General features: G+C 43.4%; 3 protein-coding genes across 4 annotated transcripts; 1 reads left to right on the top strand and 2 right to left on the bottom strand.

Moving 5' to 3' along the window:
- The first annotated feature begins 27,927 nt into the window (after positions 1-27,927).
- LOC117538228 lies at positions 27,928-29,372 on the top strand. Its single transcript, XM_034203813.1, has 2 exons — positions 27,928-28,172; positions 28,709-29,372. Exons 1-2 carry the CDS (start codon positions 28,043-28,045, stop codon positions 29,275-29,277), a joined length of 699 nt encoding a protein of 232 aa, XP_034059704.1. The 5' UTR covers positions 27,928-28,042; the 3' UTR covers positions 29,278-29,372.
- On the bottom strand, positions 28,683-32,091 carry LOC117538226 (protein ANTAGONIST OF LIKE HETEROCHROMATIN PROTEIN 1-like). 2 transcript variants are annotated; one of them, XM_034203811.1, is made up of 2 exons: positions 31,718-32,091; positions 28,683-30,594 (listed from the first exon to the last, which is right to left on the bottom strand). In XM_034203811.1, exons 1-2 carry the CDS (start codon positions 32,041-32,043, stop codon positions 29,907-29,909), a joined length of 1,014 nt encoding a protein of 337 aa, XP_034059702.1. In that variant the 5' UTR covers positions 32,044-32,091; the 3' UTR covers positions 28,683-29,906. The 2 variants fall into 2 exon arrangements, with proteins under 2 accessions (XP_034059702.1, XP_034059703.1); XM_034203812.1 differs by having other exon boundaries at positions 31,844-32,089.
- A 15,273-nt stretch (positions 32,092-47,364) lies between these two features.
- Positions 47,365-110,629, bottom strand: zgc:171482 (zinc finger protein). Its single transcript, XM_034203837.1, is given in 10 exon segments — positions 47,365-49,409; positions 59,281-59,377; positions 74,123-74,264; positions 74,266-74,384; positions 74,779-74,845; positions 77,656-77,703; positions 77,706-77,834; positions 83,699-83,791; positions 87,118-87,234; positions 110,124-110,629. Coding segments are annotated over 10 exon segments (870 nt in total). The 5' UTR covers positions 110,160-110,629; the 3' UTR covers positions 47,365-49,387.
- Positions 110,630-144,179: the final 33,550 nt, after the last annotated feature.

Below are 144,179 nucleotides of genomic sequence, written 5' to 3'. Positions count from 1 at the left end.
TACACCAGTGATTCCCTGAAATGAGTCTCTGGACATCCGTTCATGTTCCAGATGTTTTGTGGTTCTGGGGTTTCCTCAGAAAGTTATCCAGATAATTCAGTAAACCTGAAACTGGATTTTTCATTTGCTATTTAAGAATTCCGGTAACACCATTTTAATAGGTGTTTATCTGTGTGTAAAATGAATGCACTGTATATATTTTATACTCATTAACCTCTTTCTGTTGGCGTCTGAATCCTACGTTCTTCCCTTGATCTCAATCAAATGTAAGGCTGTATGGCGGAGGCCAACATAGCACGGTAGTCCCCGTCACTCAGTGGCGGCTGGTGGAACATATTTTTGGTGGGGCTGTTGATATCGTGAGTAAAACAAATTTTTGGGGGAGAAATGACCCCTTAAATTAGGACTTCTGGTGATGTAATGGCGCGTTTCCAGTGCAGCGCGGAGCTCGCTTTAATGCTGCGTTCAGACCGGACGCGATGCGAATATTCGCTTCGCTCTAAACGCTCCTATTGCATCGCTCTAGTCGCTCGAGTTTCACCGCGGCTGCCAGCTGTGTTTTCTCACATCATTCAAACAAGACGCGCTCGGGAGCTATAACTACAACAAAATGAACATATTTTACCGTGATTAAATTGTAATACACGTTTCTAAATGATGCCGACGTAACAACATACTGATGGTAGTAAACCATGAATTAATGCTTTGACAAGTCTGAAGACAGACGGCAGGCGAAAAACCTTTTAGAATGCTTGTTTTCTGAATGGAGCTTGGCTAAGCTAACGTTATATATGCTCCGACCGTCCACACTCACAACAACGGTCTATACAGACATAAATAAACCAGCGACTGTATTCTCCATGACACAGACAGTCTGTGGTTTGTACTTGTTTAACTTTTGTCTAGTTTCTGAACAGATCGTATCTGTCCCCGGCTGTTTGAAGAGGAAGCATGGGAAACAAAAGTCAGCATTTACCTGTACCTGCATCCAGCTAGCCATGCCTTTCTGGTGTACCAGCTACGAAGCCTCGTTGATACGTTTTGTCTTTTTCACGAGCTTACTGCGATATATATACAAATCGGGTTGTTCCGGTCCAAGGTCTTTAAGCAACAGTTTATCTCCAAAACTTCTCCTTTCGAAAGGATTGGAGATTTGCTCTTGAACGGAATTGGGCGGGGACCGAGGTCCGGCGACTCCACCTGCACACGAAGCCATTCTCATCCAACTCATCCAACACCTTGGTCACTCACGAGTCTAAAAAACAACTCACGTCAACGCACGTAAGCAACGTGGGCGCCAACGTGAGCGCCCTCGTGACCAAAATATTTGACGGCGCTGATTGGCTGAAATTATGTTTCGGCGGCACAGTTTACTATTGAGACTTTTGCAACGTGCTGGTTGCTGCTGTTTGGCACGGCGCCTGGTAATGATAAACTAATGCCACGGGCAAGGCCAGGCAGGAAACATGTTAAATTTAATATTTTTTAAAATATTTGTTTTTGTATGTGGGAAGAGGTGGGGCGGCGCCCCTAGCGCCCCTATGGGCCGCCCGCCACTGCCGTCACTGTTGCCTGTTGTGATGCCAGGCAATGATTCACTCTCTAAATCTCGCTGCTGAGATATGATTTATTTACCAAGTGCCAGCTGGGTTGTGAATGCCTCAGATTACTGTGCCTTTCCACCAAGGGTGCCAACATAACCTGCCACTAATCTGCCCCACAGCCCGGGGATTTACCCCATGCTTACACAGGAATCTGCGCACACAAACCTCCTGTTGTTGGTTAATAATGACTACAGAAATAAAGGTGTCAATACTTATTTGTGAAGCGGGAATGCACCATAGGAGATTTGTAAAGAGGTAAAGTGTAGCCACAGGTTAGGAGGGTCCGCTGTGTAGCCCCAAGATGAATCCATGTTATTTCCTTCTCTGTACTACAAAGCCTTTAATCTAAATCCTACGTCTTTTGGTGCGCAACCCTGTATATCAGTTCAGGAAGTGTGCCGTGGCCTTCATGAACCTCTAGTGCAGTGGTTCCCAAACTTTTTGTGCCCAAGGCACACCAAAGGACAAGTAAAAATCTCAAGGCACACCTATTGTGCAAAATAGCCCTGATAACACGTGTTATCACTCATATCATGTAAAATATCTGTAAATGTGCATAATTATTTACTAATGCCAAATAAAATGTGACAAAGACAACTATATTACGAAATATTTCAGAAATTAATTTGAAACTTTATCAAATTAGGCTTCATCAAAGCAGCAACACACTCATTTAAACCAGACAGGTCACACAATTAAAAATGAGGCAAAGGAAACTCAGCAGAAATTCAGCACAGAGAACTGTCAATGCAAGGAAGCTGCATTATCCATGGTCCTGAACTATAAATTATAAATGTATTACTTTAAAAAAAAAGTAATATATTACACTACTTCGTTACTATCTACATAAAGTAACTCGTTACTTTACTCGCCGAGCACGTACGAACTGCGCATGCGTGAGTGGCAATAACTTTCCTTACCAGCAGGCAGCGGTAGTGTGTATTTGTCATTCAAAACAGGCAACAACCGGAAGACAGAGAAGAAGAAGCACGATACGTGATATAAACAAACAACAAATAGCGTGTGCGGTAGCTTCACCTTAGCATGTGTTCTTTGCAGGTGTTTGACGTGGTGTTTACAGCAGTGGATAACAGCTTGCTGGCTGGACACAAGTTTGCACCTCACCGTCACATTCCTGTCTATTCTTCGGGACAAACTCAAAGTAATGGGCCATACCTCCTCCACCCCTCGAAAGTTATCGCTGACTCAGCCATGTTTATGCAGCACTGCACGTGGAGATGTGGACGCACAAGTCGCGCAGATTACGTACATATAAACCTACAAAGTACTGATATAGTAAATTAAAAAATAATTATTTTTGTGAAGTTGTATATTGCAATAATAACGTATGGTTGTCACAAAATCCCACGGCACACCCGGACTTGCCTCACGGCACACCAGTGTGCCGCGGCACACCGTTTGGGAACCACTGCTCTAGTGTGTGTGTGATCCAAGTATATGTGAAATCTCCTGCTCTGGACAGGTACTTGAATCTGGGATTAGAGTAGGGATGAGAGTTCCTTAATCAGAGGATTCATCCTGTGCTGCTTCCTCTCATCCCTGAAATATACTGTGTCGAACTCTGCAAGCATGGAGGGATGTAGAGAGGTGGAGAGAGGCTGAATGTGGTAAATGTGGCTTCTGAGCTGTCAAACTGAGGCTTATTACTGGAGGGCTAATGTGGTCCGTACATGCATGCACCAGTATATACGGTTGTCTCTGCTGATTATGACAGGGGTCCTTTAGAGTGATGAGTGTGGGAGAATAGTTTTTATCTTCAAGCACTGCTCTCTTGAATCCAGTCTCCAGTTCCTAATGCACTAATGCATGAGGCAGGTGGCCCTTTGTCTCTTACCCTCTGAATGCTTTCATCAATCCATCCATCTCAGGTCACCTTTATTCCAACAGCATGCCATTCAGCGTGTGTGTGTGTACGGTGAATGTGCGAGGTGCTGACGTTCATCTCAAAGTCTAATTTGAGATTACATTTTTGCTCTCCAAATTGAATTATTCAGCTCCTCTATTCATTTGTTCTCCTGTTCCTTTGTTCCCCATCCACCGACTGGCCTCTCTTTCACTCCAGGCCAAAAACCTGCACTCATAAAAGCACTGACCCTGGAAAATAGAGAAACCATAACTTGTGTCTTTATTCGGGGGCTTTGTGAGGTGGCTGAAACTCATTCTGAGCGGGACGACCTTCAGTCGGGGACGGTTTGCTGGAAGGAATCCACCAGTTGTGTCGAAAGGTTGAAAGCAATTGGGAGGCTTATTCATTTCAGTACAATCTGTTAAGAAATCTGTTAAATCAAAGGCCAGCAGGAGAACCGTGAGAAAGGAAGTGTACACGCTTCAGCCTCAAAGATTCTTTAATACAAAAAGGCTCGTCTCACCCTTTGTTAGATTGTGGTTGAGCTGTTCTTCAAAAAACTCTCAAGGAAAATCTTTATTTTTAAATCTATTATTAAGCTGCAGATACATTGGCCTTGATGATAAAGCAAATCTGTATTTGTACTGATTCTAAATTTGGCAGTAGTCCCAAGAGGAGGTTAAGCTTTCCGTCAGAGAAAAAGTGTTGCATCTGTTTTCCTCTCTTCTTGGATTTTTTTTTTTTTAGGCTTGGCTCTCATCCCTCTCATGCGTCTGTTCTCCTTGGCTCGTCTTTGATGCGAGAAGGTGTGGGACACAGAGCCAGCATGACACTCTGAGTTAAAGGAAACTTCTCAGCGCTTGTTACATCCTGCTTGCATCATATACACGCTCTCATGCACACATTTAACTTGCTCACTCTCACAGAGTAAACAAGCCTGAGTATTTGGCAGAGTGTGTGCATTCCCTTTTTTATTTTCTGTGCTAACAAACGTAATGCGTATTCTCATCCCCTTATGTAAATTATGCTAAAAGAGCAACTAATCAGTGTCCTGCTATTACACAGTTACTGTTTCAGCAGCCATTAATGTTGAGTTTTCCATGCTTGGAGTTTGACATCAGACTTTTTTGCATCCTGCCCTGGGGTGTGTCAGTCCAGTGAATGATGAACACCCATGAAATGTTATGGGATGCTGTGTTAAAGAACTTATCAGCGCCTGTAGGGGAGGTTAGTGCCTTGGAGATGTATTTGATTACAAATGCCACGTCTTCACGATCTTAAAACCCACCTCTTCTCCGTAGCGTTCTGCACTTTGTAGATTGTGGCTTTCATTGCTTTTATATGGTATATTGTTTTTTACTATATTTGTGTTCTTAACCTTTTTGATTTGTTTGTGAGCTGCGCTTTGTGATTTTGTACTTCTCTGTACAGCACAGGTCTGGAGGTTTTAAAGTGGTTTATTAAATAAAGTTGGATTGGTTAGAGATGGGAAATGTACATGGCAAACCACTGAAACCATACTGTATATACACACATTATTTCCTATGTATAAACCAATATCCTACATTTGGATCACATGCAGCAGAGGCACTTTTCTGAAAGACAACTGAACAGTTTTTATCTGAAATGTATGTTTTTTACACGGTACAACAATGCCTCACAGAAGAAACATTGTGCCATGTGATCACTGTAATGACAGCACAACTCTGTTTTACCTTGTTTACTTCTGAAAGCAATCTTTTTGATAACAGTTAATGACAGAATGGATTTTACATACAGTGATGTTGACGCTCCACAACGCAGAATAGAATAGCTTAGTCGGCTTGGGTTCTGAGGTAAAGGAGTTGCTGCATTGCACTCATACACTGAACAAAATATAAATGCAACACTTTTGTTTTTGCTCCCATTTTTCATGAGGTGAATTCAAAGATCTAAAACATTTTCTATATACACAAAATAACAATTTCTCTCATATTGTTCACAAATCTGAAAAAATCTGTGATAGTGAGCACTTCTCCTTTGCCGAGATAATCCATCCCACCTCACAGGTGTGGCATATCAAGATGCTGATTAGACAGCATGATTATTGCACAGGTGTGCCTTAGGCTGGCCACAATAAAAGGCCACTCTGAAACGTGCAGTTTTGCTTTATTGGGGGGGGTCTGGGGGGGGGTCCGAAAACCAGTCAGTATCTGGTGTGACCACCATTTGCCTCACGCAGTGCAACACATCTCCTTCGCATAGAGTTGATCAGGTTGTTGATTGTGGCCCGTGGAATGTTGGTCCACTCCTCTTCAATGGCTGTGCCAAGTTGCTGGATATTGGCAGGTACTGGAACACGCTGTCGTATACGCCGATCCAGAGCATCCCAAACATGCTCAATGGGTGACATGTCCGGTGGTGAGTATGCTGGCCATGCAAGAACTGGGATGTTTTCAGCCTCCAGGAATTGTGTACAGATCCTTGCAACATGGGGCCGTACATTATCATGCTGCAACATGAGGTGATGATCGTGGATGAATGGCACAACAATGGGCCTCAGGATCTCGTCACGGTATCTCTGTGCATTCACAATGCCATCAATAAAATGCACCTGTGTTCGTCGTCCATAACATGCGCCTGCCCATACCATAACCCCAACACCACCATGGGCCACTCGATTCACAACATTGACATCAGAAAACCGCTCACCTACACAACGCCACACACGCTGTCTGCCATCTGCCCTGAACAGTGAAAACCGGGATTCATCCGTGAAGAGAACACCTCTCCAACGTGCCAGACGCCATCGAATGTGAGCATTTGCCCACTCAAGTCGGTTACGACGACGAACCGGAGTCAGGGTCGAGACCCCGATGAGGACGACGAGCATGCAGATGAGCTTCCCTGAGACGGTTTCTGACAGTTTGTGCAGAAATTCTTTGGTTATGCAAACCGATTGTTGCAGCAGCTGTCCGAGTGGCTGGTCTCAGACGATCTTGGAGGTGAACATGCTGGGATGTGGAGGTCCTGGGCTGGTGTGGTTACACGTGGTCTGCGGTTGTGAGGCCGGTTGGATGTACTGCCAAATTCTCTGAAACGCCTTTGGAGACGGCTTATGGTAGAGAAATTAACATTCAATTCACGGGCAACAGCTCTGGTGGACATTCCTGCTGTCAGCATGCCAATTGCACGCTCCCTCAAAACTTGCGACATCTGTGGCATTGTGCTGTGGGATAAAACTGAACAGCTTAGAGTGGCCTTTTATTGTGGCCAGCCTAAGGCACACCTGTGCAATAATCATGCTGTCTAATCAGCATCTTGATATGCCACACCTGTGAGGTGGGATGGATTATCTCGGGCAAAGGAGAAGTTGCTCACTATCACAGATTTTTTCAGATTTGTGAACAATATTTGAGATAAATGGTTATTTTGTGTATATCGAAAATGTTTTAGATCTTTGAGTTCATCTCATGAAAAATGGGAGCAAAAACAAAAGTGTTGCATTTATATTTGTGTTCAGTGTATATAGGTCACAGACATGAGTTTATGTGAAGATGATGTGTGTGTGTGTCTGACTGACTGACAGTTTTATGGGGTGAATCTCTAGCGCTGTGAAGTGAATGCAGTAAACAAACATCAGTGCAGGCAGAGACGGCATGCAGCAGCCTTGTCGTGAATCTGTTGGAAGCCTCTAAAATTGGTTTCTGATTATTAAAATGAAAACAATTTCCTCTGATCAAATCAACAAGGGCACAGTTGACTGACGCAGTCTACTTGCGCAAGAGGAAATAATTAACATGAAGAGATGGGATTTTAATGGAACAGGCAAATGAGTTATAAAATAACCAAGAACACAAGTTTGAACACTTTTTGAAAAATGTAGCATGGTTAACATTGATTAGATGTGTATTGGAACTATTTGATGTCAAGTTGATGCCACTGCTTAGTTTTTGGGAATGTATCCAAGCAAATACTTTTAATCATGGTACGTAATCTAACCAGCATTTATCTGTGGCCACATTGCAGCAGTCTGTCTTTCTAAGTTATCAAGTGTTTGGCTTTTATATCTTGAGTTTAAGGCTCTGATGTGACGTCCATAAAGTCAGCCTGCATGTTGTTAATAATGAATATTCTTTGTTATTTGTTCCGTACTCTGTAAAGCTGCACACTGGTATCACAAATCAAATCTTGCAAGGAAAGCTCAATACAAAAATTGTATGGTTTTAGAATAACAAGTAAGTCTGCGACTGATGAGTCTTCTATGTTGGTGAAAATATGCCCATGTGCCCTTGCATTCTTCAAATTCCTTATTTTTAGCCCAAAGCCCCAACATGTAGTATTATTCAGTTATAAAGATATCATTGGAGATAAGCAGTACCTATAACTTAAAAATCCTCCTATTTTAACATGGTGAAAATGACCAACTTTTCATAGATTTCCCTTACACCGACAATTCCAATAAATACAATAAAAAGAAACTAGCACCGATGTTTGTATTGATTTAAATATAACCGTATGAATATTTTATCAGACCATATCAGTTACTAATCTGTTGATTCTCCATTTCAGTTTGACAAGTATAATGCTTTGAAGCTTTAGTGCAGGGGTGCCCAACCTTTTTTTAACCGAGAGCTACTTTTAAAGTTGCCAGTCTGCCGAGATCTACCAGTCCAAATAGAGAGGCGTAGTTACTGACAGCCTACTACCAGGTAAATACACACTTCTACTTGTATAAAACTGACCTTTGTACGATGAATACTTCATAAAATACTGCAGATCCTTTATCTTACCTCTTTCTAATCTACACACATACAAGTATTTTAACTGAAGTTACACAACAGTGTTGTTGATACGGAGTTGGAGTTTATTCACACGTCACATACTACAGTGGGTAATGTTTTCAAGAAACATTGAACAGTGCTGCCACATATGACACAGGGAAAAAAGAAAATACTCTGAACCCTTTCTTTGCTATTATATAAAAATAGTGTTGCTACAAAAGTATAAATTAGGCTTACTAATAAGACAACTCAGATCTGAAGCTACACAGGAATCTGCTGCCAAAGTGCAATAAAAAAGACAAAATTAATAGAATCAAACCCTTTTTTTGTTGCATTTTAGTAGAGTATAAAAATAAATGCCTTTTTAAAATAGGATGCAAGCAACACTAGTTTCTTAACCTGAATTGATAATAGACTATAATCAATTTAAACAGAACAGATCTTAATGTTTGCATTCTTATACCATTTTGTACAATAATTGTAATGAATAAGTTCAAACAAACAACAACTTACAGCTGATTAATAACGGTATCTAACTTGAGTTTTTATTATATCAAAAACCTGTTGAAATGCTACTGTTATTTTTACTGTCCCCCAAAAGCGCGTCGGCAGCCTCCAGGAAAGCTTCTTTCACAACTTCGCCGTCTTTGAAAGACTTCATGTGTTTCGCAAGAACGTGCCTGACTCGATAAGATGCTCTGGTAGCAGCCTTGCTCTTGTTTGTTGGGCCTGGTGAAAATAGACTGCTGTGCATTTAGCTGTCCTTTCAGGTCCCTCCCCTTTTGGAGCGTAGGGCAGAATTAGGAGGGAATTCCGTCTCTTAGCGTTTGTGCACTGTTTTGAAATGCCGCTCCTAAATTACCCTTCTTCGATAAAGCCACGCTCGCATTGCAGATGAGACAGATGGACTTTGAATTGGAATAGATACACAAATAATCATCCCTCCCACTTGGAGTGAAAATTATATATTTTGGGGTTTTTTGATTCTGCCATAATTGCGGTCTTGTGTGTGTGTGGACTGTCACTCCTGTTGATTGATTGATTGATTGATTGAAAAGTTTATTAACAGCTTGTATATTGGGTACAGTACAGTACAGCTCAAAACATACAATTGTTAGGGGATGCAGACCAGAGAAGACTTTCGTCTTGTTTACATCAGGGTCCCCCATTTCCAATTCATCATGTCATTTAAGACATATAAGACATATTTGATATACAGATGGCTTATTTACAATTTACATACAGGTGGTTTTTTACATACAGATTGCTTATTTACAATTTTCATTTTAGATTTCGTTCTAATAAATCCTAACCGGACATTTAAGACATACCAAGTCTACAGATATACAGTTAGTAACAGAGTCTAAAATGCGAGTATATACATAGATGGGGGGGGGGGGGGGGAAGGGCGGGGGGGAGGGGGCGGGGAAGCTGTCCCATTGAACGACAGGTTGAGATTTGTACCATTATACCGGGGGCCAGTTTTGCAATGCTCTCCCCCGAAGGTGCTCTTTAAGAGAGGTTTTGAAGGTAAGTATAGTTTTACTTTCCTTTACAGTTGTGGAAGAGCGTTCCACCTTGATGTGGCATAATTGCGAAACGTGTATTCCCCCTTTTTTGTGCCAAATCTGGGTTTCACATGATTTGTGGAGCTCCCTCTGGTGTTATGATCATGGTATTCCTTGACCTTTGGGAAGAATTTTGACATGTACATGGGTACCATAGAGGTGTAGTGGATCTTGTAGACCAGGCCCATTGCAAGTAGCTGTTCTCTGTCGTCTACTCTAAGCCATCCTAGGTTGTCAAAGTGGGCAGAGGTGAGGTGGGTTCTAGATGAAAGGTCAAGCAGTAGTCTGACCAGTTTATTTTGCGATGTTTGAAGTTTTATTTTTAGCGCCTTGGAGGTGCTATGGTACCATGACGTGCAAGCATAGTCATAGTACCCTTGAATGAGTGCTCCTGCCAGAGTTTTCAGGTGTTTTTGTTTACCAGAGAGGAGATCCGGTATAGGAATCTAGTTCTTTGATTGACTTTTTTTATTACATTGGATGCCATTTTGTCACAGGAGAGGTTTGCCTCAAGAATAGATCCTATGTATGTAATTTCCTTCTTACTTGTGACATAATGTCGCCCACTGCAAACTGAGAAGTCGTCGGATTTGCTGAGATTATGTTTCGAACCGAAGAGAATGGACTCTGTTTTACCCAGGTGTAATGATAATTTATTATCGGCGAGCCAGGTGCAGATTCTGCCGAGCTCGGAGCTGAGGGTTTTTTCAACCTGCAACTTATTCCTGTCAGAGACCAGCAGGGCTGAGTCGTCCGCGAACAGGAACAAGTTGCAGTCACATGCTGATGACATGTCATTTGCATAAATTAGGAACAGTAACGGACCTAATATGCTTCCTTGTGGAACACCACAGCTCACTGGGAGGGGGGGGACAGAGTACCGTTTACCTCCACCATCTGTTCTCTCCCCTCCAGGTAGGATTGCATCCAGCTCACCGATAGTTTATCAAAACCAATTGCTTTTAGCTTGTCAATCAGAATGGGGTGATTGACAGTGTCGAAAGCCTTTTGTAGGTCCAGCATCACCATGCCGCAGTACTTGCCCTCGTCCACCTCTTGTTTGATGTGGTCGCTCAAATAAAGAAGGCATGTGTCAGTGGAGTGGGATGTTCTAAAGCCAGATTGAAATTCATAGATTAGTTTCTTTTCCGCGAGGTACTTTTCGACCTGTTCATATACTATTTTTTCCATGACTTTCGAGATGGAGGTAAGTATAGAGACAGGGCGGTAGTTGCCTGGGTCCAATTTGCTGCCCTTTTTGTGCAGGGGGGTTACTCTTGCAATTTTGAAGTCTTTGGGTACTTTTCCCTGTTTTATGGAGAGGTTAATTATGTGAGCTATGACTGGTGAGATGGCGGTTGCTGTGTCTCTGAGGAATTTGGAGGGGATATTGTCGTGGCCAGTGGCCTTGTTAGGTTGGAGGGTGCTCAGTTTAATGAGTACCTCTGCTGTTGTTACCCTTGCTAGACTGAAATCATCTTTGCGTACCCCTAGGTTTTTGTAGTAGGTCATGATGTGATCTACTCCAAAAAGCCCTGAGTGGGAGGGTAATTTATTTACAAGAGTTGTGGCTATGTTTGTGAAAAAAATGTTCAAGTACTTGGCCACATCCAGTTTGTCTGTGATGAGCCTGTTATCTGTCTTATGTTTAAGTTAGAAAATCTCGTTTTGAGTTTTTTACTGCAGCCAAGCTGGTTATTGAGTAATTTCCAAAGTTCACGGGGTTTATTTTTGTTTTCCTCAGTTTTGATATTGATGAAATTCTTTTTGGCAGTTTTGATCATGGAGCTTACGTCATTTCTTAGTCTGTTTCTTTCAATTTTGAGTTCAGTCACGTGGGCCTGGAGTTCACTGCTCGTGCTTTTGGAAAGCATTGACTGACTTTTATGAAACTCAGAGCATTTTTTGTCTCTGGTTTTCATGGCGGTCAGTATGCCGGAGTGCATCCACGGCTCAGCGCGATTTTTTTTACCCTGGTTGTTCTTAGGGGGGGCCAAAATCATTGAGTATTACAGAGAATTTGTTTTTGAAACCAAGCCATGTTTCTTCAACTTGTGTACCACTGAGCTCATCTGACCAGTCCAGGCTCTCCAGTCCTAGGTTAAAGGCCTCGCTAGAGTAGTTTTTGAGGTCTCTAGATATGACTGTTTTGTGACAGCCGGCCCTTTGTTTTAGCTTTTTGCGGGTACAGAATATCATATAATGATCACTTAACCCGCATGCTATAACCCCTTTACTGGAGATCCTGGACTTGTCAGAGGTCAGAATGAGATCAATGGTAGTTTGTGTTGTTTCACATACCCGGGTGGGTTGGGTGATTAGCTGGCTGAAGCCGTGCAGATCACAAATCCTACTGAAGGACTTGAAGACGGACGTGTCTTTACGTTGCATATCCGTGTTCCAGTCTCCAATAATAATTGTCTCTACATCCCCCACATCAGCCAAACACCCATCTAATGTATCATAAAAGTCACTCTGTTCCGGTGGTCTATAGATTGTCCCGACTCAGAGACGTGCACACATAGACTCTAGGTAGTGCTTGAGCACCTGCCCGTTTTGCCCTCTTGACAGCAATGTGCCCTTTTGAAAGTTCGTTTTTTACAGTTTATTTTTATTTTTTACAGTGTATGTGGCTCATGGTAACATCGATCAATTCTGGATTAAAAGCTTCTAATATATACAACAATGCCCCAAATGCGCGTTGTAATTTTGTCAGACATCCCCACACGTGCCCCGCGGCACTCCCGTACGTGCTCTGGCTGCAGCCCCTCCCTTCCCTGCTCTCAAAGTGAGAGCTGACAGTCAGTCAGTCAGACAGGCCACGGCGGGTGTGTGGTGCAGCAGCACGCAGCAACACGATTAAAAGTGCCCTAGTGACGACCAAGTAACCACCAGCAAGGGCGCCGGAAGCGGGGGGGCCAGGGGGCCATTGGCCCCCCCACTTTACGGCCCTGCCCACATTTTCGCAGCAGCGGATGCCATGGTACACTGTACACATCCCGTTTCAATAATTCCCCCTCTACTCTAAAGTCGCATCTAAAAAGAACGCCATCTGATCTGTGTATATTTGTTATTTTTTGATTGGTTATATTCAATCTCATTAGCTACAGGCATTTTTGAAGCTTGTAAAGGGAAGAACACAGCTCGCCTCTCACTCGCCACTCTGCTCTTCCACAGCGCCGCTTCCCCTCCCTCCGCTGACATTATGAATGTAAGGCATATAGTAATCATAGATAACACCAGTGCTGGAATTGGGCCGGTACTCACCGGTACGCAGTACCGGCACTTCTGGTTCTGACCCATGGAGTACCGGCACTTCTTGCTCAGTACCGGCATGCTGGCGGTACTCCGGTACTCATGCACCGTGCCAGTACTCAAACACTCTCCCGCCGTTCTTATTATACATCCATATATATATATACAGCCGCCCGGTACTCAGTAGATGCGTCATGAGGTGCCGAACGGACATTCTCATCGCTCTAACCGCTGGAGTTTCACAGCGGCTGTCAGCTGTTTACTCCTGTCATTCAAACAGAACGTGCTGGAGAGGGGGCGGGGCTTATCTTCTCCATGTAAATACTGTGGTGGAAACGACTATGTCAAAATTAACCTATTTGACCGTGATTTAATAGTAATACACGTTTCAAAATAATAATAATAATAATGCCGAAGTAACAACATACTGAAAACTGTTAGTAAAACCATGTTTTAATGCTTTACAATTTACATACCTAGATGCACGTGTGTTGTGTTTATGCAGTGCAACTCCCCACCCAGTGGGTGGCTATGTAGAGTGATAGAACAGAGCAGGCACGCCCCCGAAGAGAAGGAAAGCAAGTCACGTCACAAATTAGCATTTCTAAAATGTTAGCGTGGATTAATAAAAGTGCAAAAAGACAGCGGTTGTCGCCGGAAGAAAACTTCAAATACAGAGAATGCTGTGCCTGTGTTGGAAATTGTGTCTGATGGGAGCTTTCTTTGGTTGATCCTCCTGCTCCAAGTTCTAGTGCATTAGCATTAGCACTAGCTCCGCCGCCTCCTCCAGAGCCTCTAACGTTAGCTGCTGCTGGCGCAACTGCCACCACCAACACCGGGCAAAGCGATGCACCTGACTGCTGGACAACGGACCAGGTGCAATATTTTTGCAAGACCATGCATGGCTCCTTCTTAAAGATAAGAAGCTAGGATGTCGGATATGCAGAGATGTCAAATCTTTGGGAATACACACTGGACAAGGACTGAAACTGTCAACTGAATGGGGTGAGTGTGCAGTGTCTCATTTCGGTGTTGACAAGGGCAAACAACAAGCTAGCCTGAGAAAAAAAATCAAAGAACATAAAGAATCACAAGCCCATGTAAAAGCTGCTGACATCCTTACATCTGCTTCATGTGAAACTATTCAACATCAAGTGCAGTCTATGCATAAATCTGAATTAGACACCACTATCAGAGTTTTTCGAAAGGCATATAAAATTGGCAAACATAGCCGGCCATTCACAGACATGCCAATTGATTTGAATGTACAGAAACTGAATGGGCTGAACGTGGGCAGGGTTTTGCACTCCAATAAAACCTGTGGCGAAATCATCGACCACATAGCTCATGAGCTGAAGAAAAAAATGGCAAAAGACATTACAGAAAAGCAAAGAAAACTCTGTGTTTTGGTCGATGAATCTACCACTATTAGTGGTAAAACGGTGCTTGTTGTGTGTCTACGCTCAGCATTAGCTGATGCTGAGCCCGAAAGTTTTTTTGGGAGCTGATCGAGTTGGATGGAACAACGGCTGATGACATCACAAAGGCGTTAATGGAGTGTCTTGGAAGAGATTTTAACGAGGACTTTTTAGGTCAGTGTTTCGTTTCTTTTGCATGTGATGGGGCTTCAGTCATGCTAGGGAAGAGAACAGGCGTTGCTACCCAGTTGTGTAGTAAATTCCCAAGCCTGTTTGTGTGGCACTGCTCCAATCATCGTCTAGAGCTGGCAGTTGGGGATGTGGTCAAGGAGGTCTCAGGGCTCAATCATTTCCAGATCTTTTTTGACAAACTCTATTCCTTGTTCCATGCCTCCCCCAAAAATCAGAGGCAGTTAGCGCAGTGTGCGCAAGCAGTCGGACAGCGTCTCCTGGTGATAGGGCGTGTTTTGTCCATCCGCTGGGTGGCTTCAAGTGAAAGGAGCGTCAGAGCAGTCTGGGAAAACTACCGAGTGCTTCATGATCACTTCACAAATGCTGCAAACGACACGAGCAGGGATTCCAGAGATAGAGCAAAGTACAAGGGCCTGGATGATGTGCTCACATCTGCAACGTTTGTCAGCAATCTGGGACTGATGTACGATGCGCTCACAGAGCTCAGCGACCTCTCTCGGCAACTCCAAAAAAGAGAGATGACACTGCCTACAGCAGATAGGCTCTTAACTCGAGAATACGAGTTTTTGAATCCATGGTCACCATGCCTGGCCCACACATGACTACAGTTCATACAGCTCTAGCTGAGAAGTCCTTCAAGGGTGTTGCCCTGCGTGAGAATGGCAGGCTTGTACAGATTCATGCAGGTCAGTTTTTCCGCAGTATGGTAGAGAATCTGAGACACAGAATGACTTCCACAACCTCCTCTCATGTCAGCACAAGAGAAATCCCATTACATGGCCGGGAGGCCCGGGACAATCAGCTAATCCAGGACATGAAAGTTATCCATCCTGGAAGTTGGCCTGAAGAGGAGTTAGACGTACAGTATGGGGACGTAGAGGTGCTACGTTTGTGCGAAGTGCTGAAAGTGGACAGAAGAGAGACTGTTCAGGGCTTTCGCGAAAACAAGGAAACCAGGGCATCCCGTACACCTGCTGCCATGGAGCCTCTACTGAAAGCAGTCCGAACCATCGCTGTCTCCACTAGTGAGTGTGAGCGGGCATTCAGCTGCATGAACGATATCCTTACTGCAAAAAGGAATGCTCTCTCTGTCAGCCGACTGTCCAGCCTGGTTTTCATTAAATGTAATGGACCATCACAAGTGGTCATAGACAAGCACCGGCGAGTCACGCACACATGTTCTGGTCTTGTCCGGTCTTACACTCTTATTGGACTGACATCTTTAGATCACTGTCAGAAATTACTGGAAAACCGGTCACTCCTAATGCCATGACCGCACTGTTTGGTGTAACCCCACCCACATGCCCACTCTCTTCTCTGGAGACAGCCTACATAGCCTTTGTTACCTTACTAGCCAGACGCCTGATATTGCTCATGTGGAAGTCTCCAACATCCCCTTCACACACCTCGTGGTTAAAAGAAGTCCTAAATTCAGCCAAACTCGAGAAAATAAGGTGCATAGTGAGGGGCTCCTTGGGGAAATTCCACAAGATGTGGAACCCCTTCTACAAGTATATACGGGAGCTGGACATGCCGGATGTCTCTGTACAATAGGGTGATGGACCTGCGGTGTTAAACTGTGATTAGCAGGCGGCTGACTGACCAACAAGTGCTGTGTTTTTATTTTATTTGATATACTTGGTCTTTTTGTTCCATTTATACACATTATTTGATCTCTAAATTGCATTATGGTATTAATAATGGACTTAGACTCAGAGCCTTTAGATCCTGACTTTGTTTTTGTTTGTTTTTTGTTTTTGTCCTGTCGCAGTCCATTTTTTTGTTTCGTTTTATTCATTTATTTTTTGTTTTGTCTCTGTTTTTTTTTTATCCTGTCGGACACAAATCACACTGTTGTCATCCTAACTTGTTTGCCAACTGCTATTGTGTTGTCCGTCTGGCTGTTTGTTGATAAAAATAAATAAATAAAAAGTTTAAAAAAAAAAATGTAATGGACCATCACTAGGACAGTTCAATCCGGAACAGTATGTGAGGTCCTGGCTGGCAAAGGGAAGGAGAAGTGCTGATGAAAGAGCCTGTCCAGCTCCAGCCCCTGATACTGATGTCCCCAAGGCCTTCTGGAGCCTTTTCTAACAATGTGAAGTATATTGCAAAGCAGCTCACCCAGTGAGAAGACTTTTGGCATAATGTGCCGATTTGTACAGATCCTGGAGATAGAAGGACTTCAGACCAACCAGGGAGTTATCTGATCAGCTTGGTGTTCAATGTAACTCTTTACCATGGCTCAGACTTTGTTACTTGCAGTTACAGTTTCTCATTTTAGATTGTGCACATTTTGCATTTGTTTTTACATGTTCTTTGTTCATGCTCTTTATCATTTTTCTGAGTTGGAAAGTTAGATTGCATCATAGTTTACTTTATACATATTTGTATTCTTCAGTGGTGAAGTATATTGCAAAGCAGCTCAGCCATGTGAGAAGACTTTTGGCACTTTTTCGTTTTTCGTTTTCTGAGTTGGAAAGTTAGATTGCATTCAAAATGTACAGAAATACTTAATTTTGTTAAAGCTTTTTATAAAAAATGCTTCTGACCAGAGCTTTGTTTCCTTGTCATTAATGTTGAACACCACCAGAGGGGCTCTCACCTGAAAGGTCTCTGCTTCATGTGTCTTCAGCAGAAGATCTAGACTTTGATTGCTATATTTTCAGTTAATATTGACCTTACTGAGCTTTAGCCATATCCGCTGCCTATCATAAAAAATGTTAAGTACAGTGAACCTTTCTAAAATATACAGTAGTAAAGAGACAAACCCACCAGCATTATAGTAGCCAAATTCTTGTTTGTGGGCTGTATATATAAAATTGACTTGAAAAAGTTGCTGATTTTAGAGTACTGGCACCTTTTTCATTCCAATTCAAGCACTGGATAACACCGCAGGGTCCGTTTGTTTTCATCTGATTTCAAATAAACAAAGTCTTGGCTTTCAGAATATTAAACTTGTTTCGGCAAATTCAGATGATAAATACAGCTTTGAAGCTTTTAACGGCATAATTACAAGCGGAGAACGGAGTAACTTGACGTCACAGCAAGCATAACAACAGCCGGTGTTTCTCCTGAAAGTTTTCCCCGGGAAACAAACGCAAAAATACACCAACACATACACGTATACACATACACACACACTCGCGAGTTTCCCCCAGACCAGTAATCCAAACGAAAATATCTTCCCTCCGTACTACTTTGATCATTTGCTCCGCTAATAATCAATCAGATCGATCCAGAGAAGAGGAAACTTTAAGGCCTTTTTCTCAAAATGATGACTCTGTGACAGTCATTATATAATGTGACATATTTTGCTTAATATAGTACAAAAACAATCCTGATATCATTAGAAAGCTAGGAATCTCCTCTTTCCAACAGTGTATACAACTCAAAATGTGTCTTCGGATCAATGCGACTGATTTCGATGGAGCAGGTCACTTTGCATTAGGTAAAATACAGCAGGCAGACATAACAGGAAGAATATGTACATTTTAATCCAATCAAATAGGACATTGTCACACCATTCAAATGTATCCATGTACATTACAACCAATAACAAAGCTTAGATGTGTTTATTTGTTACGTTGTTTACGTTATGTGCTACGTTGTTCAGTGTGTGTCAGCCGTTAACCTATAAACTTGCAAACATGTCAGAAGAACCGGCGCATAAGAAAACAAAATACAGTCAAACTAAGCTAAAATTCAACAACTTGAATGTCACATCCCTGACATCCACAACTCCGGAGCCTGGTCCTTCAACCATAGAACCAGCGCAGCCAGATGAACCCCAGCAGCAGCTCTGCGGCCGCAGAGGCTGTCAAAACCGCCGCCGCCGGCATCGTTGAACCGAAACAGGCTGGTCCCGACTGCATGGAAGTTTGTTGTCGGGACATTGAGACGGGCAAATAAAAGCTTATTTGGGCAAAGAGAAGGTAGGCCTACTTCAATGCAGAATGGTACAAAAACAGAGAGTGGTTAATTATTTGCAAAACCACTAAACGAGCCTTCTGTGAAATATGCAGATGTGCTGCTGTCAAACGGCTTGTAACTTTCTCCAAATGTGGAGATGACAGCTTTGTAAATACCGAGTTAATAACTGGAACTTTTCACAGAGCTTACTTCAGTCAAACACCAGTCAACATTCAGCTTGTCAAACAAGAGCGTATGGAAAAAAGAAGAGATGGAATGAGCAATTGCGCTGTCATATGTGGGCTGGTCTGTATAGTTTAATTTACAGGAAAGGAGTGAGCAGAGGGTTGAGTTGTCCATTCTTGTTCTGTTTTCTCTGACTATCTTCCTCCTGAAGACCCTCTCAGACTTTCATTTGCTCGCGCTACTAAAGAGACACGTTACCATGGAAACCACAATGGTGTAGCTGTATTGAAGTCCGAGTGGAAACAGTAACATTTGGTGCGTTATGTTAGAATGAAACAAATCAGATTTAGTCAGAAATCGGGAGAAATGCGGGATAAATATGACCCCGGGAGGAAAACGGGAGTCTCCCGCGAAAATCGGGAGGGTTGGCAAGTAGGCTATGTCACATACACACGCACTTTTTGGCCCCCCCACTTCTGAAATAAATCCGGCGCCGCTGACCAGGTAACAAATACAACGAGTGTATTGTTTAATCCCCTAAATCAGATGCCAAACTAAACTATGTGGGTTCGTACGGTCATTGAAAACCTGGAAAAGTCATGGAAATTCAAAATGCAAATTCCAGGCCCTGGAAAAGTTATGGAAAACAATATTTTCCCAAAGTTTTGAAAAAGTCATGGAAATGTAACTAAAGTTGCGTCAAATATAATTTACATTTGATCTAATCGCCGAAATAATCTGCGGTCGCGAGCTGTTATGTGCCATCATGACGCGCATGGTGTTATTTTTTAATATATGAAGCGCGAGCTGTGTGCTCGAGTCTGCTTGCCTGTCGGGCCGGATGAACTCTGCTGCTCCGGGATGAGGGTCAGCTACATTATCTACGGTGTGTTCGTTAACTGTGCGGAGTCACTGTGGCACAGACTGAGCCGCTGGTGAACAGCTGTTAGAACGGGCCGTTCAGGTGTTCAGAGCAGAGCGGCAGAGCGTGATGTGAACTGAAAAGTTTTTCTGTCGCAATATCATTGTCACTATCTGCTAACGTTAGCTTTAGCCTTCGTTTTCTAATAGTTTTTTTCATAGGCTATAAACAGAGGTGGTATAAGTATAGAGATTGTAGGCTACTAGAGTAAAAGTAGAAGTACTCAGTTCTTGTACTTTAGTAGAAGTACTCAGATCTTGTACTTAATAAAAGTAGAAGTACTCAGATCTTGTACTTGAGTAAAAGTAGAAGAACTCAGATCTTGTACTTGAGTAAAAGTAGAAGTACCAGAGTGTAGGAATACTCTGTTACAGTAAAAGTCCTGCATTCAAAATGTTCCTCAAGTGAAAGTAGAAAAGTATTATAAAAATACTAAGAGGCATGAAAATACATTTTGAAAATGCTCAACAGTGCTGCCAAAATTATAAACTGACTGCTACACAATTAAAATAAATGCTTTTATATATTTCTATTAGATGTAACTCTTTGGCGTTTCTGTTATTATTACCTGCTGCTTTAGTTGTTCTGACTGCTAAAATCCTCTGTTATTCCTAATTTTAAAGCCGATATTCCGTGGGGTCGGGGGGCTCGGATCCTTGTCACCTTTTTCATACCTGATGAGTTTGCATCCCTGACTACAGTTGCTTTAGCGTGTAGAAGCGAGTAAGCCTACTATTTGATTTGTTTTAGATAGGCATCTGCATCAGACAGCATATGGTTATTGAAATAAATATATATGCAATTACGACATACAAGATGTGCCTTTAATAAATCTCACACTACTAAGGCAGCCGGCGGTTCCACCAGGGGCGTCAATCCCGGGGGGAGGGGGGATTTCGTCCCCCCCTTAGCTTCAGATTGGACCCCTCTAAGTCATTTAGAATAATAAAAATAAATGTTAAAATAATTAATTTTTTGATAATAAATCAGTAAAATCAGGCAAAAATAAGAATTAAATAACATAACCCTAACCCTAAAACCGAAATAAAGTAACCAAAAACCGAAAGAAACTAACAAAATCCGCCGTTATCCGGCAAATTTTTGCGCACAATTTCGGAGCGCACAATTTCGGAGCGCACAATTTCGGAGCGCACAATTTCGGCGCGACCGCCACGACGACTCAGAAGGTGCCCTTTTTTTTTCTCTTGAGCACCTGCCCCTATAAATGTCTGTGCACGCCACTGTCCCGACTATTACAGATTTATTTTCATGATGCAGGTCAGTTCGGTTTTTGAAATTGGTGTCTTTTATGTATGTACATGCAGACACCACCTCCATTCACGTTCCTGTCCCTTCTCACTACAAGATAATCTTCAATTTCAATCTCTGAATCTGTAATGGAATTGTCCAATTTGGTCTCAGAAAAGCATAATATGCTTGCCTTACCGTTCATGAATAGCTGCCTGAGTTCAGCCAGTTTGTGTCTCAGGCTGTTACGGCCCGTCCACACTACAGCGTCTGCAGCGTCGACAGCTTCAATCTGCCCATTCACTTTGAATGTGGTGACGTCACGTTGCCGCTTTTTTTCGCCGAACTGAATTGTGGGTAGCAGAGCGGTCCGTCTCCGGCGTCAGAAGTTGAACTGTTCAACTTCTGACGCCGGAGTAGCCAGCGCCAGCCAATCAAATCCCGTTTCGGAAAATCTGACAGATCAAGCCGTAGCCAATCAAACCGCGTCTAAGCTGGGAGAGATATTCCGCCGTTCATTTCTATATTTCAAAAAAAGATGGAGGAGAAACTAATTATCGCCGTAGTAAATCACCCGGTTTTGTATGAGCAGACCCTCTTCACCTACAGGGATACAAACCGGAGGAACCAGGCATGGAGGGAGGTGGCAGAGACAGTGGGTGAAACTGGTAGGTTTTCGCCTGTTTGGGGAGTTTATATATATATTGCTCCCATAAAATCCCCGGGGGTTTTTGCTTTCTATGTCGGGGGCGGGAGATACATGTGATTGGTTGTTGGTCGCGGTGCTTGAATAAAATCCCCAAACTTCAGACACGCCCAGCTCCAAGCTTTTTTTGAAGCTGTAGTGTAGACGCTCCGTTAGTGTTCAGATGAAAAATATGTAGTCCATTTTTGTTGCTTAAATGCACAATGTCGTCAGCTTGCAGATATTTGTCTTTGTCCGTTACAGCAACCGGCTTGTCGTGGTGGTGGTGGTGGTGGGGGGAGGGAGGCTCCTTTGTAGCTTTAGCCGATATGCTAGCAGGGTGGCTAACACGGACAACGTCAGCGAAATAGTGCCCACTGCTCACCAGCCACGCCCCGACACACACTGGCCAATCACAAAGATTTGATGCGTTCAAGTGCATTATTCTGGCACGGGAAGATTATGTTATAGGACATTAACGATAAAAAAGAATGTTGTTGTTCTATTTTTAGACACATCTCGCGATCGACTGGGAATCTCCCCGCGATCGACCGGTCGATCGCGATCGACTGGTTGGGCACCCCTGCTTTAGTGTGTTAAACTTAAGTTTAGATGAGTCAAGGAATGAGGCTTTGGGTGTGCAACCGGCACTATCCTTTAACCAGTGAGTTTACCTTTCAAAGTCAATAAATGGCTGAGTTTGGAAGAAAATAAAAATTTCAATATAACAAATGTAGGTGCAATTTCACCCACTTTAAGAAAGTAATTACTGAAAATCTTTCCAATTCCTACCTGTTACCTCCAAAGATCCATCCTGTCCTGTTTATCTCTTACAGTGGCAGTGTGTGCCTCTGTGCTCGGTGCTGAGTGGGTCACTGCAGGGGTCAGAGTTTTTTTATTGGATAATCCAGTCCCGAGCCAGCTGAGATTAGCAGCTACTCAAACCCAGGGAATTGGTATGATAGTGTTTGACCTGTGTGACCACACTGGGTTAAGCTTCCTCATGCAGGAGCACACTGCTCTGCCTCAGGGAAACACACATTCAGATGAGGGAAGAAACTCTGCTTAACAGCCCCCGATTTAAAAGAAAATGTGAGATATGAAAATACTGTGGGACACCAATGCTAATCACATTACATCACAGGCCTCTTGAAGTGTCAACAGTATGTCTCGGCCTTCAAAGCGTCCCACTCTGCGTATTAAACTGTCTTTGTCTTCGCTTCTGATCCTGTGGTGGAGCCTTCATCAAGAGTTGTTGAATGTGCTCCTCATTTCTGTGTGTGTGTGTGTGTGTGTGTGTATGCACAGTTTTTTCACGCACCCACAGTTGTGAATGTGCTCAGTGTGTCACCGCATTAAGCCCGAGAATGTGCATGTGTTGGAGCTGTCCTCTTAATTCTTACAACAAATAAAGGGAGGCTTACTCAGTCTGCTACACACACACACACACACACACACACACACGCACACGCACACGCACACACATATCTTTCTTTCTCCCCTCCATCTGGCTCATGTTTCATCCTGCCATTATTTCACCTCTCTTTCTTTCTTCTGTAGCCCATGCTTCATCTTCTTCCATCCCTCTGTTGCTTTTCGTTGCCAATCTCTCATTCTCGCCTTCACTTACAGACTTTTAAGACTCCCTGCTGCTCGGGTTTTGGAAATTGTCTCAAAAGCAGGAGGATTTACCCTGACACCCACTAAAATGATCCCCAACCTCCCGGAGCAGGGCACAACAGCCGGTAGTGTCCATAAAGAGAGCTGTTGAGCTGAAGGTGATATTCAGGCTTAGTGATGGTGTACTCTGACTGCTCTGTTAGAAGTGCTGCGGTCACTACAGAGCTCAAAGGGCGCTCAGGTACTGCACTCGGGGCTTAAATGTGCACTCTCCTGTGCCTTTGCCTTCCTGTGTCATCAACCACATTCACTTTGATGACACCCCTCAGGGTTGGGCAGTTGTTTGTATTTTCAGATCAACCTTTTGTCACTGTTTGATCTCTGGTAGCAGGTATGATCAAGCACTCTGTGAGCTCAGCCGTCTCATCAGCCAGCTTATGGCATGGAGGTGTAGTGATTATTTTATGGTATTTGATGTTGCACTTTTCCCATGGGATTCAGTGTGTGGAACTCTGACCCTCTATGGGGAGTCTGGTAGCCTGGTAATGGTAGAACATAGACTAGGTGCATTGCCTATATTCTGACAGGGAGAGACGAAGCAGCACGACAGCAGCCCCTGGAAGCAGTGATGTCTCTGCTAGTCAATTCTTAACATTGTTTTCATTAGAATATGACCCCGATTTGTTCCTTACCTTAATCAAGTGTGTAAGTTGTTTATCATCGCACAAACCAATTATCTATTTCATTGTTAAGGTTCACAATAGAAGTAATGCATGTAACTTTACTGCACAATGAAAATCATCCACATTTAGATCACTGAATTTGATTTTCAAACCGCCCTGCTCTGCTTTATTTGAGCTTACTATGCACTTTTTTAAATGATGACATTGCATAACAAACTTCCAAAAATACTTTTTCTACCTCGCATCAAGATAAAAGAGAAAATTATGAGGTGAGCAATGAGATGACATTGTGCTGGAAAGAGCATTTGGAACTTGTCATTATATTGGGATCTCAAGATAATATACACATTATCATCATTTCCTTTAGTGTGTAAGTATATTCAATCTAATAAGAGTTTTTTTTAGGTTTTGGGCCAAATAGGTCAGAGTCAGAAAGTCAACACCAAGATATTTTATTAACCCTCTAAATAAAAAGCCAATCTTAATGCTCAAACTCAGACCTTAGCCTGAACGATCTAAACTATAAAGGTGAAAGGACTTGGCTCATTGTTGTTGAAAAAAAAAAGAGACAGCAACACAAACAAAAAGTAAGTGTCTATGGAATCGTAATGTGTGTGTGTGGTAAAGTGCCCGTGTTAAAGAAGCATAAGGAACTGATTTGTCCCTCTAATTTAAGCCAGTCCCATTTTTGTGATGCATGATGAAGCTGTCAGAAGATTGCTGCTAATGTCTTTGCCTGCAGGAATACGCACAAAAAGAGACCGGAGAGAAGTGTATTTATGTGAGAAAGAGTGTTTTACACACATTCTTCGTAGCATGCCGGTAAATCTACCAACAACAGAACAATAACTCTCTCTCAACGTTCTACAACTGCTTTGTAAGTGTTTGAAACGGCGTGATTTGTTCTTGTGACAGAATGTGGGAATTTCAACTGAATGCTAATCTTTTATTTCTTAATAATCACACCACTTTGGCAAGAGTTGTTTGTGTACCTGCAGTCCACATTTGAGTATGAATTTGCAGCAGTGCTTGTGTTAGTCTGCCATAATACCAGTCATTGTTGGAGTAATGCGATTTAAATGAACAAAAGCTTCGAGTCCTTTTCGTCCTCGCAAAGCAACTCTTCTCTGGTGTCATGTGGCACTGGTACACAGCTCTTTTTATTATGTAGCTTTCTCACTTTAAATCTCTAAGTTTTCGAGTCCTATTGTGCTCAGCTGAATACACAGACGGCGCCAAACACCTCTGCAGATTACCACTGCTGTATTTACCGCTCTGAGACCAGTTAATCCAGGCTCCCTTGTACAATATCCAAAGGGATTGGTTGAGAAGATCAAAAAGAAATAAACATGAAAACAATCTTCTCATTATTGATGCACCTTGAAAGTTCTGTTGAAACTTAGCTTACCGATGTACGAGACAAACAAACAAAACCAGAATGAACCTGTGAGCTGGAGCTAGTTCTATTTGAGAGGCTTCAGACATGAATAAATGATCAAGATGATTCAGAATGGCTCTCTAACACTGCTCCAATAAAAGCGTCTACAGGCCACAAGAAACGCTGAGAAACCCCGTTCGGTCCGACTGATTACAACTCTTTCGTTTTGTCATTGGTCGGATTGATTTGGGCAGATCAAAACATGACGTATTACTTCCTGACAGGGCCGGACTGGGACAATAAGTCAGGCTGGGAATTATACACCCAGCCAGGCCACTACCAGTTTTTTGTGCCATTTCGCTGGATTTATTTGTCAACGTTACAGCGTTCCTGCCCATAGTGATGGCCCTCTAAATCTACTACCCAAAAATAAACATATGGACATGGGTTACTATTTTTAAAAATGTGCACATTTATATAGGAACCTATGTGAACATATTTTAAAGGGATAGTGGAAATGGAACCTCAAATAGTTTCGTTTTAACTTATATACAAGCATAATTACGTACCAAAACAATCACACCTGATTAAAAAAATATAATAATTGCCTTACGCATGTTAGAAGCACTTTATTGCAGCTTCCCCGAAGTTTTTTAGAAACGAAATGTTTCTCAGCCTAACCGGAAGTGACGAAAACTCAGGAAGACGATACGATAACAAACCATGGCGTCTATGCAGAATGAACGTGGAAGGGCAAATATACCAGACAAAGAAGAAGGATTGTACGAGGTATCCAGTGATGATGGCGAGTCAGAAACATCCTCTCGGCTTTTTCGTTTTAGGAACTGAATCTGAATCCGGTTCAGTAAGCGACGATGGTGACAATATTGAGCCAGACGATGGACCATTACGTCCTTATTTGTTCGAGCCCGAGCCCGAGGTGATGGTTCACGGCATGGGCAATGGCGAGGATGACCAGGACCAGGCGCCAGATGATGCACCCCTACGCACAAATAATCTTGACTGGTAGGTCCCTAAGCATAGCTCACGCATCTTAAGATCACCTGTAGCCTTTACAAATATTAATCATTGTTAACCAGTTAAGGCCGAAGGTCCCCCCAGTGGACCCCTCCCACCGTTTTTTCTCTCTCACATGTCTCAGGGCTTCTTAACATTTATGAAACTATTAATGTTTCATACCCTTTTAAAGGTAAGAAACTCCGCTAACTGACAATAAGAACAATTGTTAGCTAGAAAAAACACAAGAGTAATACCAAGCCTTTGAATTAGCATTGAGCGAAACAATGCTAACTAATGCTAACGCTTTTTTACACACAACACACGGTAGAAATGCCCTTATTACTATCTTAACTGCACAAACAAGATATACGATTTAAAGCTGAGACTCCACAGATGTAATGTCATCACTGTAAGACCTCGAATTCCTGGAGCTATCAGCCAGAAAAGAGAAAGTAAACAACATCCGGTTCCAAAAATATTACAATAATTACGTCTTACCTTTTTTGATTTGTGATCATAAGTTGTGTTCAACGGAATAAAAACGCATCTCAAGGTTAATCCAATGTCGTTGTGTCACGTAGAATTTTTCTGTCGCACTACAGCCATACAAAACACATCTATTCACCATAATAAAGATCGGCTATTCACATGCAAATGCTATTGAATGTCCGCCATTGTTTGTGCCCGTCTTCCTGAGCTCTCGTCATCACCCGAAGATTCCCGACGATTCCCGAAGTATTTCGTTTCATTGAGAGGGCGCAGTAAAATTGAAAATAAAATGAAACTAGGCGGATGAAATTAAAAAAAATTGTTTAATATGCTTCTTTTTAATAAAAATACACAAGTTAAACCCAAAATTCACGGATTTCCACTATCCCTTTAAGTGGGGGTGGACCTCAAATCCTCTAGGGGGGTCCGGGGGCATGCTCCCCGGTAAGATTTGTTTTTAAATGTTGGACTTAAATGCATCAATCTGGTGCATTTTAAGGGGGAAATAAAGAGACTACACCCATATGAAACATAACTATACATTTAAATTAGGGATGCTCCGATCGATCGGTCACCGATCGAGATCGGCCGATACTCACTCTCTACCGATCGATCGGTGCTCTCTAAACATGCCGATCGCGAGAGCCGATCGCATGACGTAAAATACATGACACTTTTCTCTGTGTGCGGCAAAACAAGTTCGCCAAAATGGCTTCACCGGTCTGGCATTATTTTAAGGTGTCCGAAAAAGACAGTAAAATAGCGGTATGCAACGTGTGTGAAGCAGAATTCCTGCAGCTCCGCCCGCCGGACCGGTAAGCGCAGCGAAACACACACACACAGGGAGAGCCAGACCGCAGTTCATTTCCTCATATTCCAAACGAGAAATTACGGGCCCTCCACACTACAAGCGTTTCAGGCGTAAAATTACGCCTCTAGCGCGTCTGCCCATTCACTTTGAATGGGGTGACGTCACGTCCGCTCACGTTTTCGCCGAACTGCATCACGGGAAGGCAAGCGTAACTTTGAGAGCGTCTCGCGCGTAAAAAGTTGAACAATGTTGAACTTTGTACGCACGAAACGCTCTCTCGGTTCCTGACAAGTGAGCGTAAGCCAATCAAATCCCGTTTCAGAAAATCTGACAGCTCAAGCCGTAGCCAATCAAAAACCGCGCATACGCTGGGAGAGATATCCTGAGATATCCCGCCGTTCATGTCTATATTTGAAATAAAATGGACGAGGTTATAATCGTAGCGGTAGCGAATCACCCTGTATTATTTTATGTGACCCTGTTCACCTACCGGGATAGAAACCAGAGGAACCAGGCATGGAAGGAGGTGGCAGAGACAGTGGGGGAAACTGGTAGGTTTTCGCCTGTTTGGGGATTTTATATCCAGTTTACTTCATGTTAACATAGCTAATGAAACATAGCCGGTATATTTAGCATAAAATAGCGCCATAGACATTAATCACATACATGTTAATCATCCGCTGCCACATCATAGACTATATTGCATTACATTAATGCACACAATGTCATACTCCTTTCACATTTCTTAGTTATATATATATATATATGCAAAAATTCATTCCTAGCATTCTATTTCCATGTAAATTACTGCTTTATTTAATTTTTATCTTTTTGCAATTTAACTGTACAACACATGTTGTGTTTTATATTAGATTTCTTGTTTTGTATATATGCACCATGACATCAAGTCAAATTCCTAGTATGTGCAAAGCTACCTGGCAATAAACCTGTTTTTGATTCTGATAAAGTGTGACATGTAAAACCTTGTATGCAATTGAAAGGGATTTGGTTTTCATTAATGGAGCAATCATTTTCTGAAATTCAAGAAATTAACTGTATTCTTTCATTTTCATTTTCATTTTATTAGACGAAGTGTGCAAAAAGCATTGGAAGTCCCTCAGGGACCGATACCGCAGGGAGAGGATCCTGGAGAAGGAAGGGAAAAGTAGCGGGGCAGGGGCTTCCGGGGGATCTAAGCCCTGGCGTCTCGCGGCAGTAATGAGCTTTTTAAAGCCCTTCATGCTGGACCGTGAGACGTCCAGCAATTTCCCCCGGCAACCCCTGCCTCCACCCACCGGAGCAGAAGAAGAGGAAGACTCTATGGGTGACAGCCTGGTTGACAGTCTGGAAAGCCAGCCAGAGCCAGGTAGCAGTCAGCCGGCCAGTGTGCCGGCCAGTGTGCCAGCATTCCGGGGGAAGAAGAGCAGGGGAAGGGAGATGTCCCCTTTTGAGGAGAACCTGCTGTCGGCCGTAGGCCCGATGCTGGCCATGCCACCACCCCCACCACCAGTGGTGGAGGTGGAAGACGAGGACCTCCTTTTTTTAAGGAGTCTCTGGCCTGCAATGCAAAAGCTGAGCAGGACGAGCAGCATGAGACTGAAAATGAAGCTACAAGAGGCGGTCCTGGAGGCCACAGAAATGGACATTAATAATTAATTAATTAATTAGATACTGATACTGATCCACATTACATCTTTTTACACTCATCACTCATCACACACAACATCACATAAATAAGTTATTTAAAAGTATGTTATGGATATACTGTGTCTTGACTTGTTCATGTGGTTTGTCAGTTACAACATACCAGGAGCTTCTTGTATGTCGATATATAATGTGCTGTCTTCTGTAATTATTCAGGTGAAACCGTGATGAAAATTATGAGTGGTTTATCACTAAAAACAGGGCTGAAGGAAAAAGGTTGTTAGTTATATCATGATATCAATTCAAGAAACATGTTTATTAGGAATGGTTGATTTTAAAATGGCTCATTTGGAATATTTGCTTTTTAAAGAAAATGGGTAGCTCTTAAAAGAGCTTTTTGGTTTGGAGACAAATATGGGCCTACACCACATTTGCCTGCCATCGCACTGCCCCCTCCTCGTTGAAGTAGGAGCAGAAGGTCTCCCGCTGTTGGATGGATCGCCGTGTGGCATTGTTGGAGCCCATCCTCGGTGCATCACACAGGGTTGGAGTAACTTCATCCGTGGACCTTGCGATAGGTGTGCGTGATGGCATATCAATGGTCTTCCTGCGGAGGAAGTTATGCAACACACAGGCAGCCTTCACACACACAACTCCGTCACCTCGGGGCTGGTGGTGATGACACGCCTGAGCATTTTCCACTGGGTTGAGAGGATGCCAAACGCACATTCAACCACCAACCTGGCACGGCTGAGGCGGTAGTTAAATAACCTCCTTTCACGGGTGAGGTGACGTCCAGGGAATGGACGCAGAAGGTTGTCCAGCAGCGGAAATGCCTCATCTCCAACGAAGACATGGGGGAGAGGGCCCCGCCGCTCTGATCCTGCGATGACGGTGTCAGGTGGTAGCTGCAGACTGCCGTCTCGGAGGCTCTCTCCAAATGCAGAATTCCGCAGGCTCCCACTGTCGCTGCTCCTCCCAAAGCCTCCAACATCCACTACCCTGAACAGGTACTCAGCATCCACCACAGCCAGCAGTACCAAGGAGTGGGTGGACTTATAATTAAAGTAGAGGGAACCTGCATTTGCTGGAGCCTGGATAACGACGTGCTTCCCATCTATGGCACCAACACAGTTGGGAAACTCCCAGCGCTCCTGGAACCCAGCAGCGATGGCTCTCCAATCCTCCACCTGTGGTACCGGCATGCACTCCTCGACCAGGGCGGTCCAGATGGCCCCCGCAACCTCCTTGACAATGACTGCCACTGTAGAACGCCCGACCCGATAGCTGAAGGCTATCGTCGCGTACGAGTCATCAGTTGCCAGGTACCTGAGAAAAACAGATATATACATGATTACAAAATATATTTATTCAGACCCCACACACACACAGACCACAGATCCCCCCCTCCACACATTGAACACAGACACACACATTGAACACAGACACAGATTGAACACACATTGAACACAGACACACACACATTGAACAGACACACACATTGAACACAGACACACACACATTGAACAGACACACACATTGAACACAGACACACACACATTGAACACAGACACACACACATTGAACAGACACACATTGAACACAGACACACACATTGAACACAGATCCCCACACACACATTGATCACAGACACAGACACACACCAGAGTCCTGCACGGGTCTGATTTTCAAGACCCGCTCCCGCCCCTCACCCGCGACGTGCAATACCGAACCCGCCCCGCTACCCGCACATATTGCCAATTAGTTCCGCAACCCGACCCGACCCGTCGGCCCAAGATCCGCAACCCGACCCGAACCCGCATAGCCTATGAGCAGTGAAAACGTGCAATTATTAACACACGCAGTTGCATATTTGTCTCAAAAAGCGTGGGATGTTGGTTATTTCCTCCATCTAGGATGACACAAAAAGCCTCCCAGACGTTGGATTTCGCTCTTGAGGAAGTGTTATTGAAAATGCTGTATTCTCCGCTAGAGAGCTTCACCTCAGCCATTTCGAATGTGGCGCGCACAGCAGCAGATTGATGCGCTGCAGAGGTTATGATTATGCGCGGTCCCGCGGGGGAGAGGTCTGAGGATTTTAAATATTAAACTAATTTTTTATTATTTTAATATATTTATTATGCAATACCCGCGAACCGACCCGCATCATCTTTGTTTTACCCAGAACCGAACCCGGAAAAAAGTGTTTGAAAAAATACCACCCGCGAATCACCTTTTTTGCGGGTCACCCGACGGGTACCCGCGGGTACCCGACCCGATGCAGGACTCTGACACACACGCCATGTACACAGGGGAGCAATACTGTGTTTACCTAGATATCTTAATTAATGTTACCCATCTGAACTAAATCACAGACTTCAGTCATCATTCGTGCATTCTCTCTCCTTCTATACAGAGTCAGATTAAAGAAGTAGAAATACACAAAACGTACCGTAGGCAGATGGCGAGTCGCTCGGCGGGGCCGATTGACATACGCAGATGGGTGTCCACCTTTGTAATCAGTGGGCCCACCTTTCCGAGCAACTCGTCGAACACCTCCTTGCTCATCCTGAAGTACCTCTGAAAAAGGCGGTCATCCAGACGGAGCTCCTGGACGAGAAGGTGGTATTCCCCCCTTTGTAGACGCTTTCGGAGTATCGGGTGTACCCAGAAGCGACGCACACTACACGGCCTCATGCGAGACAATGTATACACTAAATGCAACCTTGCACACACACGAGTTACCCTGCTTACCCTTGCTACAACACCGGCATCCATTTTAGCAATAGTGGAGAAGAACCGGGGTTTTTCACTTTGTATGTCCGGGGCGGGAGATTCACATGGAGATTCTGATTGGTTGTTGGTCGTGGGGCTCGAAGAAACGCCCCAAGCGTAAATCTTGGGGCGTTGGAAGCGAATTTTACGCTTGTAGTGTGGCCGGCCCGTTACGGTAGAAAATCACCCGGTTCTTTACGACCAGAACTATTAACGGGATACAAACTGGAGGAACCAGGCATGGAGGGAGGTGGCAGAGACAGTGGGTGAAACTGGTAGGTTTTCGCCTGTTTGGGGAGTTTATATATATATATTGCTCGCATAAAATCCCCGGGGTTTTTTGCTTTGTATGTCGGGGGCGGGAGATTCATGTGATTGGTTGTTGGTCGCGTGGAAGATGGAAGATTTAAAGTGATGTTTAAATCTTCCATTTAGGACCCGCCCACTCGATCGGATCGGCGATCGGTATCGGCCGATACTGATTCCGGCGATCGGCCCCGAAATTGGCGATCGGAGCATCCCTAATTTAAATAATCATACAATCATAAAAACATGGCCATAACCAATAACATACCATATCCAATATGAAAAAACATTGAATCTGTCCTGAACCAGCGTCACCTGTCTCCCTCCTCTCCCCCCTGCTCCTCTTTGAGGCAGAAGCAAAGACTAGTTTTAGCTCTCAACAAGTTTTAATAGTTTATCTTACCTTTTTTCACCTAGTTAACGTTTTTATTTTTTATTATTCATGCATATTTTACTAATCACTCCCCCCTCAAATGGAAATATGTGTTTACATAAATGGTGACCAAACCGTTTGAGACCCACTGAGATAACTTAGACTAAGTTAACTATCTAAGTTAACTGTCTCTCAGTCTGACAGCAGAGGACTCTCCCTCCACCTTTGTTGTTGAAAAAGCTCCTTATATACGTTAGCGCAGCTAGCTAGCACCAGATGCTAACAACAACAATACACGTAACCGGTGCGCGCGCTTTATCTCACTCGCTCGCACCACACATACACTAACACACACCCTCCCGAGCTTGAATGACACACAGACCAATCGAGGGCATTAGTATGATCTGTATGAAAGTGGCTATGTCGGCAGGCCACATCATGTAGACAGCCAGTCACCCTCTGTGAGGCAGAGTCAGACCCACATTTGCGCAGCGTTGCGTTCACAATACATACATACAAAAAAGAAATCCTCAAGCCAGCAGGCCACTTAGCAGGCCAGGCCATCGGGAAACCTCCCGGTCCTCCCAATGGCTAGTCCGGGCCTGCTTCCTGATAGTTGGGCGGGTCCAATGAGCGGAGTTAATCTTTTCCTGTGGCTTTAATTCAAGGGAAAATCTACCACCTCATTTACTGATTGGAACCAGATAATGAGTCAATTATTAGGTTTGAAGCACCATAAGGATGGGCGCGAAATATATCCATATCTGGCTAAAATAATTGCGATTCATGATATTGGGCCAAAAATAATCAAAATATGCTTTAAGCTCAAAAATGGCATTCAAAGCAGAGTGATTTTCTAAACATGGAAATGAATCAAAGTGTGATCGGGCCTTTATTAACGCTAACGTATGAACTCAGTGCAGAGTGACGGCCATTAGCTTGCCAGTGGGGAATTCAAACGAGGGCACTAACGTATACAAGTATATGTCCTGTGAGCAGATTTATACACACAGCTTCTAAGCTCTGTGTGACTGTCACAACTTATTCAAATGAAAGTGAAAGATTTTTCCTCTATACGTCCTTCCTAATTCTGCTCGTGTTTAGTTTGTCCCCGTGCTCGGCTGTGCTGCTGCCCCATCCGATTATGTGTGAACGGAACATACATGGCCCCAGAAAGTAAATGCATATTCATTGTAATTACATCAAGAACGAGGTTGTTGTGTTGCTCCCATTGTCGACTCGGCTCCAGAGTGAATAGTGAGGATGCTGCATAAGCACAGTTAGAAATAAATAAGAAAATGCCTCTTTTTTTAATATATGTCAGTGACACATCTTACTATGATTGTGCTGCCTATTTCTATGTTTATAGAGTTGGGACATGTTTTTGATCCTTGCCCAGTACACACAAGCAACATATCAGAGAAGCACAGAGGAGGCAAAGATTGAGTCTGCAATGCAACAGCCTGCTTCTTTGGGTTTAATCCCCTTGACATTTTGTATCTACAGACGGAAAGCATTGGTCAGACTTTAGTCATCTGTCTTGAATGCGGTAAGATCAAGAGGCTTTGGAGAGAAAATGCAGCCTCTCATGTGATTATGTGCTTCTCCAAATACTCATATCTGTTTTGTATCAGCATTTGCCATTTTAGTCATGAGTTACTGTCTTTCTATCGCCCTTTGTTTTGTGCCACGATTTTTGATTCAGTGGCATGCTTTTGAGAAAATGCTTTTTCACATTTTTCATATGCATTTATTCAAGACCTTGGCTACTTTGCCTTCTACATTTGTTTGGATGACCCTGGACTTTTCTTTCTTTTCTTTGTATTTTGCTAAAGCATGTCTTTTTAAATATGTATAAATATTAAATTGTTTGGATAAAAAGGCTCTTGTACTGTGAATTATTAAAAGATGAACCTTGAAAGATGTAAAGGCTTTATTGTCTGCAAAATAGCTACAGTGTAGCTGTTGGCAATGAAAACCATTAAAGGTAGGTTAGGTAAGAATGGAGAAACCAGCTCTAGTGCGCTAGAATTTGAAAGTACGCAGCAGAAAAAACCTTGTTTATGCCCCTTCCTTCAGACTTCCTTACAGCCCCTCCTCCAACACACACGAACGCGCACATGACCAATGAGGGCACGAGATAAGTTTGTGCACAGATGGAAGGCTGACAGGCAGGTAGGCCATCCAGTTATTTTAGCCGGGCCGGCTCAGATGATTGGTCGTGCTTTTTACAGCGCTACGGCTTCCACAGATGAACATTTATGTATTTATTGTCAAAGCATTTAATGTATTCATTGCTATCGGGATGTTGAGAGCATTCCATGGAATATAACAAAGTGTTTCTGAAGTTAATTACCTACCCTACCTTTAAGTCCATCAAAGAGACGTACAAAATACTTCAGACAGAAAATGGTGCAAGTGACATAATGGTGCTCGTAAATTTTACCGCAAGAAACTGCAGACATTTACATCTGAATTTGATTTGACTTGGAATGATTCTGTAAATAATGTAAAAAAAAGTCTTCCTTTTCACAGTCCTAAAAGGATAGTGTGTTAAATCATACATAACCAATACATTGACATTGCTTTCTTGTTATGTACATATTTAGTCTCCTCAAGCTAAGTTGAGCATCATCTGAAATACAACTAGTGACTCCACCTCTAGTTCACAAATCACAAAAGCCAGAGACACATTTTCTTAAAGGGAAAACAACATAAGAATCAAAGTATTTATTAAATTCATGTCATGTATCTAAACGTGGACTGAAGCCCCCTGCATGGAGCTGGAGTCAAACTGCTAAAATACTCCTTGCTGTTTATCTCTTTGACTCTCTTCCTCTCTCGCTGCTGTTCTGTCAAATGAATCTTCATCTGTTTAAGCTGTGTAGCATCATTAATGATAGGTGGTGTTATGTGAGATGCTCAGAGAGGAATGAGCGCGTTTGCCTTTTGCTATTACTCCCTCTGTTAGAGCGGAGCAGCATGAGCACCTTGCAGCTAATCTATATCAGCCTAAACTTGCCTTGGGCAGACAAGACCAAGGTCACTGAAGCTTTGCCATCACATTCACATGCTGCCCACTATAAGAGCTATATAGTCACGTTGCTGTGTTGAGTGCTGTGTAAACATAACTTTATGTGTGGAAAACATTAATCGTTAACCCTATACAAAGAGCCATCTCTGTGTTTGCATGCCTGTGGGATGAGCAAGGACTGTCCATGTATGGAGGCGTTTCTGGTTCTCGTGCCTCTGGTATCTCAGCCATGTTGTCACTGCCTATTTATTCTTTTATTGATCTACTCCTGGTCCTCGCTCTTACACAACGCATTTCCCTTGGGGGGGCCGGCTGCTCCTTCCCCGACCTTCATAGAGCTCCCAAGTCTCTCGTCCCTACTCTCTCCCTCTCACTGTGTGTGTGCTGGCGTGGGGCTGAGGGAGCAGTTCACTAATAGAAAGTCTATTGACTGGGCCAGTCACTCATTGCTGCTATAATAGCTGCCGGGGCCCACTGGACGCCAGTCGATAAAAGGGGCTTGTCTCTGTTCAGTGCCGAGAGGCCTTTGTCAGCACCGGAGGAAAATTAAATGTTTGATCGACCACCTTTTTAAGATGCAATTTATAGTGTGTGTGTGTGAGCATGCATTAGAGCCATGTGTTGGTATCATAGATAGACTGTATATATATAAAGGTTAGTATATGTATGAGAAATATCAGAAAGAGAAGTGGGAAGCAGGTATGACACTGCAACAATAAATCTTCTTTAATTGTCTGTGTCAGAGTTTGCTGTGAGGGGAAACTGCATGTGTGAATGTGTTCGAAAACAGCAGTGTGACCGCTAATTCTTGGGAAGCTTTTTCCTCCGTAGGCCTGGACTACAAACAGCTGCCACTACTGTGTAACCGTTAGTTGTTGCGGATCCAAAAACACACACTCATGCCAAGTCTCCTCAAACACATTTGGCAGCAGAAATTGAGTCTTAGACGAGAGACAAAGTGATAGTTAAAAAGACAGACGAGGTAAATGTTTACCTGCAGTTTGCAGGGCTGGACATCAATGGATCTTTGAAGTGAACTGTCATTAAATATGGAAAACTATTAAACTATTGAGAGTATCAGGGCCTGTTTAAACAAAATGTTCCCAACTGTATTTTTGTCAGACTAAACTTGGTTCTTGTATGAGTATTTGCAGGAAAACATGGTTGGATTTCTTTAAAAGAGGTCATTTATTAAATGAACATTGGTTTTGCAAGGAAACTCAGGGATTGTAAAAATATATCAGCCCTGGCATTATGCTGAGATATAAAGCCAGATATTCTTATCTGCCAAAACAGCTGGACTGAAGTTGCTGTTAGTGTCTCTGTTTTCTCTGCACACACCCTAATGACTGCCCTTGTGTGGAACAGTCTCACAGGCAGCCTTTTGTCCCATAATGCCAACATGCACCTCATTAGAATAGCCCCTGAGGTAGCGCTGTGGGGAGGAGAGCAGGCTGGGATTGACAGCGCTGGCATTAAGACTTAGGGGGTGGGGACAGCGCAGCAAGGTCACTGTCAGGGGAGAATAAATATGGAGAGAGTTGCCAAGCTTATGAAGTCTGTGGTACATAGTGAAATGACTCGGTCATTCCTTCACACATTCACAATGGGCACCAAGGCCACGGGTTGAAGGACCATGGGGAGACAATGGCATGCAGCGTGGATGTGTTGGAGACTTTTGAGCGATTTAAATATGTAACACGATCCTCAGAAGGGTTCCCTCGTAGCCCAGCATGGTGGAGCTGACTGCTAAACTCTGACACCTTCTTCATGTCAATACTAAGCAGCTGAGGTGACAAGCCGAGACGAGGTCATCACATTTTTGAGATTTTAAATGTCTTCAGTGGCAATCTCCAATGTCATTTCCAGAGTGTCTTTTATCAGACCGTGAGAGTGTTTTTGTGAACACTTAAGCTGCTGTCTTTGTCAGGAGAGTTGATCACAGGCGTTAGATTACTGGGAAGGAAAGTTGCTGCTAATTCTGTCCCACATTTAAGCCCGCGGCAGACGAAAGAAGGAGAGCGGCAAATATGATTATGGCTGATTTCTGCCAAACTGCTGGTAATGCGGCTCAGGGAGAAAAAAAAGAAACACATCAAACACATACCCACAGACACTTGCGCACCCTGTGTCCCTCCCTCCATGCACGTACACACACAAAATGCAGGAAGACAGGCGACTGCTGATTGAATTAAGGTAAAATTAACTGGGAACTTTGTGAAAGTTGTGCTGCTTCCCCGCAGGCGACAATCCGATTAACTTCATTAACATACCTGGCTAGAGCTTCAGTGCTGGGAAGGAAGACACGCTGATAGAGAAATAGACAATGTATGAATATATGTCAGGGGGCGGGAGGGGGGGTAAGACTGGGATGAGGCAGTAGCCAGATGGAGAGGTGAGGTAGAGGAGGGGGGAGGAGGTGAGGGCTGTGCTGAGTGATATCTGCAGTGTGCAGGGTGTGAAGCGTGTCATCTGTCAGCTAATAGAAAACCTGTGTGTGGCCAAAACTGAAGTGCGAAAACATTCTTTCCTTTTGCTTCTCAAACTCGCTCTCTGCTGCTATTTGTACCCCGAGGGGAAGCGGTCCAATCACTCAGTAACAATTCCTCTGCTGTTCGGCCGCTCCGTCACCTGCCACATAGCCGTTGTGATGCAATTCCCCACATTTCTGTGTTCCGAATGTTAAGGGAGCTGTTACTGAGAAGTTGGTAAACGGCTGTGTTTATTTAATGCTTATTTTTCTAACGGAGACATATTTCAGAGCCGGAGTAACAAGCCTCTTATTTACTTCTCAGATGAATGCATCTGTCTGCTGCTTGTTGGTTATCTTTAAATGAAAGGCCTGATCGGCAAGCGATGCTTCCAATTAGTCCTTCAAAATGTAATCACATAAACATGATGGCAACAATTTGTTTCTGTACTATTATTGTGGTACAAATGAGGGTAGGAAATTGTTTTAATTACCCATTGTCTTAAAAAAAGAGTTGGAACATAACTCACACATGAAATGAAGTTAAACTTTGATGTTACTTCAGCTGTTGTTCAAGGACAGAGTGACCTTGTTGTAGCTTTGGACAGGAGCAGCCTTAATGCCTTTAAGCTGATGTGTTCACATTTAGTCTCTGAGGATTGTTTGACTCAGAAAGATGGCACCTGTCATTGTGTGTGTGTGTGTGTACATTTTCTTTTTTTGTTTTCATTTGGGTATATGTCCATGAAAAGGACCAACAACCCTGTTTTGGTTGTGTTGATACGTAAGAGGTGACATTTGTGACTCACATCACATGTGCTAACTGTAAAATGCCTTCGCAACAGCCACAGATTTCAGGAGTGACATCATCCACCCTTGGGATTGGAGATATATTTGCAGTCTATTCAAAACCTTTGCAGTGTTTTTCATCCCACAGCGATTGTGATGACAACTGCCCTCTGGATTGTGACCTAAAGGATTATATACCTCTTCTGATCGGGGGCTCAGCCCAGTTAACTCCCCGGCCTTTTACATTTACCAGAACAAAAGATGAGTCTGCTTGCCATGTAGTCACTTCCCTCTTTTTCCTCTTCTAATGAAGGCTAAGTGCATTTTAGTGTTCTAATGGCTCTACATTATATCGTCTCATGCCGTTCTCTTTTACAACAGTGGCTGATTGAGGCTGAGACCTATTAATATTCTGCTTTAAAGAGGAGAGGGGTTTTATATCGTTGGATAAAAGGGTTCCTTTTCACTGTTTATTTATTCATTTCATGCCACGTTCAATGCCTTAAACACATTAACCATATGTGAAAGGGCTTCGATTAATTTAACTCCAATTATTATGAGCACTATAGTATGCTCCAGAGAGCGGTTTCATTGTTTCTCCTCCGTTACAGTGCAGTAGGGACTGTAGGAGCCAACATGCTGTGCAGCCTGTGTTTTATAGTTATATTATCTTCATTATTTGTTAACGTCACACACTCTTGTAATTGGATCTTGGATTTCACATGGGTGTGGTTAATGGTATTTAGGGCTGGTGGTGTATGTGGAGGTTTGGTAGCATGACAATGGGGGTGAGCTTACTGTAGCTCTGATATCTTTTGTTGACCGTATGATTCTGTTTGTTTATTATTTTGAGTTACAATATTAAATATCCTTAAAACATCAAGATCAGTACAGACTTTATTATGTATATGCGTCACATCAATGAGCGAAGTTTAGCCTCAGCGGCCGTATTCAATGGGAATACAGCCGCCACAGGGACAGTGAGACATTTATGTTGTGACTGTCCTCCAGTTTTAAAGTCTCCTGATTACTAGGTGACTTCCTGAACTGTACCCATCTTTACTTCTAGCCTTTTCAGGGTCTTTTTCTTCACTAAAGTTGTTTAATGTCAGCCGACTGATTTGAATTCCACAGTTCAGTCATAAAGACTCCCTCCTGGTTGCTTTAGGATCACTGTCCAGCTTTATTAGAATTGAAATAAACTGAAAATCATGGAATTAGATTGTCAAAAGATGTGAAAAGATCCGTACAATAAGTGTTCCCTAAATAAGGGTGTCAGAGCCGTTCACTCTGCAGAAAGTCAGCAGTTTCTAAAGTGTTTCTTGAGAACTGTAGTGAGAAGTTTTGAAGCCTTTTGAAAAATAGTTTTGTATATTATTCAAAAAGACTAAGCCACCATTCTCTGGCTTTCTGTCTTACACACATAATGCTGACCAATTACAAAACCTCCTGCCCTTTTCTGTTTCTGATTGTACGTTCATCCTCTGCTTAGCTCAAAGTCTTAATTGAAACTGAATTTCTTGGTGTTTCGCTCAAGAACCACTTTTTGTCTGACATCTTACGACATTGAGAGCAAAGTCGCCACACCCAGACAGGTGTGCTCTAATGTATATTGGGCAGATGTGCAAACTGAAAATCTGTGCCCAAAGTATATAAAACATGGATTACGCATATTAGACATCAGTTGGCTCTGTCCCAATTTCATGATACAACATTTGGAAACAAAGTATTTGTACTTATTAATGTCAGTTTGCATTTGTATTGACTTTTGAGCGTGATGTTGACTAACACTATTCTCCCATGATGCAATTAAGACTGAAATGTAACCGCTTACGGCTAACACATTAAGACACATTTCATTTATTGGTGAGATAGCCCCAAAAAGATCGGAGGAAATTACGCTCAAACATTTGTGTTTGCTTTAGAGGTTTTCCTCAATTCAAAAAATACAAACTAAAACAGAAACTCTAAAATAATAATTCCAGCTGCAGACAGGCTATCTGTGAATGCATTTTATGTATGTGTGTGTGAGTCTGCAATGCATGCTGGTTACATATCTATATCTCTGTTTGGGGTGCGCTCTGCAGGCTGGCAGCAGGATGTTGAGACGGCAGCAGTCACAGGGGGGAAAGTATTCGAGGTAGCCGTCAGCCGGCCCAGATACATACGGTATTAGGCCAAATGCTGCCTCACTGACCCAGTTAATGCATGGCCTAGTTTGGTAGAGTGTAGGTGTTGTGGGACATCCCCATCACACGCCAACACTGAATCCCTTTTTTAGTTTTTAATATAAGCTAAAATGTGTGAAGCCCAACATAATTCATATTAAGAAAAGATAAGGCCACGGTAAGAATGTGTCAAGTACAACAAGGAGCACTGTACACTTGCTTGGTACATGCATTATTTAAAATGAAATGAGTTTTGAATGAACTTACAGGATTGATTTGTACTAAAAGTCTCCAGATTGTGAAATAGATTTGAGATGGGTTGGGCATATTGTAATGAATTTTTCAGGCTGTATTCATATTGAAAACACGCGCATAAATCTCATCACAGACACAAATAATGTACACAGACACACACATTACATATATTCAATTATATGCAAAAAACACCTGTATTTGCACAGGCGATCACAGACATCTGCTGTGAATGAAAAACACACACACACACACACACACACACACACACACACACACACACACACACACACACACACACACACACACACACACACACACACACACACACACACACACACACACACACAATGCATGCTGGTGCAACAGGGGCTGAGACAGTGAATGACTGTGTCAGATCAGAGTTTTAATTAAAGCATCTCTGGCCTGCCGAGGAGCAGGAACAGCAAAAGGCTTTTTACTGGGGAAGTGTTTGGCACTTGGCAAAGCTTCTTCATTTGAAAAACAGCAAGAGACAGATTTGGATAACAACAGAAGCCAAAACAGTGTCTCTGCTTGAATGGAGCTACAGCCTTGTTCTATTTAGCTTAAAACAAGGTTAAAAATACTCCAGTAATCAGTCAGGGTTACCCATATTATAATTGTATCATCATTCAACTATTGGCCTTGTCTTCAGATACAGTATATTAGCAATGGGGGGCATCCATGTAAACACACTGTTTGACTATAATATTGCTACTTAACTGAGCTGTAATGTTTTTGCTTTACTTTGAGCAAAACTGGACTCTGAAATTGATGTACAAGTTGTCATTCCATTTGGTTTTGGTTCCTCACAAAGGAATACATTTAGATTTAGGGAGTGTTCCCAGAATGTTGTTGTCTGGTTGAACCAAACACTGAAGAGACTGAAGTATCTGAATAACTTTTGGATGAATTGCTGTGCAATTTTGACAACCTAGTGACTAGTGTTGATTCCTTTTCATAATATTTTCCATCCATCCATCTTCTCCCGCTTATCCGTGGTCGGGTCGCGGGGGTAGCAGTTCCAGCAGAGAGCCCCAAACTTTCTTTTCCCTGGCGACATCAACCAGCTCTGACTGGGGGATCCCAAGGCGCTCCCAGGCCAGCGAAGAGATATAATCCCTCCACCTGGTCCTAGGTCTACCCCTTGGTCTCTTCCCAGCTGGACGTGCCTGGAACACCTCCCTAGGGAGGCGCCCAGGTGGCATCCTAACTAGGTGCCCGAACCACCTCAACTGGCTCCTTTCGACGCGAAGGAGGAGCGGCTCAACTCCGAGTCCCTCCCTGATGACCGAACTTCTCACCTTATCCCTAAGGGAGACCACCAGCCACCCTGCGGAGAAAACCCATCTCGGCCGCTTGTATCCGCGATCTCGTTCTTTCGGTCATGACCCATCCTTCATGACCATAGGTGAGGGTAGGAACGAAAATGGCCCGGAAGACAGAGAGCTTTGCCTTCTGGCTCAGCTCCCTTTTCGTCACAACGGTGCGGTAAAGCGACTGCAGTACCGCTCCCGCTGCTCCGATTCTCCGGCCCATCTCACGCTCCATTGTTCCCTCACTCGAGAACAAGACCCCGAGATACTTGAACTCCTTCACTTGGGGTAAGGACTCATTCCCTACTTGGAGTGGACAGTCCATCGGTTTCCTGCTGAGAACCATGGCCTCAGATTTGGAGGTGCTGATCCTCATCCCAGCCGCTTCACACTCGGTTGCGAACCGATCCAGTGAGTGCTGAAGGTCGCAGACCGATTAAGCCATTAGAACCACATCATCTGCAAAAAGCAGTGGTGCAATCCTTAGTCCACCGAACTGCAGACCCCCTCCCCCATGACTACGCCTCGAAATCCGATCCATGTATATTACAAACAGGATTGGTGACAAAGCGCAGCCCTGGCGGAGGCCAACCCTCACCGGAAATGGGTCCGACTTACTGCCGAGGACCCGGACACAGCTCTCGCTTTGGGAGTACAGAGATTGGATGGCCCTGAGTAGAGACCCCCTCACCCCATACTCCCGCAGCACCTCCCACAGTAACTCCCTGGGAACTCGGTCATACGCCTTCTCCAAGTCTACAAAACACATGTAGACCGGATAAGCGTACTCCCATGCCCCCTCCAGGATCCTTGCGAGAGTAAAAAGCTGATCCGTCGTTCCACGACCAGGACGGAATCCGCATTGTTCCTCCTCAATCTGAGGTTCGACAATCGGCCTGACCCTCCTTTCGAGTACCTTAGAGTAAACTTTCCCGGGGAGGCTGAGTAGTGTGATGCCTCTGTAATTGGCACACACCCTCTGATCCCCCTTTTTAAAAAGGGGAACCACCACCCCGGTCTGCCACTCCTTCGGTCATAATATTTTGTTCATTTTAATTCTTTAAATGTACTATGATGGAAATAATCAACTTGATATTTGTAACTTTATCATCAAAATATAATGTAATTATAACAAAAAACAAGTTCCTAAAATGTTTCTAAGCTTTCAGAGGTGTTGAGAGGATGCGGTTTGTTTCTCAAACCATTAGAAGTAGGAACTAATCAGTTTATGGTCCAATCTGTAAACGCTGATCGAGGAACTGTACATTTTATTCTCTCTCTATCACATCTCACCTGGTTCAGCTGCAGCTAGACCTTTTTTAAAGATCAGTTTAATGTGAGCCAGGTCTAAGGTCAGCCTTTAGCCCTGCATGAATAAATCACCACAGACAGGTTGGGTATATCTACAGAGATGTTAGATTTCTGCTCTCACCTCCAAGCTTTGTCTTAAAAAATGAGTACAACACCACACGTTCTTTTGTTTTGATGCAGATACATTGAGTGCTGCATGCGTCTGGCCTCTCGTGTCACCCACCAGCCTGTGATCCACTGTCTGAAATGCCAGCCGGGGCTGTGGGGCTGAATATTGTGATAGCGACAATGATTTTTGACAGGGAAGCTCTGACAGGCTCTGACAATGAACAGCCTGCTGCATGGAGCAAAGCGGCCGAGTGGAAATCTGTTGCTGCTGGGCTGTCCAGGGTCACATCCCCGCTGCTGACGAAAACAGCCAGTTAGGGGAAAGCAGACACAACATGTGACGGGTCTGTTGTCTCTGATATGTTGAAGGGTGTTTGGAAATGTGCAGCTAAAATGTGTCAAATGTGTATTCGGAGACAAAACGAAACATTCTGCCGTGCTTGTTGTCTCTCCTTGTTCTTTGTTATTATTGAAGGAGTCAGTCTCTCTACATCTACATCAGCAGGGTAACCTTTTCCATCAGACAAGCATTGTTATTTCTCTATTAAATGAAAGTAATTGCATAAAAGAGGAGTTCCCTCATTGAACAACCAGCATGCTTGTTTGTTAATTATAAGGAGGCATGATTTATTCACCTTTTATGAAGAGACAGTGCTGTACAGAAATAAAACCTTTCACTGTATTTTCTGGAACAAATCGGCCTTGTGCTACCGATAAAATGTCAGCTGAAGACCTACCTCCACCTTGGCATTTTCAAATAATGCTTCTTATAATGACGCGTTTGTACGGGGTCACATCAAGGAAATTGTAGAAACCAATCTACTGGTTCTCTGGGTACCAATCCTGTGACCCACTGATACTCCTATGGGTGTGTTTGTGGGGAACTATTACACAATCAATTACCAGAGATAATTCAGTATAAACTCTAAACTGAGGCACAACCACACTCATGTTTTTTCTAATGCAGGAGTTCAAGAATCCAAGCTTTGAACTGCACCTACAGCAGAGAGATTACCTTGGTGGAAACACATTCCTGCAGAACTTGGGGTTACAGTGATAGGGTCATGAATATGGATGAGCGAAGATAACATGCCCTACAGTGGGCTAAGTGGAGTGCTGGCCTAGTATTCTCACACCCACTGACTTATGATACACAGAGATTGGATGGCACAGTGGAAATGACATAATACCAGCTTTAATGTTTTATTAAGTTCATCTCCTGTTGACTTCACTGAGCCATTAAGAGCGTCTCCCGTGTGCACTGATTTCCTCTCCCTCCTGCAGCCGTCTCTCTCTGTTGTTTTTTCATGCTTCTCATGTGATGCTCTTTGTGAACAACAAATTGAATTTCCATTGACGAAAAAATGACTGGAAGGATTATTAACATTTTGCTCCTGTTGTGGATGTTTCTTGCAGCTCAGTGTTACAGCACTACAGTCTCAAACTGTCAGCCTCTCATTGAGCAGCAACAGAAATGTTACCATGGAAACTTTGTTGAGGGAGCTACAGTAAGCTTTGCAGCTAATTGCTCGATCAGAACAAACAGCTTATTTTTCTACTTAAAACATTTTTTTCACCATTTTCCTCTGCTTTTAATTCAGCGTTAGTCACACACACCATAACACACCCAGTTCAGATCACACCTTTAATGCTTGTCGCTTTTCATGTGCTTCCTATTTTTCTGTATGAATTAATGATGAGTTGTCACCACGGAGAAAACACATATTATGCGTGTGTGTATAAGACACTCCAGTGTTATGACAGGAACAAGACATCTCCTATAGAGATTTAAATCTATATTGTAGGTTTATGAAGGTGTTTGGGAGTGCCTGCAGCAGGTCCTTTGAAGATGCATCAGAACGGCTTAGAGTGCTAGGAGTTAGATCATCAATGATGCATCAGTATGGTCAATATCAGCCTATTTGATCTATGCTGGTTTACACTCGCTCATTAAATACCGCTACATGTCCTGTGCAAAGTAGTGCCTGTGCTAGTTTAATATTATGTCATAAAAGTATACAGTAATAATTTGATGTCAGTGGAAGTGGGCGTTACATATATTCCTACAAAAATACTTTTTTCAAAACGGAATTCCTAGAAATAATATATAAATTAATCCAAACATTTTCAATCATCACATTTTAAAATTCAAATATTCATATACTGTAGGTATTTACCTAGTTGTAGAGTTAACTGTTCTCTTATTACTCTTTTGACAAATGTAAAACTACAAATATTTATTTATCACTAGTTATATTACTCATATTCCTCCATATTACTTATTGGTGGTTTACCTCGTGCTGCAAGATAATTCAAGTAATAATTAAAGAGTTGTTTTGGAACAGGAGTTACTTGAGACACTAAAAATAAAAGGCGATTTATAAATAAGACTAATTATCTAAATATAACTGGTGTCTAAGGCTGCATGTGTGGTAACACATTATCACTGCCAGGAAGAGCCAATATCTCTCCATGAAGAAGCACACGCACAGAAAAGAAAAAACACAGGTCTGGATTTTGCAGGAGGAAATATATATAGCTGTGATCGTCATTGTGATCTTCATCAGGTGTGTTAACACATGTGCTCGCGGTACATTGCTCACAGCGAGCCTCCCACCGCCAGCTGACAGCTTCACACTCAGACACCCACCCGCAAGTATCGTATCACAAAAATGCCTACCCATAGATACAGTTCTGTCGTATATTATGTTACATCTGGTCAAATATGTGACTCATGGCACAGTCATCCCGTGCAGACTGTGATATCGGCACAAACAGACGCTGCTCTTTTATGGATACACCAGTGCTGGAGAGAAAGGAGTCTGCAGTCATCCAAACAGTCGTGATAAAAAAAAAAGCTAAATTAATTATTGTTCCCCTGCTTTTCTTACGGCATTACCGACAACAGAGCGGTTGGTCTTTTTAGATTTGTGTCTAAAACATTTTATAGTCCTGAATGGCCGTTTGGGGCTGTTTTATGAATCCTCTGGCAAAACAATCAAATATCCGATGTATCTCTGAGGAGACGCTCTCTGTGGTGATTGTGGTTTTCCTCGTAAAAACTGCTGTTAACAAAATCCCTTTTGTGATAACTGTCTTCCATTCGCTGCATTTTGCTCCATCATCACTGACTCCTCGGCTCAGGATGGTTATAGTTATCCATTCAAAAACATGACAACCAATAATCGCTTTATTCTCATTTCAGTGCCAGCACATTTGTATTTTCATTAATATCCATAAGAAACACATTTTCCTTATCTCCGTTTTAACTCGGTGCAGATAAACACTATAAATACAAAACGTTTGTACTTCTTAAAACACAAAGTTCACCTGCAGCTACTACCTATTTACATAAACTGTTTTTTTTCTTCATTAAATTAAACTATTTCACATCAAACCCTCATTGCATGGTTGTTTATATTTTAGTGTGATTGCATAAAACCATTGCTCATCCATATGTCTGCAAAATAAAACCATTAGATCTCTGGTAGTTCACTCCCCTCATTTCCAAATGTAAATAGTACAAAATAAAAACATACTTAATGTGGTCACAGAAAAAAACAGAGCTTGTGCCAAAAACACCTTCCAGACGATGGCTTTGCATCGAGTGTTTTCAGTCCTTTCCCCAGCTTATAGAGGAAGCATCTGAGTGTCAGCGCAGTAAAGTGGAGCTCCTTCTGTTTGCTCATCTTATGATGCTACAAACCATCGCAGAAACTCCCTTTACAGACGCTCCAAAGAGACTACAGAAAAGGAGTGTTATACAGTGGTGACTGCTCTAATTTCTAGTTATCAAAAGGTTTCTGATGAATAAATTAGATGTTGAAATGAAGCCAGTTCAGTACTAAAAGGTGACCCCTTTGTTCAGGAGCAAGCATGTGCAGTAATGCATTACGAAGCTATCACTAGAAAGCAGCGCTATTGCCAAAACACGCAAGCAAAAGGCTTAAAAAAGGCAAGTGAATGCAACGCTTTACATTTTGCATGCATTGAATTACATCCCAGTTGTATTGTACATTGGCTGCTACATTGATTGGAAGTGCAGTTTTTTTTTTCTCTGTCCATAGCAACAGAAAAAAATAAAAAAACATACACGTTGCCCATCTCAACAGAGAAGATAATTAGTTTCACCTCCAGACTGCATCTGACATCAGTATTCAGTGCTGTGGGAATGTTTTCAAAAGTAGATGATTCACAAAGATGCACAGACCCTCACCTCAGAGCAGGAGTTTAAAAGTCTTTGTGCTGCTTTTCTTAACTCTGTACCGTAACCATGCCACATCTCAAGGTCTGGATTACATATAACACTTGACAAAAGATGCCACATCCACCATTTGAAAGAAATTAAATGATGCCAATCCACCACATTTATAGAAAACAGATGGTTAAAAAATTAAATAAAAATCCTTTCTAAAATTATTGAAATTCATGCAATCTGTTATGACTGAATTTCGTTCTCCTTGGATTTAACGGTCTGGGCCTGAGTAGGTCTCAAGTGGTCTGAGAGTGAGCCATGCATGGCCACTATCGCTGTATATGAAATGTAAAATGAATGTAGTAACTTGGATCACTGTCGGAGCACTTGGGCGGGGCGACTAGTTACAGAGTTATTATCACTGCTGCTGTATGACTATCATTGAAAGGATTATTACCACTCTGGGCAACGCACTGACATCAGTAACTTTTAGGATTGTGGTTCACACAGGAGTTATATGGCAATATGCAGCCGCAAGTCTTCTGGAGGCTGTTTTGTGTTGAGGTATTAACAATTAGGTGCTGAATAAACCTCAGAGATATTATATTTAGATCAAATACAGAAACGCTTTCACAATGACCATACTGCGGGTGCATGTATGAATGCCTGTGACACACAACACACAACCACACACACACACACAACACACAACACACAACACACACACACACACACACACAACACACACACACACACACACACACACACACACACACACACACACACACACACACACACACACACACACACACACACACACACACACACACACACACACACACACACACACACACACACACACACACACACACTGAAGTTTGCTACTCTGCACTACTTTCTCAGACTCTTCGGTTTCTGACACAAGTCCTTTCTTCTGAAGTTGTTTACTCCAATGATCTCGGTCTTCATCTCTTCTTCTTTCCAGAGTGGCCTGTCTCCGTGGCTTACTGCTGGTGTTGCTTCAGGCTGAAAACAAAACACAGGAAAGAATTTGTTAGTCTTGTTTTGCCTGTGACACAATCAGATCCGACAAGACGGTGCTCTTTAACTGCAGGGAACATCAAGCCCTCTGGGGGGGGGAAATGTTTTGTTTCTGCCATGCCCTTTACATTTACCTTTTTAAAAAAAAAATCTTTTTCTCTTGCCATTCTTAGTATGGCAGAATAAACACCGTCCACATTGCGAATGTGAGAAGATACACATGCAGAGCTGTAGCACTGAATTGCTTTATTTTTGTCTTCCACACTGAAAATAATTTCCTTTCACAGAGAATGATGGCTCCACTCGATGTGAAGCATTAACCAATAATCCGGTTTCACAATCTTCTCATAATTACAGCCGTCTATAATGCTTTCCATCTGGCAGTTCCACAAATTAAAACAAAGGAGAAAGATATGAGCTTAAACCCTTGTGTTTAAGGTGCAATAATTACTGCGGATTTGGCCTTTATCTCCAGCTGCTGATTGTTTTTTGTGATGACAGGCGCTGTGGCTGCATTCTGTAGCTTTATCTCCATGAAACAAAGCAACTCCAGAGGCAACCGCGCCACATTTAATTAAAACAAAAAGATAACTTGGATTGAAGCTAACGCCAAGCAACACCCATCTAGTTAAGAACACATATTTAATGACATTTATTTGGAGCACCCATAGGACGATTTATCATCAGCAAGCTGATCTTTGCGAAAAATAGCAGAAAAAGATGGAGATTCCATTTCATTTATTCAACTGCCTGAAATTTTACAAAAACATCCCAACAATATTATGGATGTATAACAATGACTCTTTCATCTCTGCAGCTCTTTGTGGGCATTTGTCTCAAACTGTTCCTCTTGTGAGATTGAGAAGTTTTTTTATTTTGTTAGAAGATGCATTTAAGAAATGTTTTAATCTCAGAATGAGCTGAGCAATGCCTGTAGTTATGTTTTGTTTGGAAATACAAACAAAATCAGACTCATTAAGTGGAAACAAGTTGGTTGTTTCGTTGCCATTTGCCTGAAAAAACGGCAAAACAAATTCACCCATTTCATCACAGTCCTTTTTAGAAAAGCCACTCCACCAACAACAACACTCCTAATTGGAGTGTTGCCCCCCACACACACACACACTTGAGAGAGAGAGAGATATCCATCCCCCCCGTAATGGCTGTTAAAACAGTGGCCTCTACACCCTGTCAGCTCTGTCGGGACTCATACTGCCCTTTGGACTGTTTGAGGGGTGGGAGGGTGTGACTTTTGTAGGCTGTTTGGTTCTCTGGGGAGGGCACAGTTATTGAGGAGGGAATGAAGGACACAGGAAGAGCAGAAACATTGGGTCAAAGATGGAGGGAGAACGGGGTCAGTCCATTCTGGGGTGCAAAGTCTATATGGCTTAAAGGTGCATTACCTAATACATAGTTTGTTTGTTTGCTAGGTCTAGATTTTCTAACCATTTGGTCTTATCTTTAAAGATCTTTCTGAAAAACCCTTCACACGAGTCGATGGCTTTTGTGTTTGGATATATGATGAAGGCTGCACTTAACTGTTATATTCAGTATTGATTTGCTTTATTTACAGAGGTTCGCATCCTTCTTGGCTTGTGACCTCTTATAATAACGCTGCTTGTGACCTTCTACGAGAGGTGATTGCTTTAGGATGATTTATGATTGGTAGAGTTGAAGCTAATGATTAAGTTCATTATTTATCCGTCAGTTATTTTCACATTAGTTGTTTTGACCCAAAGAAAGAGAAAAAGACCCATCACGTGTTACCAAGCTAGAGGTGATGTCCTTAAAATGATTTTCTCACTGAAGAACCATATGATTTTCAGATGGAAACAAGGAGCACATTTTCATATTTGAGAATTTGCAACAAATGTGTTTTATTTTTGAGACAAAGATGTAGCACTCTCCACTTTTCACAAGAAGGAATAAATGGCTCGGTGGTTAGAGCTGGTGTCACACGCAACATAGTAAGCTGGTTTGAATCCCGAACTGGCCGAACATCTCAAGGATTGTCCTCCCCTCTGTCTCTGCCCTTCAACTCTAACATCTCCAATATAAGCCCTCTGGCCCAGAAATATATTTTAAAAGTAAGAAAAACGAATCTCTTTTTTTCTTGTTTTAATCACTTGCTGACTGCTTACTTTTATCTTTAGACCCCCAGGTCTGGAACCACTGGTTCAGGCTATAACACGTTAATAAAGATAACACAATATGCCCAGGACAATTAGCTAGAGCCCAAGTGGGGGTCATCAAATTGCCTGATGACATCTCCAACTGTCTTAGATATGTTATTTACAGTGACCTAAAAGTAAAGCAAATATTCACAAAAATATTTAGGCTATGGCAAATTTTTTCGAGACAAATATCTAATTTGTTTGTCTAGATTGTTGCTGAGTAATTGTCCGACCATCGATAATGAACCAATCGACTCATTAATTCAGATATTTGTAGGAGTAGCAGGTATGCTTCATAACACCAGATGCCTTCAGGTTCAGCTCTATATTCTTGTCCCAAAGTTATTTCAGAAACGTACATTCAAACTAGCAGATTTCAGGAGAGGGAACGGGTTAAAAGATGGTTATGGTTTGTAGGTGGTAACTATTAAATCCAATAATCTGTCCCAGGGCCACACATGTGGGAGGTGAGATATAGGACGATGTGTGAGGCAGAGTGCAGATAGAGCGCATCTGCCTCTGTGTCAGAGCGTAGTGTGTGTTAGGATGTAAAGGTCACCTTGGTAGCTGTGTGTGTCAGGTGAATGCATCAAGCAGGGGGAGTTGCTAAGGGAGCTGTGAGTCATTTAGGCATGATCCCCCCCTCGTCATCACCCTTGCCTTATTTTCATTGCAGACAGTATGCTCAGGGCAGGGTTTGTGTATTTAGATGTGTGTTTATATAAACAAAAAACCTGTGATTTTTGGGCGAAAGGAGCTATGGAGCCCATGATCCAGTGCCTTCTGGGTAGACAAAGCTGAGCCTAAAGGCATGAGCATGCATGTGTGTGTGTGTGTTCAGATGTGACAGAGGGGCCATGTGAGGACAGCTGACCTACGCAGACCTGAATTAACCTTTCACCTTGCCTTGAGCAGGGAGAGGACACACACACATGCAGCATGCTGCCTCTTTAGCTGGTCGATGGCTCAACTATTCACATTCAGTTATTTTACACTAACCACTGTAATCTCTCACACTCGCTGCCTCCCTCTCTCTCTCTCATTGCCTCTCTCTCTTCAACGTGCATTACTTTGTGCTGTAGTGTGTGTGTCCTCTGTGACACTGATGCTGAATAATTACCAGGGTGAGTAGGCTAAAAGGATTGATCCTGACCTCACCATTATACCCTTAGGGCCTACGTTAACATCAGCATAAACATCACAAATACACATAAGCACACGCTCTGCACATAATCCCACATAAAGGCAGGCCAGAGGTTGGGATTGTACAATGAAGAAGCACCCAGAGAGCAAAGACCATGGAGTTTAGTGAGCCATGTGAACATGGATATTATTATACGGGTAGTTAAAGCCACGCAGTGTCTTTGATCAGAGATACTACCCAGCTGACAGTTCCCATCAAGTTAACTGCGCTTTACTTAGATCTTTTGTTTTCTCTGGTCAACTCCAAGGAGCTAATTAGTGCTCTTGCCTGTTCTGTTTTTAGATATATTTTGAAATGCATGTGTACTTGTACAAAAAAACTATTCATGTTGGTAATCACTGAATAACAACCACAATGCCTTGAGGATATTCTGTACTGCGAGTATGAGCTCTCTAGCAACAGTTGTTCTGGCTCAGACTATTGGATGGTATTGATCAAAACAATGTTGAACCAGACGCAGAAGGATCGTTATAACAGAGCCTGACTCACGCACCAGCATGCCAATAAGCCAATATTATTGGCATTTTTGTTGGCAGGTATTCAAACAGTAATTGCGGTACATAAACATTTAATTGATTCAGGGGTCTATCAAATAAAAGATGCATTTAAGGAAATACTCTACAGCGTGTGTATACAGTCACTGCTGCTACTAGGTCTTACACATTTGAACCACTTGCATGTTCTTGTCACGAGTCTCATAACCAAATTTGAGGAGATTGCCATCTTGTTTGTCATTATGTTTATCCAAAAAACAAGTAATATCCTATTTGCATACATTATATTTACAAAGGGCTTTTAATCAAGACTGCAAGTAAAATAAAGAAAATATAAATTGGCAGAATCAAAACTTGAAACACAAACTTTGTCACAAAGTAATTGCTGCATCCCCTTACAAATACAGCATATCACTTTAAAAAGTTGACTAAAAAAAGATCTCCCGTATGAACGCAGGCACAGTCACCACTGGGAACAGCCTGCCATCATCAACACGTTGGCCAGATTTTCTCACAGCTGTAGGGCTGGAATAACCAATTCACCTCTGCTGACAGCCTTATGTTCATTCTTTAATTTTCACTTTTTAAAACAAGCCATTAGCTTTTACTGGCAGTACTTGAGTCAGGCTAGTTCATACTGGCCAGCTAAGTGCATTGTCTTAATGGTAACACACTGTAAACAGCGCAAATGTAATGCCGAGTTTTATCTAGTTATATCCCCGCTGTTATTATCCAGTACAGGTCCAATTACAGCAGCCAGTCTGCAGCATGACCTGCAGCTGACTGGGGATGAGGCACATGCACGTCACAGATAAGAAGAGCTGGCAGACGGATGCACCCAGCTGTTTAAAGAATAGAGAAATATGTTGTTGTTTTATGATGACACATTCCTAGAGCCATCACACACACACTCACACACAGGCATAGAAGTGGGCCGCATACACACAAGTAGACGAAGATGCACACACACGGTTTTCATGGATGTTTCTTCGGTGAGAGCTAATCCCCTGCCACTGTCAGCCGTGCTTTCGTCTCCTTCGGAAAGCTCCTTACACAAGCCAAAGCTCAGCCTGAGTGTGAAAAAACACACACACCCTACAAAAATACACACAGACATCCACACATCCACATTTAGTCAAAGCTATGGTGCAAGATCGCACATCACTTTGGAAAAGCCTTGTCCACGCTGTAAACAACCAAGAGATAGGAACAGGAAAATCTCAATAGCCTTTTTTCCATAAGTACTCACATGTTTCTTCATTCACACCACCAACACATGACTGTTTACAACTATAAACCACTTTTCTGTGCAGCTCAATAATCAGACAGCTTGTTCCTATAGTAAGTAGACTTTAAACACCTCATTAATTCTTATGTCAGAACTTCCAATGCCTCAGAGAGAGAGAGAGATTTCATTTCCACTTCCACTCCCATGTCAGCAGAAAAGTGACACTCACATCTTGTGTGAAAAAGGCTTTAATTGCTATAACAGCACACCCCTATTACTTAATGTAATGCGCATTGCTGATTGGTTATGTGTCTATAAATGAGACTTGGTCTGAATTGGTTCCCAACACATCTCATGTATTGTGTTTCACCTGAGTGAAGCAGAGGAAGTGAGGTCGATGAGGTGGAACCTTTGTTCTTGTTCTATGTTTCCCGGAGGATCGATCCTCTAATGTAACAGAGCTGGCAAGATTTATTTCCAGTTTAGTCTTTACCCTCCTGGACTTAACAGAATCCGGCACAGGCTCGCAAAATAAGTCTGCGAGGGCTCAGGGCTGTCGCACTGTCAAATCGCTGGTGCTTTGAGGGCTCTCTCATGGACTCTTACACACTTTATGCACACTGTCTCTAAGTCTGTATCCTACACGCTGCTGAAGGGAATTTAATACAATCCATAGCATTTGCATTAAAAATAGAGAACGGCAACTTCTAAGAATAAAGTGGTCAAACTACATTTTTATTATGCTATTAAACTACATAAACTGTACAATCACATGTGAACTAATCCAAAATGATGGGCCACATAAACGCTTTAGCCTCAGACATCATTAAGCGCTGTCTCATTGCTTATCATGTTTGTATAAAGACAAAATATATGAATAAGTGTTTTTATTTTTGGTTTGTTTTCTGAAAAAGTCAGGGAATTGTTCACATGATTATTTAAATATGAATACAGTCAATTATACAAACATCTGGGTAAAACATGGATTGTGCATTAAAACAATTACAATAATGCATGCACTGTGTATTAAAGCAGAACCTTTGGATGGGTAGGGATATCAAATATCAAATATTTGTCTGTAAATTACCCAAACTTTTGTTCCTTTTTAATATAACACCAAACACTCGTTGTGCTACTAAGCGTCACATGCCTGTGCACAATGCTGAGTTAATATCACTGCTGTGAATAAGACTGAAGCCCAGCTCTCTACCAAACTTCCTCCACTTCAAACCACTTCCTGTGAGCGTGTCTAGAAAGCTGGATGAGGAAGATGCTCCTCTTCTATCCAGTGACCTATGAGCACTGCCCTGTAAATCTCCCTGCTACCTCTCCCTCAGTCTGTCTCTCACTGCCCTCTATCCGTCGATGTCCTGTCAATCCGTCCCCTCCTTATCCTAAGCTCTACAGCTGTCAGCAGCCCTGGGTTAGCCTCAGTGCAAATTCCAAATCTGCTCCTTATCTTGCTGGCTTCACCTTTTACTTCAATTTAAGGAGATTTTCTCTCAGCTGCAATTTAGATTTGGTTTCTTTGCAGCGTTTTGTCTCCCATGCATCCGTGTCTCAGTTTGTATGACTACATTTCTACTGCAAGTCCATCCGTCTGTTCCTATCAATTCATCCCAGTATTTTGCTTATATTGGCTTTGCCTCTGTTTCAAACATGATGTGTCTTTCTGTCTGTCTGATCTCTCTTCCCATCTGTCTCTCTGTATCTGTGCTCCATACTGTCTCTCTTATGTCAGTCAGTCGAGCTTTCTCCGTCTCTCTCTCATAAACAGGACTCTTTCGGTACGTCTGGCCTTTTTCCGCTTTACGACAGTCTAACTGACAGAAGGAGAGAGTTATGAGGCACCATCTTTTCCTTGATTTTCAGCCTCTGTGCAGAGACATTTTACATCTCGACAATCTCACTTTTTAGGACTTTAGCTGACACTCCTATCCAGGCCCACTGAGTGAGTGAAAAACCGTAGGATTCAGCATCTTGCAGGGTGGCATTTGGTTGTTAATGGACATTGCCTTCTGCAAACATAATCCAAAAACACTAACACATTTTCCTGCGAGTCAACATTATATCTTTGTGAATATAATAATGCTGTCCATTATGGAACCTTGGTCTGTCGTATATCAAGTCATCTTTCAAATCTGTATAAAATGCTTAATGTACTTTTTTGATGCTTTTACCTCGGCAAATCTAACAAGCTCTCTGGGTAAGAGAAGTGTGTGAAAGAGTGTTTTTAAAACGTCCCTTTTAATCTGTTAGGCTGTCACTTTCTTTTTGTTGTAATCTACCTCATTTCTACTTCCTTACTAATCCTCGAGTTTGAGCCTCACTCATTGTAACATATTTAGCATTTGTAGTCCCTTGAGGTTAACTCTTATATTAACGATTAAACAAACCTTTTAAAAAAGCACTGCATAACAAATAAATGTTCTTGAGCTTATTATTTATTTAATAACAGTGGCACTTATTTACATTTATACATATGTATATAGAAATGTTTATTCATTGGGATAAACCCCTTGAGATGCACCATCTCGTTTTCAAGGGGGTCCCGACAATAGCAACAACTTACAGACAAACATAAACAAAAATGCAAAACATGACACACAAGACAAACCACATAACTATACAGTCTGTTAAGTGAAATTCAAGCAATGCACACAATCATTACAATTTGAGACAGTCGAGCAAATCAGTTTCATCAATATCAGTTATAACAAGTACAGACCAGTTGAAAGTGAGATAACAATGCATGTTTAAATAAACCCAATGATGCAAGAGATCTAATAGCAGCAGGTAAAGTATTCCAGTCTGTTGGGGCTTTGAAAATGAACGCTCTTCTGCCAATCAATTTTTTTGCAGAGGGGACAGAGAAATAAATCTGAACAGAATGTCTAACTTGATGATTTGGTGAGTAGGGTACGAAATACTGCTTTAAATAAGGGGGATAGTTAAGATAAATGCATTTAAATATCAGCTGAAGCCAATGCCTGTGTCTTCTTACATTTAAAGAAGGCCATTTAAGTTGGTTATACATTGTGCAGTGATGTGTACGAAAAGGACAACCAAGAACAAATCTGCATAGTCTGTTGGAGGCTATGTTGAGTGGAGCAAGATCTGATTTATGTGCATTTTGGTAGACAACATCACAATAGTCCATAATCTTGTCTTGGTGTTTGTGCAGTGATCTGCAATAGTCTATTATTCCATTGTTCTAGGACAGGATATTGACCATGATTTCTGGATGGTTGGTTTTGTACCGTTCCCTTTATCAGCCTTCATTTTCTTCTTGTTTAATAAACTATAATCCATTAAACCAACCAAACATATTAGTATTTTGTTATGATGGAAGCTTTTGCAGTGAGTGCATAAAGACTATTAGAGAAAATGTTCTAATAACTAGTGTCCAACCATAGCACCTACTGTTTGGTCTGAATAAGGGGGAACACAATTCATAGCCTTTTTCTAAAGAAAGATTATACAAATATTTACCTTTAGCTAAAAGAAAACCTATCTTAGTAGTTACTTTCTGTTCTCATCTCATCCACCTTCCCCATCTGCCTTTCTCCTTCCTGTTTTTGCCGTTGTTATTGTCACTACACCCACTAACAGTCAACGTGTTTGCCGTAGTTCGGTGTGCGAAGCCGGAACAAGTGTTTCTCTGAGGTGGAAAAATACAGACATTTCAGCTGTAGTGCCTCAACGCTAAAAAAAGGGAAAAAGAAACAGCCGTAACAACTAACTTATATCCCCGAGCAACCGTCATCAAACAAATATTCCATTCACTTAATTTCATTACATCGCTTTAAATGCACAGAGACACATACTGTACATGCACACACGCCAACACACTGCCTATAACCACACTCACAGCTATCTCATGGTAAATGCATGAATTGTTTCTGTTCCATATCACACACTTTTCCCGCTGGTAAACATCATTTCCCTCACTTTGGCTGTGATGACATATGTTCATATCGGTAATGAAAAAGGACAAAATCTCATTGCGTGACTGTCATTCTTTATAATAAATAACCCTGTTTCCATTACGCTTTCTCAGCCTGCTCCACATCCATTTCTGTGGCTTCTATATGTATTATAAATGATTTATATCCAGTGAATGTCAGCTGTGCTGTTTTGCATGTCAGATATTTCAAATGTTGCCCTGTCAGTGTAAAAGTATTTTCCCCGTGTCATTGTTCACAGAAATGCGCAGTATGAATGCTTAGGTTATGATATTTTGTCTGAAATACAAATAACAACATTTATAAAATAGACATCTTTGGAACCACAGAACTCATCTTAATGATAAACCATGGCAACGGGCAACCACCTTGTCTGTAAAAACATTCTTACATTCCCAACCAAAATAATTTTCCAATTTCAGTATTTTCTTTTAAATGATTACTGTAAACTGGAATACCATGACCATAGTGTGACATAGTTTGCTTCTCCTCTGTAGGACAAGACAGGAACATGATTGAGTGTTCAGTTAGAAAATGGTGGTCACAGCCTCTTCCTGGCTGCAGTTCGCTGCCTGCTGTATCTCTCTCACATAAAGTCCTTCAGAGACTCAAAGCAATGCATTGTACAAACGGGGCCCATTCTGTCAATCCTAAAATATATTTATGGTGATGCACTCATTTGTAAAAAAGAACGATACACATTAAAAAGTGGGAATTGTCTGTTTTGTAAATCTCTTTCAAAACTTTTGGATGTGTGGATGAAAAGAATGTCCTCAGTGGCGGGTACTCACTTGTTCTGGTGCTTGGAGCCCTGGAGGTGTGCATGGTACTGCTCGATAGAGTTTAGGACAACACTGCAGACACTGCAAGAGTAACTACTGCGCAGCCCTGGAGAGACACAAACACACAGGTTACTGTGAGGGCATTTTCAATAAGTACTGTACAGCTTATTCAATCTTAACACACTTTCATCAACTGGATCATCGTTAGCAGCAGCAGTGAGGCAAACATCAGCCATGATACACATTTGAACTGATGAGTGTCATTTAGACGTTTTTCTTTTACACTACAGTGCATACTAATTATCCTCATTACAGGATCTAGAAGAATATTTGATTGGAGTGATCAGTAGCAGAAAGCCAGATAAATGTTTAGAACCTTGGAGAATGTTATTTTGTTCCTATGTTTGTGTGTGAAGGTGCCTTTTGAAACTTCAACAAGGTGGAGGAATTGGGACACTCGGGGTAAAAAAAGAACAGTGCAGCAGGTTGTGCACTTGTGTACTACTGTGTACGGCTGTGCACTCTTTATTGTATCCGTGAAATGCGTGCTTGAGACACAGATGTGAGATAATTAGAGGGTTTGCAGGTGGTCGAGATGAACATCCAGAAATAGATGGATGAGGATGGAGATACTGACAGAGCAGAGTGGGGTGAAGAGAGAAGGGGAGGGGCAGGCGAGGCGGAGAGTTAGGTGAAAGAGGAACATTTCCGGAGAAAATTAAGACGTGTATAAAAGACCAAGTGGAGTAGCCGGAGACGTGGTAATTGTCACACTGCAGCAGTGATGTCGAATGCATGCTGGGCTTAGGGGGAAACAATGACATGTGTATCCCCTCCCCCAAAAAAGTCCTCTTGTATGTGGTAACTACAGCATGGCCACACAAATCTGTTTTCTTTCATGAGGGCAGAGGATCACAGGAAAAGCTCTCTGTATCAACAAGGATAGATCAATCAGCAACATAACATAGTTGGCCTGTGTATTTCATGTGTATTATACCAATTCTATTTTTGCTTTCTCACATTGTGCGCACCGTAATGCCGTCACCACCAATCAGAGATGAACAACCTTGACACTTCAGAATTGTATGGCAAAGCAGTCAAAAACGAATAACTTGAAGCCCTTTCCCTCCCAGTCTGCCACAATGAACACCCCCCCCCCCCCCCCCATTCCTTCTCTGAGCACATTCATTTTCATTATCTGACAACAAATGTGTAATTCTGGCTGTGGCGACTGCATTTGGGTGTGCTTGCTTATGTGGTTGTGCCCTTTTCTCCGCTGTCATTACTGTCCTTGAGATTTACGAGTTGCCTGTGTATTCCATCACCTTTTTGACCTTCTGTGGCGGTAATTGGTGAAGTGTGTTGTGTTGGGGGATGAAGTTGTGATACAGTTAGTAGTGGTGGGGGGTTATTTCGACTGGGCCACGGCTGCATAATGTGGCATATCTGCTCCCTGTGGTCTGAGTCGCTCTGTCTGTTTCAGGGGTGATTAAGGACACACAGTCATTTACAAGAAAGCTAAAACTGGATTAGTTGCCTGGAGGAAGCGCTGCCTTGGCTTGAATGTTGATATTTTGCATCTATTAGGAGCTAATAACGGAGTGTGTGTGCGTGAAGTGAGGGGAAAAAAAGAGATAGTATCCTCTTCAACCAAAATGTCATTACTTCTGTTCTCTCTTAATGAAAAGGCAATTCATTGGAGAAGAGATGATTTAGAAAAAGAAAGGAATGATAATTCTCTCATTCTTCTTCCCTTTCGCTTCCTCATAATTCTGTACCGCTGCAAGGATTACACAGAGGTCTTTTCTTGTGTACACGATTAACCGTGTGTGTGTGTGTGTGTGTGTGTGTGTGCACAAAGACAGATTCCCTGCTTTCAGACTGATTGATGTAACCTCCCCACTGCCTGGCCGAGATGCACTGATGTACAATATGCTGCAGCTTGTGTCTGTGCCAGAAAATACACACACACACACACACACACACACACACACACACACACACACACACACACACACACACACACACACACACACACACACACACACACACACACACACACACACACACACACACACACACACACACACCACACACTCACACACTCTACTTTTGGTTAAATAAAGCAGTTCTGGCATAAGAAAACACTGTGCCCTAATCCATGTTAATTACATGCAGGGAACGTGTGTGTGCAACTGAGCTGACAGCATGCAGCGCAGGGTTGTGAATGTGGGTTTTTTTGTGAGCATGAGCAGTATTTGTGAGGGTGTTTCTAAGCATTGTTAATTAAACATGAAGATATGCCAGGGAGGGAGAAAAGAGGGGGTGAGACTAGCTAAGACAGTGGGTGTGGAGCGGGTTGTGACTGTCGTTAAAAGCAACAAAATGACGGAATGACGCCTATGTGTTTGTCAAAAAAGTTATGAGATGTTGGAAGAAAACTGAGAAAAGGTTGTTCATTTCAAGAGATTTACTATTTCTTTGCAATTTGAGTTTCATATATTCTAAGTAGGCCTCAGCACAAGCAACACTATTGTCCCATTTGAAGTCGCCAAGCGCTAACTGCAGCCTCTCAGGGTTTACAGGCAGTGGTCAGCACAAACGACTGTATTGAACATTGTTGGTTAAATAGTTTGGTTTTAGAACGCATAGAGAAAAAAAAAGCTTTAAACATACTTTACAACAAACGCTTAGCATCAAGTTACATGGTAATTTCAAGGTAGAATTTTCCTTTGTTTTCTGCTTCCTCCTTTGGGACCGACTGCATCTGAGAATATCACTGTGGTATTCATGTGTAGTGTTATTCGCAGTGGAGGCAGGCATAATAGTTTTCAGAGCTCTTCAGAGCCTTTGTGCTTCAGTACACCATTAGTTTACCATGTGCTTTGGAAGATTATAACAAAACTGGATCCAGAAAGAAGCCCATTGAAGCAATCAAAACCAACAGTCTGCCGCAAAGGCTTGACGGTACGTCTCCTAGAATATATCACAAATACCATCGCAGAGAGGGGTGGAGCAGGGATTCAGAGTGAGAAGGAAGTGGAATTCTACCAAGCTACAATCTTTGAAGGACCTATAGAGGGACTAATTAGTTTAGCAGAGAACGTGACAGTAATAGGACAGACCATCTGTTTTGACGAAAAATTATCATACACAGGAAACAAACTATTTCTGAAGTAATGCCTTTAGATAAAACTACCATATTCTTAAGTTTCCAAACTGACGCTACAGCTCATTAATTAAATTGTGTTATTTGTCTTCCATCTCAACTTGACTTTTACATCTAGAGGTGTGCAGTGATGTCGTTTTATTTGCCGACCCAGAACCCTAGCATCACAAGGGGTCCCTCAACAAAAAGCAATAGGATTTTTTTCCTATGGATTTTGAAATATTGGTTAAAATAAGATCTCTGGCAGACATGCATTTATGAGACTTGCACGTTTGGTTCAGCAGGGTAGCCAAAATGTTAAGACCACTTTTATTTCTTTATTTGAGCGTAAATGCAATCACCAGAAGTAAAAGGCTAAGATTTGGCTATCAACAAACTAACATTCTCAGCTCAACCACACCTTTATTCCAGGCATCCAACCAACCAACCAACCCACCTATGTTCAGATTGAACAACATTGACTCCGAAAAGAGGGAACCGGAAGTAGTAAGATGCTAACACATTTTCAAGTTTTAAGACTCATTCATGCAGCACTTTATAAATAGACTCAGGCTGGCTATTGTTTGAACACTTTATATGATGTATTGACAGTTCCAATTTGATACCTGAGTTTCAGGATTGATGTCAAAACATTACATTTGTAGTGTACATTAGATGACATGCTTGAGATATGTATGAAATCTATCAGAGATGGCATGTAGTTGTGAAATAAATACTATGAAAGAGGACCATATAGGAATAAGAGACGCTTTTTAGCCTTGGTTATCAAGTGGAAAAGTAAATGGCAGGATTTCCAGTATTTACTATTTGGTCAGGGACAATCCATTAAAGTCTGGAATATTTAAACCTTTGGTCATAATGCCAGGTAAATACAGTTCCTTCCTGAGCACAATTTGTATTAAGATTTGGCCTTAATGACAGTGGGCTGCGATACCCTCGCCTACTCGAGTGTAATAAATGAGTATCGATAAAATAGCATGTACTGTACATATAATAAACACATTTGGACTGTTCAGTTCAGTCATGGTTAATGAGAACCAGTGCAATAAAGGTCAGCATTTACACTTGTATATAAAAATAACATGCTTATCTAGAGGCGCCCATTATTATTATCTAGCAGATAATGTCCCGTGTAATCAAGAAAACAGCATGGAACGCAAATATGAGTGTTGATGATAAATCGTTCAACTGGGAAAGTATAAAACTTAAAGAAAAAACTGGTATTTATATGTGGAATTTACAGTACCTGCTGTACAGTTTATCTTGTTTACATGTGCGCGTATAAAAGCGATTTGCTTTTGCAACTCTGTCACGGTGAGTGCTGCCTCATGGGCGATGAGGTCAGCTCTGTGTCCCAACACCGGCACAGTCATCAATTACACAGCAATTTCCCTGCTTTGGTACCTCCCCAGTCCTCACACATGCACACAACACACACACAGACACGCACACATGCACACATATACACATACACATACACACATGTAGCCCAATCCTAGATGCTTATCTCACTGCTTCTAATTATCTACTGAGTCTCCAGAGAGTGGAGACAATGCCACGGCTCTGTCTTGAGGGGTTTCTACTCCTGTTGTGATTTATGTAAAAAGACAACCGAGTCAGCCTGGCTCCATTGCTCGTCAGTGGCCAGCCCCACTGCAACTCCCTCGTCCACCTCCGTAATCCATCTCCAAGGGTTTTGTCTGGCACCTAGTCGTGAAGAATAACCACAGACTCCCCTGGGCCCTGTCTGCACAATTACACCGGGAAAATCCAGGAGTAAGAAAAGGTTTCGATATAAATGTCATATCCTTTTTTTTATATGTTTTGGTCTTGAGAGTCTGAAAGGGGAAGCGGGAAATAGGGAGAGAGACAAAGACAGAATATGCGAGTACAAGTAAAGGTCAGTGTCATCAATATGACACATCCAGACAATGCAGCAGGCAGTCTGTGCAGCTATAGTTTGGAGAGAGAGAGAGGAAATATTGGTGTGTAAATAATTCACCTGCAACTCGTGGGGAGTTAATGAGGATGACAGATGAGACATGACGAGAGATAGGAGCCCCTAGTGGTGAACTCACACACACGCGCATGCATTTACACACACAAATACCACAGCAACAACACAAGACAGAGTGCAGCAGAAGGAAGAGGGGCGAGGAAAAAAAGAAAAACCGAGTGTAAAGAGAAAACAGTTTCACAGCGTGAAAAGGAGGACAAAAGGACAGAGACGAATCTGCACTTGGCTAAGACACAATTTCTCCCTCCTCTCTGTCTCAGTTCAGCTTCAGCCACGAGATTACACCCGGTTATACCTGTGAATTCACACCTGAAACGGTGATGAAAGCCAATCAGATGTGAGAATCTTGCACCAATGGAAATGTGTCTAACTCAGGAAGAACAAACGCCTGCTGACAATGGAGCCGTACTGCGGTGAACAAAGTGTTTCAGACTGTAGGCACTGGAACAAACACTTGATTGATGGCATGTATAATAGATCATGTCAGCTGTGAGCTCACTTGGAAATATGGGACCATTCATTGCCCTTGAAAAGAAGGCGGGTAATAGATTTTGCAGTAGAGCGTCACTCTCCACCAAGAGCAAATATCTTTGATCAAATACAAATCTGACTATGTTATACTTCAAGTTTGATTTATCTTCTGGAGTTACATGCTGAGATTTGGAGTTGAAACCCCAAAACAGCTGAGGTTGTGGGATGTGGGTCACAGTGTGTGGAAGGAGGACGATATCCAACATGACACCACTTAAAGCCTCTGAGCCAGTGTAGGCGGCAACATGACTCATGCTCTTAATATGATTGGCTTCTTGAGATGATGGTTTGTGTCATGGCACCTGGAGCACAAAGCGCACGGTGCAGCTTCAGCTCACAGAGGATTTGCATGTGTGTGTGTGTGTGTGTACGAAGCAGTGTAGACATGCAGTGTGTCAGATTGGAATGTGTGTGTAGTCGAAGTGTTGTGGTACTCGCAGAGTGGGTGTTTCTCAATCTCGAGTAAAGCTGCTCCAGAGCCACTATTTCAAGTATACTACGTCATCGAGTGCCGCCGAAGTACTGTTCCAATGTCCAGCATACTTGGAAATCTACCAAGCCCGGCGTACTTCGTTTGGAGAAATTTCGAGGCTTCACATGTGTAGACTCCGGTCTTACCCCCTAATCGCACCAGGAGCGTCTGCGCTGCGGCTGCGCCGCGCTGCGACCTCCTTCTGCGTCCTAACCTACCAGGCGCGTTTCAAAACGTTGCGGGAAGCGGAGCGTCTTGTGTGCAGCCTCGCAGTTGTTGGATGAACATTCCACTTCCTGCCTGCGCTGCGCTGCGCCGCGCTGCGCCGCGCTGCGCCGCGCTGCGCCGCGCTGCGCCGCGCTGCGCCGCGCTGCGCCGCGTCAAAAATAGGATTCATCCTATATTTTAGAAATTCCTTGCGGCGAGGAGCTTCTGGGACGCTTCGAGCCGCGGCGCAGCGCGGCGCAGCGTGTCTGGTGGAATAGCACCCATTGACTAGAGTGGCCGCCGATCGCTAAAAACGCCGCAGCCGCAGCGCAACGCAGTGCAGACGCTCCTGGTGCGATTAGGGGGGTTAAAATCCTCACAATGCTTTGCGCACGGACCAATTTGCCCAAACCTGTGGCGTAAAATGTAAGGCGGGGCCTCTCATATGACCAGTGGCGGATTTAGGATTGTAGGAGATCCGGGGCTTAGCCCAGGAGTTGTTGGGGGGGGGGGGTGGTGCAGGGGTAAAATGCTATTTTTTTACAAGTGGGGGGGTGGACTGAACATCCTTTAGGGGGGGCGTCGCCTACTCTAGGGGGGTCCGGGGGCATGCTCCCCCGGGAAGATTTCTTTTTAAATATTGAAGTTAATAGCATCAATCTGGTGCACTTTGAGAGCAACATTAACCCTACCTTAATAATACCTTAAAGCGGACAAAAGGCACTGGAGAACACTAATTCATTAACACCCTTTAATGAAGCAAACTAATGCCTTACTCACTGAAATACAGTCGTTTACTTATTTTGGTGAAACGAATGTGCGTAAAGTTTTAAAGGATGCGGATAGTCTCACCTTGATTCTGGCGCATTGCTGATCGTTTTATAGATCTATTCTCATCCACCATCTTTGTTTGTGACGTAAATAGTGTCACGTTTCTGAATCGGACACTGGATGCAGTCACAGCCAATCGGAGTCTGATTCAGAGGGTTACCTGTCAGTTCCGTTGCCTATCAGTTCCGTTGCTATGGTTCCGTTGTTATGTGTACTGAGGAAGTCAGGAGGAAGTTGATTGAGAGAGGGGGGGGGCTTATGGATACAGAGTTGAAGAGGTGGGTTTTGAGGCGGGGACTGGAACAGGGTGAGGGACTCAGACTCACGGAGGTATTGGGGGAGGGAGTTCCAGAGCTTCGGGGCTTCCACAGAGAAGGCTGTGTCCCCGAAGCTCCGGAGTTTGGCCTTGGGGATGGAAAGCAAACCGGCTGAGGTGGATCTGAGGGACCGGGGTGGTTGGTAGAGGATGAGGAGGTCAGTGAGGTAGGGGGGGGCCAGATGGTGGAGGGCTTTTGAAAGTGAGGACCAGGAGTTTGTAGTGGATGCGGTGTGAAACGGGGAGCCAGTGGAGTTCTTTGAGGACCGGGGGTGATGTGATGCCATGATTTGGTGTGGGTGAGGAGTCTGGCGGGCTGCGTTCTGGACACGCTGGAGTCTTACTGAGGGATGTGGAGCTGATGCCGTAGAGGAGTGAGTTTGCAGTAGTCAAGGCGGGAGGAGATGAAGGCGTGAATGAGTCGCTCAGCTGCAGGGCGGGTGAGAGAGGGACGGAGTTTGGCAATATTGTGGAGGTGGAAAAATGAGGTTTTTACAACTTGACGGATGTGGGGGCTCGAGGGAGAGGGTGGGGTAAAATATAACGCCAAGGTTGCGTGCCTGGGTGGGAGGGGGAAACAGGGGTGCCATCAATGGTGACTGTCAGGTTGGGGGTTTTTGCTGAGGTGGATTTGGAGCCGATGAGGAGGAGTTCCAGTTTTATTGCTGTTTGAGTTTTGAGGAAGTTGTGTTGCATCCAGGATTTTATTGCAGTCACACAGGATTCGATGTGGGTGAGGGGGGGGGGTGTTGGGGGATTTGGTGCTGAGGTAAATCTGGGTGTTGTCGGCGTAACAGTGAAAGTCCAGGTTGTATTGGCGGAGAATCTGACCAAGGGGGAGATTAGATGATGAAGAGGAGGGGGCCAAGTACTGAACCTTGGGGAACACCTTGGGTGACTGAAGCTGTGGCAGAGGAGTGGTTGTTGAGGGAGATGAAGTGGGATCTGTCGGAGAGGTAGGACTGGAGCCACATGAGTGCAGTACCTTCGATACCGATATCCTGGAGTCGGGGTAAGCAAGGATGGAGTGGCTCACGGTATCGAAGGCTGCACTCAGGTCGAGGAGGATGAGGATGTTGAGGGAACCGGTGTCAGCAGAGGTGAGGAGGTCATTGAGGGCCGTTTCTGTGCTGTGGTTGGGGACGAAAACCAGACTGAAGGGGGTTCAAAAGCTGGTTGGTTTGGAGATGGCGGTGGAGTTGTTTGGAGATAATGCGTTCTCTTGTTTTTGAGAGAAAGGGGAGGTTGGAGATGGGACGGTAATTACTGAGGGAGGAGGGATCCAGACCGGGTTTCTTGAGGATGGGAGTGACAGCAGCAGTTTTGAAGGCAGAGGGAACGGTTCCTTGGGACAGGGAGGAGTTGAAAAGGTTGACAAGGTAGGGGCAGAGGACGGGGAGACAGGACTTCAGTATAGGGGTGGGTAGAGGGTCAAGGAAGCAGGTTGTGGGTTTGGAGGAGCTGATCAGTTTGAGTATTTCAGGGGGGGTAACCAGAGTGAACTGGGAGAGGCGGCCGTGGGGAGGAGGGCTCGGGAGGTCCAGGGAGATGGGGGGAGAAAATTGTGGCGGTGGATGCTGGGGGAGATGTATGTGTGTCAGATGCAGCGGATAGGGAGAGATTAATGGCAGTGATTTTGTCAGAGAAAAACTGGAGGAATGAACTGCATAAAGTGGAAGTGGAGGAAGGGAGGGTGTCAGCACGGGGTTTGAGGAGCTTGTTGACGGTGGAGAAGAGGGTCCTGGGGTTATGGAAGGGGTCGGTAAAGATGGTGGAGAGGTAAGCAGTTTTGCGGCAGTGAGGGCGTCTCTGTAGGTAGTGAGATGGAGTTTGTAGGATTCATGGTGAACTGTGAGGGATGATTTCTTGGTTAGGTGTTCAAGCTGGCGGCCGGTTTGCTTCAGCTTACGGAGTGCAGGGGTGAACCAGGGTGAGGAGGTTTTAAAAGTGATATTTTTCCTTTTGAGGGGGGCCAGGCTGTTGAGGGAGGCGAGTAAGGCAAGGCAAGGCAAGTTTATTTATATAGCACTTTTCAACACAAGGCAATTCAAAGTGCTTTACAAAAAATGAAAGAGATTAAGAAAATGGCATTTAAAATCAGTCATTAAAAAGAAAAGCTAATAAAATAAACATTAAAAGAAAAAATACAATTGATAAAAGTTACAGTGCTGTCAATTAAACATTAAAAGAAAAAAGTACATGGATAAAAGTTACAGTGCAGTCTAAGATATGAATAGTTCAATTAAAAGCAGCGACAAAAAGAAAAGTCTTCAGCCTGGATTTAAAAGTAGTCAGAGTTGTAGCGGACCTGCAGGTTTCTGGGAGTTTGTTCCAGATATTTGGAGCATAATAACTGAATGCTGCTTTACCATGTTTAGTTCTGACTCTGGGGACAGAAAGCTGACCAGTCCCTGAAGACCTGAGAGATCTGGATGGTTCATAATTTAGCAGGAGGTCAGAAATGTATTTTGGGCCTAAACCATTCAGTGCTTTATAAACCAGCAGCAGTATTTTGAAATCTATTCTTTGACACACAGGAAGCCAGTGTAAAGACTTCAGAACTGGAGTGATGTGATCCACTTTCTTAGTGTTAGTGAGGACTCGAGCAGCGGCGTTCTGAATTAGCTGCAGCTTCCTAATAGATTTTTTAGTGAGACCTGTGAAGACACCATTGCAGTAGTCGAGTCTACTGAAGATAAAAGCATGGACAAGTTTTTCCAAATCCTGCTGTGACATTAGTCTTTTAATCCTAGATATATTCTTTAGGTGATAGTAGGCTGATTTAGTAACAGTTTTAATGTGACTGTTGAACTCAGGTCAGAGTCCATGACTACACCTAGATTTCTGGCTTTATCTGTTGTTTTGAACATTGCACACTGAAGCTCAGCGCTAACTTTTATACGTTCTGCCTTGGCCTGCAAAAAACCATTACCTCAGTTTTATCTTTGTTTAATTGGAGAAAGTTCTGACACATCCAGTCATTGATTTGTTCAATGCACTTACTCAGTGTTTGAATTGGAGCATAGTCTCCTGGTGAATTGTTACGTAAATTTGTGTGTCATCTGCATAGCTATGGTAACTTATTTTGTTGTTCTTCATTATCTGAGCCAGTGGTAGCATGTAGATGTTTAAAGAGAAGAGGGCCCCAAGATGGAGCCTTGAGGAACCCCCACATGTCATATTTGTCAACTCAGATGTGTATTTACCTATAGAAACAAAGTTGTTCTATGTCCTTTAAGTAGGATTCAAACCCAATTTAGAACTGTTTTCCGAAAGTCCCACCCAGTTCTCCAGTCGGTTCTAGTAATATTGCTGTGGTCAACAGTGTCAAACGCAGCACTGAGATCTTAATAATACTAACACTGAAGTTCTGCCACTGTCTGTGTTTAAGTGGATGTCATTAAAGACCTTTACAAGAGCAGTCTCAGTGCTGTGGTTTGGACGAAAGCCTGACTGGAACAATCCAAACAGTTATTTAAATGCAAGAAATTACTCAACTGTTGAAAAAACAACTTTTTCAATGATTTACCTAGAAATGGGAGGTTTGATATGGGCCTGTAATTGTTCATTACTGAAGCATCTAGATTATTCTTTTTTAAGAGCGGTTTAATGACTTGCAGTTTTCAGGGCCTTGTGGAAAAATACCTGAGTGAAGAGATTTGTTTACTATATGAAGTAGATCTGAGGCCATGCAAGGCAAAACATCTTTGAAAAATCCTGTTGGAATAATATCAAGGCAGCAAGAGGAGGATTTCAGAAGTTGAATAATGTCCCTCTAGGTTTTTATCATTAAATCTGATGGAATTGTGGTCATGATGTCTGAATTGATGTTAAGTGGAGTAGGGACAAACACATTTGCACATTTGCTGTTCCTGAGTAGGGTGGAATTAAGGTGGTTGGAGTTTTTCATCGGGTGAGCTGAGGTTCGAGTCCAGGGGAGAGTAGAGGATAGCAGGTCGGAGAGGTACTGGGGATCGACAGAGCGTAAATTACGGAAGGTGATGTTCCTGGATGGGGGGGGGGGGGGGGGTGGGCGGGACGGGGGAGGCGATGGGTGAACTGTATGAGTTTGTTTGGTCAGAGAGGGGGAAAGGGTTAATATATATTATATATATATATATTAGTGTCTACAGTGTGTGCCTATTGAGCTGTTTTGGAGCCATGTGGGACATAACCTGATCATTGCCCCTCCCTCTCACTGTCTAAGTGAACGGTGACTGTAAAAACTACACTGCGCATGCTCAGAATATTTTCCCTATTTGACCATAGGGGCACTGAGTTTGCCATCCCCACCATACTCCATCTCACATAATTCAGAGCTGATTGGCTGTAAGTACGTGTGCCGTGAAAAGTGTGGTGTGTAAAGAGGAGACGAGAGAGGTGCAGTGACGCGTCCTAAAACCAGGAAGTAAGCTGCGCATTGGCTTCCCTCGACAAAAAAGCAATGACATTTCTCCATAGGATTTTAGAAAATAGCTCGAAATAAGATCTGTGGGAAACGTACCGGTTAGATAAATGCACGTTTTGTTCAGCCGGATAATATCCACATGTCTACCCTACGTTTATAATTTTCGAATGACTTTTGAAACTACAAGAAGATAAGGAGGACTTTACAAAAAAGTAATAGAGATTTTTTGTCCAGAGGGATAGGCAAATGGACTTCATCTTCAAGGTCAAGGTAAGACCACAATTTTATTGAAAATGGGATCTTACTAAGAGAGAACAATTTAATATTACATGATTAAATTACATTTTTTGGGTATCCTTTTGTTGAACTGTCTGTTTAAATTAATCGATAGAATCAGACTAAAAAAGCTTTTTGAAATAATATTTTTTGAAATAGGTCAAAATATAATATTTGTAAACCTGAAGAGTCAGTGCCTCACCAGCCATGAACCTCACTGCACGTCACTGCAGAAGCTTATAGACATCTACGTTTTTTGTGCCCCACCACCTTTGTATATAAAAAAGCCACTGGTTACATCACTCTTTTTCACTTCTTACTCAGTCAGCCAGAGTGCAGATATCACCATTAGATTCACAAACCTGAAACATCATCCATTTCTTCACTGCTGGTGGTGACATTGTTGTCAGCTTCTGATACTGCTGCTGCTGCAGCTTGTTGGCGCTGCTTCGATGAAAATAACGTTCTAATATCCATAACTTTATAGGCTATTAGGTTTAAAACTCGTCAGGCACTAGGAAGGATCACTTCTTCTTAAGGGCAGGGAAGGCTACGCAGTACGCAGGCTACTGTCCCGCAGCGGCTGCCTCTCTGGTGGACTCCGGTACTGCACATTACTCCCGAGACGTTTAAAAAAAAAAAAAAATGTAATTTCCCCCCCCCCTCATATTACAGCATAGCTCTGACACTTGTTACTAGTGCCAGCAGTGCAGCATGTTAAACTGTCCTGACAAAGTAATGGGACCTACAGTATGTTGGCATGCTGCATACATCATACCTACAGTAAAAGGAAATACATTACGTTATATCATCTAACAACATCATATTTCTGCTGAAGGTTAAGGATGAGTGCCAAAGTAAATCAGGAACTTGTGTTTTACGATTGCACTGAAAGGTTTGGTTTTTTCTGTTATAGAATTTATTTGTAAAACACAAGTTTATTTAATTACGTAGCGTAAAAATGTAATTTTTTTTTAAAGTGAAACATCCGGGGCTTTTCAGAAAACATCCGGGGCTTGAGCCCAAGTAGCCACCCCCTAGCGCCACCACTACATATGACGCACACTTGCTCGCCTGTTCCACTCTTCGTTTTCCGAATGCCAGGAAGGATTCTTGCCTCGCTTCTGAAGCAAGATGCTCGGCAGACATGTGCTACCAAGCAAGCGTACTCGACATTGAGAAACACCCAGTATGTTGGGCTGTGTGCTGCTGCAGTAGGAGGCTGTTAGACGATATCACTTCATAGGAACCAGGAATTTAAAAAAAATCACTTCCTGTGCCAAAGACTATTAATAATTTCATTAGAATAGCCTTCTTGGCATAAATGTGTGTGTGAGCATGTGAATAAGTGTCCTCTTGCTGCTACATTTGTGCATGGAAGTATTTGTGTAGGAGGGAGAAAGAATATAAATTAAAAACCCAGGAATCGCTACGTAATTAAATAAACCTGTGTTTTACAAATTAATTCTAGAACAGAAAAAACCAAACCTTTCAGTGCAATCGTAAACACAAGTTCCTGATTTACTTTGGCACTCATCCTTAACCTTCAGCAGAAATAATGTTGTTAGATGATAACGTAATGTATTTCCTTTTACTGTAGGTATGATGTATGCAGCATGCCAACATACTGTAGGTCCCATTACTTTGTCAGGACAGTTTAACATGATGCACTGGCTGGCACTAGTAACAAGTGTCAGAGCTATGCTGTAATATGAGGGGGACTGTGACCACAGACAACCAACATGGAGAGGATTGACTGATGTGTTAACATTCAGAAACACTTCTAGGGAGAAACACATGTTTGTGATGATGGATGAGCTTTATATGATTTTGTTTATCTTTAGCTTAGTACCCTTATGATCTTGTATTACATTTCCTCAAGTGATTTAAGAAAAAGCAATGGAAAGTAAATAAGCAGAGGGCAAGCAAGGGCATCGAGCTCCAAAACACCTGTTTCCCTACAGGTACAATTAATGCAACTCGACAGCCCCATTATTTGTTTTACCCACGGCTGTTCTTTACCATGTTTTTGAACTACATGGCCCAATTTGTCAGCTTTCTTTGAGAAATCTGTAGCTTCAAAACCCGAACCGCTATATCTGGATATATCTGGTGCTTCTTCAAAAACACAAATGACATAGACAGAGTTTCACAATAAAAACAATGCCTTTGAACATTTAAATATGTTGTGATCACCCTACGACAGAAGTATAAAGCTTTGAATCAAATGAAGGTTTTCTATCATTTTTGATTTGTTTTCGATGCAGCAGCATGTAAATCAAAGTATTGCACATAATTAATAGAAACAGATATGGTTCAAGGACACCGGTAGTGGGTCACAGAACCCGTATTCATCAGAATGCACAGTGAATGTGAATAAGCCGACCTTAACAGTAACTTGCTGGTGGTGCTAATTCTGTCTGTGAATAACGGGTGTGGCTTTCCTCAGTAAGAAATCGGTGAAATGGATACCACATAGAAAGGCATATGAACATTTCAGTCCACCCTTGCTGCCACAGATCTTGAATCTGATCTCCCCCTTATCAACTTTCGTATTACAAAGTGCTAACTCCCCGTCTGCCCTTCTCTTGTCACTTGTGTGGGCCCGGGGCCAGGAGTCTGACCTGTGCTCTCTGTGGCATCCAGACTGCCTGCTAGCTGCTCCAGGAGGCGTGCTCTGGCTGCATTCCTGCGGTGTTTCTTGCCCTCGTAGTGCTGCTGGGCCATCAGCGGGTTGTTGAACCAGGCGCCGCACAGGCAGCAGGCAGTACTTCCCCGCTTCTCTTCCACCGTTTCCCCCGACCACGCCCAGGGGCCATGCCAGGTCAGGGGTAGGAGTGGGGCACGCAGCGGGGTCTGCGGGCAACGGGGTGGAAGGGGAGGAGTCTGGGAAAGATGTGAACAGTTATGAAGTGGAGACGGAGGGTGAGGAATGGATTGCACAGGGAGGAGGGGGAGCATATTAGTATAACATCTAATTGAGTTTGAAGGAAACAATCACATCAAATCTAAATATAATGATTAAATAACATTAACAGGGACATTCATTCATGTATTCATATCGAACAGATGCAGACACTGTCTTTCTGAAAAAAACTGATGAAATACCCACTAAATGTGAGAGCTGTAGGTTACTGATGGAGCGGTAGATTGCAGCAGGTCACATCTGTGAAACATAGATGAGGGTCAGGAGGAATCAGAAATCCAGGGAGCACACTGCAAGTGCTTTCCACTAACATCTACTACGTCTGAACCTTCCTGATCTATCTTATTTTTGTACCTACATCCTTTCATCTAATATTTCCTCCCCTTTCATCCCTATCTCTCCTCTCCTCCCCTCTTCTCTCCTCTTCATTTATTTTCCTCTATGAGGAAATAAACTGGGAAATGGAAAAAAAAGAAACAAGAAATGGCAAACTTCCAGGTGACCTGCTACTCGTGACATGACACTGGTTACCATGGTGATTGCCCATTAATAGCCAACAGGCACTGACTTGTCCACAGGACACGGTTGTGTCTCACGCAGCGAAGACTGCATGTGTGTCTGTGTGCATTGGCTGATTGGGTGGCAGTTGAATGTGGGAGGCTGTGGCGTAGTGGATAGTGCGTTGATGTTCGGCTCAGGGGAGCACAGGTTCAAACCCCACTGCAGTCAGCATGTCGTTGTGTCCCTGGGTAAGACACTTCAACCCAAATTGCTCCTGTGGTGATTGTCCACAGTATTAAGTATGTAAGTCGCTTTGGATAAAAGCGTCTAACAAGTAACATGTAATGTAATGAATGTATAATGCATATGTGTGAATACCTGTGATTGTGTAAGAATGATTAAAGCTCTTGTGTGTGTGTGTGTGTGTGTGTGTGTGTGTGTTAAAGGAATCCTCTCTGCTCAAACTGTGTATTTGATCACAGTGAGGGGGTGCTAGGTCCACAGCCAAATCGTGTGCGAAAGCTCATAATGACAGATGGCATGTCCAAATGTGCCGATTTGCCATCTACAATGTGTCAATGACGAGAACCACTTTGAATAACACAGGTTTTAAACATTTGATATTGATGGACAAAAGCCCACACACACATGCTTTTGAGCCCAAATTTGAGTCATAACACTTCTTTCACAATAACCATCAGCTCACTGATAACAAATAAAGAGCACTCATGAAGTTTTGGCCAGTGACAATGAGTATTATTTTTTGTGCGTGCGCCTGTGTTGACCTGACTCTAGCCCTGCACGCTGATTGGTTGCTCATACCTTGATGTGTATTCGGGCTCTGTTCACATAGTAACTGTATCTATGGCTGTGTCTCCGCTCAACTCACCAGCCACACCCACTCACATTCCCTTTGCTTGTGTTTGCCTTTGCCACACTATTATCTCACTTACAGAACTCAACCCAATAAACTCTTCTACTGTCATTTCGTTTTTCCGTCCTGAAACAGTTCATCCAAAAATCTCTGGTGCAGTGTGTGTGTGTGTGTGTGTGTGTGTGTGTGTGTGTGTGTGTGTGTGTGTGTGTGTGTGTGTGTGTGTGTGTGTGTGTGTGTGTGTGTGTGTGTGTGTGTGTGTGTGTGGTGTGTGTGTGTGTGTGTCCGTGCATGAGTGAAGATCCTGAGCTCTGACAGCCCTGTGGCACAGCTCGTGCTGAGCCGAGCTCCTCTGGTGCAATGTTCCTCTCCGTCCCTTGTTTTCCCACCCTTCCCTTTCTCCCATGACTCTGATCTCAGCACAGTGGAGCAGAAGTAAGTGTTTTTCACGGAATGGGGCACAGGAAGTGTGCGTGATAGTGTGTGCGCAGGAGGAGGAGGAGGAGGAGGTGGTGGTTTGGAGTGTGTGTGATGTGTGAAAGGGGAGGGAATGCAGGTACAGCTTCTGCTCTCCACCTCTCAAGGGCTTCTCCAACACACATGGCCTTTGCTTCCTCTCTCTCACTGTGTGCTCTGTGTTGATGTGTGTGTTGGAGTGTGTTTCTGTGTGTATGTTAGTGTCCATGTGTCCTGAGAAGCAAGTGAATGTCTAATTTGAATGTGCATGTATAAGTCATCCTGCTAATGTGTGTTTCTGATGATTGTGTGTGTGCATGAGCGTCTTTCTGTCCGCTCAAGCCTGTCAGCTTGGCTGTGCATCTTTTGCGGAGCGCTCATCTCAGAGCGATCATGAAGGCTACTTTTGACTTTAATCTCTCCTGAAATCCTCTTCTTCTCTCCCAGGTCACTCTTTCTCTCTTCTTGTTCTTGTTCTCTTGTTTCCTCCAGGTCCCACTGTCACAAAACCACGCAAACTCCACGGCAGCGGAAGCACAGAAGTGACACTTCTACAAAGTAGGCCAAAGTTTAGCAGAAGTCACTCGGCTTGATTATAACACTCCATTTTGTGGCCATTGTGTGTTTATAGCGCTGTGAATTCTCTTTGAATTCACATTTGAACCTCATTATGTAAAGCTCCCCTGGAGACGACACACGAGCACTGACTATTCGAAAAATGCTAATCTTAATCAATCATGAAAGCATGAACAAAAATATAAAAATTGTGCATGCCTTGATTTTTTTTAAGTCATTGTTTTATACTTACCAGAAAAAATGAAAGGCTGTCTGTGAGCTTCACCTTCAAAGTGTAACTTCCTGGCCTCTGGCATGTTAGCATTCCCAGACATTTCCCTCTGATATCCAGGCTAGACATTTTGACTGAAGCATGACTAAAGCTTTCCAAATCCACTTCTGATAAAAAATGTATGCTTTGAACTCAAAATAATTCTCACTCCAGTGCAAAAGTTGCAAAAACTAGATGTGTGGATTACAGAAGCGTGTGCGAGCAGAGGTGAGGTGTCTTTTCGACTAAGGTAATTACTTTTGGGAGTCAGTGTTCAAACAGCATGATCGGAATTCAATAGAGGTATTGATCAGCTTGTGTAGAAACAGCTGATCACCAAAGCACTGGTTTACAGTCAGTTGTTTTATAGATTAGACGTGTCAAGTTTCACTTTCAGGTCTGACCAGTAAAAGGACAGGATCTGGATTATACTCTTTTCTCTTTCTTTCCCTACAAACTCGACTGATGCAGTAGTGGAAGAAGAAGAAGTCAAGTTGTGCGTATAAAATCTTACTTAAATAAAAGTACAGAAGTATCGGCATCAAAATATACTTAAAGTAAAGGTGTGTGATACCTGTGTTTGTGGGCTGGTCATGGCTGAGGGCAGGCTTGGGCTGCTCCCCCCAGCACCAGGCGGACTCTCTTGGCGTGGGTTTTGCCTTGGTAGTGCGACTGGGCCACAATGGCGGAAGTGAAGAACATGTTACACAGCGTACAGCACTGTTCCTGTCCACCTCGGTCTCTGAAACATTCCTACAGGAGGAGAGCAGAGGGGGGAGAAGGTAAAGGAGAGAGACAAGGGAGGGAGGGAGAGGTCATATGAGACCAAAATGAACCATATGGGTGGAGGGGTCGAGGGAGATGAAAAAGAAAGAGGTTGGTGGAGGTGAAGAAAGGAACGATGTGAGAAGAGAGGCAGCGAGAGGTGAAGGTGAGAAAAGGCAGGGGGGATGAAAAATGTGAAGTTGCCGTACTTTGCACTGACCTCGTGGACTGGTCTGTTTCACACACACACACACACACACACACACACACACACACACACACACACACACACACACACACACACACACACACACACACACACACACACACACACACACACAGAGAGAAAGCAAAGAGGAGGCTGATCAAATATTCATCTCTCTCTGGGCTGAGACTGTGGCTTGGCCCTTTCACCGCCGCTGGATCATTACTAATGATGAGGGGGAGTTCTTCCCCACGGGAGGGAGCGAACACAAACAAAAAGACCAACCGCCTGATTGACACAAATATACAAACAAAACAAACAAACTCTCGCCTACAAATACACACAATACACAGGCACACCTCTATAGCTTTTTCAGTTTGTTTATGCCATATATGGAACTAAACTCAAGGGAAAAACAATATATTGTGGACTGCACGTCAATAAAAAGGGATTCAATTCTGGAAATATCGGGTAATAACTGATGTAATAGGACAATTGCCTGTAAACCTTGCTCCTATCATGCACATATTTTTCTAAACTAAGATAAATCACAACATAATCTACAACACTAAGACACAAAGGGCAGTTATGGAAGACACTAAAAGTATGTCTCCACAGCAGTGTTTGGGTTAAGCTCCTTGTAGTTCCAGTTAAAGAAAATTGAAATTCTTCATCACACAATTCTCTTGTGTTTTTCAACTTTGTGGTGAATAGGCCCTTTCCTGTCCCCATGCATACAGCAAGGGTTTGATGAAAGACTTGTTTTCTGAGTGTGGTGAAAAACAAGTTGACTGGCCTGCACAAAGACCTGACCCTCAACCCCATCCAACACCTTTGGGAAGAAATAAGACGGACTGTCAGCCCGGCCTCATCGTCCGACATCAGTCCCTGACCTCACTAATGCCCCGTGGCTGAATGGAATGGAGCTCCAACAACTTGTGGACGGCCTTGCCAGAGGAGTGGCTGTTATTCAGCATATTAATACTTAATGTCCAAGATTTCAGAATTAGATATCGCAATCACATATGGGTGCGATGTTCAGCTTTCTCATATACATATAAATAAATGGAAACGGGGATTATTTACATTTATATTTTTTTAATTCCTGTTTGAAGAAAAGCAGTATTTCACGGTTTCAGAGCCAACCTTTTAAATTCTACATAACTTTTCCCCCAGTTCGTTTCTTCTTCTTGCTGCTCATATTGAACCTCCACCCTCTCGCTGTCTGTTCATCCAGACTTGAATTCTCTTTAAGTCTTTCTTTGCCTCATGTGAACTCTTTTTTGGTTTGCACATTCCTCCCTTTTTCTATCTCTGTTTTTTCTCTTTACAATGGCGCTCTAGTGTCAAGTTGAGATCAGCGAGACAGAGGACAATAATAGAAAAGTGTCAGCGTCACAACACCATATCTAAGTCTGTGAGTGTGTGCTCTGTTTTTCTGTGTGTTTGTGTGTGTCTTGTGTCAGCCCTGGTTAGCATCACGGACAGTGAATGTGCGACTTAAGGACACCTTTACCTCCCAGGCCTAGCTTTGTCCCTCAGCTGTCTCTGCTTTCTTTTTCTAATACTTTCTGTTTCTCTCACTCTTCTTCTCTTGCTTTTGTCATTGCCTTGCCTTTTCTCTCCCTCCCTCTCTGTCCCCCCCCCCCCCCCCCCCCCCCCCCCCCCCCCTCTGGGCACCAGTCTCAGTGACTCTGTGTGTTGTGGGATGAAATATTTATCTATATTGGCAGGCCCTCGCCACCTCCACTCCTCCTCCCTCTCACCTCGCCTCCACTCCTCCCCTGTGTCTGTCCCCGCTGTGATCATGTTAAGAGCTAGCTATGAACTGGTCCACCCCCCCCATCTCCACCAGTAAACTCAATTTCCCTCTCCTTCTCAGTCACTACAAATTCATTTTGGTGTGCTTTATTATGAAGCATTGTCTCAGGTTGCCAAATGAAGATAAAGGCAAGTTTTGTTTTGATCTACAATATGTTAAGTAAATATGGCTTCCCTATACTTAACTCATAGTCTTCATTAATCATAGTCAGCACCCATGAGGACAAGTCTCCTCTCCTCTCCTCCATTACATCCTTTTCACCTACATTTCCCCCGCTTCCTCATTACCATCTCCCCCTTGTTCTGTTCCATCTCCTCTCTAATGTGTACGTTCTGCTCCTCCTCTTGTCTTTTTCACTAGTCATCCTTTTGCTCTTTCCCTATACACTTCCCCCCCTCGCCTACTTTGTCTACTTATTCTCTCCCCTGGGCAGCGCTGCTGAGATCTTGTTCTACTGACATGTTGTTGTACCAGGATGGGGGAAATCAACCACAGTGAGCCAATGTCCCAAAACTGCATTTTTTGTTTTACTCCGGACAAAGCGGCTGAGATGAGTCTCAGTGGCAGCATGTAGTGGTCTCACCTGTCAAAACACACTGAAAAGTAAAAGCATCAGTCGACCGCAAAGGGACTAAAACACAAAGAAGCGTCTTCATGAAAGAAGACGGTAGAACAAATCCTGTCGCTCAATGACAATGTTACACGAGGGATTTAGTGACAGTGCGGGGAAGGTTTTAAACAATCTCGAGTGTGTGGGTGAATGACATATGAATAAGTGTCATCTCATTACAGCTGCCACTCCACTACGCCACTTCAAACAATAAACAGCATCTCTGACTCACTGTTTTCCTCCATCTTCGCTCTCCGCTGAAAGTCATCAACCTTTCTGTTTCTTCATTTTAGTTTTCTAGATTCCTGCCTCTGCTCGTTTCAATTTTCCTTTCTAGTTTGCTTCTACCTGTCGCACCTCGCACATCGGTTGAGACTGATTTGCATGCGACCTAATTGTCGAGTGTGTTTCTGTTTGTGTGTGCAATGCTGCATGTCTGCCTGTGTATCCACAGCCTGTTAGTGATGCCTGTGTATCGCAGAATATTTGGTGTTGGGTTGGTTTCATGTTGCTCGTGCAGCTAACAATAGACTCCTAATTAGCTGTGTTAATCTTCCTCTCCTTCTGTTTTGCTTTCTCTCTGCTCCTCCTTACTTCTCCAACTGCTCTGTGTCGAGGCGCTGTGGGAAACATTTCTAAATATACACATTGAGCAGCACAGGAAACAGACGCTCTCATTTGGAATTTGAAGGAGTGCTGAAAGTGTAAATTAAAAGGACCCAGAGTGCAGATATAGCATTAGAGGAAAATAATAGGCGAGAAAAAACACATTTTGTTATCTCTTGCCCTTTGCGCAGGTAAAAAACTGCACAGACGGAGAAAGAGCATGGTGGAAAATCGGGGGGAAAAAACGGATAAAGTCCCCTCCCCTTTCATCTGGGAGCACCTTTATGACCTACTTTCTCTGTTTGTTCTCTGACACTTTCTCACACACACAACACACACACACACACACACCACACAACACACACACACACACACACACACACACACACACACACACACACACACACACACACACACACACACACACACACACACACACACACACACCACACACACACACACACACACACTTCAAGGCATGGCATTTTGCACTGGGTAGACGCTGGCATTTCATTCACTCTGGGAAAATCTTTCTCTGCTGTTCCCATTGGAATGCAGCATGTCAATCAGTAAGAGAACAGAGGGCAAAAATACTCAAATAAAGTGTAAGAAAAAAAGATTAGAAAACTGGGAGATAAGAGAACAAGATGAAAGACGAAAATCCCAAGTTGTATGATGAGAATTTCATCTGTGGAGGAGCTTCCATCTTCAATCAGTTTTGCAGCATTGTCGGATAATCAATGTCACATCTCTGCGTGAAAGGTTACGAGCAAATTGCTAGCTGAGGCGGTCACGGTGCGTTACTGTATGGCAGATGAGGTGAGTGTGTACATGAGCGTGCACATGGTCTGTTCAGTGTCCCGTATGAGGGGGCTGAGTCATGTCTTATTCACTTAGGCAGACAGATGAAGACGCAGGTGTGTTCCTACAGTACAGTTGTAAACCCATGCGCCTTTGACATGCCCAATAGTTTGAATTTAATACATCTAAGTGCACTAAGGAACATGGGTGAACTAAGAAACATTAATGCCCATTTCCAGAGTTTTACACTATTACATTATTCTGAAAAGATTTATAAACCTGCTTCCCCCCATCATTTTCCTTGCTCGGTATAAGGAAGCTGTGTCTGACAATTTCCACTACTTTCAATCCAACATTCACACCCTTCACAAAGCGATTGTTCAACATTTCAAACAGTTTTGAATTTCTCTAAAGCTCACCTAAAACTCTTTATGCAACTTTCATGTGTCAAAACGATTGCAAAAGTATGAATGCCTTTCAGGAGCGACTGTCAACATATGTGTTGCTTTTATCCGCATATTTAAGCAATTATCGCCTCTCTTCTCTCTATGAAGACTGGCTTGTCACTCTGCCTTCAAGTGCGGCGGTAATAGCAATAAACACTAGTTCTTTTCGAGCATGACCTGGATGTTAATGGCTTACAGTTCTTTATCTATTTTGGAAATATTCTCAGCATCTAGACTAATAGAGTTATTCAATGAGACTTTATACATATGCTGGGTGAGAGGATGGAGTCAAAAATCACACACATAATTTGTCAGGGTTCAAAATGGTTCATTGCCTATTTATGAAGGGCAGCCTGAAATCACTTATACTTAATGTTTGCAAATATTTGAGTTTTTATTATGAATGTCCTGTCTTTGGAGGACAGAGGGTCATTGCTGTTCAAAGCTAATTGGCCGTGGGCTCAGGGTCTTGGCTGTGGTACTGTGCCGTTTTTAGAGCCGCTCCACCTCTTCCTCTCTCTCTCTCTCTCCACTCTCTCTGATTTGTCAGTTAGTTTGATAAGCTTTATTTTTCCACCAGCTGTGTCCTCAAAGTAAATGTATTGTGTATGTGTGTATTATGCCATGTGGGACTTATGGGCTTGCCTGAGAAATGGAGCACACAATGCACTATAGTAAAGCTCCCTGGATACAATAGCCACATTTCTTTTCACCGACGCAAACACACAAAGATGCACATATCCAAAGTCAACATTGAATCAACACTAAATGGCCTTTTTTGCTCCATCAACTAACTGTGGATACAAATGCAACCTCAGCTTTGGCTACAGTTGCAGAAAAGAGAACAACAAAACAATTTCAAACCTACAACACAAAGACAGACTCACAAATATCAGCAATGCACTGACCTCCCTAGCCAAAGCCTGCAATAGTCCGATAAAATGCTGCTTGGTGGCGTCTGCACTCACTAAATCTAGCCAGAAACACCAGGCAAAACCTCTTTTGGGAGAATTATAACGCACAAGTGCAGACAATAGATCAAACAAATATTCCCATGAGCTGCAATGGCCGAGCCAGAGAGTGGACAGGCCCAGGAAAGGATTAGACAAAGACAAGTCAACTCTGTTTGTCAACTACAGCATAAAGCCACACATTCACACATTTCAGCATGCAGATCATTGTGTTTCCCAACACATCTTCAGAGTTATTTCAGCTTGAGATTGTACCACAAAACATTACATCTTTAAGGTAATTCCATGCACTAATACTACATGTTTAGCTTGAAAGTCGAGATCAAATGTAAATAGCATTGTATGAAAGACGCAACACAGACACAGAAACACACACATGCAGGGAGCTTACTGGGTTATCTGGCCGCAGTCTCTTGGAAGGGGGTCCTCCATCTTCTGGGTGAAGCATGTAGAACAGACGTACCTTGTTGGCATGCTTCTTGCTCTGAGAAAAAGACAGTAAGAGAGAGTAAGAGTGTCAGACAGTGAACTGAGATTTATTTTATCAACTGAGCCAAGTGAAAACCAAAATCAATGACTGTCACTCCACCTCGGCCATTTCCTCCAAGCTTTTATCTCTGCTGCAGTTGATGATGCTAGCAGACGGTTTTGCTCCCGGCTAGGTGACTAATGGTCCGGGCCAGCCTCAGCTTTTTGGGAGCCCTGAGTCAGATGTTGGGGAAGGGAGAGTGGTGCGAGGGCTCTTTATTTCACCTGTGCACACTGGCTCTGTAAAGTGCTAAATGAAGTGAGGCAATCGTTTAGAGGGCAGTAAAATGTAAACAATGATATCCTAGTGGCTTTGTGAAATAGAAAGGCAAAGAGCCCTTTTGGGGAATCATGATTAATATCATTTAAGATATGATTATAATTGGAATATATGAGTGTACAATATAAAAAAGCTATTAGTGAGCTTTACAGTTCAAGTACTTTGAACTGTTAGTGTTCGTGCTGCTTCATTGATATTGTTGTGTTTTCGGCCCACCTGGCTGTGGGTGTTTTTGTTTTCTTTGAATGGTTTAGGCCCAAAATACATTTCTGACCTCCTGCTAAATTATGAACCATCCAGATCTCTCAGGTCTTCAGGGACTGGTCAGCTTTCTGTCCCCAGAGTCAGAACTAAACACGGTAAAGCAGCGTTCAGTTATTATGCTCCAAATATCTGGAACAAACTTCCAGAAATCTGCAGGTCCGCTGCAACTCTGACTACTTTTAAATCCAGACTAAAGACTTTTCTTTTTGTCGCTGCTTTTAATTGAACTATTCACATCTTAAACTGCACTGTAACTTTTAAGTTGTATTTTTTCTTTTAATGTTTCTTTTATTATCTTTTCTTTTTAATGACTGATTTTAAATGCCATTTTCTTAATGTCTTTCGTTTTTTGTAAAGCACTTTGAATTGCCTTGTGTTGAAAGGTGCTATATAAATAAACTACTTGCCTTTTCTCTATAAGCTGTGATAAGTGAGCTGTCCTTGAAGCTGCTAACTCTCACTTTATTTCAGAACAATGAAAATCACTGGACATGCTGCAGGGTAAAGATTAGTGTGTGTGTGTGTGTGTGTGTGTGTGTGTGTGTGTGTGTGTGTGTGTGTGTGTGTGTGTGTGTGTGTGTGTGTGTGTGTGGTTCTATACATATCCTTTTATTGTCATGCTCTGTGACCTTCACTCCTTTCTACAATGTGACAACTATTATTATCTATAAATTCCAGTGCTGCGACAATTTTCCAGAAGCAAGTAAGAAATCGAATCTATACCGTCACATATTGAGTCAAATATAAATTATGATATGACAATGCAGGGATATAATTGGGGTTACAAAGCTTCAAGGTTGAACATTGATGATGGAATTGATTAAAAGTGACAAACCATATATAAAAAAAGAAAAAATGGCTTTATCCGCCAGAACTGAAATGACATGTGAAGGAAACACTTTGCTGTTGATCGGTGGAAAAGTATACGTTTAAATGTATATAATGGCTGAGAACGGCACAAAGAAATTGCATGGGAGAGTGACAAGACTCTGGACTGGCTGCCTCAGTGCTTAGATTGGATCGTCTGCCCCGGGGAGAATAAATCCCCCCCGCCCGCCCCATGCCTCCGCACTTGTCAGACTACTTTAATGCATTTTTTCAGTGCTTGTGTGTGTTGGTGTGTCTGAGTGTATGCTTGTGTTTATAGGTGTATAAATGGTCATGCAGTCGATGGCTCCGGGATACGGGCTAAAAGTGGGACCTTGTGTCACCATGGTTACCCCGCACTAACCCTCAACGCCTGCCCTTCTCTAAAGGATCTGTCTCCGTCTCTTCTGCCGCTGTTTTCCTCAGTGTCAAATCCAGTTGGAGGAGACACACAGGACAGGTTTTTCTCTGTTTAACGGTTTAATATTCAAATTGTAATCCAATACTACATAACTGTAGGATTAAAGAACATGCAGGTTCCATCTATTTTGCACAAACAGGGCTCAAATGTGCATATCATATGTCTGCACTTGCATGTGGTTAGATTATGTTCTTAAAAACAAATCCCAAATAAGAAAATATTGGTGAAAACATTTCTTCTTAAGGCAGTCAATCTCTCTCTCTTTTTTTTTTTTTTAGAGCTACCAACAACACAGAACACATTTTATTTGTTTCCAAATGTGTTACGCAGTGGAGACAGGGATAACATTTATTTTTCATATTGACAAGTAGATTCATATTTCACTTGCTAAAGGACCCATTGTTCACAGTTAACATTTGTGTTAGTTGTTGTAGTCCATCTATGCAAGCCAGTTTATGAATGGTAGTTGTAAGCAAGCTGTTATTGCTAATTGTTGTACAAACCTGCTGAAGTACAACAGTTATTCTTTCGGTGTTTTTATCATAGATCGAATTGTTCAGGTGTATTACTGCCTTAGTCCTGATTAGCATCGACTCCAGAATCCTCTTCCTTAAATCATCCCACATTAAAGTTGTCCTTTCTTTGACCTGCTGTTGTTGTCTAACATATTATGTTACCCTCTGTATGGAAAGTGCTCTACAATTAAAGCTGCCTTTTGATTGCCCTTTATTTGTATTGAATCTAAGATGCAAACTCCCACTCTCCCTGCCTTCAAATTATGTATTGTCTTCTCTCCTTGGTTTACTGACCTCTATAGAAAGTAAAGGTGACACTGAGAACATAAACTGAGCTGGCCTACTCTCTGCACAGATCAAGGCTGTGTGTTTTTGTTGGAGGAAAGTTGCAATGCAGAAATACTTTGAAGTGAATGTGGTTGGTACACATGCATGCACGCTTAATTCTCTCCTGATAAGGGTATTGTCCTCATTAGTCTGCTTGTTAATCTCAATTGTGTCTTGTAATCAAGGACAACCTCAATGCAGTACACACACACACACACACACACACACACACACACACACACACACACACACACACACACACACACACACACACACACACACACACACACACACACACACACACACCCTAGTTAAACATTGCACAGGGCTGATTATTGGATGGCTTTTCATTAAATTGCTCAAAGGGAGACTGCTGAGAGGTAGACTACATTAAAACAAAAAATCTGCGTGTTTGTTTGTGCAAATGACTAACATTACCATGCAGCATTAAGTCTATGTATAATGGATGAGCACAATAGCAAAAGTACAAATAAGACTGATGCAAAGCGCACCAATAAGAAATCTGCTCATCAAAGCAGTGTTCATCGCAGCATTTTGTTTTATTCAGTTGTTGTCAAACATTCGTGTGTAAGTGGAGACGGACTCACCTCGTAGTGAGCGGTGCGCTGGGACTCAGAGATGAGCTGGGCATTGCAGATGTTACAGTAGCTCTCTGTGAACAAGCCTCCGTCCACCACGCCCGCAGACTTCATCTTCATCTGAGACTACACAAACACAGGACCAAACATAAGTAAATATGATAAAAATGCAGAATGGAATACAGTGTTAGAGGTGCGTAAGCATGCATCTCATCTCAATTTAGATTTCCCTTTAGAGTGACAGATTGCACACGACAGTTCATCCCAAATACATGTTGATCCTCTCTGTCAGAACATCTTCTCTCAGATGATGTTGGCTCCAGTCTTGAGAACAGTGGCCTGAGGCTTTGGCTTGAGTTCCTGCTCCTTACTTAGCAATAAACGTATATATATATATATATATTTAAATATATATATATATATATATATATATATATTTAAATATTTAAACATAATGTGATAACGCTCACTTAACATGGAGTTAGAGTTTCATTTAATTATGGTTTTAATTATAATGTACATTTTTCCAAACCAACAGGTAATCGTTACAAAGTTATATCGAATCATCAAGATTATATATATGAAGTCAAAAGTATGGGTCCTCTCAAAGTGCTGCATTCATGATACACAAATGGGTTATGAGCATGTTAATGTTGCAGTGGTTCAAAGTGTTCCTATTCTTAACTACATAATCAATTACTTACAATTCAATTACAAGTTACTTTTCAGACATCCATGTTGAAGAATAATAATAATAATAATAATAATAGCTTGGATTTATATAGCGCCTTTCAAGGGACCCAAGGTCGCTTTACAAGTAATAGGGCAAAAACAAACATAACAAAACAAAAGTCAGACAGACAAAACAACAGATCGATTTAGGGGCCGAAAGCCTTGGCAAACAGATGGGACTTGAGGGCCCTTTTGAAGGCGTCAAGTGTGGGGATGTTGCGAATCTCCGCAGAGAGAGCGTTCCAGAGGGTGGGGGCTGCCACACTGAAGGCTCTTTCCCCGAAGGTTCGCAGTCTGAGGACCGCAGGTTCCGGGGTGGGGGCATGTGGGTGAAGGATAGGTCCGATAGGTACTGGGGGGCAAGGGCATGGAGGGACTTGTAGGTAAGGAGGAGGACTTTGTAGGAATAGTGTTAGGAGTTGTCTTTGTCTGACTTAATTTACTTCTATTACAAAGATGTGGTATTAAAATCCAGAATAGGACATAGTGGACTCAAATATGTCATGTTTTGCCTTCTTTGTGATAAATATATTCATCTCTCCAACTCTATAGAGTCATTTTACAGTCTTCACTAAGCTCTGCTCTGACTGCTCTCATTACTTCTCCAACCTTTTTTTTCCTACTGGGCTGTAGTGACTAACAATCCCAAAGCTTTCCCTACCACCCTAAATTTGAATTTTGACACTCAATTTTTGCAAGCTTAGAAATGCTTAAAGACCCACCATTCCCCCTCTTTGCATAGGTTTCTGAACACTGGCAGGATGATAATAATGCTGTAAAGCTGCACAGTACAGCCAATAGCAACTTGGATAAGGATTACAGTCCCTGGGTTGAATTGTTATAAGGTCTCCTTCAAGATTCCCTGGAGAAAAATGGTTTGTTAAAATGTAGTCAGTGGTAAAACTGTCTGACCAGTAACACCATGTAGACCTGAGCATCCCACTGGGAGCCAGCTGGGTCCTTAAAAACCTGGCAGCAGTGTTTTTCTTTAAATGTGATACTGAGCACCGTAATAGAAAATGGTTTAATTATGTGCTCTGCAGTGTTGTTACATTTATATTCTCTTCATTATGTGTGCCCTGTAGGCAGTGCTCTGACAGGGTAAGGGTGAATAACGGGTGTGTAGGGAGCGGTCCAGGAACATCAACCATTAAACTGGATGAGCTCCTTGCCCCGAGGAAGCGTCAGGACAGTGCTTGCAGCGGCAAAGTGTTTTATAGAGTGAGATACATGAATGCTGCAGAGGTCAGCTCTAGTTACTCTGTCCAGCACGGTAGCCGGAAAATCACAACATTAGCGATGAGATCAGGAAAAAACGACTCCGTGTGTCAGCAGGGAGAAGTAGCGACAGGAGTTGGTATTCTTTATTTATAGTCTAGGGTGTAATTACCTCTAAGCGAAAGCACTGACTCTCACACGGTGACACACATGTGAGCGCACACACATTTTAACACACCACCGGTAATTACCCATGTCTGTTCTCCTTGTCTGTTTAGTGCACCTTGGCCCTTCCAATTAACTACCGACATGCTGTATAGACATTTTCTCAATTATGTCGTTGAGCCTACAGTATGACCCCCATCATTTAAAATTAAATGGCAATGCAGATACATTTGAATTAGAGAAGCACACATTATTATGACCTCTGTGTGTGCTGTGTAACTTATGTGTGTGTCTGTGAGAAATTATAAGAATTCTGAAAAGCTTGAAATGTGTTTTGTCTACAGTGATGCATTATAAACCCTCACTATGTGAAGTGTCCTGTGAGACATGTTGGAACAGATATATTTTGCAAACTGACACATTATATTTGCTGCTGAATACGTGTCCTCACAGAACTTTGTGGCGATAAAAAGACCTTGCGCTGTCTGTCTGGACGTCAGCCAGGCAGGAGCGAATCTATCTCTTCATCTTCGGGCTAATTAAAAGCGATAGTGGCTGCAGAAATAACCGTATCTTCCTAATATCTCTATTACATCTGATTATTACATGCAAGATGGGAGATGTAGACTAATTAATAGAGGCAATCTGTCGCTGAGATTAATAGAATGGCAGGCCCATCGAAGCGAAAAGATGAAGAGACAGATAGCGGGAGGAAAAATGAAAGCGGTAAGGAAAGAGGAAAAAAGAGAGGGAGGGGGTTATAATTGGTGCTTTGGACGTGATGTCTTCATGTTACATTGGCTTAGAGGCCCTAATGAGGAACGTGGTTTAATTCCCACAAAATTAGACCAGAGCAGCTGTATCGAGGACTGTTACTCTATATTCTACAGTTGCAAGAAAAAGTATGTGAACCCTTTGGAATTACCTGGATTTCTGCATAAGTTGGTCATAAAATGTGTTCTGATCTTCATCTAAGTCACAACAATAGACAAACACAGTCTGCTTAAACTAATACCACACAAACAATTATATGTTTTCATGTTTTTATTGAACACACCATGTAAACATTCACAGTGCAGGGTGGAAAAAGTATGTGAACCCCTAGGCTAAAGACTTCTTCAAGAGCTAATTGGAGTCAGGAGTCAGCCAACCTGGAGTCCAATCAATGAGACGAGATTGGAGGCGTTGGTTAAAGCTGCCCTGCCCTATAAAAAATACACACCAGTTTTGAATTTGCTATTCTTAAGAAGCATTGCCAGATGTGAACCATGCCTCGCACAAAAGAGCTCTCAGAAGACCTACGATTAAGAATTGTTGACTTGCATAAAGCTGGAAAGGGTTACAAAAGTATCTCTAAAAGCCTTGATGTTCATCAGTCCACGGTAAGACAAATTGTCTATAAATGGAGAAAGGTCAGCACTGTTGCTACTCTCCCTAGGAGTGGCCGTCCTGTAAAGATGACTGCAAGAGCACAGCGCAGAATGCTCAATGAGGTGAAGAAGAATCCTAGAGTGTCAGCTAGAGACTTAAAAAAATCTCTGGCACATGCTAACATCTCTGTTGACGAATCTACGATACGTAAAACACTGAACAAGAATGGAGTTCATGGGAGGACACCACGGAGGAAGCCACTGCTGTCCAGAAAAAACATTGCTGCACGTTTGAAGTTTGCAAAAGAGCACCTGGATGTTCCACAGCACTACTGGCAAAATATTCTGTGGACAGATGAAACCAAAGTTGAGTTGTTTGGAAGGAACACACAACGCGTGTGGAGAATCCAAAGGGTTCACATACTTTTTCTTGCAACTGTATGTTTTTTGAGAATCTAATGAGTGCGACTTTTAGTTTAAACTGGCATGAAACACAAATGGTCATATGTTAAATTTAGAATTAGCCGACAGTTCAACTTCAGTTCATCTTTAAATTCCTTCTTTATTGCTCGGCCTTCTAGAGTTGCAGTTTAACAAGCATCTTATTTTTGGCTCAGACTCAAACAGAAGTCACTGAAAATATGGAATCAATGATGATGTACTTGACCATTGATAAAACATGTATACTGTTAGTTTTGTCAGTTAGGGCTCTGCTATTTGAGGGAACTCATCGATTTTTATAAAAAGTACAATTTAATATTAGTTGGTCAACAAAACCAAAATGTATAGATCGTTTATCTAGTTGAAAGTATTTAATGTTATATAAAAACACTTGAAAATCTAGTCCAAAGTTCAAAGGGAATCCAAAAGTATGTTGAGGATTAATAAGGGGGAGTCAGTAAAAATATAAATGCTGGAAAGGTGAATATATATTTAAAGAGACCTCTTCCATTTGAAGTAAGGAAGAAAGGGTGAAAATTATTCAGAAACAGTAGCTGGGGTTAAAAAATAGAAATCGTATTAGAAATGGGATTCTAAACCTAGATAAGTCTTAGCGAATGCATGAAAGCCTGAGGCATCTGAAGACGGTTAAACCTTGAGGGGATTCCCCTTTAAGACCACATCAAGTATTTAACATTCATGTGAACTCTGAGCCCGCCCTCAAATCTCAGCCGCTGGCCCACCATTCATTAAAAAGCTGGCATTGAATTGGACGTGGCTTTTTTGTTCTTGTCTAGTAAATGCAACCACTTAGGATATTAATTACTTTGTAGTATCACTCACAACTAGATAGCATTATTAAATGAAAGCCCTTATTGTAGTGACATAGATAGTAATGTTTTACCCACCGTGGGCTTCAGAGTCACTGCTCTCATTACAGATACTTTCACATATGAACTGAAAACACACCTTTATGGGTATAATGGTGAGATTCCAAAACCTTTTAGACCATTTACCCCTTCATACCAAACAAAATGACCTAAGTACCACTTCCCACTGCAGATAGCAAAAGTGTAACATTCTAAAAAACCCTTGCCTTTATACAGCCTTGTCTTTTCCTCTATCCCGGTGACGGTAAATCCCATGTTGCTGTTCGTAATGTATTTTAATTGTTCTAGAAGCTGTCGCTCAGCGGCTCAACTGTCTACTCAAACTCTTGTTCAGCATTGAAAGGTTCATCTATCTTAGGTCAGCATTGCCGCTTGTCTATGATCTAATTCTTTCTTTTAAAGAAACGTTTGAAAATACTACTTATTATCAACCTCTAAGGAGTCGGAATCAAACTGCATTAAGCCGTCACTTAACTTACTAGGTCATGCCAATTATTGATTCTAATATATTTTTCACCAACAACTTATTTTTAAAACACTGTAATGTGATTTTGGGGCCAGTTGGATTGCAATTGTTGGGTATTTCAGCAATCCTCTTACACGACACTACAAAGGTGAATCTTGCATACCCCCAGTGTCATGTGTACCAGAGTTTGGGAATCACTATACTTGACAGGAACTTGTCAAAGACAGAAAGAGGTGCCACACTTTACAGAGATCAAACGTTAAGACACAGGGATGATAAGGAATAAAAGGAGCCGGTGGTTGGGGCAGTACTGTAGGCTCCCTGTTGTTTCTCTTCCTCCCTCATCAATCTTTCCCTTTCTGCTCCATCAGAAGGGCTGCTGTGAAGAGGACTGCCTGTTCCCCTCTCCCTCTTCTGCGCTCACAATTTTATAGTTTATTTTTCCTTTGAAAAGGCTGCTCTGATTTAACTGTCAAATTATGCATACAGACGATGACATATTGACATCTGCCTGGGAGCCAATGACCCGTCTAATGAGTCACTAGTGGGTATAACAATGTAAAGGGTTGCAGGGTTAATAATATGGAACCCTATATAGCAAAGGTACGCAGCCGTGTCACTTTGATGTTCCACGTTACAAATTGTTTCCTGTTTCACTCTGGGTAATGTGATCTTTCCGACACCATCATTCCATCTCCCCCCTTACCTTTGAACAGTAGCAATCAAAGGTACTAGACTGAGGGAATAATGTCTTTTAAGGAGCCAGAGCCCAAGACTGAACCTCTATTCTCACTCATTCTGTTTGCACTGCAGGAGCTCACTGATTAATGCTGCACACTGCAAACATACACTGACTCAAATACAGCCAGGGTGCAAACACACATATCTTGTTGGGGAACAAAACAACAAATCTGTGTGAGGGGTTGCTCTCTGTTCCCTCATCGCTAATTTCAGCATCAAACCAACAGGGTAAGTCCTCTTAGGAAGAGACAGAATGTGGTACTAAAAGAAACGTCACTTAATGCCAAGGTCGGGTCACACACTCCTCCCTCTGAGTCGGTGTGTGTGTCTGTGTTTTTATTACTCTCTCCCTTTGGTCACTGCTTGTTGTGCCCTATATTCTATTTTAGAAATACCCCCTATGAGATATTGAGAAGCAACTTGATATTGACGGTTAAAAACAACCACACATGTTAGCAGCACTATACGTCTCATCTTCCTTTCCCAATTTATTTTTTCTCCATTTCCTATTTCCTCTCCCGGTGGATGACATGTGGCCTTGAGGGCAGGGATTATTCATGAGGGATGGTGTAGGCTAGATGTATCTACTCTAGCAAAAGAAGAGCAGATAAGCTTCTGTATTATGCACCTTACTACTGGAATAAATTGCAATGCAACTTGAAGCTAGACACTCATTCCTCTTAAGGCTACTTGCAGATACGTTTAATTATATTTGAGATGGGTGTACAATCTCTGCTCTTCCTTGCAAAAGAGACCATGCTATGAATGCTAATATCGTTGGTGATAGGTTTGAACTTGCCCTGTGAAATACAGTACCTCTACATCTGCTTAATGGATTGGCATAACAATTTGTACGGAGTCGTTGTTCCTTAACGTATGTGTCCTACTGACTTTAGTGATCCCCTAACATTGACTATAGTGCAACAATTTGATGGTTTTGGGTTAAACATATCTGAACATATTGTATGGGTTTCTATGAATTGTTGGAACTAACAATCATGCCCCTCCCAGGGTTCATTGTTAAATCTTTGCTGATCATCTGACCTATTTATCTTGTGTGATCACCTCAGATGATGTAAGATGCACATTTTGCCAACTTCACTATGAGCTTGTGTTCCAATGTTAGTTTTCAATCAATCTACTACTACAAACCTGTGGTAAAACACTGTTTACTGGTCTTGAGATGCACATGTATCAACCAATATCACTTATCATTGATTGGCAATAACTGATCAGGCATTTCTAGTATGATAGAAAACAGAGGAAAAACCTTCTCTTCAATTAACTGTCTGAAAACCTTGAATACATCTTTATGCGTTTCATTCCAATCATCCATCCATCCATCCATCTTCTCCCGCTTATCCGTGGTCGGGTCGCGGGGGTAGCAGTTCCAGCAGAGAGCCCCAAACTTTCCACTTTACATTCCAATCATTGTATGCAATATTGCAGTGAAATAGCACAGCAATTAAAAAATTTCATGGAACTCGACACAAGATGTATCTCTTCTTGGTTCTTTGTTCAATCTTTTCTACATCGGTGGATAGAAAAGATTGAACAGGAGGTCCATAGTAGCGCTATCTCAGGGCAAGGGCACTATTAATTTAATTTATCTCTTAGACTTTGTAACCTATTTTGTGTGTATCCAACCTTGTTATTCATGATGTTATGTGGTACTTTTATCTCTGAAATCTTCCCTGGGTCATTACTTAATCACAGATCTTCAGCTTTAGGCCACAATATATGGATTCATCAGAGGGTGAACAAAGACTTATCCCAGGCAAAGTTAGGGTTTCCCTGTGTGTGTGTGTGTGTGTGTGTGTGTGTGTGTGTGTGTGTGTGTGTGTGTGTGTGTGTGTGTGGTTAATGGGGGGAGACAAAGACGGCCTGAAGTTTGAACGGGAGTTGTTTTATTACTGTAACATATGGGGGGTGCTATGCTGAGTAGCAACAAAACTGTTGGGGTCTATCTGTTCCATTAGCAACTAATTGCACTGTTTTTAAACTTCGGCACACTCTCTCCAAATGTTCTTTTACTGTTTAGTGTAACTTTCTTGGCATAGTTCTCATCACCATATTTTCTCCTTGAAAGCATAAGAGCAATTATAGACTTAATAGCTTGATTTGATGCACTTCACACTCCGATTCAATACCAAATGTACAAGTCAAGCCCTTAGGACTATACTGATGTCAAAGCATGGTTTAAGGATCAAACAAAGCAAGAAAATGGTGCAATCGATAAAAGAGGGTCTTCAAACATGGTATTGCACTAAGCACAAAAGCACTCACTTCAAGGATGTTTCGCTGTTGAACACACACACACACACACACACACACACACACACACACACACACACACACACACACACACACACACACACACACACACACACACACACACACACACACACACACACACACACACACACACACACACACACACACACACACACACACACACACACACACACACACACACACACACACACACACACACACACACACACACACACACACACACACACACACACACACACACACACACACAGCCCCTTGTTGGCAGGACTTACAACAGCAGTCAGAGCACTTGAGAAATATATTAATATTCTATATTTTCTTTAATGTATTTTCTAAACCCAGCCAAAAACTCACACATGAGCAATCTCTCACTCTATTTCCAAGAACAATATGTATGATAAGCTACCAGTAGGGAGATTAAAGTGAAATGGAGAAGGGAGCAAACAGATTTCCCACGAGGCAACATGCACCTCAACACAAAATCCATGTATTTCCAAGAAGACTGAGCTGGAGTGAGAAATACAAATAATACACTTGAAAGAAAATAAGAAGTGTAAAACAAATCAGGCATTAAATTGCAATAAGTGGAACAACTGAAGTGACACAAGCCAAATAATGCTTTGTAATGACTTTCTCCAAATCTCTGTTCTCTCTCACTCTCTTTGTCTCCATTACTAAACTGATATTAACAAACAACTTATTATTATATTATGTATATAAGCAATATGACACTTCCCCTCTAACTCATTCGTAAAATAAGCTCTTGTTCTATGGCACAACCAGCTTGACTGAATCCAATATTACGACAATATCTTGGTGGTTTGACTATAATCAATCAATGCTTATTTATACAGCCCAATATCACAAATGTTACTTGTCTCAGTGGACTTCAAAGTTTGTACAGAATATCAGTATGACAATATGACACCCTCTGTCCTTAGACCCTCACATCGTACAAGGAAAGACTTCCAGAGAGAAACTCCACAGTTTAAAGGGAAAAATGGGAGAAACCTCAGGGAGAGCAACAGAGGGATCCGTCTCCCAGGACGGACAGACGTGCAATAGATGCCGTGTGTAAATCGAAGAGATAATGCATTTGACAGCGTAGGTAGACCGAATGTTTGTAAATGCATGTGTCTGTAATAAGAAGATGAATCCACGAGGATGTCAACAATCCTATGGGAGCCATCAGGGAAGTAGTATGATGAGTCAGGCAGGACCACAGAGACAGGTTCAGCCACGACTCGAAGTCCAGGACTCAAATCCAGAACTCAGGACTAAGAATCCAGAACTCATGATCCAGGACTCCGGATCCAGGACTCAGGATGCAGGATCCAGGACACAGGACTGCAGCAACAGGATCAGCCACGACTCAGGATCCCGGCGTAGATATAGACACCAAACGAAATTTGGGGGAAGCTGGGTTATTCCGAACATGACAGACAGACAGAAGGAAGAAGTAAGGTGTCCCCCGACAGTCTAAGCCTATAGCAGTGTTACGTGCCATAGTGTGTGTGTGTGTCTTTCGCTCTCTCCCTCTGATTCCCCAGGTGCAGCCTGATTGTCCCCAGGTGCAGCCTCTCCCCAGGTGCTCCTAATTCCCAATCAGGGCCTCCATATAGGACCAGAGGAAGACTGCAGTGAGGGCCCATTTTTCTCCTCTGGCTGCATGCGTACAACCTGTGTTCTGTAGATCATTAAGAGATGTGCTCCTGGATATGGGACACTAGTTTAATGTGCAAGTTAGCTGGTGAGCAGCCCCTGTTCTTTTTTTGACTATTAAAAGGCTTGTTCGTGACTCCAGAGAACGGGTTCCTCTCTTTTTTCTCGTGCCTGATCAACGTTGTGTTTTCTTACTTCCTTTGGTACCCCTAGATTTAGAGGGAACATAACAAGCAGCAAAACTAACGTATGTATGTAACGTATGTATGTATGTACGTATGTATAACGTATGCACTCCCTTAGGATAAGTTGAGGGATAAGGGGTAGCAAGTAAGAAGTAAGGAACAGAAGTGGAGAGGCACAACGTGTCTACGTACATGCACTCCCTTAGGATAGGGTGAGGGAAAAGAGTAGGAACTAAGATGTATGCGCCACATCTATACCATGAGCGCATTGCTCCTAAAAAGTTTTAAACGGGGGTATTAATAGTTTCAGCAACACAGCTGAGAGTTAATGATGTTGGTTGGTCCTAAGGAGACATGTAGACAGATATTCTTGTAGAATCACCTGTCAATCATAGTAGGTCTCCTATTTTTATTTGTGTTTAAGTGTTTGCTAAGTAAAAGTGTAAGTTGCCATGCCTGCGAGGATCCTCACAACAGCCCAGAGGTAAAAACTGGCCTATTAGTGCATCTTTTATAAGAGGTATGTGTCTAGGACTGCATTTCTGACAGTGGTTGTCTGAAAGCTTAGAAATATTTATCTTGAACTATGTTGCTTGGCTTCTTGTAGAACCTCCAGTGTAATTGTGCTGAAATGATTATGCAGGTCAGGTAAGGTAAGTGCAATAGTGGTAAAGGAAAGTTTTTGTTGTTTTCATGCTGGGCTGCCTATATGACCATTGGGATTGATCGAACTTGACTCTCACACTGTAGAGGTTTCTGTTTATTCAGTTTGCCGGGAGCTGAGTTTAGCTAATAGATGAGCTGTCTTCTTGTCCGATTGTATTTTCTAAGCTTTTATTTCCTATGTCTGGACTTTTAACTCTTGCATGCACGGGGCGGAAACTACAGATAAAAATTGGCCATTCTGGCTAACATATTTTCAGAAATGTAAATAATGCTCTGTCCCTGTCAGAAATACACTAACATATGATCAATTAAGCTGGACTGTGTTCTCTAATACTGTGTTATTGCATTGGAAGGATTGATTTCAGCTTTTTTGTGAGAGCTTGGTTGATCCTTTTGTGTTAGTTAGAGAACAGTGCCTCCAGCCACAAGAACAGAGAAGATCGATGGCATTGACCATAGCAATCAACTGTCAAATGATCAAACAAAGTCCATGTTAAAAATAAACAGAAAAGAAAAGCAACTAAAACTCTTCTAGATTGAACTTTAGATAAATCAAATAAGATTAAATTAGATTTATTTTATTGTTATTATTCACCCACACACTATCTATTAAAGCCAATTTCAGTCACATGAACTCCACCTCCTCCGATTCACAGAATACAGTAATAATTGGATGACCATTTTAGTTTTCACTTCATTTCACTGTAAATTGCATGAAATTATGAGCTGTTTTGTTTTGTTTTAATTTTGTTGTATGTATGTTTATGTATGTTTTGAGTGTGTGAGGACTCCAGGAAGAATAGCCAATGCTCATGCTAGTGCTAATGGGGATCCTAATAAAGACAAAGACAGTGTGTTTTCAAGATATTTAATATGAGTTTGATAAGGGAATTGAAGAGGAAAAGGCAATGGTTTTTTATTTTATCTTGCAGGACTATGTCAAAGGAAAGCGAGCAATGCCAACAGCACTTACACATGCAGCACCGAATCTACGATAGCGTGGTAAGTTATTATTTTATTATGAATTACAGTCTCTGCATGCACATCCCCTATCTACAAAGATTGCTTACATATAAACACCATACTGTGCTGTGCTCATGTGCTTTGGGAATTATGAGCAAACACACATGCACACAAAGGAATATGCTATTGATATGTATGAGCTTGGACCACATGCTGTGCATCACAAACAAATGCACACACTCATACACACTCTCTGGCATGGATAAAATAGGACATGACCGCACAGCACCCTAGTCTATATGAATAGAAAATTACATGTGGATGTACTGGCCGTCTTCAACTTGCATCTATTCGAAAGTGTGCTTGTGAAGGAAGTTTTGAGAAAGGAAGTACCTTTTTAAGACCAATTCAAACACAGAAAATAACAAATTTTACATCTGATAGGCATGTTTCCTTTGCTTATCCACTAATGCACCCACAATATGCTCCTCTCCTTCCCTCGTCTCCTCTCTATTTGGCAGCTGGCCAGTTTCCTAACATGGTGATGGAGCAAAAGAAAATTGATTTCTAAAGAGCACTGTCTGCTATTCCCGGAAATGAAATATGCAACCAGTTATTAGTCTAACACTGATATTAACATAACACCAAAACCGTGTCGAGATATATATTAAAGATGTCTCTTGTTTCCGCGGAGAGATACATGAAATAGTCTAAGACTGATAAACTGACACTTTGCTAAAGCATGCCAAATCCTTATCAGCACTGCACAATTGTGACAATATTGGCTTTGTTTGAGAGAAAAAAGAGGCGCAAAAAGCTCTTTGGGAAAGGTTGGCATCGCACTGATGCTGCTTCAATATCTTGATCATGAGGACAGGCACAGCGGGTGGTTCCATATAAGCTATCATGCAGCTATTAATGAATGTACACCAAGAAAGGTCAAATGGCCCACACACTGATGTACACAGACCCACCAACACATTAACACAGATGCACCCGAGCAAAGACGTGCGTGCACACAGACAGCAGAAAGGTCACAGCATACGGTGTGGGAGAAACAGATATTTGAAGAAGATATGCTGCCTGTTGCTATGGAGCACTCCTGGAGGAAAACATACACACACAAAAGACACACACCTACAAATGATGCGCTATCAATCTTAAAGAAACTAGAGCAATTGAATCAATCCATGTCCTTTAAGAGCGAAGAAGCGTTTGAGGAGCATCACCGCCTCAATTATTGCTCTCGGACTGTGTGTGTGTGTGTCTATCGTGTGCGTGCAAGCACTTTATTTGTATGTATAGAAGGCAAGCGAGCACTTTGCAAGAACAACATCACTTTTCCTTTAATTCCTTCAGGACTGGTTAAATTATGCCAGTCTGTTAATCAGATTCTCCCCCAGATGCAGTTCAGCACCTCACGAGAGACAGAGAGAGGAAGAGTGAAATAGGCTTCTGTACTTCTACTGTAGATGGCTCCGAGCTGGAAACAGCTTCACTGCATATGTTCCACATTATGAAAAACATGTCAATTAACCCGCTTTATCTTATTTTGTATTTTTTGCCCCTCTTTAAATGTGCACTTAGAGCAGGGGCGGGGAACCTCCGGCCTCCGGGCCGTATACGGCCCGCGAGACAATTTTGTACGGCCCTCGAGGTAATTTATAAACACACGCAAAAAAGAAAAAAATGTAAGAAATCTAGACCGCAAAAAAATTAAACAAGCGAATGCCTGTTTTTCCTGGTCAAGGTCAGGGTCCTTGAACACAACACGAGCCTAACGTGTCATCACATGGTATATGTCTTCGACCTTCTTTATATATACAGTCCGGCGCTGATACAGTCTATCTATGGTCTCGACTGACAGGGATGCAGTTCTGACGGAGAGCACCTGAACGCTGCTCTGGCACTTCAGAAATTGCAGTAACCATAAGGAGCCGTACACATGCCGCAGTTTTTGCGCGGCTGTGTCTTTAGTTGAAAGTCCAGTGGCGATCTGTTCATCTGTCATACTGATCATACAGTCAATAACTTTGTTGTTATTAGCATCTGGTCAGCTAGCTATGCTAACGAATATAAAAAGCTTTTTCTACAACCAGTGAGGTAAAGGCACATCTTTATATGACCATTATAGTTATAAAAAAACAAGAGAATAAAGTAAACAGGTATAAAATACTATATGACAGTAAAAAAAGTTGTTATTAATAAAGAAGAATACAGTTTGAAAGTGATTTGTAAAATATCCATAAAGAAAAATGAATCTGCTTACAATTCTGTTTCATATGGGTGTTGAGATATGTAACCAGAGATCTCCTAATGTTGCTCTCAAAGTGCACCAGATTGTTGCTTTTAACTTCAACATTTAAAAAAAAAATTTCCCTAGGGAGCATGCCCCCCGGACCCCCAGAGGAGGTTAGGTCAACATATAGTGTTTAACAACAATAAGTAATTTATAAGGAAAAATGCCCAAAGTTTGCTGGTTCCAGACGCCAAAGTGTATTCGACTGCTTTTTTTTGTTTCTCATGATATTGAACATTTTTGGTTAGGGATTTTGCCACAATTACCACATATTTTCATTATTGATCAATGTAATTATTATTTTCTTGATAAGAGGATTAATTATTTGGTCTACTCAGAGGTGCCCAATACGTCGACCGGTCGACCGCGGGGGCAATGCTGGTAGATCGCGAGTCATTCATAAAAAAAAATGTCCAGCTCCGTTAAAATCTTATTATACTTATTATACATCCATGGTTAAAATAGACAAAACAGGTTTTAATCCCTTCTCCCTTGGCCTCCCTGCCACTTAATTCAGGAGTTTACTTGATTGACAGAAAAAGCAACCTATCGCTTTCCAGTCTGTTAACCCAGAATGCAAAGCGATACAAAATCAGTCAAGTGCCTGGAAAACTATAGGTTACTTACGTAACCCAAGTTCTCAGAGTAACATGAAGTGAGATGTCTCACTATGGGATGCGCCTCATCGCAGAACGTCCAGCCTGTTAAGAGGCGGACAAAAGTGAGCGGCGAGGACCAGCTCGTCGCTGCACCAATGTCTTGGATGGGAGACATCCTGGACAGAGCCCAGGATGCAGCCAGACCCTGAGTCGAAAGAGCTCGCGGACCCGAGGGTGCCTGCGAACTCTGACTCGTATGAGCCCCAAAGCAATTGCTTCCACAAACCAGTGGGAGAGCCGTTGCTTAGTAACAGGCTTGCCCTTATAAGGGTTAGCCCAGGACACAAGGGGTTGGTCATTATGACGAAGCACCCTTGATCTGTCCCTGTACGTGCGTAAAGCACGGGCTGGACACGGCAAATCCGGCCGCTGTTCCCCGGAGGAATACAGTGGCGGGGAGGATGCCTCAATGTCAAATGTGGTACCTGAACCAACCGCCTTAAGATAAAGGCAGGGTTGGGCTTCAACCACACTCTGTTTGCCCTGGGGCGAACTGAGTGCATGACGACTGTACAGATAGTGCATGAGTGCCACTGGCTCGCTTGGCAGCTGCCAGGGTCAGCTTCATGTCACACTGTATTCAGATTGTACCACTCACGGGCCAGGCCCATAGAGCCAAGCGCTCTGGGTGTGGGTGAAAGATCGCCCCCCCCGCTTGGGACAGTATGTCCCTGCGTAGTGGGAGCTGCCATGGCTGCCCGCACAGCAGCTGATATATCTCCGCTAGCCAGTATATAGCTGGCCAGTGCGGAGCTATCAGGATAAGTGTGTGGCGTTGCTCTCTCATTCTGGCCAGAGTTGGGGGTATCAGAGCCAGGGGTGGGAACGCGTACAGAAGGCCCGGGGGCCAATCGTGCGCGAGTGCATCCACGCCTAACGGTGCATTTAGATCGCGCATCGAAAAGAACAGCTGACACTGAGCGTTGTCTTTCGATGCGAACAGATCCACCGCGGCTCTGCCGTAACGCACCCACAGCTGGCTCACAATCCTTGGATGTAGAGTCCAGTCTGCATAAAGTGGTATACCTCTGGACAGTAGATCTGCCCCGAGGTTCATCACTCCCGGTACGTGCGTCGCTCTCAGAGAGAGGAGACGTCTACCGCTCCATAGGATCAGTTTGCGCGCCAGTGTGTATAACTGGAGAGAACGCAAACCCCCTTGGCGGTTAATATACGATATTGTGGTCGTATTGTCTGTCCTCACGAGGACGTGATGTCCCCTGAGGAAAGGCAGAAAGCGTTTTAGGGTGAGAAACACCGCTAAAAGCTCCAGGTAATTTATGTGCGCCCGCTGGAGGTCTCTGCTCCAGAGACCCCTCACCGGGCGACCTTCATAAATACCTCCCCAACCTGTCAGACATGCGTCCGTGGTGACCACTTTCCGTGAAAGGACAGCACCCATAGGCACACCTCGTACTAGAAAAGTCGGGTGCAGCCAGTGGCGCAGTGCCATTACACATTTCACAGTAACCATCACTCACAGGTTTAGTTTTAGGGCGGCCACCCAGCGCTGAAACTCCCTCATGTGTAAGCGTCCCAGTCGTACGACCAGGATGGCTGACGCCATGAGCCCCAGCAATCGCAGGCATGATCTGAAGAGAACATGTTTGCGCAGCTGGAAAAGAGCGAGACAAGCTCTGAAAGCTTTCACTCTTTCCGCTGACAAGCGAGCTGAAAAGGGCACCGAGTTCAGGCGTAAACCCAGGAAGAGTATAGTCTGCGCGGGGCACAACATGCTCTTCTCTGTGTTTATTATGAAACCCAGGTTGAGCAGGTGCTTTACGAGGACATTTGTCTGCGTAACAGCCTCCTGCTCCGACTGTGCGAGAAGCAGCCAGTCGTCCAGGTAGGTCGCCAGGCGAATACCCTGTTGTCTTAACGGGGCTATCGCGGCTTCCGTACATCCGTACAAACACCCTTGGACTGAGAGACAGACCGAAGGGGAGTACTCTGTATTCATAACAGATCCCCTGAAATGCGAATCTCAGATATTTCCTGTGTGGGTAATATACTGGGATGTGAAAATACGCATATTTCAGGTCGACTGATGTAAACCAGTCGTTTTGTCGCACGAGCCGCAGCAGAGATGTGTGAGTGAGCATTCTGAACTTATATATTTTTTAGATATTTGTTCAGAGCCCTCAAATCAAGTATTGGCCGAATTCCGTTCCCTCCCCGTTTGGGAATGAGGAAGTACTTGGAATAGAAGCCGCCCTGACTCTGCTCGGCGGGTACAATAGATATAGCCCTCTTTTCTAGGAGTGAGAGAATCTCTCTCTCCAGAATATGGGCTGACTCTCCTCGGGCCTGCGAATGCAGAATGCCCGAGAAGCGAGGGGGGGGGCGACGGTGACTTGGAGTCTGTAGCTCCGTGTAATTGTCTTGAGAAACCCAAGCAGATGTCGTGAGCATCTCCTGCTGTATGCTCCTTAGAGCCAGCTAAGATGTCACGTCTCTTCCCCTCTGAGTCTCTATTTGTTGTGTTATGGGGCCCTCCAGTGTCTGAGCACTGTGGTGCCCCATTTCGACAATCCCCACCGACACAGCGCATGCGCGTGGCGGTGGTGCCCTTACGGCTCCAGCCGGCACTGCGCATGCACGTGACGGTGGTGCCTTTACAGCTCCAGCCGGCACTGCGCATGCACGTGACGGTGGTGCCTTTACAGCTCCAGCCGGCACTGCGCATGCGCGTGACGGTGGTGCCTTTACAGCCCCAGCTGGCACTGCGCATGTGCGTGACGGTGGTGCCTTCACAGACCCGTCAATTGTCCGCCCTTTGAGAGAGGCCGTAGCTGCTCTCAGAAGGGGAACAGTTGACGGACTGTTTATTGTTTTTATTGTTTTTCTTTTCATTTTTTCCGAGCTGCGCCCTTGGCTCGAAGCCTGGATGCGTCAGCGGAAAATGTTTTATGACAGAAAAATCAATAAGTGTGTGACATGTGTTTACGCGGACTTGAGGATGGTGTTGAGGCATCTCTCGAGGCGGCGGGAACACATTTAGAGCTGGGGAACTGTAGACTTCCAGCTCTGTCACAGAGGGGAGAAGGAGGGGCTGTCACGCCGCTCGCTTCTTCTTCCTCGACTGCTGGCCGAGATTCTGGGTTGGCTGCGCCTGGGCTGCAGCCGGAACCGGAGATTTTCTAGGCCAGCTCGCCCTCGTCCCCTGCCTGGGCTGGGGACTCGGGGCGGACTGCGACCTCTGCGTTTTCGGTATTTTGAACCGAGCAGGGTTCGGAGCAGCTTGGACGAAGGGCTGCTGCTGCGAAGGCAGCGGCTGGGCCCTTCGAGGGAGGTGGAGGGCCTCGTCCTCCTTCTTTTTCGACTCGCATCTCCTCTGCATGGAGGCAAGAGCGGAGCCGAAAATCCCCTCGGGAACGATGGGCATGTCAAGCACATCCTCCTTTACCCGGTCTGGGAGGTTGGTGAGGTTGAGCCATCTAGCTCTTTCCTGCACCACCATGATCCCCATTGTTTTGCCCGTGGCCTGGACGGCGCAGCGTTGGACACGGAGACAAATGTCTGTGACCGCGGCCAACTCATCCAGAACGGCCGGTCCAGGATTACTCAACATATCCTCACAGAGCTCCGCTTGGTATGCGGTTAGCAGTGAGGAAACGTTCAGAGCCCTGGCGGACAACGCTGCGGCTCTGTAGGACCGTTCAGTCATGGTCGACTGGAAACGGTCCACCTTCGCTGGCAGCGTGGGGTTCCTGCTTGGTGACGGGCCCATCCTCAGCAGTTCCATCGGCGGTATGCGGAGCAGGCCGAGCCTCTGCGGGCGAGACCATGGTGAGGTCTCGCCGGGAGCTCCCGCCTGGTGAGGCGTGGGGCTCCGTTCCCGCGTCTCTTGCCGCCACCGGTTCCCGGCCTTACACGGCGTTGGATCCCGGTTCCGCAGCTGCCGCTGTTAGTGAGCCCCAGACCGACACAGTGAGGGGCTCAGTCTCTGCGGCGGACGCCCCCGTGTCTTGATTGCCAAACGGCGAATCAGTGGACATGAGGAAGTCCTGTTCCAACAAGCTATCTTGGTGTGCTAGCCATCGGTGGAGGCTCTTTCGGATGAAACGGGCACAATGCCCGCACGAGCCGGGGTTGTCGATAGCCTCCTGGGCATGTTCCAGCCCGAGGCAGGACGAGCAGACCTGGTGTGAGTCTGTGCCTGCTATCTTCAACCCGCAGCCGCATGACCGAGCCTCCGAGTCCCTGACTCCTCTGGTGTGAGGGGGAGAGGCGTCCATCTTGTTCGCCTCGTGGCGTGGAGAGGACCCGCTCGTAACAGGTACGTCGTTGAGAGAAAAAGTGTTACCAACCCGTCCTTAATCCGGAGAAAAAGGAACGGTGTGGGTCCTTTGTTCTCAAAGAATATTGACTGGTGTGTCAATATACTTCTAATCGTGAGAGAGAAAAATAAAAGCGTCCTCGCTACCGTGGTGTCGGTAGTAAGGGGAAGCTAGCTAGCAACAGGTGCGTAGCTAGCTTGAGAAAAATCAAAACCTTACCTTACTTTCTGGGGAAAGAAATGGCGAGGTCGATTTTAATACTAACTGGCGTTAGTATTACCGTCTTCTTGCGAAGCAGAAGGAGTAGCCGGCGAGCGCCCGTCGACCGAAATGGTTATATTTGGGTTCAGTCTGTGGACCGTTAAGCTTGTCTGGCTACTATAGAGATGTGCTCTGAAGCGAGAAGAGGTGTTTGAATGACGCATGCGTCGTGGCGCAAGCTACTTATAGGGGGTGAATTCCCTGACGCTGACGTCAAGATCACCAGCCAATCAGGATTGGCGTAATGAGATTGATGCTTCTGTTTGCTCCGCGATGAGGCGCATCCCATAGTGAGACATCGAACGGAGTGTTATGAATGAGAACTCAAATTAAGTTAAAGAGACAAACAACAAACAAACAACAAAATGAGTGCAGGACCGAGCAAAAAGCTAAAAACATACCACTTCCACCCAGAATGGGAGGAAGAATATTTTGTTGTGATGTCACATTCAAAGGTTATTTGCCTTATTTGTAAAGCAAGCGTCGCTTTGCCAAAGAAAGGTAACGTGGATAGGCATTATCGGAGTGTTCACAAGGCGACAGCGACTTCCCTCCGAATAGCGAGTTGAGAAAGAGAAAGGTCATGTATTATTGCTACACAAACATTATCTCGCAGTATTAGTGTCGCCAACTCGTTTCTAAATTATGCAAAAAGACAAAACAAATGCGTCTTTGGTCGGTGTATTTTTGATCTTTCCAATCGAGACGAGATCTCTCCCCCGTGTGCGAGGGGGCGGGGCAGTGTACACACACGCTGCTGCTACATGCAGCAACACACGGCTGGGATGGCGGAGAGAAGCGCTCCAAGGTGTGGTTAAATGTTACCCGTCTTGAGGTGGACAATGCTCGTTACCAAAAGTGCAATAAGAGTTTAGCATGTAAGGGCGGTAACACGAGCAATTTGTCTAAACATTTAGCAAAAGTGCACCACATTCAGACAGAGGAATGCACCGGGTTCGACTGTCTTTCTTGTAGCTCTGTAGCCCCGTCCACGAGTAACTTTTCCACGTCAGGTGTTATGCTAGCAGCAACACACGGAGTTAACTCAATTATACAAACATGGATTAATGATTAGAGGTAACAGAGTTATTTAGTTTGTTAAAGTTTCAGCTATTCTGTTTACAGTTCTGTCATCACATTATTTAATACGATTTGTTAAAACACTGTTGTTTCTTTTGATGTGAAATATTATGTATTTAATTTAAATAAAAAGCAATGTTAGTTTTGTAAACAATTTGTTAAGTTAATTTAATAATATATGTATTTTTGAATCAAGTATTCATCTTTATTGTCTTCATTGTTAGTTTCACATGCCTAAAACAACCTCAAGCTAAATCTAAAAGTTGATGGCTAAATCAGAGCGTTTGAGAAATTGTGCAAGGCATACAGTAATAGTCCGAATAGTCAATTAATCGTTTAATCGATTATCAAATGAGTTGTTTGTTGCAGCCCTATTGTAGTTATCCCATGTATAAATAAAAGGTGTTATTCAGCAACCCTTACAATTTGAGATATTATTTTGGGTTGGTAGACCTCGGTGAGCTGGTCATTTCAAAAGTAGCTCACCAGCCAAAAAAGTGTGGGCACCCCTGGTCTACATTAAGTCCAGCATTGATTGAGATTTTAAGATCAGGTCTTTAAATGTCTTGTTTGTGAACGACTAAGCCTTAAAAGCAAATACATAAATGATCCCACAGAAGAAAGAAGCAAATCCTCCCAATTGAGATGCTGAAACTACGATATTATAATTACTACGGCATTATTGCTTGAATTTACTTTTAATTAACTGTCAAAATGGTTGCTGTTGGTTTCTCTGTCTATTGACTCTCCATTTACCATTGCAGCTTTGATTTAAGTCTGTTTTTAAGAAGTCTTATTTGGCTCTGGAAACCTTTCGAAGGGCTTTTTTTCACACATTTCTGACATTTAAAGGACCAAAAGAACAATTGTTTATTGGTCTGATTTACAATTATACAAATAATTGTCAGTTGCAGGCTTGCAGCTCTTAAATGGTGTAAAAGGGGGAATTTCTCTCTTATTCCAGCTCTGAGACACCCTGTCGCCCTGCCTGCTGCAGTGACCTGATGTACAGAAGTCAGAGGATGCAGATTAATACCTGTATGAAAACAGAGCATGAAGCCTCAGCTCAGTAGGTTGGGCGACATGTGGAAAAACAGAGTGGAAATAAGAAGGCAGAGTATAGACTGCAGTGAGGTGAGAGCAGGGTAAACAAAATGTGCTTTTCTGAGGGACGAAATGGCTGTGTGTCAGGGGCGGTTCTAGGGGGGGGGGCAGTGCCCCCCTAACACTGACCTCTGACCTCCCTGTGGCCCCCCTAACAATGAAAAGTTTTTTTTTTTTAAATGTATATTTTCTGGTACTCGGTTTGCCAAAAACCGCAGGATTTTGTTGCTGTAATGTGAGATTGTGCAGACACCCTTATGTAAAGTAGAGATGTAACTGTTCATTGCCTTTATTTTTATATAACTATGGTGTTAGTGCAAACATTGCACTATAACTTAAGCTGAAGCTAACAGTAATAACTGTAAGATCTATCTGAAATAAATAAGTGTACTGAAACAAATACCAATAATTGTATTGCATTGTTTTCTTATGCGCAATTACTTCATACTGTATAGTTCTCTTTTTCGTCCTGCATTTATTGTGCCCCCCTCAGAAAATAACTGGCCCCCCAGTGGCCCCCCCAGACAAATTGGTCTAGAACCGCCACTGCTGGGTGTGATGACTCAAATACATTTAATTGTTTACTTCCTGACACCTCTGCATGAGTGATATTAAGGAACAGCCTGGTCATCCTGCCACAGACTGACTGAGCATTCTTCCCAAAGTGACAAATACTCGCTAAAAGCGGGCTCTCAATGAGATAGGAGCCAGTGAAACTAGAGGCAGCAAGTATCAGACCTAATCCATAATGTATCTGACAAGTCTCACATTCATATTTCACACAGTCATTATTGAACCTGTGCCAGATCTTGGATTTGCAATACCGTGAAAAGTTTCTGAATCATGAGCCAAATCTCTGCATCTAATAAAACTAAAGCGAGCAGCCAACATTCTCTAAATTCATTAAACATACACAGGTAAAATGAAATGAGCGACATTATTCGAAAAGCAGTTTGGTAGGAAAATATTCTGCTACATGTTGAAAGTGTATCAATCATTCATGACATTTATCAAGCAGACCACCAGCCATTCTCTGGTTGCATATTTTCTGATGTAATGATGAGTCTTGGGCGCACTACATGTGCACCTTGGACTATGTAACAGACTATAGTAACAAAACAAGGAATCGATGTAAACATATTCAACTGTTATGAGTTGCAGCAGTTGACATTAGTCCAAAAAGTCAAGGTCAACATCCAGAAACGCCTAAGAAGGATATTTCAATCCCGAAAGGCAAACTATGATGTTATAAAGCATGCTGATTCTGTAATTTGAGATAAATATCATTACTCAGATCTATTTACAAATTAAAAAAACAACACAACAAAGTTTGTAGAGGTTACTACAAACTCTGCTGACGCTCCAGCAAGAATTATATAGCGATATTAAGTGATTTAAGGTGCCATAGCCTTCTGTATTCTGCCTGAAACCGACAGAATAATGATCCAGATGTCAAATAAGGAGGTCAATACAGATCAATAACTCATCTGTTGATCAAACTCCATTGTGAGTATTTTCCAGTTAAATCCATCACTCACCTTGCGCAGAGGCAGTGACTCCTCTCCGACAACCATCCGCAAAATCCCGGTGGTTAATCCTTTACGCACCTGTGCCGTAAAATCCGTCAAAACTTAACGGGAGTCTCGTCAGGTGGAGCGTTTGTCGCAAGGCTGCTCTTCAACACTGATATCGTGTATATTTCTTGTTTAAAATCGCGCCGTACCGTCCAAAACAAGAACAGAAAACTCCCTCGCGCTGCTCTCTGTCGTGATGAGCGTATCCTCTAGCGACTCCTCTGTAGTATCGCGGAGCCGAGAAGAAACGGGGCTCTGTTGATATCATCCACCACTACTCCGACCGAAAGGCACCGAGGAAGGAAAACAAAAATAAAGTAAGCTGCACCAGCGTGAGGGAGGAAAAAGGGAGGGAAGAGAAGAAGAAAGTGTGAGCAGCTTCAGCGGGATGAATGAAAGACAGAAAGCGCTTTCGGCTCTCCCTGTGTGTGATAGTGTTCACTGAATGCTGGGTTTGCAGAGTGAGTGAGTGAGTGGGAGCACTGGTCGAGTGAGTATTTCAGCACAGTGCACCCACATTAATATCATCTTACATAAAAACAGAGAGGGAGAAAAAGCGCCAAAAATCCTGTCATATGTCACAATGGCTGTAATAGCGAACCTGTGTTTCATATAGTCTAAGCGTAAATGCTGCTCAGGTGTGCGTCAATCACTTGTCACATCATACTGACGAGATGTTTTGAATTACTTTCAGTCCATCTGAGGAGGTTAACTAATAAGATAAGAGTAAACAAACAATATACAAATATTTCATACCTCCAACTTCTTTCAACAGTAAACTTTATCCATCAAGTCTTTGCTAATGTGCCACTGAAGGTAAACCAATACCAGCAATTTGAAGAAGGCACATTGGATGGGTTTGGTCATAATTGCACTATTGACATGCTCTGTAGACTCAACAAGTAACCAATCAAACTTGAAAAAAGACTGATATATTTATAATGATAAATAACCAAAAAAGAGAAATACCAAAATGCTACCAAAGCAAATATTTCTAGAGTTGTTCCCTTTACGAAGATGATTGCAGTATTTTGCTGCAGGTCTTATTTTGCAGACAATCTCAGCCAAATTCCCGCAAATTATCCCATATTTCAGGATGATGTGTTGTCAGGATTTGAATGGAATAACAGTTGCTTTTGAATCCCAGTCACAATACTACACAGCCATGAATCACAGTCCAACTTACAGAAGCCGACAATAACCTCCCTAGATCTATCAAAAATTGCATTAATTATCGGTGAACCAAAATCACTTGCCAAAGCAATCATATGTACCGAATTTGAGCTGAGCTGAAAATAATGACATTGCCATGCCCCTTTTTATATATTTTTTCTGTTCAATTACACCAAGTCTTTTTGAAATGCTCCCATTTTCTCGCAAGTGTATGGATGTGCATTCATTCCGGGAGAATGGACGCCTATTACACGCTTTCAGAGGCTCTGACAGCAGCCCTCAGTGATGAAGCCAAACACTTCATAGCTCAGACAATGTGTACACACACACACACACACACACACACACACACACACACACACACACGCACTTACAGATCCAAATACACAGGAACGCACTGACACAATACGCATTGACGAGATGAAAGGGCCAATTTATCAAACCACCAGCCAAGGCACGCCTGAGGACGTATAGTGCCAACATTGGTCTGGAGAAAGAGGGCAAGATGTGTCTGTGTGAGTGTGTTTAACTTTCACGTTTCCTTTGCCGTGACAGTAAAGTCGTTCCTCCTAACATAACATTCACTTTTGCCTTCGGGTAATATTCAAAAGTAAAATGCATTACCTTTTAACGCTGATGCCAGCTGACGTGTCTGCAGGACAAGATAATGTTTAGTTCTTGTGATTGTCCGGTGCTTCGAGTGCATGTGTGTCTGTTTGTTGAAATGAGAAGGAGAGCAAGAGGGAGGGAGGAATGGTGCTAGTGCCTGTCCCTTGTTATTGCTCATTAAACTGCAAGATCAATGTCCATTCTCAGAGCTTTACAGCATTTACAAGGCCAAACTAATCCACTATTAGAGAGCTGCATGACAGAGCTGCAGAGAAAGGCACAGAGCAGTGCTTAGAGAGAAGCTGTGTTGAAATGAACAAAGAACATCACCAAATTGTGTCTAACTTCTGTAAATATTCTCTCTGAACCTCACAGAGGGTTTGCACAGCACACTGTTGTGTAAGGAGCTCTTCACTGCATGGCATGGTTCACTTTTGGGATGTTGAAAAATGTACAAAAAACGTTTCGTAAGAGAGAGGGTGAGATAGATTTGTTTTTCTCTTTGTGCCTGTCACTAATGTGATTAAGGTCTGGATATTTGACAGTGACAGATGACAGAGCTGATGTGAGCCAGTATTGAATTATTGGATAGTGAAATGAAGGAGGCGCTTCCTGGACAACAGCTACAAAAAAACTATGTGCAATGATCATTCAATATTTCTAAAATTAATCATTGATTTTTTTTAAATAATATTGTCCCAATTATTGTAATGCTGCAGAATTGGTGTAGGGAATACAATCACAAGCAGACAGAGAAAAAAATACAGAATATTTAAAAATAGACAAAGCATACGGAGACTGTTTTCATACAAGCATGACATAGAAGCTTTTGGCAGGTGCAGAAATATGCTGCTTGAATAAATAAACGTAATAATTGAACTGACAGAACACTTATCTACTCCACTTTTGGTGGAAAAGTAAAGCAACATAGAAACTGATCCTCCAAGGGCGAAAGAGAAATCCACAGAGATTAAATTGATACACCAGCTTTCGTTTGCACTCATCCACCAACTCCCTAGCTGAGAGTGTTTATATTTAGATGTGAATAAGAGTGTGTTTATGTGTGAGGGAGAACATTTCAAATGTTAGTTCCCTGATTTTGTGATGTCGGCTTCAGTGCGGTGCATCTGTTGGGTTTTGGCGGCTGGGATACTGGCCCGCTCCGCTTGATACCGCTCCAAGGTTCGGGGCAGCCTGCTGGCACTGTCAGTTGGTGGCGAGCCTGAGCGACTGGGTCGCTCATTGTATTTAGAAAAAAAAAGAAGTAAGGCCGGCTCCAAGAATCATGGTTTCAAAAGTATTTACAAAACTGATATGCCTTTGTTTGTACATCACAGGTCACAGACACAGACTGCATGTGTCTGTAATAAGTAGAATGTAGAAGCATGAGGATACAGACAAATATGGATCCATGTACTCTCCAATAAAGTGTTTATTTGTAACAGGTGAGGGGATATTTGATTTCAGTAGCATCAGCAACTCTTAACTTACAGCTCAGATCACTTACACACAGTCATATATAGAGTACAGCTGACACTGATAGTGTACAGAAGGAGCTAATTCAAAGTTAATGTGATCTTGTCGCCACCCTGAACACCAGCCAAGGAAGAAACAGCGAGGACAGAAAGTAAATTATATCCACAGTGTCAACTTCAACACAAATTAACCCTTGTGATTAATGTATTTTTCCGTTATAATCTACAACCTATTTAAGCAACTCAAACTCAAAGCCCTGCTCTTATTCTTTTAGCAAAGATTGCAATAAATGTATGCGGCTTATGCCTTACGTAAGCACAATTATGGAACATTTGTATTCATGAACAACTCTCCTTAAACCTACAAAATGTCACTTCATTTATGCAAACCCTCATTCTTTTCTTAAGTCATTCAGTTTTAACCTTCCCGTTTTCCTCACAAATCAGTCTGCTTAAGTGATTCATAGCGAGATTGCAGACAGATCTATGTCAGCCCCCCACTGTACAGGGGCGGATCTACCGGGGTGGCATGGGGTGGCAACTGCCACCCTAAACAATAGCCTTGCCACCCAGTTGGCATCTTTGTTTTGAAAGAAAAGTTGTGGCTCATCGGACATTTATGAGAGAAAGTCTCTAATGTCCGAGTGCAAGTGAATGCAGCACAAGATGCACGTCATGTAACCCCTCCCCCGGTCCTGGCGCGAGAGTGGAAATATGATTGGTGGCGAATTCACTTGAACCGGGGGACGGCGCAAAACGAGAAGCCTTTCGGACCCAAGCACTGAAGGAATGAGGTATTTGCGCTCTACAATGACAGAGAAGAGAATGTCAAGTTTGGCTGTACTCAGCATTGAATCAAAACGCACTACAGCTGTTGATCTTAATAAGTTTGTGAGGCGTTTTGCTGAATAAAATAGTAATCGCCGCATTCAGCTGTAATAGCACTTGATGCTCTGCTCACGGATGACTCGATGAGAATAACAAACTGTTAAGATGATGACCTTGTATGCGTGTATATATTGTTTTCTTTGAGGGGGTCTGCCCCCAAAAAACAATTTTAAGTCCAGAGAAAGTAAAATAAGACGGTGTGTAAAACTACACTGCCCAGCCAACAGAAAGTAACCACTTTGATTTAACTAGGCCAGTAGGTCAGGACCTTCCACTGGATAATAACTGCAGCGATGTTTTAGCTGAATACACGTTTAACCCTAACTAATGCAGTTAGTCACTTCTTTAATGTTTGTTCTTTCTGATGTAAAGTCGAGGTTGTAACTGTATATCAATAAAGATATAATTACTTGTTTTTCAAATTTGAAGGAGGGTGAGCAAGCATCTTGATGAACATTCATCATTAACTCCTCCAAAGAATATAGTTTATTCAATAATAAATGAATATGTGAATCATAACAGTTCTTCACTATATCTGTAAAGCGTCTTTGAGCACCTATAAAAACGCTAACAAATTAAATCTATTATTATTTATTAACAGTGATTGACAGCTGATAGGAATAATATGATTGTTAATAGTATCATATTCATTCAGACAAACATCGATGAGACAGTTAATTAATGTACTTATTGCAGCAGTCTGCATATATTTGGTACCCCTGCTGGTCTAAGAGTGAGACAAACTCATTCAGTTATTGTTCAGTTAAAATTCATTAAATTACATCTGCCACCTTATATGTAAGGCTTTACTGATGTGCCACAATAATATCACCTATGTGATTGAGTTAAAATATTAATATTGTGGCTTTCCAAGTTAACATTGATTGTAGGGGTGTAACGGTTCACAAACATTTCGGTTCGGTACGTACCTCGGTTTTTAGGTCACGGTTCGGTTCGGTACGTTTTCGGTACAGCAGAAAAAATTATCACAAAACATTAAATATTTTTTTTAAATTATTATTAAACTGTGACTAATGTATTCAAATAAATACAAAATATAGTAAAATAAACATTAAGGTGCAGCATTTCGATGAACTGAAATAATCTGTATTTGAACTGTACTGTACCTAAGCAGCCAGCTTGACATTAGGACTTGCTTGTCATTGTATTTTCATGTTGTTTAAAGAAAGATTAACTTGTCCACATTGCTTGCTGAAAGGGCAGATCTGCTGGCACTAACAATGTCTCCTGCTGTGGAGAACACCCCTCTCTCTAGGGACAGTGGCAGCAGATACAGCCAGGTAGCGCTTTGCTAACATGGCAACATAAGGATATTTGGCGTTTGTAATAGCTTTGGCTCGGTCTGAACTTTTTGCGAGTGGTGGAGGCTTACATGCTAGTGGGAGTTGGGTTTGCACTTAAGTCTTTTTTTCTTTTGGTACCGGTGATATTCACATTCGGGTGATGCCTTTTCAAATGAGTGTGATGTATTTCCAGCCGCGTAACCAATGTTAGTTGAACAATGCCGACAAACAGCTTTGGTTCGGTCCACCTGTCTTTATCCGTCATCCTTGTACGTAACTGCGAAAACAAAATGTTCCCAAACCGGAGACTTCAATGATGCTGGAGGATTTTCAGCTCAACTTTATCTGCGTTCGCCATTTCGACAGTTCCTCAAATTACTGACTAGATTTGAACGCATCCCTCTGACCAGCTCTCATAGTATGCCTCTTGTCCAATGAAATGACTTGGTCGCTCTATGATATATACCTGAGATTACTTCCAGAAAGTTGTTCATGTTCTCAATTGTTTACGTTTAACGCTATATTCGTTCGGTACACACGTGTACCGAACCGAAGGGCCCGTACCGAATAATTTCAGTACGGGTACGTGTACCGTTACACCCCTAATTGATTGATATGATTGCGATTTAAATCAGCATATACTTCTGTCAGGGGATGCCACCCCTCAAAATCTCCTGCCACCCTCTTGCCACCCCATGAATATTTGTCTAGATCCGCCCCTGCCACTGTACAAACATGATACTTGTCATCAGATGTCTAGAGCTGTATTTTTACACAAACAACATATGAAGGGAGGCTGTGGCTCAGTGGGTAGTGTGCTGGACTTCAAATCAGGGGGTAGCAAGTTCGAGTCCCACTGCAGTCAGCATGTCGTTGTGTCCCTGGGCCAGACACTTCACCCCAAATTGCTCCTGTGGGGATTGCCCTCAGTACTGAATGTATGTAAGTCGCTTTGGATAAAAGCATCTAACAAATTACATGTAATGTAATGAAGGAGGGGGATATGCATGAGAGACTGTCACAGGGTTGATGTGTTATTATTTAGAGAGTTCTAGCTATTTCATACCAATACTTGATCATCATTTAAATCTGCTGAATCTTTAATTGTAACACTTTACAAAGAAACATATTCTAAATATTGTTTCCTTTTACTTTACACAGTAGCACGTCTGTAGTTACAACCATAAAAACGCTGTACTTGCCATAGGAGATAATCAATATGGTGCTGCTTTTGGAGAGTGGTGACTTTTGTTGATCTCCATCCATGCACATTTAATGTATCCTGCTGCGCTGCAAATGCTGTCATTTCTCTGAGCATGTGGTCTGCAGTTGGTAGCTGAGTCCATCTAGAGGAAGAATGAGCACATTGCAACCTTCAGTGTGTTTGTGTGCCTTATACCAATTAAGCCACATGCTTATAGCTTGGGACTTACTTAAAATGAGCTTTCTCTATTTACAAACCAATATTTTTGTGTGAAAGTATGAAATATAAAACTGAAATTGTTTTATTTACATTTGTTTTGAAGTCTTAAACAGGTGTGATAGAATAAAAAAAAAACAAGGATTTAAAGAAGAAACCACCTTTAGAGGAGCAAACATCTTTTTGTTGTCTTCACAATGTTGTTAATCATATTTGAACCCATTACATTTATCTCTTCACGTCCGCTTGGATGCTCTGGGTTGGGAATTTTTTAATTCAGCAAGTTACTGCCCTTTGTTGGAAATCACCTTGGATTTGAGTTAAAGTTAAAGGTCACCTATTATGCAAAATGTTTATTTTATACATAAACATGTGTCCCCTCTGTGTAAAGAGATTCTGAAAGTTTCAAGAAAAAAGATTCGCTCACTTTTTGTCCTGATCCATTTATATAAAACCTGTCTGAAAATGAGCTGATCCGATGTTGGCCACTTTATGATGTCTTTTTTTTTTTTGGCTTGTGTAACCATTAGCCAATAACCAACCAGGTAACACCCGCCCATCGTATCACCTGCATCTCATCCTAGAGCACCATTGTGTTCTTTTTTCTTTAACACTTTTTTTATGAACATTTTCATTACAAAGAAAAATCATACAGAATGTAATTGAGAAGTCAAAATGCATACTGTAGATGCAACAGTGCACATTTAAACCAGACTGCCAAAAAGCAGATCAAATATACCCCCCACCCCTACCCCAGCATGAAAGAAAAAATAACAACAAATAAATTAGATAAGTGTACACGTTCTCACAATTGACACCACAATTAAATAAATAAAAACATACAAAGCAAACAAAAATACATACAATATTGCTTTAGTCCTTTCAAGGACCCTTTCGCTGGGTCTCGTCTGGCCTTTGGAGGACCTCTGAGCCTCCACAAGGCTTCAAGGCAGCATGGAAGGAAACGCAAGGCCAGGATTCCAGCCCCGGCAGCCATGGTTCCGGCTCCGGTACCGGCCCCAGCAGCCATGGTCCCAGCCCCAGAAGCCATGGTTCCGGTCCTGGTTCCGGCCCCAGCAGCCATGGTCCCTCCTCTAGTCCCAACTCAAGTCCCTTCTCTAGTCCCTACTCAATTCCTTTCTCAAGTCCCTTCTCAAGTCCCTCCTCTAGTCACTTCCCTAGTCCCCTCTCTAGTCCCTCCTCTAGTCCCTTCCCAAGTCCCTTCTTTAGTCCCTTCTCTAGTCCCTTCTCTAGTTCCCTCTCCAGTCCCTCCTCAAGTCCCTTCCCTAGTCCCTACTCTAGTTCCTTCCATAGTCCCTTCTCTAGTCCCTTCTCAAGACCCCTCTCTAGTCCCTCCTCTAGTCCCTTCCTAAGTCCCTTCTCTAGTCCCCTCTCCAGTTTCCTCTTGAGTCCCCGCTCAAGTTCCCTCTCGAGTCCCCGCTCAAGTTCCCTCTCGAGTCCCCACTCAAGTTCCCTCTCGAGTCCCCGCTCAAGTTCCCTCTCGAATCCCCTCTCGAGCCCCCTCTCAAGCCACCTCTCGAATCCCCTCTCCAGTTTCCTCTCAAGTCCCCTCTCAAGTCTCCCCTCAAGTCTCTTCTCGAGTTCCCTCTCGAGTTCCCTTTCAAGTCACCTCTCGAGTCCCCTCTCAAGTCACCTCTCGAGTTCCCTCTCGAGTCTCCTCTCAAGTTCCCTCTCAAGTCCCCTTTCAAGTCACCTCTCGAGTCCCCTCTCAAGTCCCTACTCCATGTCATGTGCCGTTGGAGGCCCCGCCGACTACTCTTCTGCCGGGGGTCCTGCCAATCATATGTCCTGTGCCGTTGGAGGCCCCGCCGACTACTCTTCTGCCGGGGGTCCTGCCAATTCTATGTCCTGTGCCGTTGGAGGCCCCGCCGACTACTCTTCTGCCGGGGGTCCTGCCAATTCTATGTTCTGTGCCGTTGGAGACCCCGCCGACTACTCTTCTGCCGGGGGTCCTGCCAACCCTATGTCCTGTGCCGTTGGAGGTCCCGCCGTCACCTGTCTCGCCGTGGGGGATCCTGCTCGAACTCTGTCCCACCGGCTCTAGTTCCTGTCCGGCCGACAACGGGTCCTGCCCGGCCTCCGGAGCTGTCCCGTCGCCGCCTTCTTTGCCCTAGGGCCCGGCCCCCTGAGTGCCGCGGTCTTCGCCCTCGAGCTCGGCCCCCTGACTCTTCCAGCCGCTGCCTTCGCCCTCATGCTCGGCCCCCTGAGTTCGCTAGCTGTGGCCTTCGCCCCTCCATGGACTCTGCCTTGCCCCCGGGCCGTCCGCCCGAGACCCCCTCCATGGTCTCTGCCTTGCCCCCGGGCCGTCCGCCCGAGACCCCCTCCATGGTCTCTGCCTTGCCCCCGGGCCGTCCGCCCGAGACCCCCTCTATGGTCTCTGCCTTGCCCCCGGGCCGTCCGCCCGAGATCCCCGCTGTGCTCCTGGGCTGTCAGCCCAAACCCGTCCTCCTGACCCCCTCCACCCACCCTGGTGGCCCTAGTTTTGTGTCTAGAACACAATTCATGTCACCCCTCCACTATCAATTGGTGACCCTCAGAAACAGGCACATTTAAGAATAGCTCATTCAAAAACATAATCATCACAGTTCGGTGCGTAAATACTAATAAGAGTTAAGGGTGTTTTATACAGTGAGCCAGATACCATAACAGATCGACCAAACTCCAGTATTATATCTGCTCTCTGATAACACAGAGAGTTGCAAGCAGCTATTGTCTGAGATCGCATGATATAGTATTGTTAGATGTGCCAAGAGCAAGGACTGTCTTTTATGTGCGCAGCTCCACTTGCTTGGAACAATCTTCAGCAAGAATTGAAACTGAGCAATCTCATTCCTCTGCATGTTTTTAAAGCTAGGCTAAATGAAATGCTCGTTGATACTATGGGCATATGTAAATGTTCCTGTAAATATAATGTATGATGTCCTTTATTGTTTTATGTTTCATGTGGAACCTATATGCTGCAGGTCTCCATTGAAAAAGAGATCTATGATCTGGGACCAATCTGATTAAATAAAGGTTTGAAATGAAATGAAAAAAATTGCGGTCTTCAGTGATCTGAGAGGCAACAAAGGGTACATATTTTGTGAATAAGTATAGCAGTGCTTCAAGCTTTACCATTGAATTTGGAGTGATACACCTCACCCACCCACTGAGTTTTAAAGGAGACATGTCATGCTTTTCCAGTTATTACCCGTCCCCTTGTGTGTTATGAAGGTTTTTATGCATGTAAACGGTGTGCAGAGACACAAACCCTCAAAGTACACCCTGTAGCGAGTAAAACTCTAACAGAAAATACCTCCCCAAAACGCCTCGTTGGAGATACGTCATTGTCCATTTGATTTTTCCCGAAACGAAATGGACCAATCCGTGGAGCCGTTACGTTACGTCCGCGGAGCAATTACGTTAAGCCTCCGCTGATTGGTCCAAATTGACCAATCCATGGACTTCCTCACACACACACACACACACACACACACACACACACAGTGCAGGCAGCTCTGCTGATTTCTCCTCCCTGGCTGCAGGCTGATAACAGACAGTTGGGATCGCGGCGAAATTATTTCTGCAGACCCATTCTCACAGCGTTTATCAACTTTTTTCTTACTCAATATCAAGCCACACTTATTGCTTTTACTTCGGCTGTGAGTTTGTGTGTGCTCGGGATGAGTTTGGCTGTGTTTCGCTGTGTATCACTAAACAAGGAAACGACACCACCACGGAGCTCAGCGCGATTCACAACATCCCGACCAATCAGAGCACACTGTGCTCACAGGGAGGGTGGGGGCTGGAGCTATTGGAGCTACAACGAGCCGTTAAAGGCAGAGAGTGAAATTCAGTGAATACACGTAGTTTACAGAAATGCTGTATGAGAAACCAATGTGAGTTTGGAAAATTGCACAATATAAATATATTCTAGTAGACCTCAACAATGGAATTATGATCAGTGGAAATGACCATGACATGTCTCCTTTAATTTTTGAATGGTCTTAAATCCTTAAATGTGTTTCCTGGAGAAATGCAATATATACCTTGAGGTTCTGAAGATGGGAGAGGACTTTCTTACACTTTACAGGTTGATTAAGGCCCTTACAGTTCCAGCTGATAAAGTTGACCTGGCAGCCATACACCCCAGGGTGGGCAGATGGAGTCGTCATTGAAGATTTCTTACTGAAAGAATGGAGAGCTGAAGTGCAAGGTGGTCATAGGTTAAGGTGCTAAAATATCCTGACAAATATTGTAAAGGTTTACGGTATGTAGTTGTCTTAAGAGCCTGAGATGGCTTACAAATGATTGCTGAGATTTGCTGTACTCTAGAGCAGGGGTTTTCAAAGTGTGGGAAGGTGAGCCTCCTCTCAGAGAACATAAGAACAGCCGCGCCCCCCCTCCCAATTAATATTGCTATTATTATTATTATTATTGTTGCTATAATGCAGGGGTATTATTATCCAGTGGAATGCCCTTACCTACTGGCCTAGTTAAATCAAAGTGGTTACTTTTTTTTGGCTGGGCAGTGTAGTTTTACACACCATCTTATTTGACTTTCTCAGGACTTTAAAAGGAAAACATATATTTAGATTTACACACATAAGGTCATCATCTTAATAGTTTGTTATGCTCATCGAGTCATCCGTGAGCAGAGCATCAAGTTGGCATGCCTATAACAGCTGAATTCGGTGATTACCATTTTGTTCAGCAAAACGCCTCACAAAATTATTAAGATCTAAAGCTTTAGTGCGTTTTGATTCAATGCTGAGTACAGCCAAACTTGACAGTCTTTCTCTGTCATTGTAGACCGCAAATACAATGAACAAAAATATAAATGCAACACTTTTGTTTTTGCTCCCATTTTTCATGAGATGAACTCAAAGATCTAAAACATTTTCTATATACACAAAATAACCATTTCTCTCAAATATTGTTCACAAATTTGAACAAATCTGTGATAGTGAGCACTTCTCCTTTGCCGAGATAATCCATCCCACCTCACAGGTGCATATCAAGATGCTGATTAGACAGCATGATTATTGCACAGGTGTGCCTTAGGTTGGCCACAATAAAAGGCCACTCTAAAATGTTCAGTTTTATTACACAGCACAATGCCACAGATGTCGCAAGTTTTGAGGGAGCGTACAATTGGCATGCTGATAGCAGGAATGTCCACCAGAGCTGTTGCCCGTGAATTGAATGTTCATTTCTCTACCATAAGCCGTCTCCAAAGGCGTTTCAGAGAATTTGGCAGTACATCCAACCGGCCTCACAACCGCAGACCACGTGTAACCACACCAGCCCAGGACCTCCACATCCAGCATGTTCACCTCTAAAATCGTCTGAGACCAGCCACTCGGACAGCTGCTGCAACAATCGGTTTGCATGACCAAAGAATTTCTGCACAAACTGTCAGAAACCGTCTCAGGGAAGCTCATCTGCATGCTCGTCGTCCTCATCGGGGTCTCGACCTGACTTGAGTGGGAAAATGCTCACATTCAATGGCGTCTGGCACGTTGGAGAGGTGTTCTCTTCACGGATGAATCCCGGTTTTCACTGTTCAGGGCAGATGGCAGACAGCGTGTGTGGCGTCGTGTGGGTGAGCAGTTTTCTGATGTCAATGTTGTGAATCGAGTGGCCCATGGTGGTGGTGGGGTTATGGCAGCGTTTCTCAAAGTGTGGGGCGCAGAGATGTGATAGGTGGGTCGCGAAATTCAAAACAACGGCCCGCCTGGGGTGCAAAACGCATCAATGAAAGCGACCCTCTACCACACAAAACCTGTAAATAACCCAATTTGTGTTCTTTGAAATTGAAAAGGATATTGCATTGTGTTTGTTACTTTCGTTGCAGTTGTATGTCTTAAGTGTAATTTGGCATGCTTTTATGTTGAAGGCGAGTTTACGCTGTTAACAGTTGTTGTTGCTATGGAAACAAGACACGTTTCGCAGCGGGCGGAACTTGTCATATAAAGTCCGCGATAATAAAGCCCACCCATTTAGAGGGAAAATATGATTGGTCAATTGTACTGTCATTTGACATTACTCTCTCGTTCAGTTACTATAGCTGGCCCTCTATGAATTCATAGCTGGACGTCCAATCAGCTCCTGTCTTCACCTCGCAGAGACGAGCTTCTTTCATTTAACCCTTCACATTCAAACAGAAATTGAATAGGCAGATTCAAAGGATTTATTTCTTTGGAAATGTTATTTTAAATACAATTTAATCAAGATATTTTTGGTAAAACTAATGACAAATATTACTAAAAACATATTTAAAAAAAATATATAAAGAAAAATATAATTTGTTTTAATGTTTTTAAATATTATTTAGTAGAATATCTTAGGCCCTCAGAGACAGGCTCGCCACTGGTAAAAATCTCTCATACACACATGTGAAACGCTCTCACAGACACACACAACAGCGTTGCAGTTGGGAAGAAAAGCAATGTGGAGCGAGAGAGAGAGAGAGCAAGAGAGAGAGCACACATTATTGCTTATTTTTACTGTCGGCCGGGTCACTCATTACTGGATCAGCTGCTGCATGAAACAGACACTGGCGCTGTCCGAAGAGAGGGAGGAAAAAGAGAGGCTCCGTGTATTTTATTATTATAATATATAGATTCGTTATTCATTTGTTTTAAAGCTCAATAAATAACAAAGAAGACCTTTGACCGGCACTTTTATAATTTTGTCGGAAGATTTAAACTTTAATACACGTTGACTGGCGAAAAACTCTGCCCGGTTCCCTCGGCCCCCACCGCGGAGAATAAACAGAAGGGCAACCATGACAACCATGCTTCTTCGCTGCTTTTGTGGAGGAAGTTACAGCGCCATGTACAGGCTCCTGCATATGTACTGCAGCTTCTCCAGCGGTTGGAGCTAAACGGAGCTGTCTCGTGTGGACAGACACTATCCGGATGACTATTGCGTGTGGACGGAAGCTTTTTTGCGATTGCGTTTGCGTGAATCCTATGCGTTTAGCCGTTTTCGTCCTCGTGTGGCTGGGGCAATAGACTCCGAATGCTTCTCGTTTAGCGCCGTCCCCCCGTTCAAATTAAATCGCCGCCAATCACATTTCCTTGCTCGCGCCAGGGCCGGGGGAGGGGTTACAAGGCTCGCGTCTTGTGCTGCATTCACTTGCACTCGGACATTAGGGATTTTCTCTCATAAATGTCCGATGAGCCACAACTTTTATTTCAAAACAAAGTTGACGTTTTCTGCCAGACGCTGTCTCCTCTTTCACTTTAGGTAACTTCACTAAAAATCGATCCATGTTGCCGCTCGCATAAAGTTAGCTGAAGTTAACTGGCTAGATTTCACTGTTTCTCGTTATTTTTTTCTCACGCTGCGCCTCCCCTGAAGCTCTCTGGCGCCCCCCAGGGGAGGCGCGCCTCACACTTTGAAAACCGCTGCTCTTGAGCATTCATAGCAGAAACCATAAGAAAAAAACAAAAACAGACTATAACACACACAAAAAAGAAAACATTTATCACACATTGTTCTCCCCATTTCCTCTACACAGTGTATTTCCCAAAGCTTAACAAGCTTTATTCTAACCACCATTACCTCAATGTCTAACCACTTTCGGTCCTTAGTTAACAGAATTGACTTCCTCATGATCAGCAAGTTGAGTCTTACATTCATCCAATTCAGCTCTTACTGGTGGAATTGCAAGCTGAATGTCTGTCTTGAGCGAGGAAACTTCATCTTGAATCACTTCCCTTACAATTTTGCGGATGTTCTCTAGCATGTTGTTGCGTTGAACATTAGCCTCAACGTGCTACTGGTTAAGATAGCAGTCATCTTGTTCACCTTTGGAGGCATGATAGCTGCACATATATCCCAATAGTAGATCACAGATAGCTTTAATCTTAAACTGGGTCAAGTTTTGGTCGTATTAGAACAGAAAATAGCAGGATTACTCCATTAGACGCCCCTAGCGGTCAACCCCACCATGTGTTCTTTTTAACCAAATAACTCTGAGGGGCGTTGGGAGTGGCTCTTTATTTTCATCTAAAGTAAAAGACACAAAATCAGCACTTTTGAAACAGGCCTGAAACAGATGGGTTTATGGGATGCTATAATGCACAATCTGTTTGGTATTTCGACACTTCAGAGACATGTTTTGTATGACTTATTTTTCATAGAACTGTTTCTTCGGGGCATGCGGCTGCATGTCCAGGCTGCGCTAGCTAACACGGCTAGTGTTGAGCCCCGCGCTTTAGCCAAAGAAGCTAGCCGGTTCTTCCTGGCCGCCCGGCAATTTACCCCTGAGGTGCTGGCCAGTGGCACCTTCCCTGGTGGGGGCACGCCGCCTAGCAGAGGCTCCGGGGCCAACGACATCGACTAATGGCTGCCGGCTTACGGTTAGCGGCCATCAACACCAGCTAACAGCTAACCACGACAGCTAACGGCTGGCAGCTACCGACGGCTAACAACAACAGCTAACAACGGCTAACAGCGGCAGCTAACAGCGGCAGCTAACGGCTAGAAACGACAGCTAACGGCTTACAACGGCTAGCAACTAACGACGTGTTAACATCTGACTGTTAACGTTTTTGTTTTTTTCGGTGCCTGAGAGGAGGTTCAACAAGCCGGTTGACCTCGTGTGGACAATCTCACAATTTCACCTACCTGTTTTTGACCGTGGACGACAGTGTAAGGCAAACTTCTGTAGCAATGGAGAGTCAGGACTCAGAGAGACACGGGACGAGCAGGAGTTCTGATGTCAAACACTGGCAGTTTATTACAAGCATCGGCCGGAGAATTCATATCACAAGTCACAGCATCAGAAAGTTCTGACTGCACCGGTGGGTTGCCATGTCAATTCTGAATCCCTTCTCATCTTGGCAGACCTTTAATTAGCTTCACTCAGAGTCAACTCACATATTGGGGGGAAGGTGTACGTAACCGAGAGTTGACCAGTCATAAAACTCATAATGTCAGCTGACAGTTCCCATTCCTTAAGACAGATAACAGACTTCGGCTTCGTCGTAAAACGTCAACAGGCCGAAAGGTCAAATATCTTAGGAGTAAGGAGAATTATTCTTTGACACTTAGGAGTAAAGACAAAATTAATCCCTAGCAGACAGTACGACCCTTTTTGAACTTTTTCTGGTGCCTGAGAGGAGGTTCGACCATGTCTGGTCGGCCTCGTGTGGACCCGCTCGCTTTTTCACCACCTCGACGGCGGCTTCGGACGTCACCCACGCTTTCCTCGGCGCCTGGGTGGCGCGCTTCTGGACCCCGTCTCGCCTCGACAGTTTCGGACGTCGCCCATGCTTTCATTGGCCCGTGGGTGGCGCGCTTTGGGACCTTGTCTGGCCTCTTCCCTCGCCTCGACAGTTTCGGACGTCACCCATGCTTTCATCGGCCCGTGGGTGGCGCGCTTCGGGACCCTGTCTGGCCTCTTCCCTCGCCTCTGCAGCAGCTTCGGACGTTGCCCACGCTGTCATCGGCGCCTGGGTGGCGCACTTCTGGGCCCTGCCGGGCCTCTCCTCTAACCATGGCTCACGGTTCGCCTCGACGGCAGCTTCGGACATCACCCCGTCTGGCCTCTCCCCTGTCCACGGCTCCTTCCTCCCGGTGATGTCGCTCCTTCCTCCCGAGGACTTCGTGCCCGCCGCCACTGTGCCCTCGCCTGCGGCCGGGCAGCGCTCCTTCCTGCTGGGGACCACCGGGATATTCACGCCCGTCCCCATGTCGCAGCACAACGACCCAGCTTTCTACAGTTGGCGGATGTGTTCTTCATTCGCCACGACGCCTACCGCGGCCCGTTCCGTGGCCCGCCCCCCACCCCCGCTGGGGATGCCCTCGCCCTCGTTGGGCCCCTAGCCTCTCCTGCGACCCCCTTCCGACGGCCCGTTCTGTGGCCCGGCCCTCGCCTGCGGCCCCGCCCTCCTCGGCCCCTGTGGTGCTTCCTCCCGGACGCGAGGATTGTGTCCATGGTTGAATTCTGGGGGGGGGCTTGTGTAGTGGTCACTGATTGACATAATCCACTCATGGTACTACAGGTTGGGGGTATTGTTTCCGCACAGACATATATGTTGTTGGTACTTAGTGTGTGCCCTCCTTTCTTCTTTCTCTTCTCTTCCCGGGCTCCGACCCAACAAGATGTGCATTTATGCTGCTCAATAAAGCCAGCTTTGTACCTTCATTGCACCGCCTCTGACTCCCTTCTCTCAGCACTACAATGTATACAAATGGGATGTTATTCAAATACATGCTATTTGAATAACATCATTTTCTAAAGCATGGTTGAGTACAGTGATATGGTGCATTATAGAACTACTTAACACACATTTTAAACTTTTCTTTCTCATCTTAATGTATCCTTTAATTAAAGTGTAGAAGATGGTCCAGCCTGCTGTAGGACGCATAAGAAGACACAAGATGGCAGTGGAGCACTTCCTCTTTCTCTCAATACTTGTTGGTTGAGAGAAGCGAGAAGACAAATGAGAGAGATCGAGAGAAGAGACAGAGAGAGTGAAGCCGAAAAACCTCAGCGATGTTTTATGATGCACAATCAGCTGAGTGCTTCCATTTAAACCAACATTAATTAAGTTTATGGCGATTTGAGTTTACACTCTGGAATTGAGTTTTCTTTACTGAAATCACTTTGAGTTGATTTACTCCCATCTTTTCCACTTGGTTGCCCATAATTAGATCCAAATGACTCATTACAGATGTGTCCCTGGAATTTAAACACTTGTGTTGACTCACTGTGCATCTGCCTGCCTGTGTGCCTGGAGGAATTTCATTATGTTACATTACATACGTGGTTTGTCTTTGTGCCAGTTGCTAAGCATGCTTTTGCAGTGTGTCACTAATGTTCTCAGCCATGTATAGTACTTAGTGCTCCCTGGCCAACAATCTTTTTGATTGAGCTCCTTTAGGCTTCTACTTCCTCCTATCCCAACCTTCTACTACCCGAATCACTCTGAATTGTTCCCCTTGCTCTTGAGCATCTATCTTGATCACTTTGGTATATTCAAGCAGGAGTAATGTATAAAGGCTCTACATTTTTCCATAAACATCAGATTATATAAAATCCCAAAAGGATGTATGCACACACAAATTGTTTATCAATATGTATGCATGCCTACATAATCATCTCTCAATCATCCTTTCCAAACATGTTAAATTGCAAACTCTACCTAAGTTGTGTGAATTTCCATTCCCTGCGTATCCATGCTGATCCGAACAATGACATGATCCTCAAATGGCTTTATTCAAAATCCCTAGAAATCTTTAACAACCACCGGCATGTAAGGAAAGCAGCCTTTCCAACAAGCCATTATTCTCTTATTCTAAACAAAAGGTCTCAGTTTACCAGCTAACGAGACTGAACTCTTGGTCTTGTGGTTGTAACTGAAGAAAAACATTTACAGGGACCGTTGGTGTGTGTGGGACCATGAAAGTGTGTATGTGTTTGTGTGTGCTGTTGAGGTTTTGACCTGTGCGAAAATGTTCTTTTCCAGCAGTCCATAGGTCCAGTAGATCAGTGGTTCCCAAACGGTGTGCCGTGAGGCAAGTCTGGGTGTGCCGTGGGATTTTGTGACAACTATACGTTATTATTGCAATATACAACTACACAAAAATAATTATTTTGTAATGTACTATATCAGTACTTTGTAGGTTTATATGTACGTAATCTGCGCGACTGGCGCGTTCACATCTCCACGTGCAGTGCTGCATAAACATGGCTGAGTCAGCGATAACTTTCGAGGGGTGGAGGTATGCCCATTATTTTGAGTTCGTCCGAAGAATACACAGGAATGTGACGGTGAGGTGCAAACTGTGTCCAGGCCAGAAGCTGTTATCCACTGCTGTCAACACCACGTCAAACCTCAACAAACACCTGCAAAGAACACATGCTAAGGTGAAGCTATCGCACACGCTATTTGTTGTTTGTTTATATCACAGTCTGTTCTTCTTCTCAGTCTTCCGGTTGTTGCCTGTTTTGAATGACAAATACACACTACCGCCGCCTGCTGGTAAGGAAAGTTATTGCCACTCACGCATGTGCAGGTCGTACGTGCTCGGCGAGTAAAGTAACGAGTTACTTTATGTAGATAGTAACGAAGTAGTGTAATATATTACTTTTTTCTTAAAAGTAATTATGTAATATATTACATTTTTTTAGTAACGACCCCATCTCTGAAGTTGGCGTTCTCTGCTCTGATTTACATGAAGAACAACAGGAGGTCACGGCTCTGTTGGACAGGACTTGCGAGTGGCCCTCTCCTCAGTGCCACCAAGGATTACAAAATGATGCGCGCCCCGACAGGCACATGTATCTCACTAATTTGTAAGTCGGCAAAATATTTACAATAGCACATGTTTCAATGCTGATTGCTGAAATGTTACATTTATAATTTGTAGTTCAGGACCATGGACAATGCAGCTTCCTTGCATTGACAGTTCTCTGTGCTGAATTTCTGCTGAGTTTCCTTTGCCTCATTTTTTATTTTGTGACCTGTCTGGTTTAAATGAGTGTGTTGCTGCTTTGATGAAGCCTAATTTGATAAAGTTTCAAATTAATTTCTGAAATATTTCGTTAGTAAATATTTCAAGAGTAATATAGTTGTCTTTGTCACATTTTATTTGGCATTAGTAAATAATTATGCACATTTACAGATATTTTTACATGATATGAGTGATAACACGTGTTATAAGGGCTATTTTGCACAATAGGTGTGCCTTGAGATTTTTACTTGTCCTTTGGTGTGCCTTGGGCACAAAACGTTTGGGAACCACTGCAGTAGATTATGAGATTATAGCAGTGGTCTGAAGGTCTACTTGGGGACTGAGTTTAGCAGGTTATGGTCTGTTTCGCTCAGAGCAAAAACTTGTATAATATAAATTACAAAAATACAGTTGAAAAGTCAATGCATGTAACAAAGCAACCCACCCACTCATTTTTAATTACCACGCAAACAATAGCATACTGTCGAATCAAAATAAAGCAGCAATATTTAGATTTAGTGCATGAAGGAAAATACAATGTGCACCGGCACACGTTTTTTTTCTTCACTCACTTTTGTTTCCGTAAAGTGCGTGTGGACATTACAGCCAGTTTAAATATCATAATTATAGCATCAATGCATGATGCCTCCTTTTATGTGCTAGGTTGAATTTATTTGAAGGCAAAGGAAAATATGAACATATATTAGACACTTTTTGACCCAAGAAACTGAAGGAAAGAATGTTTTGTTAAAAGTCTGTTAAGCCCTGAGCCTGTTTTTCAGGTCTCAGGCTCGAAAATGACATTCCCAGAACAAATGACCATATCTTCCCTTTTAAAAAGGGTTAAATTAATAATCTTTTTTCTCAAAGTAATGATAAACTTTTGAGTTGGATGTAGAAAAGTCAGTCAATCAATATAGATGTTTTTTATTTTAAAGAAAATTCAGATTGAACATGGTAAAAAACTGTAAATTATAGTGTCCGTCCAAAATATATTTTGTACTTATAGTGAAAACTAAGCTTGGATGATGGGTTAGTAGACTAAAAGCTTTAGGAATCAAAAGTACAACATATAATAAGTACCCTGTATCAAGATTGATGCAAAACAAGTGATATGACATTTTTAGACAGATTTAACAAAAAATACCTCTTCTGGGGCCATTTGGGTGGATTTTCCTTATCTCTGGCCCCCCTTCTTCGATTTTGACATGTCTTTCTGACCGTTAGAGCCAATAGAATCGAAGGGAAATCTCCCCGCACACACTCATGTTAAAACAAATATGGCGTCTTCAGTTTTGCTCCAGAGTGAAGCTGTCTCTAGGTCTGACATCTCAAAACCGAAAAGCAGATTTATTGCTCATGGATTATCAGAAATCATTCAAAGTGACACAGACACATTGGATTAACCTATGGATTAACTTCAGCATCGTTTTTTTTTTTTATCGTTTTAATGCCATTTGTGACGACCCCAGAGCCTGTGTGCAGGTGTGTTACAGGTCTTACGGTGGGGTGGAGCTGAAGAGGCCAATCAGCGCGATCGCGGACACCTGGCCGGAGCGGAGGAGCTATTAAACCCAGCTGCCCGGAGTCACATGGCGGCCCTGACTCTCTCCAAGCCGGCCGCAGGAGGAGTAACACGGCGATCCTCTCCCCTCGTCCATCCATCTTGTGCATTATACTGAACAACCGCAATAAATGTGACGTGGCTTTTGGAAACTCTTGTACGTCTTGTTATCTTTCCGTTGTGGCCTACGAGCCGGTCATAACACATTGAAGACCACTTTTGACCAGATTACCACACAGGTGAGCCATTTTGCCGTTTTTAGCTAACTACAGTAGCTCCATATATTTTGATGTGTGGTCTTGTCATTATCTCAGATAATTCGTATACTTGAGTGATAATGAGGGTACCCATCGATTCTGTGTCCCCTCACGATGTGAAACGATGGGTTGAGATGTGCAGCAAAGATAAATAATAAGGTTTTGTGAGTGAATTTCGGTGCAGTCATCTGTTAGCATTTTTCGCTCGTTGCTAATTCAGAGGCTCAGCGTTAGCATTGTGGGGTTTTTTTTTGAAAAAAAAATTAAAATGATCAGTTAGATGAGTTTCTTTCCGTGACATGGATATAAAACATTCATAGTTTATTAAATGAACATGCCCTCAGACACTGTTTTCTGCAAGATATTGCAGGAGGCCCCCGTTACCGGGGTCTCTCAGGCTTAACCGGTTAAAAGTTTCAAGAGCAGTCACAACTGTGAAGTCAAGGTTCAAATAAGTTCCTCAAGGTTAGCCAAATGGCTTGATTAACAGAACATATATTATGTATTACCCCGCATGTGTCTAAACATACAGTCTAAGATAAATGGAAGTAGATGCTTGTCAGAGCCATCAAACATATTTTCTTGTGAGTGATATGCACCCCAGTGATATAACCCCACTGTGCGCTTTGTGTGATGTTTGTATATTTGTCTTATTCTGCTAATTAAATATTCATAATATCTCCAGTTCTGGTGTGTTTAGCCTTGAGATGAGTGACACCTGCAGAGCTGGTCCTCTGATGTGTTTGACCCTTTCTCAAGGTCTGGTGGCAGTGATTGATGTTTCTCAGGTGGAAACCGATTAAGGCATCCTGGGGGAAAATGTCAGATGATACAGCCATCAGCAATGTCATTTATCTGTGTTACAAAAAGGGTAGATGCAATAACTAAGGAATTAATAAGATGGCTCGTCACAAAAAATGCATTCTTAAGTGCTTATATTAAATGCCAAAAAAACTAAGTTACAAGGACGTATAGTCCAAAATAGAAAGAAAAACAAACATTAATATATACAGCTCTAAGAAACGTGAACTGGTACCTCTCTGCTCTACAGCCCCAGTCAGAGTAACTCAATCACTTGTGGCCAGAGGTTTATATCTGTTAAGCCCCTCCCCAAAGGCAAATCAACTATTTATACAATGAATTACTGTTAATCTTATTACCTACAAATGTAATCAAAATGTAGTTTAAACTAATTAATCACAATACATCAAATAGGTCAACATATTCCACAGAAGCCATAAACAACTACACTTTTAACACAAATATTGTCGCCCATGCACTACATCAGGGGTGCCCAACCTTTTTTTAACCGAGAGCTACTTTTAAAGTTGCCAGTCTGCCGAGATCTACCAGGCCAAATAGAGAGGCGTAGCCATTACTGACAGCCTACTACCAGGTAAATACACACTTCTACTTGTATAAAACTGACCTTTGTACGATTTAATACTTCATAAAATACTGCAGATCCTTTATCTTACCTCTTTCTAATCTACACACATACAAGTATTTAACTAAAGTTACACAACAGTGTTGTTGATACAGAGTTGGTGTTTATTCACACGTCACATACTACAGTGGGTAATGTTTTCAAGAAACCTTGAACAGTGCTGCCACATGTGACACAGGGATAAAAGAAAATACTCTGAACCCTTTCTTTGCCATTATATAAAAATAGTGTTGCTACAAAAGTATAAATTAGGCTTACTAATAAGACAACTCAGATCTGAAGCTACACAGGAAGCTGCTGCAACAGTGCAATAAAAAAGACAAAATTAATAGAATCAAACCCTTTTTTTGTTGCATTTTAGTAAATTATAAAAAGAAATGCCTTTTTAAAATAGGATGCAAGCAACACTAGTTTCTTCACCTGAATTGATAATAGACTATATTTGCATTCTTATACAATTTTGTACAATAATTATAATGAATAAGTTCAAACAAACTAACACTTACAGTTGATTAATAACGGTATCTAACTTGAGTTTTTATTATATCAAAAACCTGTTGAAATGCTACTGTTTTTTACTGTCCCGCAAAAGCGCATCGGCAGCCTCCAGGAATGCTTCTTTCACAACTTCGCCGTCTTTGAAAGACTTCATGTGTTTCGCAAGAACGTGACTGGCACGATAAGGTGCTATGGTAGCAGCCTTGCTCTTGTTGTTGGGCCTGGTGAAAATGGACTGCTGTGCATTTAGCGGTCCTTTCAGGTCCCTCCCCTTTTGGAGCGTAGGGCAGAATTAGGAGGGAATTCCGTCTCGTAGCGTTTGTGCACTGTTTTGAAATGCCGCTCCTAAATTACCCTTCTTCGATAAAGCTACGCTCGCATTGCAGATGAGACAGATGGACTTTGAATTGGAATAGATACAAAAATAATCATCCTCCCACTCGGAGTGAAAATTATATATGTTTTGCTTCTGCCATAATTGCGGTCTTGTTTGTGTGCGGACTGTCACTCCTGTTGACACGGACAACGTTAGCGAATTAGTGCACTGCCCACTAGCCACGCCCCGACACATGGGGTCACGCCGGCCAATCACAAAGCTTTGATGCGTTCAAGCGCATGATTCTGGCACAGGAAGATTATGTTATAGGACATTAACGATAAAACAGAATATTGTTGTTCTATTTTTAGACACATCTCGCGATCGACTGGGAATCTCCCCGCGATCGACCGGTATTAACACGCCTTTTTTCCTTTCGGACTAACGGCAAGGTTGGATTTTTTTCTGAGTAACGTACCTGTTACTAGCGTGTCCACTCCACCCCGGCAATCGAAGATGGACCCTTCTCTCCCTCACACCAGAGGAGTCAGGGACTCGGAGGCTCGGCTATGCGGCTGCGGGTTTAAAATGTCAGGCACAGACTCACACCAGGTCTGCTCGGGCTGGAACACGCCCGGGAGGCTATCGATAACCCCGGCTCGTGCGGGCATTGTACCCGCTTCACCATGAAGAGCCTCCGCCGACGGTTAGCACGCCAAGCTAGCTTGTCGGGACAGGACCCCCTCATGTCCGCTGATTCGCCGTCCATCAAGACATGGTGCCGCGAGAGCAGAGCCCCGCGCTGTGTCAAGCTGGGGCTCCCAATTGGACCTCACCATGGTTCCACCCGCGGAGGATGTCCTGGAGTTGGACTACATGGAGGACAAAAAGGATACCTCTGAGTTCCTCCTGTCTGACTCGGATGGAGATGACATCTTCGTTTCATCGGCTCAGGCTGCAAAGCTGGGAGCGATGTCCGCTCCCCCGGGCGAGAGCACACCAGCTTCGCCCGTCCTAAGCATGGACTTGCAGGCCGTGTGTCACCGCGCTGCGTCCAGGCTGGACATCCCATGGCCTGAAGTGGCCAAGGAGACCTCCAGATCTCGCTACGAGGGGAAGAACTTGCCCCAAGCAGCGAGGACGAAGAGGCAGCTCCTTCCAGTCTTTCCGGAGATGCTGGACGAGGTGTCGGTCTCGTGGAGAGACCGTCCCTTCAGCAACAAGGCCCCAATCCAGGGTGCCTCCTCCCTGGACTGTGACGGTATGGAGAGGCTCGGCCTGCTCCGCATGCCACCCATGGAACCGCTGGTGGCAGCCCACCTCCAACCGAGGCTGGCTTCGATACCAAGCAGGAAACCCATGCTACCGACAAAGGCAGACCGGTTCCAGTCAGCGATGACCGAACGGGCCTATAAAGCTGCAGCTTTGTTCGCCAGGGCTCTCAACGTCTCCTCGCTGCTGACCGCCTACCAGGCGGAGCTTTGCGAGGACATGTCGAGCAGACCTGAGCCTGCCGTGTGGGACGAGATCGCAGCGATCACGGACATTTGCCTCTGTGTGCAGCGCTGTGCAGTCCAAGCCACGGGCAAAGCACTGGGAATGATGGTGGTACAGGAGAGAGCCAGGTGGCTCAACCTGACCAACCTTCCAGACTGGGCAAAAGAGGATGTTCTGGACATGCCTATTGTTCCCGAGGGCATATTTGGCTCCGCTCTAGCTTCAATGCAGCTGAGGTGCGAGTCAAAAAGGAAGGGAGACGAGGCTCTCCAGCTCTGTCTCCCCCGAAGGGTCCAGCCGCCACCTCCAATGGTCCCGCGGCAGGCCTTCACCCAAGCTGTCTCACGTCCTGCCCGGTTCAAAATACCGAAGCAGCAGAGACCGCAGCCTGTCCCGGGTCCCTAGCCCAGGCACGAGGTAAGAGGGAGCTGGCCAAGAAAATCTCCTGTCCCGGCAGCTGCCGCTCAGGCGCAGCCAGGGCCGGACTGGAACAATAAGTCAGGCCGGGAATTATACACCCAGCCAGGCCACTACCAGTTTTCTTTTATGCCATTTTCCTGGATTTATTTGTCAATATTTACAGCGTTGCTGCCCATAGTGATAGCCCTAAACTTTAAATCTACTACCCCAGAATAAACATATGGACATGGGTTACTATTTAAAAAAAAATTGCAAATCTATTTAGGAACCTATCCATGTGAACATATTTTAAGTGGAGGTGGACCTCAATTCCTCTAGGGGGGTCCGGGGGCATGCCCCCCGCCCGTAAGATTTTTATTTTTTTTTAAATGTTGGACTTAAATGCATCAATCTGGTGCACTTTGAGGGGGAAATAAAGAGACTACACCAGCGCCTGACTACACCCATATGAAACAGAACTGTATACATTTAAATAATCATAAAATCATCAAGAACATGGCCATAACCAATAACATACCATATCCAATATGAAAAAACATTGAAACTTGTTTATTTATTTGTTTTTGGTTCATTTATAGTTGTGAGTGTGTCTGGCCTCCTAAACCAGCCTCACTCGTCTCCCCCCTGCTCCTCTTTGAGGCAGCAGCAAAGACTAGTTTTAGCTCTCAACAAGTTTTTAAAGTTTATCTTACCTTTTTTCACCTAGTTAATTTGTTTTAATTATTATTCATGCATATTTTACTCATCACTCCCCTTTCAAATGGAAATATGTGTTTACATAAATGGTGACCAAACCGTTTGAGACCCACTGAGATAACTCAGACTAAGTTAACTATCTAAACACTCCTTTACCTCACCTGAGCTGTAGTTATCAGTCTCTCAGTCTGACAGGAGAGGACTCTCCTCCACCTTGTTGACAGTCAGCTCATTATATCCATTAGCGCCGCAAGCTAGCACCAGATGCTAACAACAACAATACACGTAACCGGTGCGCGCGCTTTCTCTCTCGCACGCTCGCGCGCTTTCTCTCTCGCACGCTCGCGCCCGCCACACATACACACCCTCCCGAGCTTGAATGAGAGACCAATCGAGGGCTTTAGTGTATGATCTGTATGAAAGTGGCCATGTCGGCAGGCCACATCATGTAGACAGCCAGTCACCTAGTTATTTAAAAAAAAAAATATTATTCATGCATATTTTACTAATTACTCCCCCTTCAAATGGAAATATGTGTTCACATAAATGGTGACCAAACCGTTTGAGACCCACTGAGATAACTCAGACTAAGTTAACTATCTAAACACTCAAGAGTCCTTTACCTCACCTGAGCTGTAGTTATCAGTCTCTCAGTCTGACAGGAGAGGACTCTCCTCCACCTTGTTGACAGTCAGCTCATTATATCCATTAGCGCCGCTAGCTAGCACCAGATGCTAACAACAACAAAACACGTAACCGGTGCGCGCGCTTTCTCTCTCGCACGCTCGCGCCCGCCACACATACACACCCTCCCGAGCTTGAATGAGAGACCAATCGAGGGCTTTAGTGTATGATCTGTATGAAAGTGGCCATGTCGGCAGGCCACATCATGTAGACAGCCAGTCACCCTCAGTGAGGCAGAGTCAGACCCACATTTGCGCAGCGTTGCGTTCACAATACATACATTAAAAAAAAAATCCTCAGGCCAGCAGGCCACTTAACAGGCCAGGCCATCGGGAAACCTCCCGGTCCTCCCGATGGCCAGTCCGGGCCTGGGCGCAGCCGACCCAGGTTTTCAGCCACCAGGCGAGGAAGAAGAAGCGGGTGGCCTGACAGCCTCCTCTCCTCTCCTCGATGAAGGAGCTGGAAGTTCCCTGTTCCCCAGCTCCAGAGCACGTTCCAGTGTTGGATGCTCATGTGTTTTCGGGGTGCCACCATGCCCCCATCTTCCTGCCGCCTCGAGTGATGCCAGAACGTCATCCTCAAGTTCGCGCCATCAGGGAAATGGACTTCACATCAAAGACAGCAAGTTCCGCTGCCTGTTTAAGTCACACAAACACATGTCATCATTGTTGTTTCAAAATAAATCATTTTCCACTGTCGTTTCCAGGCTTGAAGCCAAGCCAATAAAAATGAAAAGAAAAACAATAAACAGTCTGTCGTCTGCCCCTCTTTTGAGAGCGGCTACGGCCTCTCTCAAAAGGCGGACAATAGACGGGATTGTGAAGGCACCACCGCCACGCGCATGCGCAGTGTCGGCCGGGGTTGTCAACCTGGGGTACCACCGTGTTCACACACTAGAGCGCCCCATAACACAATAAATAGAGACACTGAGGGCAGACGACAGAGCTGCGACATCTCCGCTCGCTTTGAGAAGCGACAAGTGGAAGATGCTCACAGATTCTGCTTGGGTTTTCAAGACAGTAACACGGGGCTACAGGCTCCAATTCGCTGTCACCCCCCCCTCACTTCTCGGGCATTCTGTATTCACAGGCCCGGGGAGAGTCGGCCCATATTCTAGAGCAAGAGATGTTCTCGCTGCTAAAAAAGAAGGCTATATCGATAATACCCGCCGAACAGAGTCAGAGCGGCTTTTATTCCAAGTATTTCCTCGTTCCCAAACGGGGAGGGAACGGAATTCGGCCTATACTAGATTTGAGAGCTCTGAACAAATATCTCAAAAGATACAAATTCAGAATGCTCACTCACACATCTCTGTTGCGTCTCGTGCGCCAAAACGACTGGTTCACATCAGTCGACCTGAAAGATGCGTATTTCCACATCCCAGTATATTACCCACACAGGAAATATCTGAGGTTCGCCTTTCAGGGTGTCTGTTACGAGTACAGAGTACTTCCCTTCGGTCTGTCTCTCAGCCCGCGAGTGTTTGTACGGTGTACGGAAGCCGCGATAGCCCCGTTAAGACAACAGGGTATTCGCCTGGCAACTTATCTGGACGATTGGCTCCTTCTCGCACAGTCGGAGCAAGAGGCTATTACGCAGACGAATGTCCTCGTAAAACACCTGCTCGACCTGGGTTTTGTAATAAACACAAAAAAGAGCATGTTGTCTCCAGCCCAGACTGTACTCTTCCTGGGCCTACGCCTGAATTCGGTGCCCTTTACAGCCCGCTTGTCAGCAGAGAGAGTGAAAGCCTTCAGGACTTGCCTCGCTCATTTCCAGCCACGCAAATATGTTCTCTTCAGATCATGTCTGCGATTGCTGGGGCTCATGGCGTCAGCCATTCTGGTGGTACGACTGGGACGCTTACACATGAGGGAGTTTCAGCGCTGGGTAGCTGCCCTCAGATTGGACCCCGCGCGTCATGGCGCGCGGAGAGTGATGGTCACTATGAAATGCGTAATGGATCCGCGCCACTGGCTACACCCGACTTTTCTAGTACGGGGCGTACCTATGGGTGCTGTCCTATCGCGGAAGGTGGTCACCACAGACGCATGTCTGACGGGCTGGGGGGGGTATATACGAAGGTCGACCTGTGAGGGGTCTCTGGAGCAGAGACCTCCAACGGTCACACATAAATTATCTGGAGCTTTTAGCGGTGTTCCTCACCCTGAAACGCTTTCTGCCTTTTCTCAGAGGACATCATGTCTTCGTGAGGACTGATAACATGACCACAATATCGTATATAAACCGCCAAGGGGGTTTGCGTTCTCTCCAGTTACACATGCAGGCACGCAAACTGATCTTATGGAGCTGCGGACGTCTCCTCTCTCTGAGAGCGACGCACGTACCAGGAGTGATGAACCTCGGGGCGGATCTGCTGTCCAGAGGTGCACCACTATATGCAGACTGGACTCTACATCCAATGATTGAGTCAGCTGTGGGTGGTTACGGCCGAGCCGCGGTAGATCTGTTCGCATCAAAAGAAAATGCTCAATGTCAGCTGTTCTTTTCAATGCGCGATTTAAACGCACCGTTAGGCGTGGATGCACTCGCGCACGATTGGCCCCCGGGCCTTCTGTACGCGTTCCCACCCCTGGCTCTGATACCCCCAACTCTGGCCAGAATGAGAGAGCAACGCCACACACTTATCCTGATAGCTCCGCACTGGCCAGCTATGTACTGGCCAGCTATGTACTGGCTAGCGGAGATATATCAGCTGCTGTGCGGGCAGCCATGGCAGCTCCCACTACGCAGGGACATACTGTCCCAAGCGGGGGGGGCGATCTTTCACCCACACCCAGAGCGCTTGGCTCTATGGGCCTGGGCCGTGAGTGGTACAATCTGAATACAGTGGGTCTCCCTCAGAAGGTGATAAACACTATTCAGAGTGCAAGAGCTTCCTCCACCAGGTCTCTCTATGACTGTAAGTGGAGGGTGTTTGAGGAGTGGTGCCTTCAAAAAGGACACATCTCTTTTCAATGTCCTGTCGGGGTGATTTTATCATTTCTACAGGACTTCATTGATAAACACAGAGCTTTCTCTACGATCAAAGTGTACCTGGCTGCTATTGCTGCATGCTATGTGGGCTTTGAGGGAAAGACGGCTAGCCAACATCCTTTGGTCTGCCGTTTTATGAAAGGGGCTCGCAGGCTCCTCCCGGTTTCCAGGTCACTGGTGCCCTTATGGGACTTGGCAGTGGTTTTAGATGGGCTCACTCGACCTCCATTTGAACCCCTGGAAGAAGCTGACATGAAACACCTGTCACTGAAGACGGTGCTGTTACTGGCTCTGGCATCTGCCAAGCGAGTCAGTGACATTCATGCGCTCTCTGTACATCCTTCGTGCACTCAGTTTGCCCAGGGGCAAACGAGAGTGTTGCTGAAGCCCAACCCTGCCTTTATACCTAAGGTGGTTGGCTCATGTACCCCAATTGACATTGTGGCATTTCCTCCGCCGCTGTGTTCCTCTGAGGAACAGCGGCCAAATTTGCCGTGTCCAGTTCGTGCTTTACGCATCTATATGGACAGGTCAAAAGAGTTTCGTTGTAATGACCAACTCTTTGTATCCTGGGATAACCCTCAGAAGGGCAAGCCCGTTACCAGGCAACGGCTCTCCCACTGGATTGTGGAAGCGATTGCTCTGGCTTATACGAGTCAGGGTTTGCAGGCACCAACGGGCCTGCGTGCTCATTCTACTCGTGGACTGGCTACATCCTGGGCTTTGTTCAAGGGTGTTTCCATCCAAGACATCTGTGCAGCAGCGAGCTGGTCCTCGCCGCTCACTTTTGTCCGCTTTTACAGGCTAGATGTCTCTGCTCCAAGCTGGGTCCCGTGTTGAGACAGAGTTCTGCCTGTTAAGTTCTGGTTGTTTTTGGTGATTTTCGAGATAAGCATGTCTAGCAATACGGGAGTTTCAATATCCCATAGTGAGACATCGAAGGGAGTGTTATGAATGAGAACTATAGGTTACTTACGTAACCCCAGTTCTCAGAGTAACATGAAGTGAGATGTCTCACCAGACGGCCCTTCTTGCTAAGGCGAAGCGAGAAGAGGTGCTTATTTTGAATGGCGCTGCGTCGTAGCGCAAGCTACTTAAAGGGTGGGTGGATTCCCTGACGTTGACGTCAAGATCACCAGCCAATCAGGATTGGCGTAATGAGATTGATGCTTCTGTTTGCATACGCGTTGAGGCGCATCCCATAGTGAGACATCTCACTTCATGTTACTCTGAGAACTGGGGTTACGTAAGTAACCTATAGTTTTCTATTGCTCTGTTTGGAACTTCACAACCTTGAATGAGAGGGTAAGCATGTTACTTTGGCACAGCATTGTTATGTTGAGTATGAAAAAGAAAACGGTAGTGATGGCGAGATGAAGCCTTATGAAGCTTAAGCTTTGAAGCTTTCCAGCCAATTGGTTCGCAAAAGGGTTCATCTCATGAGGCTTCATCATGGGCTTCATTTGAACACAAACCCCCCTGTTGGTCAAAGTGTGTAAAACAGGCAGATTGGACATCTCAACAGTGTGCTCTATCTCATACTGAGTTCCCATTGAGTAAAGCCTTAGAATAACTCTAAACAACGAACATAAAATCATATTTTCATGTTAATAATATTGTATTTATTCCAGTTTAATGATTGTGATTGAAAAGCCTAAGGAGGCTGGTAAACATTGCAAAGAGGGATTTGTATTCCTTAATAATATTTGTAAACGTAACCATGTTGTAGCCTGAGAAAGGCTAAACCATATCAAAGAATACATTTATTAACTACATTATCTCATTTAGCTGTAGCTTTTATAAACAACAAAACATACGTATTGTTCAGTCGTTGAACCAGGGACCCTGCGGTCATGAGTCAACTGCTTTCCAGCTGAGCCACAGCACACACACTAAAGCTCCCTGAAAAAACATATGTATTATGTATACTGTATTTATTAATGTTTTTATTCCTACATTTATTTATGCTTGTATCTATTTATACTTATGACATGTTCCGACCTCTATATAAGTGAGGGTCTGAGCTCTCTTGATTCCATCGTGTCACCGGGCCCAGGAACAGGAGGGATAATATGGTTCTTATTATACATCCATGGGTATTATGAGCGTTGTGGTTCAACCGATCTGAATCGCTTCGTGAAGCAGTCACGTGGTATCGACCATGGGTATCGACAGGCAGCGAGGCTTCGTTTGTCATCGATGACGTCACTGGCCCAAAACGATATAAGCCTCGATACATGCTTCACAAAAAGTTTCGGGGATTACTCGACACATGCTCCGAAGCCTCGGCGCAATACGTAACATCACTAGAAAACGGTCTTGAGCAAAATAATGATTTGGGTTTTATTTTACCAATGTCCAGCAGAAATGTCAACTTACAAGTTATTCATGTTTTGCCCTCAGTGTGCCTTTTACCATGCCCCAAATGCCAACTGTGATGAAGACGTCTTCTTCACAGTGGGTTACGCTTCAATTATGTCGCTCAGGTTGGTGTGGATTTAAGGCGTCCAGGGAAAAGGTCTGCTTTCCTGCTCCTGTGCTGTGCTGTATATCCATCATAGCTGCTGATAATGGCTGCCTGCTGCATGATGGATCTCTAGGTGCAATTAAGCTGACCATACCGTCACAAGCTTTCTCTGTTTGGCAGCTGCTCTGATCTGTTGCTTCACATCTGCAGCGCTTCTCAATATGTTTTGTACAATGGAGAGAGTGTCTGTCCACTCTGAATTTCCCACAGTGTTGGACTACCGTGTAGCAACTTAGAAAACTATGATTACATAAAGAAGGGATTGTGCCTTTTTATGCTTTGTTTCAGTTCTTGTGTCAGTGTGTGTGTTCTTAGCACATGGGCCTGTTCTTTGTGTGGGAATACTGTATATATATAAGCAAAGTGCTATGTGTGCTAATGAGAATGTGTTCCTTACTGGCGTTGAATTTGGAACAAGTCAAGTTTTGGAACAAGATGTTTAGCAAAACAGAGACATGTGTCATCAGCCAGGGACAGGGTGGGGAGGAGATTTATCGGCTGTTGAGACTGACACAATCCTTACTCATGGTGTCAATGCTCATGTTGTTAATATTCACGTAGGCTTGGAGATACAGAATAATCATAAACGCATACAGTAACAATCTAACACACACATACTAAACCCAGGTCAAAACATAATGGATATATATATATATAAGAAACATATGTTTTCCAAATCGCTTAGAGAAGTAATTTGCCTTTCTTCTTTGTTTGGATCAACAGAATTATTATTTTTCAAATTACAAATATGTTTTTGCTGCCGATTCAATTCTAACCACTCTGAGCAGATAAATGAGGATGCAGATAGACCTAGGTGCTTTAGCTGTTCTGGCGCAGCATGTTTTGACCATGACGGCCGGCACTCCGACTTGCCTCAGGCCTGGAGGCCTTGTTTAGCTACAGATGTGGTCTTTGGACCCCAGATAATTATTTACATAATGGAGGGCCAACTGGACTTGGCTAGTTGCTGCCTAGGGGCCCCCACATGGCCCAGGAGTGAGGGCTGGGCAGAGTCAAATGATTTAGATAGAGCAGGGTGTCATTGCTTTATGGTGATGCAATGGGTAGTTCTGCCATGCAAGTGAATTGGTCCGATGGGTGTTCCAGCCATGCTTTATGTGTGTCTGTTAAGTGCAGTGGTGTGTTTTATGGATTGTTTTTAAGCTACCTAGTGGTAACCAAGGAACTACAGTTAACTTTATTTCTAGCCTTTTCGTTATGTTGTCACATGGAATTTAAAACTGCATAGGCTGTTCACATGTGGAGCATAAATCTCATAAAGGTGTTCTTTATCATCGTTCCTCTGCATTGACGAAACTGACATTTTTAAATTGCAGTACATTACATTATATTTTTGTCGGTTTAAAGACAGCTGGCATTGAAACTGGGAATTTAGAAAATTGAGGGGATTTTGAGACCTAATATAATGACTTTGAAAAAAGGCCAAACTCAATCAAAAAAAATGTCAACTGAAACGTATTATGTATTATGTATTATGGCCGAATACTTAAATATAATGCAATATCACTAATTAACTAAATCCCTAAATGACCAGAGACATTTTTTTCATCTGCGGTGCTCCAGATTTCCATGAATCATTGTTTTATGTATCGCATATGCAATAACAATTCCACGAGTGCACCACACAAACTGTGCAGCTTACTGCAATCACACAAGCACACATAAATACATAAGGTGGATGATGCATGCACATATATACACAGCAGTGCCAACTAAAACAGGAACACTTCAAGAAACCCCAATAAGATGTACA

This window comes from Gymnodraco acuticeps, unplaced genomic scaffold (genome assembly GCF_902827175.1).
Source record: "Gymnodraco acuticeps unplaced genomic scaffold, fGymAcu1.1, whole genome shotgun sequence".
In the NCBI taxonomy this organism is placed as follows: Eukaryota; Metazoa; Chordata; class Actinopteri; order Perciformes; family Bathydraconidae; genus Gymnodraco; species Gymnodraco acuticeps.
This window is presented reverse-complemented; position numbering and strand designations above follow the sequence as displayed.

Excerpts from the sequence above, each read along its gene's own strand:
- LOC117538228 (XM_034203813.1), top strand. The coding sequence starts at position 28,043 with ATGGACGAGGTTATAATCGTAGCGGTAGCGAATCACCCTGTATTATTT. Across the intron at positions 28,173-28,708 it reads AGAGACAGTGGGGGAAACTG|ACGAAGTGTGCAAAAAGCAT; the intron begins GTAGGTTTTCGC and ends TCATTTTATTAG.
- LOC117538226 (XM_034203811.1), bottom strand. The coding sequence starts at position 32,043 with ATGGATGCCGGTGTTGTAGCAAGGGTAAGCAGGGTAACTCGTGTGTGT. Across the intron at positions 30,595-31,717 it reads CGACTCGCCATCTGCCTACG|GTACCTGGCAACTGATGACT; the intron begins GTACGTTTTGTG and ends TGTTTTTCTCAG.